Raw genomic sequence first — 121,896 nt, forward strand, 5'->3', positions numbered from 1 at the left:
CAGTTTGCTACTGAAAATTCTGTGGAATAAATGACATAATTTTGTTACCTGATAATTTTGTAGCCTAAAAGCTAAGAGCAGTAAAACTTTCTGGTGTACACCCATGTGTTTGTTGAGATATGTGTGGGTCAGATGATTCATCTTGATCCTCACAGACGTTTTTCATACTCCTGTAACTCAGAAGATGCACTTGGTTATTTAGAGATCAAAAGTTTTTTTTCACCACCAGAAAACATATGGGCAAAAAAGAGAACAGATACTGTTGTACCTGCCAGTCTGAATCAGCAGTTATGGAAAGCTGCCTGCTGTTACCATCCTTGGTGTGGACCTGAAATCCAAATAAAGCCGTGCATGTTGAGTCCAAAGCACAAGCAGACCCACTTTTAATAATCACTTGGTCAGAAACATTTGGAGCAAGCCCTGTTCAGTCTGAAGATTAATTCTTAGGAATTCTGCCTTAGAAATTCACTGTAAAAGAAAGCCAAAGACTATAATTTCTATAGCAGAATCCAGCTTACTAAAGAAAATAATAATAGCATCATATCGTGGTTGTCATGTGAGAAGCCTGCATTAAGAATATTTCCCAAAAGTATCTTTTTTCCTATTAGAAGTAATCTCACATGCTTTGAGGACCAGAGATAAACTTGTGAATCCAAATATGTACTCTGGTGCTCTTCAGAAAAACACATTGCATACTCACTTCCATTACATGAGCAAGCTTCATCTTAAAAATATTAAGGTTTCTTCCCCTGAACAATCATACAGAAAGTTGTTTTAGGATCTTGACAGGACATGTCCTTCCCTGGTCACACACCAGGCATTTTCTCAGATCAGCCCAAATGAGAAGTTTAGAGAGAGAGTTTTCAAATAAAAGATTGCTTCACAGGTGAAGACAAGAGCTCTGTTCTCACATAGTGAAGGAAGGGCTGCCCCTTAGGTTGAAATGCTGTTTTTGTTTGAATAATTGGGAGGATTTTTTCACACTTGTTTAGGTTGCCACTGAAGACTAAAAGACCTTAGCTAATGAAAGTTATTACTTTCACATGTGAAAAAAAAATCCAGAATTTCCAAATCAGATTAATTTTGCTGTTTCTCTGTGACTGAATGAGTTTCATTTAACCCATGCAGATACCTTTTTACCATGTCTGTCAAGTGCTTTCAGGCCTATCTTACAAAGGAAATAATTGGCAGGTTTTGCTACATTTATTTTCAAGGAATGTGCAAGACTCTTTGCTCTGCTAAAGAAAAAATAATTCTGTCCTAAAGTTTTAAAATCTAATTAATAATTTCTGCTCATTGAAGTAGTTATGTGCAAACGTGTTTTCACTGTTACAGTTGTACAGCTTGATAAGACTTCACATGATTTTTTTTTCTCTGCTAACACTTTCACACCTGATGTAATTAAAGATGTGCTGCACAAGGACACTTACCTAAAAATTATTATCTGTTAATTGTGTGCATCCATGCACGCCTCTTTAAGGAAATGCTCCGTATCTCTGCAGCAGTTTCTGGCTACCATGTGATGCAGGAATTACCATGGTAACTGCTTGGATGCATTTTTTATTGTACAGCACAATGAGAAGGTAAGGAAAGCTGTGAAAGTTGGTGGCAACACAAGTTACTGCTGCCCTTGGTTTGTGTGGCAAAGACCTTTATCACTCACTGTGATAAAAGCATTGCTGTTGTCTTAATATAGAATGTTTCTGTTTCATACATGAAATCCAAATTAGGCATATTTTATTGCAAAATTAATTTGATTTCTTGTATATTTGTGATTTATGGATCCAAGAAACACATTTCCTTGCATTTAGGAAAGAGAAAGTGAAGGGGTCTTCTGCTCATTAACCTCAAGGATAAACCATTAGGCTTTCTGTAGTCTTCTGTAACGTTTGTATGGAAATGAATATATTTCTCAAAAAAAGGAATTCACAGACTCCTATCCCTCAAGGGAAATACATATTTCATGTTTAATTCTCTTTAAGAAATATGAACGCAGAAAATTCAGTAAAATTGCATTTTCTTACAGAGGATTACCGTGATTGCTAAAGCTTTTTTCTTTGAAATGCTGCACTTTGAGAAGTGTAGAACCTGAAATAGAAGATGTTCATTTTCAGGAGATAATAGCTACACTTTGAGAGGTGTAGAACCTGAAATACAGGTGTTGGTTTTTAGCAGATAATAGCTACACTTTGAGAGGCGTCGAACCTGAAATACAGATGTTGATTTTTAGGAGATAATAGCTGTTTATGCCCCTAATAATTTTAATATCTTGTTTTGTGTGAGTGCTGCCAGGACAGAGCAGCAGCCTGTGCATATAATCTCATTCCCTGAAATTGTTCTGATCCCTCCAGGAGCATTTGTTGCTCACTCACTGCAAATCTGCAGAGCTAAGAAGCCCAAAGAGTTCATTGAAGGGCCCAGTGAAATCTTGTTTCTTGCAATTCACCGCTGAAAGGAGAACAATAGAAATATTATAAATGGAAAAACAAATCTGTGCCTTAGAATGGAGGCTCCAAAATGGAGATAGGGAAACAATTTTCCCCATCAAATAATTATTTAGAGCTGTTTTAAGTCCTGTGAATTGCTGGACATACTCAGCACTCACAGCCTGATGTTACAGGAGTGCCATTCACAGAAATGAGTGTGGAGAATGTATTTCCCTGCAGCTCAACCACAGACGAATCATGGGTCAAGTGCAGTATGAGAACCAAAGATTAAATTGGGGTGAAATTAACCAAACTTCGATCCAATTAATTCAAATATGGGTCTATTTTTAATTCTTCCTCAAAACCACGGTTCTACAGTACATTAGTGCTAGAACCTGGGAACTGTTTCTCGCTCTGCCCACCACATAAATGTGTCCTGGTCCTTTTTGTTTGTAGTTTTCTGAACTTAGATTTTCCAACCCATGATAAATGCTGCTTTCACAGTGATTTGTGCTGGTGCTGGTGCTTTATATCAGTATTGTTACAATTTCACATATGCTGCTTGAAAGATATTGTCATAATAAAATTTAAATTTCACGGGTTCCACATCTGAAGCTAGAACCATTGCCTCCATGTAAATTCTAAACATGCAGAGGCAAAGAAAATGAAATAACAAAATATTACATCTTGCCAGAGTTTCAACAAAGAATTCTGATATTAAAAGTAAACTGTCTTTTGCTCCTAGTCTTTCTCCCTGTCAATATCACAGTCTGCCACCTGCTAGATTGAAAAGCCCCACAAAGCTGCATTACTCTCCAGTACTGAGCCATGAGCTGATGTCACCCCTTGTATAAGACAATAATCAAGTGAGTTTTCTCATAATTAGTTCCAGCAATGAAATTATTTATCTTGACAGCACTCACTGGCAATGCACAGTAACTGCCTCTTCTAGAGGGTCTCTACTCTGTATTTATTTCTATGATTTTTTTTCCAAAAAATGGAAATACAGAGAAATACATAGAAATACATAGAAATAAATTTTTGCACTGAATTTTATTTGGAGAAAAACATTTTACTATTAGTTTATTAATATATTTCTTCTCCTCCCACTCAAGAATTGTTAAAGATAGTGACCTAAAGGGAAGTATTTGAGCAAGTTACTGTGTGCTAATGCTCTAAAGGGGAAAAGGAAGCTCCATGTGTCTGATGTTTTCTATAGTATTGATCATTCTCTCAGTCTGCAGATCCTCTTGGGAGGTTCAGAGTGATAAAAGCTTCTCTGGATGGAAATGCTTTAACTGAACATTAGAAAACACTGCCAAAAAATATTAAAAACTACCATACAAAAATATATTAAAATTACTGTTTAAATATTGCCTTTTTTAGGACTTATATACTTGAAAAAGCAGAACTTAAAATAGCTTTAAAGCTCTTAGCAATGTTGTTCTTCTGTACATTTTGTGTGCAAAATCAGCACCACATGTACCAACTGATCCTTAAAAAACCTTATCATACATGTACAGAAGGATATACCCACTGACATTCCAGAAGCATGTCTACCTCATCTATTTCCTAAATGTCACGTGCTTAATTAAAACATTCTTTTAAGAACATTTCTACAACATATTTACTGTGTGTCTGGTATCTTTAAAAGGAAAAAAAGTGGGAAAATCTCACATTGTGTGAGGTTTTAGCAGACTTTGCCTTGTACAGTGTCAGGGGAGAATAAATCCTTGGACAGTATGTTGGTGCCACTAAAAATTACAACATAAAATTCTGTGTGTTGTAATCCTGAAAGGGGCTCGGTGTGAGCCAAGAGACATTCAGCTTCCTTCATTTGCTGAAGGAACTGTGCTCTGCCAAGCTGGGTAAGAAATGGGCTGCTCTGCACGTGTTCTTCATCAGATGATGAAATAATAGGAATGTTTCCTGGTGATCTCACAGCATGTCCGATTTCCCAGTCTTGACAGTGGCTCCCAGCAGCTTCCACAGGTTCTCTGTGCAGTATCTGATGGGGCTGGAGAGATGGTGCATTTCTGTTTGCAGACTGTCCATGTAGTGGAAATAGTTGGCTAATTATGAAACTTCTCAGTATTTGTTCCTGAAAATAAAGGATTGCAGCAAAAAAATTAGGATTTTATAACAGTGCAGGCTTTGGTAGAAAGAATATAGAAATATATATATAGAATATAGAAAAAATAATTTATGAACAAAGGAAATTAATTTGCTCCAAAGGTTTTCCTCTGTATGTAATTAATCTACTTTCTAATAGGAAATATTCTCAGAATATTAACAGAATGTTTTGGGTTGGAAAGGACACACAAGGATCATCAAGGCCAACTTTTGAGTGAATGGCTCTTATTGGATTCACAACCTTGGTGTTATTAGTACAGTGCTCTGACCAGCTGAGTTCATCGCAGGGCCATGACATATCACAAACTAGAGACATTTTCTTTGTTATTATTATGTTTCATAACCTTTTCTAAAGATTGCTAAATGCTATTTCAGGTCCAGCAATATATATTAAATATATAATTTTGTTTTTACATATTTTCAGTCTGGAAGTTCTGGAATAAGAACAAAAGGAAATAACTTCATTGGGGTGACATTCAATCACCTCAAGTAAAACATCATCCCCTTTTCCTACTATCTTGCTAACAATCCTCTGCCTCAGTCAAAACACATTTGTCAATTATTGCAACAAGCTGGTTTTTCTTCATCTTCATGAACTGTTCTCTGTGTAATCAATTAGCCAATGATCTTTGTAAGAACACCAGTGCTACATTAAAGAGCACCCAGCCAAAACTAAGACAGTGATGCACACATAACGGCATGGCTATGCCATAAAGATCTCCAAGATACATTTTGGAGATACATGGCTCAAGATAATAACCTTTCATGTTTCCCCATTTCATCTGTATTTTGTCCTCTCATCTGCCTCCACTGGGCAGTACCCATATTCCAAACCATGGGGCAGATGTTAGACTGCTCCCAATATTGCGATTTTATTTTTAAAAAGGCAGCTTCCCATAAAACATGCCACATATTTTAGAATTCCCATGTGAAAGGAGTGGTGAGTAGCAGACACATGGTTTGAAGACACAGCTTTTGTAAGGAATCCTTAGTTCTCCCCCACTGCTCCAGTGACTAATTCTTTCTCCTCCAAATGCCAGATTTGTTATATGAGCCGAGCATATGACTAGGGGGACAGAGAAAAAGTCACGTGTGCATGCTTAACTTTGGTGATGAACATAAAAAAATAGATTACTGTCTATTTGCAAGGCCTTTTTTGTGCCAGAAATATTTTGAAATGGAGAAAAAGGAGAAAGATTTGGTTTAATAAGCTTTTCTGTCACAAGCAGAAACAGGTGTTCATGAAAGAATAAAAACGAAACTCAACACACTTGCCATATTTGACGTTGAATTCTGTTTAAAATGTTCAGTCAGGCAAATATTTCTCTTCTGAAAATTCCCAAAAGTAATTCATTTTTTCTGAAAGGAAAATCTTAATAGTTGCCATGTCAAGCTCCCATCACAGAAGCAGAGAATGTCTTGGGTTGAATTGTCATCTAGTTCCAGCCCCTCTGTCATGGTGCTTGTTCTAAGTATATGGAATTCTGTATCTTAGCAGCTTGACCCAGAGTGGGTAGATTGGCAGCCTTCAGGAATCAGAGATAAATGATACAAGGCACAAGTCCAAGTATGCAAAGTGTGAATAGCCACAAGTACACAACTAGATTTGGAGAGTTTGGCACATCATGGTCCCAGCTCTTCTTTGATGTTATCAAATGGAGTAGCCACACTGCTATTTTTTGTGCACTCACAAAATGGAGCTGGAAGCCAAATTGTCTCTTTAAAAACAGGTGTATGAAAAAAAGAGATATTATTAACTAAAAGATGGGCAGGCAACTCAGCAATACCAGAGAGAGATAGATAACATAATTCATGCTCCTGCAAACATTTCATTCTTTATCTAAACAAAGGGCAGCACCTCCAAACCCTATACTTCATCTCTAGATTGGTTGCTGTGAGATAAAAAAATGGTTTTATATTCTCAGTTACTATTTATTTTATATGCAGTATTTTTCTCATCATTTGGATGTCAAACTGCTCTTTGTCAGGTGTGCAGTATGTACAACTTTCCCCCTTTGCTCAGAACCATTCATAATTCATGGCCTGGATTTGACTAACTGTATCTCTCATGAATTTACAAATAAGTGAAATTTCTTATACTCTAGTGGCTCCTTGTGGAGTTGCCTTTTTCAGTCTGAACTGCTCATGATTCACTGTTTGTTTAAGGGGTTTTTCTTCTAACTTTGCTATAATGCATATAGAAGCTTTGATTCTTAAGTAAATAGCTAGGAAAAATGACCCAAATATTTGAAGACAGAAGTTCTTTATAAGGTAGTTCAGCAGTTTCATGATATACATTTTCAAACTGATTTGTTGCTTGGGGCTTTGCCTGACTTTTTATTCATTATGTGTTAACCCATTAAAAAATGTGCGAAACTGAAATCGTCCAAAATTTAAATTACAGATGTATGGAGCACTTGCACTTATTAAGCTGGCCTGACTCACCTTAATAGAATAGAGCTGTTCTACCAAAGTTGCATGACTATCTCTTTGCAGCCCTGCTGCTTTGTTTCTATAAACATATCCCCATCCCCTTTTGCCTCTTTCTGCAACACACATGAAAAAACATGAAAATATTCTTTCACAGAATAGAAAGCAAACCTTTCAGAAATGGATAATTACTCATTTAGAGAGTTAAACCAACATGCAATACTTGAAATTTTTGAAAGTAATGAAATATTTTGGCTCCAGAGTCGCGTGTACAATCATTACATTTGTCTACTGAAATTTTGAAAAAAGATGCTCCACTTCGTTGTACTGGAAGGCACAGATATTTATCTGTGTGCAGAGTTGCAGCTCCTGAAGACTCCCCATGGAAAAGATCCCATGGGTGATGGAGAGCACTATGGCTGCTCTTACCAGCCACAGGAAGGACTGGCATAGGGACAGATTAGAGGCAAACATTTTGCTGTTCAAATGGTTCTCTGGATTAAGGAATCAAATGAAGCTGAGATAATAGATCTGGGCTGGTGATTGCACTTTGCTGGTTTGGCTGTTGGGCAGTGAGTCAAGGAGCACAGGTTGGGAACTGGGCACTGCTGCTCTCACACAAAGATCATTGGCTAATTGATTACACAGAGAACAGTTCATAAAGATGAAGAAAAACCAGCTTGTTGCATTAATTGACAAATGTGTTTTGGCTGAGGCAGAGGATTGTTAGCAAGTTAGTAGGAAAAGGGGATGATGTTTTACTTGAGGTGCTTGAATGCCACCCCAATGCAGTGATTTCCTTTTGCTCTTATTCCAGAATTTCCAGACTGAAAATTAACAAGCCATTAAAAGAACAGAAGCAAAACTCCTTATAGATATTAAATAACTGTATTTCTTATTTCTGGCATGATAGAGAAGATGCAGCCTGATTCTGGTCACAGGGTGCATCTGATTGATGGCAATAGAGCATTTGTAACTGCAGCTGATATGGGGGCTGTGTTGTAAACATAAGTTTAATTTATCACAAATTGCTCTTAAACATCACAATTAAAGTTCTCAAATTAGTGCCCTGTAAACTAATTATAATTTATGTGTTTTGAACTTTTTTTCTATTAAATATGCACTCCAGGCACTCGTGGTGCATAGGTGCTGAGGAAATGCAGATCAATGTCTGAAGCACTAGGACACTCTAGTGATGAGTACTACTGAACTGTGGGCAAGGAAAATAATCATTCTGTCTTCAAATTAGGATTTAAATGGGCTGATGACACTGAGCAAGGAGAAGAAAACATATTCATTAGTTTATGCTATTGCTTTTTGTACTGAGTCACGTGGAGATGTCATGAAAAACTGTATTAATTCATTGTGCATTTTTTCATCATGTATGTGGAAAAGAAGCCAGTCAAGGTTGTGCGTGCAAATTTGAATTCTGATGTTTCCTGACTGCCAGCACTTGCCTTTTCAGTCTTCAATCTTCACACACACACACACATATATATAAACATAGAGAGTAGCAACCAGAATTTCCAGTGACTCTTTGATGCACATGTTCAGTTTGAGGTCTGAGCATCATCTGGGGGCAGCAGAAGACAGGAGGAATTGGATGTGGGTTTATTCTTCTCTCTGTGGACTTTACCCTCCTTTAAAGCCTCAAGGGAAAAACGAGAGGTTTTCTGTTCTTTAGGTTATAATAAATTCAAAAACAAGTATTGAGGGGATTGCAAATGCTAATGCAAAGCACATAAGGTGAGTTTAACTAGAACTAATAGAGTTTTAAAAATTTAAAATCAGAACTGCTATTTCATGTAGGCATTTTCATTTCTTCCATTAAATACATAAATTAAGCCACATTTTTCATGCCATATCAGAGTGGAGGATTACCTGAAATATGTTGCTTTTAGAATCAATTGGGTTGGAAAAGACTTCTGAGATTATCAGATTGAGCCTATTACCAAACACCACCATGTCATTCCACTGGGAATTCCATGGAGTGGAATGGCATGTCATTTCCAATATGGAAATAGAATTTCATGTCATTCCATGTCATTCCATTTCCATATTTCCACATGGAACTAAGTGTCACATCCAGTCTTTTCTTAAACACCTCCAGGGGCTGTGAAGGTAGGACTGGCAAAAGGGGATGCTCCTGAAAGTTTAGGATTGCTTACTTGGTAATGTGGCTTGTTACAGGTTAGTTCAAAACATGAGCTCAAATCTTAAAGTGTGCCTGTATTCTCTTAGTAAAGCATTTTATCTTCTGCAAATTTAATAATATATTGCAAAATTTACCCCAAACCGTGCTGTCAAAGTTGTTACTGACAATCTTTCTTCTTTCTACAGATAACGACTGAGGAGAATGGCATCTGCAAACCAAAGTGTCCATTCATAAATGCCTTATTAGGAATATGGTGCTGATTTTTTTGTCATACATTCTATTGATCACAAGAAAAACAGAGGATTAATTAAATTTGTTTTTCTTACTGCAACAAGATAAAACACACTTTAGAGATTAACTGTAAACTTGTTCTTATTAGTGCCCAAAAGCAGATCAATAATGCATCTCTATTTCTTCCTGTACTTTGTTATTAATCACAAATTATGGCCACACACACCAAATGTTATTAAAATAGTTAACTTTCAAAATCAGCAATAGACTTTTGCTAATTGATTTTATTGTCTTTGATGTTTGGTTTTGCAGCTTGTTTTGATATTGACCTTTAAATCTCTCCCCTGAATCATCTGGATTATTCTTTTCTGTCGTGTTCTTTTCTCTCACCTTCCTTTTTCTGCATTTCTTTGTGAGATTTTTGTGAGATTATTCCAGGAAGAATCCCATGGTATGTGATTTCATTGTAAAGGCAGGAAAGCCAAAGCTGTTTGAAATGAAAGAAGCAATTCCACAGGGAATGGTTAAGCCATGCTACCAACATCCTGCTGTTAAAAACTTGTTTAGGACTCACTGTTTTATTTTTATAACATAATCAAAAGCGATATATTTTCAAGATTGAATCAATCAATAACAAAATAATAAAGTAAGCATTTCCAAGCAGGGGCTTCAGATCACTTGTAGTCAAATCATGAGGCTTTTTTCTGATATTTCTCTGAGCTGTTTAATTATTTATGGAATTGTCTTTCTTGACTTACCTTTTTTACTACTGACAGAAATTTAGGTGAGCATTAAGGCATATTACCTAAGTGCTGCTGGAACCAACACATCTGGAACGTCTGTCATTTGGGCCCCATGGCAAATGGAGATGGACACATCCCAGGTGAGCAAGCGCCATACCTTCCCCTCTTTTGCTCTGTGTCACACAAATTTCTGTTTTCTTTGCTTCAGATGCTCTCACCAACTCATGCTAAGCAAGGAGTAGAGACAGGAGATTGCAGAAGATCAATGACAAGGATTTGAGCATTCCTTGGAATATGAGAGACTGATTGATATCTGGGGCTCTGGATTCACTGCAGCCACAGCCGCAGCCCAGGGATGCTCTCAAGCTGACCCACTTCACTGTGAAAATAAATCTTCCGTTCTAACAGACAATTAACACATTCCAGGAGCTTTGAATTTGAGGAAAATGCATCGTAAGAGCCTTCTCTCTATTTCTGCTCTGTTAAAAGGGAACACAGAGTGAATTCTAGTGAGCAGAAACACTGTGGAGACTCTCCTTGCTGGTGGTGACAGCTCCAGAGCAGAATTTCAGAGCTTGCCAAGTGAAACAGGGACAATTCTGAGGAACCTGAGTTATCTTCAGTGTAGTGACACCAAAACACATTGCCTCCACAGGAGCAGAACTGGATATTTTGGTAGAGGAGCAGCACTTGATTCTCCAAAGTGTCATAGTCTGTGCAATGAAATATCAGTATCAGAACTGATCTTAAATGAGTGCCAATAGTTAAATGTTAAATAGTTATTGTTAAATATTTTTTATTTAACATTATGATAAATACAATAAATAAAATAAATACATATATTTTATTTAACATTAGAAACGCTGCTGTTTCAAGGCAACTCTAATTATTTCAGCTTGTATGCTTTCTGTTAAGTAGTTTTTGTGTCCTCTCAAATCAAATTAATGCACAAGACCAAATAAGCCACTGATGGCCCAAAGGATTCTATTCTAAATAAAACATGGGGTATTTACATTTAGTAATATAAATAGTAAATTACTGTTGTGTAAAGCTGGCAGTGTAAGAGCAAGTTTCTAGGCTAATAAAAAAATTCTAAGGCAAGAAAATAAATGAACTAGGAAGTTCTTTTTAGAAAATTACCTTTTCTCTTTACTCATATTAAATACATAGACACACAAAAATGTCCTTTAAAATAATTTGCCTAAAAATGAAATTCTGATTTCTTAGTTTTTCATTTCTGTCTTTTTCAAAACTGAATGTCTTCATGATACAAAAATGAGAGAGAAGTGTCTTTAATGGGGTAAGTATGATTGAGATATATGGAAAAAAATCAAACGTATGTTTGCTCAAACACATATTGGAAAAGATATTTTACGTACATAATTTTTAAATTTATTTCATTTTCAGTTTATTTAAAATGAGCCAAAAAATTAGAGTTTTGTCTCAGATTATTATTATATTTTTAAAAATATTATTATATTTTATTTGTTTTTATTATTATATTTTATAATTATATCACAGTAGGACACAAAATAAAATTACACAGACACTGGAACTCCAAGGTAAGAAGAAGGGAAGTTCACTTTCTGACTCCAACATTTATGGACCTTCAAAAGTGACACATGCATGTATGTGCCAAGCAACATCTTTTATACACGCATTCATCATATATATACACACACAATATATACATATATATATATAAATACATACATATATATATATGTATATATGTATATATGTATATTTGTATATGCATATATACACATACACATTATATATTGCACATCACATGCATCACAGTTCATCTGGTGGTTCCTCTATGCAGGGTAAGCTCTTTGTGCTTTATTGACTCTATGATCAGACATAATTCCACAGAAAAACACAACTGAGAGGAAAGTTGACCTTGCCTTCACTTGAATCAATGTTAATTCCACAAAGCAACATTTACCAAAAAAAAAAAAAAAAAAAAAATTGGAATTTTATAGATTAAAAATTGAAAGAGTTTTGTTGATTGTTACCTTGAAGAAAATAATTATGTTCTCCTCACAAACTCTTTTAGTGCAGGCCCATTGGTGGCACCTAGCCAGTGTTGGCACACTCAATGGATTATACAATACAAACTCTAATTAAATGGCAACATTCCAATATTAACAATGCAATACTTTATCTTTTATATGCTTTCTCATCATTCATGTTCTGCGTCCAAGCATCACTTCTGAAGAGGGTGCAAGGGAAGATGCTGAGGGCAGCTAAGGTGTGTGGGTGTCCCTGTGGCCCTGGCACAGAATGTGTCACACACAGGGCTGGGTGCCACAGAATGTGACAACTTCTGACCCCGCCTTGGCCTCAGGACAGGGTGACCACATATTTAGGACCTTGTACTCATGTTTTTTTCTCCTCACTGTACCTTCATTTCAAACCATTCTATGATTCTCTGTGAAAACGTGAGGAATTTTGTCAGCTCTTCTGTAAGCTTTTCCTCAAGTTTCCTTTATTTCCTGTCATTTCTAGATTATCCATGTATTTTATGTCTGACTATGAGTCTGTTTCAAATTTATTCTTTACCTACTTTCTTATACATTAGAGCCTGCCACAGGTTAAACTGTTGCTAAAAATGTAATTTTGTATTGTTTTCTAACCTCTCACCTGTGGTGTTTGAAAGAAACTCTTTCACCTGAACCAAAAATTGCAAGGATTGTATGTTTCTAATATTAAAATTTTACCAAGGAGACATTTGCCAACAATAGTTTTGAACATGAATTCCTGAACATGGCAGATTTTGTCTAAGCACTTGACTCAGTATAATTAAGCACACAGGATCTGTAGTGGCTCATAAGCAGACAGAAAATACTTTTGATTTTTGCTGTGCTTGGGGTTACAGCTGAGTGAGGAGACATCCAGCAAAGCTAAAATAGCAACATGAGACACACTAGCTGGATAGAGAGGACATCCATAGATAACTAATTAAAATATCTGATTGCATTTCTAGGTCCTTTACTCTTAAATCTCCCAGCACAATGAAAATTATGAATGCAAAAGACACAAATTTCAAATAGGTACAAAAGCAGCTGCTGTTGAGTAGTTAATCTAGACTTATACCAGCCTTTAAACCACTTCACAGCTTATCATGAAAGGAACAAAGCATTTCATCTCTCAGAGGCAGCAACTGAGACTGTGATGTTATCTTTCTTACTGTACAGCTTTGAACTGTGACATTTATTCTGACTTTCACCCTCATTCCTATTCCTAGCTTCATGCTGAAAGAGAATTTAATTCGTATTTGCAGATATTCTTTTGTAACTTTTATCCAACCTTTACCTTGAGGCTTTTCTTTTTCCCCTTAGGCAAGTTTTTTTTTAAATTTGATCAATTGAATTTCATGATCACTTTTGAAAGTAAAGAACATTTTATGATAGCTTTATCTCTGCAACAAAGAGGATGTGTTAACAGAAGGGATACCACTGAGGGACATCCAAATATTTTAAGACTTGTCAATTTGGCTGATGCTGTCTGTATGGAATCATTTGAGGACATGAAGATGAACATCTGAGATGTTATTCCAGCCCATCTAAACGCAAAGTTTCCCAACAATTTAAATGGAGCCTGAATTCCACCCCTTCCTTTTACTTGCCTCCTTGAAAAGATAACCAAGCAATAAATAAAAATGTGAGGAACAATTCAACTTTTTTTTTTTTTTAACATATTAAGTGAGCAGCGAGTAGCAGATGGGGAGCAGAACAGAAATTGGTGACCAGACCAAACCATGAGGTGACTGTGACCATGGTCTGATTGACAAACAGGGGGATTTGAGCTTCTGAGATTTCCAAAAGGGGAGCACAACACCACACATGTGCAACAGGCCTGCAGAGCAAGCCTCTGAACCTCTGCAGAAGAGAAACCTGTGAGAAGAAAGGGCACAGCCCAGAAGAGGTACATTTTAGCAATGCTACTTTATAGAAGTGAAGTGGCAAGAGAAAAACATAAACCTATTTACCAAGAAGAAATATGGGGGTTTAGATGAGGGGTCATGTCCCCTCAACTCTCCTTTTTCCCAAAGCAGACAGAGCTGCTGATGCTTGTCTTTGAAGATGCCAATTATTTTCTCCGTTTCCCCCTTCTTCCTTCTCTGTCATGTTCCTGATAATTGCTTCCTGCATTTTCACATGAGTAGCAGTCTAAAGAAGTAAAAACCTTAGGACCTATCATGCTCCTTCTTCCTCCCAAAAGAATGGGTTCTTCTGCTCTGCCATTGAAAGAGGAAGTGAAGGAGACTTTAGAAGCAGAGAGCTAAAATAAGAAAGTGGAGATTCCTTGAGCAATGTTGCACTCATAGGCAATTGTCAGGTCCTTACTGAGGTGTAGCTGGCTGAACAGTGCAATGTCTAATGCCTGGATTAAAGTCTCTCCTTTGTTCTACATAATTCAAAGGTCTCAAGCTAAGACAAAAACCCCTACCTATATTTAACAAAAGGAAATGATTTAAATAATTCCAGGATGGAGAACCTGTAAGATTCTGAAAATTAAGAAGAATTGATTTTTATTTAGTTTGTATTTTCTGAGCTGTAAATACAGCAGTAATTTTGAAGCCCCTACTTGTCCTACTTTTGAATCTTTCAGGTGAGAAGCACTGGGCCTGTTGCTGCTGTGGTCAGTGTTCTGAAGCCTTTTGCTCAGTTTGATGTTTCTGCATTATTCTACTTGGTGAAAGAAAATTATTGAAAAGCAAAAATTTTATTAGAAAAATACTTACTATGTAATATAGTGTTTCTTAATGTTACTGATTGCTGTGGGGTTTATCTAAAAATGGATGGGAGGTAGTATGTTTCAGTTAAGGAGCCTTGTTGGATAATCGAGAAAAGGAAAAATTTCGCAAACAGCAATGCATACCTTTTAATTTTCTTTCATCTGTGCCATCTTATTTGCTAACACACATTAATCTGTCTTTCCTGGGTTCACTGCATCTCTCACTCTGATCCTCCTTGCACACCTATGCCAGCCATCCTCCTGGGAGCACAAACATCTGGGGACAGGTCCCTCTCCCACCACAGGGCTGGAGCAAGAACAGAAAATGTGAAAGTTTGGGTGTGGAGCAGAGCTCCCAGCTGAGAAACTCTCTCCATGTCAGTAGCAGAATTTGCTCTGCAGTCACTATAAATGTAGTCATCTACATTAAAACACATCTAAAAATTACAAGAAACTCTAGTGGTCCTTTTTATATAAAAGGATAAATAGAGCATTTTATTAACACTTTTTGCAGCAACAAAAGTGACACAGTCCACATCTTTTTCATTAAACACAGCAAAAGCTATGGTCACGTTTTACATCACTTTGAGGCACAAAGCAAAATACTTCTTTTCTTAAGGTCAAGGTATGATTTGCATTTTAAAAAAAGGAGAAAAAACAATCCTCAAGTTGTATATTGCGGTAGCAGGGTTTCCAATCACTAGCACAATACAATGAACAGACCAGGAATCCAGAATGGATTATTACATACAATAATATTCATTGGATTGAATTAAGAAATGGATCATTGTTGTCATTTTAGAGTATTAAGAAGTGGTCTGGCGTTGCTAACTCCAGTTGGTTCAGTTTGGTTCAATCCCAACAACCCCAAGTATATACAACAAGCTAAATGTAGGTTAATATATCATCTAGAAGGTTATGCACTTCATAATGCATTGCACTTATTGCTTGGTACACTAATGTTGCAGTCACTGTTGAGTTATGCTCAAAGGACAAGCGTGATGCTTGTTGGCTTCTTTCAACCCAACACTAGTTATTTACCACTTTGGTTTAGTGTGAGACCTTATGTTACTCATATTCAGTGTCCATTATTATTATTATTAGGTTTGATTGAAAGACAAATACATCTTTTATTTCAGGGATTTCTAAAATAATGACATTTTCTATAATTACAGTATCTTCAATAAACATATCTATGTATACAACTGTGGCACAATGTGTAAAAATATGAAAGCTATTAAGGGAAGAATAAGGGTTAAATTATTCTCTGTTTCTTCTATTGGTTTCAAAATATCCTGCAAAACAAATGCATCTTTTTTATAGGGCTATTTGCTCATAGTAAACTTCTCTTTGGAATTTTGTAAAATACTATATTCTTTTCTATGTTATATTGGGGTATTTTTTCTCTTTTTAAAGACACCAGTACAAATTCAGAATATACTGCAAAGAATAGAATAATAAAGCTTGTATTTTGATAAAGGGATTTACCAGGCTGCCTGAAAAGTCAGACTCAATACTTTATACTGTTTTTATATTAGTTGATAAATGCAGGGAAGAACACGACAACGTCTATATTTTCATGACATTCTGTAAAGGATAGAAATAAAGATTTGTGCCCAAAACATTCAGTATAAAACTCCTAAATAATTCCTTTATTTATCACAGATTAGCCTGCAGCATGTAATCACCAGAAACATACAATATGCCCTATTTGTTCTTTAGGCTTGATACAATTACCAGCAAGGGAACTGGATCAATCCTCATCAACGCCTGGGACTCAGTCTTTCTTCCTCAAGAAAGCTCTTGTCCTGGGCTAAACACACAACTCCCACATTGCACTGAGTAAATGTGTGTCTTTAACACAGCCTCAATACAGTGTAACAAATATATAAGTGCATTTTTAATGATCAAGTAATTTTGGCTTTCTAAAAAGAGCATTAGATGTGCCAACTTGGTTGCTTAGTTGTGCTTTAATCTGTAATTATGAGTTTTAGCTCTTGTATGCTGTAAAGTATCTACTTGCCTCTATAGTTTTGACCAGTAAACCCTTAAAACTCTAATGTTTATAGAACAAATATAACTTAATGAAAGTGATAACATCACAACTCATACAGATTGCACTTTGATGTATTTTTTTTACAGTAAGACCTTCCTGTTTGATATGTGTTTACATGTTTATACCACATTTTATTTCTGTGTGCAAACAATCACAATGAATTTAATCACAAACACTACAAAATATACCAAATATTTAGGTTTGTTATGAATAATCTCTTTCCTTGTAGTTGTATGAGTCTTGTACTTCCTCTTGTACAAATTCCTCTTTTTTCTCCCAGCCATTAGGCCATCCACCATTGACCTGGGTCGTAGCACCGTAAGACTTGGTGGTACCATAATTTACATAATTCTGAGTAATGTCCCCTGTCTCCTCAGCAAGTTCATCTTCATGAATAAAGCCACATTTCTCTTCACTTGTCTGTTCAGGGTCCGCCCAGGGCTGTTTCTCTCCCGAAGCAAATATGCCATAGAAGATCACACCTCCATAGTGCACCAAAGCAGCAATGAGGAAGACATACTGCCATTCTTCGCGAGTCTGCAAAGAAGAAATTAGAGCAGAAATGAAGAAGACATACTGGCATTCTTCACAAATATGTAAAGAAGAAGTAAGAGCAGAAATGAGGAAGACATACTGCCAGTCTTCACGTGTCTGTAAAGAGGAAATTTGCCCAGCCAGAGTAGCTCATAGATTTACCTAATTCTTCTGAGCTGCAAGATTTAAATCAGGGATGAGGCTGTGAGAGCACATTCACGCATCCATTTCAGAAATATTTATATTCATCTTTCTGTGAAAAATTCATCAGCCCACAAAAGCATCAACCTAATGGGCTTACAGTGCAGCATGCCTCAAATTTGCATCCCTGGATGCAAGTCCCAGACTCCAGCAAGGATATCCTGGCAAGTTGTATCATAGAAAGGTCTTTCTCTTGAAACCAGTTGTACCAAACTGGAAGATTTGAGAATGGTATTTCCATTTACCTTGTTCTTTGTCATTGCTCCAACAATTATAGGGCAAACCATTCCAGACAGGGTCCCGACTCCATTAGAAATGCCCATTAAAATGCTAGCATACCTTGGGGCAATGTCTAAGTGGTTGACATTGAATCCTGCAATAGAAAGGTCAGTGAGTGTTCACACCAAGAGCAGAGCAGTGCTTCAGTGGAGAAAAGTGACATGACATTTTTGCTATAACATGTTTGGGCTGCTTAATTGCATTTCTTTATCTCTAAAAGACTTACAATACTTAAATACTCCTAGAGAGACTCTGGGTTTTCATTTTCTTTGAAGAAAATATTTTAAAGGGATAGCAGGTTAATTTTCTCCCAAAACTACAGAAGAAAACCCCAAAACCTCCCAGCAGTGTCTGTGTGGAGTAAAGAACTCAGAAGATATTTAGGCAAGGAAATAATTTGCATTTCACTGTCCTTTTCATGACCATTTCATGCTGTAAATAACATGTCTTTTCTTCTTCCTGTGTGTAACATGCTCTCTTCCTATTGCCCACATTTTTCTTTTTGTCACATAGACCAGCAGAAGGGAGTTATTTTCTATTCCTCAGTGTTAAATTGGAGGAAAAAAACAGTATCTATAACTGAATTACTAATTGATTTTGAAAGATATTTACTTGTTCTCTTGCATTTTCAGCAGCACAGCTCTGTTGAAAATATATGCAGCAACTATTTAAATAATCTAAAGAGACAGAATGAATTGTTCCCAAAATAAATACTTAAATAAGTGAACACAGAACCCAAACCTTTGGATACAGATGGTACAATGGAAAGGGCAGGCAGTGTGATGTGGTCAGCTTGGGGAAGGTGCAACACACTTCCCAAATTGTCCAAAAGAATAATGTGTGACATTAAGGACAGATTTGATTAGAGGAGATTTTGGATGTTTGGCACAAAATGAAAGAGAGCCTGTTTGGGACATAAGGAGCCAGCATGGGAGAGGATACTAAAATCACAGTGGGAAAACAAGGAAGGCCAGGTGACTTGGGAATGGGAATGGGAAAGGCAAAGGGTTGATGAATCAGCAGGAAAGGGCAATAGCTGAACTTTAATTCAGAAAACAAATCCTAGTAGTTAGGCCCCAAAATAATATAATGCTAACAGGCCCCAAATTAATAAAATAATACAGTATTAACAAAGAAATAACCAGTATACAGTGGGAAAAAACCCAAATTTCTATTTAAACAAAGATGTGTAAATTTAGGGTATTATGTAATACCAGTCCATTTGTCTTCTATGTTTGATTTCAAGAAAAATCTGTGATGTACATTAGCACCTTACGGAGAAGAGAATCTAATTTACTGCAATGAACATGGAAAAGATTGAATTATTTGAACAGAAATAATCTAATATAAAATCTGTAATACCAAATGTACATTCCTTTATGATGACCATAAATAATATAAATAAATAATAGATATTTAAATATTATATATATATAAATATTATGTAGAGTTAAATAAATATATATTTAAATAAATTATGTCCTTTGGGAATTCCAGAGTGAGTGGGCTTTTAAATTACTATCCATGAATAAAAGCAAAGATAGATGTTTTGTCTCCCAAGATAAAATATTTAAGCGTTAATAATAATAGAACCTTACCAGATATGGCAAATCCACTAAAGCCTACAGCAAGCACTAGGAATGAAATAGCCACTCCTTTGCTGTGTGAATATCCCACCACGAGAAGGAGAGTTGCTTCCATACCAAAACCTGGTGAAATATTAAATAAAACCAGACATGGAGTTACATTCCCTCTCAAACACTGCAGGCCTTAGATTAGAATGCCATGATGTTTCATAGGAACACAAATAAAACACTGCCTCAGAGTGGGATACAATCAGGTATTTCTTTCATCTCTAAAAAACTCACGTTCTACCTTTCTCAAATAATACTTATTTTACTCTTTATATGCTAATTTATTGTCACTTTCTGTCATTTGTAAGATGAAAATAAATACTTGTGATGTGGTTGGGCCATTCCAGTCGGCTCTCATGGGTAACCTGAGTGTGAATTTTCCAGCCCTTGCCACAGCTAAAGAGGCTTTGGCACCTCAGAAATCAAGGCTGAAATCTCAGGTATCTGTCTGGGCTCTCTCAGTGCAGAGGGTGTTTAAATTAGGAGCTAAAGCTGAGTAAGTGGCTAAGAGTTGGCAAATTCCCCTCCAAAACCTCATCTATTTCTTTAATAGTCTAAATAGTTTTCCAAATTCCAAATAACTCTATGGAAATGGCCAATGACAACACCTGTATTTTCTTCTATTTAGTAACCACATCTGCACTGCATAAAAAATGCAGAAATGTTTCCTCCTGAGAGCATACAGCTGTGCAGTTTATCTCCTTATTCTATACAGAACACAGTATGAGCATCAAATCCCTTCAAGAAACTTTAAAATAAAACAGAGAGACTTACCTCCACAGTTCATTATCTTCCTCACATTAGTCGTTGAAACAATCTGCCTGCTTCTTAAAAAGTCAGCAATTTGTCCCCCAATAGGAACAATAATTGTCATCACTAAATGTGGCACAGCAGATAAGATACCCACCTGAAATTAAAATTAGAATTAGCAAAGTATAAACCATAAGAAAATTTTGATTCTTCATTTTCTGAAACATGCAGCGGCTAATTAATTATTTCTTTTCAACATCACACTCTGTGTTAAAACTTAGTCTTTCATTTTATTTTATGAAGTACAGTGAGAATTTTTAAGAACTTCTGATGCCATGACCCTTGTTGTTTATAGATTGTTTTCATAGTTTATATTTAAGCTAAAGCTTTTTCCCCTCACTTACAGTCCCCGTGTCAGAATTTTCGCATAATTCACAAAGGTGTAAAACTGAATTGCTGCATTTCTTTCGGTGTTTAGTGCAGCTTTGCAGCAAGGCTCGCATGCCCAGACAGATTCCCTGAGGATCATCATCACACAATGGCCATTTGTCTTTGCTTTCTGACCAAGCTGCAAAGTGCACATGGGCAAAAGATGTGTCTGAAAAGCTTTGTATGCAGTGAAAGATAAAATACTGAATATCCACTGGTGGTATTCAAAGTGCTCAGCATACATGACAAAACAAGAGATAGTTCTTTTGTGATGGCTGCTCCAATAGATTATATGGACTTCTCCAATAGATCATATATCTGTTATTCATATTTACCTCCCAGGTCTGGTGCAAACTTCACATGAACCCCATGGAGCCTCAGATCACCCCTACACCTCACACTTTGCCTCTGTCTTTGCTCCTTCCTGAGTGAGAAAGGGGGAGCAGCTCCCACCACATTAAAAGTGCATATAGAAAGGTTAAAATTATATATATATACACACATATATACATTGCATACATATTTGCATGTATATACATATATATATATATATGTACATATATACATATATATATATACACATATAACCATACAAAGGTTATATATATATATATATATATATATATATACACACACACACACAAATTATACTGTCTTCCTAGAACAAGATGGCCCTGCTTTTTAAAAGACACCTGGAAAAATCCATTTTCTAGAAGCTTTGGTGGGATTCTGCAACCCCTGGGGCATCAGGGACAGAGCGTGGTGGGTCTGCTGACACATTTCTAATACCAAGCACAATCTGGGTTTGAGCACTTAACTTGCAGCCCCCTTTAAATCACCTCTAAATCTCACTCTGCCTCCACCTTTCCCTACCCCATCCTTTGTCACTTACTCATATTGGTCAAGGAAACAGGAACTGGGATGAGTAGGATTTAAGATGTAAATCCATGATAAAGATGTGTAACACTTTCCTTTTCTTAATGAATCCTACAATACTTAATTGTAGTAATACTACAATACTGAATACAATACTTCTTAATAAATACTACAAATACTAGCTCTGATATTCGCTTGGTTAAGATAAAAGCTTCACATTCTTTTTACATACCTTGCTTATTTCAAATCCAAAAACTTCCTCAAAGTAAGCAGGCTGACTAATTAGCAGCAAGTAAAAAGTCCAGCTTCTACAGAAGTTTGCAACTATTATTGCATAGACTGGCATAGATGTAAAAAATTTCCTCCATGGTGTTTTGTATTTCTGAAACACAGAAAGGGGATCCAGTTACCATGACAGTCATTATCAGCTCTCCATTTCCTTTCCAAAGCCCTACCCTTTTCTTTAGCTGTGGTCCAACAAGCACAACTATGCACAGCACATAAATGTTACCACAAAATGCGCAAATGGAGAAACTCAGTGATACTTAATTGTATCACAACACTCATGTATGTACAAGTGCTTTAATCTCAGTCATATAAATATGTACATAAACATTAGACCAAAATAAGAGTGTGTTTAAATAATAATGTCTTTAAAGGACAATATTGCTGCATGGAAGGAAACAGTTATATTTGGCACTAACTACATTATTTCTTTCAGATTTACTGCAAACAGGTATTTTAGCATTTAAACCTTAACTGCACTATTCTACCTTTTTTAAAATCAAGTCTCAACTGAAACTGCTTGGTCAATATATTTTTATTTTTATTATTGTATTTTTAAAATAAATTGCAGAAAGAAAGAAATAAAGAAAGGCAGATGGAGAACCCTGCTGAGTCCCAGCACCTGTCCACAAACCCAGGCTTCCACCCATCTGTGTTGGTCCAAAAACAGAATCCATACCCAGATAAGTGCTGGAAAATCACTTCAGCAAGAATTCAGGCTGAATTCAGTCTACTATTGATTTGAATACTGCCTTTTCTTAAAAAAAAAAAAAAAACAAAAAAACCCAAAACAACAGCCTATAGATATATATGTGCAACACCTTGTATATCTATTAAATTACACTTAAGTGAGAAGTAAGGATTAAGTGACTTAATTAATGAGAAGCCAGCCAGAAAATCTAATTCCCAAACTTGATAGTATGGGAAGAATTTCAGCTTAAATATTTTAGAAGTAGCCAAACTATTGATACAAGATAATCACTTTGAAAAAAATGTTTAATCAAAAAGCCACAGTAAAAAATGGAAATTGTACAGTCCAAATTAGAATTGTATGGACATCTTTCAAAGTAACTCATTTCATATCAGATTTTCAAAACCATGAGCCCTCCTGAATGCAGTTGAATGGCAACTGAGACAGGCCCTCAATAGCATCTAAAAATTTCAGCTATCAAAAAATGACTCTGTAATATTTTCAGTTCTTTCTTTAATACTAAATCAAGTTTTTACTAAGTCAAAAATTGTTAATTCCTGAGTTCAATCAAGAACCAGTGTTCTGACCGAATAGGAAATTTGATGGGGTCTACTGGGAATGAGTGGTGTAAAAATTTAGGCAGATGAAGTGAGGCTTAAATATTTATTTTTTATTTTCCTGAGTCAGTGAACAACCATGGCAATAGTTTCTTTAAAACTTTTCAGCAGTTACAGAAATAAGATTATTATTTCTGTTACAGAAATAAGATGATTATTAGTTAGCACAATTGGAGTGTTCAGTGGCTGGAAATTTCAGGGTTCATACATGGTTTTTAGGTCATACATGGTTCTTGAGAACTAAACCATTACAGAACTAAGATTATGAGAGGCTTGATAACATGTCTCCTGCAAAATGAGAAATAATGGGAATTGTTCTGAATTGTTGCCTGCAACAATGGGAAATGTTCTTATGGATCTCAAAGCATGCTCTATTGCAACTTGCAGTTTTTCTGGCAGACAAAACATAAAATAATAAGGATGGGCATTTTCTGGTGTTCTGGGGACCTCAAGAGACACTGAGCAGTGCTTTTCCTGCAGTTTGCTTTTAGGAAGAGGAAAACCTTCCAGAAATTACTATATAGGAAGGAAAGGGAGAGGAAAACCTTCCAGAAATTACTATATAGGAAGGAAACTGACTTTTTCAGCTCAAGATATAAGAAAAGTCTAAATAAAGTTGCAGTCTCAAATGTAGCTGTACCTCTTTTTTGTAATTTGGAGTAGACAAAGAGGCATAAATTCCATGAGTTATCTGCCAGAAGAACTGTGATCTCTTAGTGCAAAAGCAGAATCCACCCAGAAATCCACTGGCAGATTAAAGATCTTCCCATCCCCTAGGAACACATTTGCTCAAATTGTTCAAAATACACTTTTCAATCAGAAGGTGAGTGTTTGATTTTTTTGTTGTTGTCTTTTTTTGGTTGCTGGGGTGTTTATTTTTCTTACTATCTCATTGGAAACCAGTGTGTGGGTAATGTTCTTACTTCCATTGCACCTAGGAGGTTGGCACTCTCTCCAATGCTTTCTTCTATGTATCTCCTTTCTTCATCTGTGATTGTAGGATGCTTTGCAGGACTCTCATATGAAACCAAAAGCCAAAACATGTACCAGACTATACCAAAGCTCCCTTGGGAACAGAAAGAAAGACTTTAAAAAGAAATGCACAATAAAGCAGCAAACAAGGAAGAAAAATCTGTGAAGAATTACAACATATTTAAATGGCAATTTTTGATTTTTGTCAGTGCTTCTTCACTGAGTTCTCTCAGTAGAGATAACTCTACAACAGAGAGTTTGGTCCTCTGAATAATACTTGTTCAAAATACATGCAGGACTATGGCACAGTGAAGTAGTCTTTGCTTTGGTTACAGGATTATTTCACTGTAAGTGAATATTCAGTGATCTTAACATCAATTTCTGCACTGAAAGAGCTTCCATTTCATTTCACCAAGCTGTAAAGGAAGGTCCATCCAGCTTTAAGATGCTGATGTTTGATTACTGCACTAAATTTTTACCTGCAGAATAGAAGACTCTGGCAACGTTTTCAACATAGCAATGAACTTCCTGAGTAGTTTATTAAATTCCTATAATGCTTCCACTTAATTCACACAAACACAGACTGAATTCCCTTGGGGCATTCTTTTCTGTCAGTGTAGGTTAACATAACTGGTGTGGATAAAGTTATGTAGGTCTTCAGATAAAAATCAGGACAACTTATTCAGGGCAGGCACTCTAAATGTGCAGTTTTGTCAGTGTGAGAGGTGTTAATGTGAGCAGAGATACTATAGATCTGCCCAGAAGTTTGCACTGCTTATGTTAAAAGTAATGGAGGTTTCAAGGTGAGCTAGCTTTTCTTATTGTATTGTCTTGCTTCCTTACATACTCTTCTCTTTAAATTCTGTTCTCTCATTGCTCTTTTCTCTAGGCTGTATTTTTAGATTAGAAGTCCCACTTCTCTGGGGGTTTTTTGTCCTCTTAACAGTAGCTGTTGCATTTTTAGAAAGGGTAGAGGAAGGTGCCACAATCCTGGGGTGAGAGGAGCAGAAATGCATACCATACACATAGAACACAGAAGACCACCCCGTGTATTGCACCAGAATCCCAGCCAAAGGCATTGCAATCACAGCTCCTGCATAGGAACCTACGAAACAAGACACGTGGGTCACCAGGGAGGAAAAAATCAGTTTCAACACACTCATGCATTACAAACAGAGGGAGGGCAGAAAGGCAGAGTTACTCACCACAAAAGGAGGTGGTTGCTAACCTACTCCTCTCTAATGGGGGGGCCCACTTGCTCCAAATGCCGTGGCAGGCAGGGTAGGTGACCCCCTGGGAAATGGGGTGCCACAGGTTAGCTAAAGCTGGTCAGGCACTCACTCAGCTGTCTTTGCATGAGCTTTTGTCTCTAATCGCTATCAACAAGAGGTTGAGAATGCTTTTTTGCACCTTTACAGTAAAATCTGAGCGCAGCCGCAGAAAAGCGTCAATATCTGTTCAAGCTGGGTTTTGTGTGTCACTTCAAATCATTACAGAGACCATAAGAAACAAATATAAACCATGTTTCCTTTCCAAATCATTAAAGAGACTGAATTAAACAAATATAAAACATGCTCTCCCCCTTCCAGGAAAGAATTCCAAATAATTAAAGAGCATTAGTGCACAAGAACCAGAGTCAAGGGAAGGATGACAACACAGATTCTCTGAAGTCTTTCTAATGCAGGACCCATTTATCCAACCCTTATTTTCTTTACCTAACATTTAAAGCAAAATTTAGGAAATACTGATTAAAGTGACACTGCTCTACAACTAGAAAACAAGATCCATAAACATTTAAGAAATATACCCTTAAGAGAAGTTTTTTTTCCCTCTCTCTTTAATGAACCTACTTCAGCATATAAAGTAAGCATTTGAATGATATTTGACTTGATTTTAAACCAGCTACCATTTAGGTCTCTCTTCAAAACCAGCCTTTAACTTAGCAATGGAAAAATTAAACCTGCAGTGTTTAAATTTTAGAAGATGTTATATAGAATGTACAGTAATTCCTGATTAAGATGTACAAATGTACACAAATTTGTGGTTATTTATGGCATATGCAAATTATGGTATATGCATATACATCATATCTATATATATATTTAATATAGGTTATATAAAATAACCTATATAAAGGTTATATAAAAAGGAAAGGAAAGGAAAGGAAAGGAAAGGAAAGGAAAGGAAAGGAAAGGAAAGGAAAGGAAAGGAAAGGAAAGGAAAGGAAAGGAAAGGAAAGGAAAGGAAAGGAAAGGAAAGGAAAGGAAAGGAAAGGAAAGGAAAGGAAAGGAAAGGAAAGGAAAGGAAAGGAAAGGAAAGGAAAGGAAAGGAAAGGAAAAAGGGGAAAGGAAAAAGGGGAAAGGAAAAAGGGGAAAGGAAAAAGGGGAAAGGAAAAAGGGGAAAGGCTCAATTATTTTTTCCCTCTTTTAAATTATGGTAAATCTCTTATTCATTCCCACAAAAACATAGCATGGTCAGGACTTAAGATATAACCTTAGGTTGTTGTTAAATATTTACTCTGTGATGCTGACCAACAAGTAACTGTTGAGAATTACACCAGTATCAGCCTTATGCAGTGTAGGAGTTCAGTGAAACATCAGTGCTAAATGCATATCTCATTTTGCCATGACATTTCATAGCTGAAGGAAAATCAAACATCAGTAATTCATACATTGAAATCCTTTACATTCACCATCAGTAATAAATTTACAACCATTTCTATCTTCCTTGCAGAGCTACAGCTGCTAGTTAAAGGCTAACAAACACTATTACATTTATTAGTTTTACAGTTTTCCATACCTCCACAAGGCCCTGCAGGATCCTCACGAAGATGACACATCCATAGTGCACCCTGGCTGCAGATGGGATCAGCATGTTCAGGGAAGATGTCAGCAGTATAGCAGCACCAAACACCCTGCAAAGGCAGCAAAAAGGGGAAAGGAAGTGACTTCAGTGCTCTCCCAACTGATTTGTTCTACATACATATGCTCATGTACCAATGTGGGTGTTCCCTACATGTGTTCTTTATATGAATGTATGATTGCATTGGAAATATGATTGCACTGGAAAAGTGTCTGCTTCCATCTAGAGTAATAATCTGTCTATGAGACCAAACATGGGTATGTTCATCTATTTAGCATCATTTCCTAAAGAAAAATGTCTTATGCAATCACAGGTATAGATATTTTACTGTTCTTTATATGGGGAATGTACTGACTGCACTGGAAAAATGTCTGCTTCCATCTAGTGTAATTATCTGTTTTGTAAGCCCAAACATGGATGTGTTCATCTATTTAGCATCATTTCCGAAGGAAATATATCTTATGCAATCACAGGTATAGATATTAATTTACCTATAAACACCCACTTTAATTTTCACACTAATTTCAATCAAATCAAATCCACCCTCTGGAAACAAAGTTAGAATTTGTCTCCAAAGGGTGTGCTGAAACAGATGGTAAGGAAAAGAGTTTCTCGTGTACTTTAATTGTAAGAAAGTGACACCATACATTCACTCCTTATAAAGCAGAAGAGAATTCACTTTCATACAGGCCAAAAGCATGGGGAAGAATTTTAGAGCTGGGATTTTCTTAGACAAAAGGTATAATCAATCTGGAAACACATATCTGTAGAAACCAGATAATTCTGACTGCTGTTTTTCAGAGGTTACTCACTGAAAATTTCTCAATTTGATTCCACAGCACCCTAATTTGAAATAAAGCACCTTACAAAGTCTAAATAAATGCATGACGTGGTGATTAATTTTCAATTCCACTGATTTGATTGAATTTTTATTTGATTCCATTAATCCACCTCTTGTAGGAGGAAACCTTTTCCCCAGCATTATTTTGTCTTTTTTTTGTCTAAAGCTACATAATGCAAATATAAATCTGATGACATATGACATCAGAGTATCTGATGTGGAACTGATTTGACAGAAACCTTTGACCTCCACTTGTGTTCTTCAGAAACTGGTACAGTGCCATGAGTCACTGAGAAACAGACCTTGGGCTAAAGATGCATGATGAAAATCCTCCTCAAAGGCACAATATTCCACATTCTGTATTGCGAAAAATGCACGTATTTTATGAGTGGCTTTTTGCAAATATTGAAATGAATATTATATGTGTTGTGTTAGAAAGTTATGCTGCATTAATTCTCTTAAGTAGTGTCTTAAATATAGTTTAAGTTATAAAAAATGGTACAATAGAAACTATGCTATGTAGGATACTTTTTTTAAAGAAAATATTCACACTGAGACAGCAGCCACAGGACACCTGAATCTTTCAGAGAAAGAGAATTTATTGGTCCCTTATCAGAAGAAACAAACTTCTTCCTGCCTCGAAGGCGCTGTTAAGATTCGGAGGAAGAAGCTGACACTGCCCAGACAGAATCCTGTGTTTGAATGGAATTTCTGCATCATGGATGAGGTGTATGAATATGCAGCAGGCTGTTGCTGTTAAGGGTTAATCCTCTGTTAATGTGGGTCCTTTTTTGGGCTTATTGTGCCCAGAAAGAGGTACCTGGACATCCATAACTCTTTTTCTCTATTGTCTCATATTGTCCTAATCCAAATTGTCCAAATTATTATTACTCTAATTGTATTACTATTTTTATAACCATTTTATTACTATTAAACTTTAAAAATTTTATAAACAAATGATTGGCATTTTTCACATGTATGCAGAATCACAGTCTGAAACAAATCTTCAAATAGCAAGCTGAGTGTATCCACTTTTGTTTGACCCATATTAAAGGGCATGGTAAGGAATCTTTTGGGCTAAAGAACCCTAAATCTCCTCTCCTCATTGTGCTCCCTTTGATCTCTAGGTCAATAAAACAATATTTATCTGTCTGTACAGCATATTTCTGGCTCTGCTTGTCAGCATGTTCCATACATTTGCTGGTACCTGATTGTGTTGCACTGTGAGGAATATTCTGACCTAAATTGTCTTCTACTCTTGATTTCTTAAAGTGTAATTTCTACTCCAAAACTACCTGCACTTCATTTCCTTAGAATTTAACACCTCCTTATGTTCACATAAACTCCAGTGGTGTCTTGTCCTGGTAAAATCACGTGAAAATAGAATATTTTAAAATGCCATCTCTTTACAAGGATGAGATTTACAAGATTGGTGCTGTAGGTAATCCTTCTTCAAGGAAATTCCCTCAAGTTTTTTAATCCTATATCTGAAATCAGCTTCTACTTGCACACAGCTGAAAGCTGATTTTCCCAGAGCTGCCTCTGTCCTCATGTTTACTGAAGAGAAGATCTTTCCTTGAGTCTGCTCCTTCTCAAGACAAGGAAAATGTAACTGAAGGAATGGTCAGAGACATGCTTCCTCCACATTGACATCTGGCCTGCATTTAGACACACAAGCACCGGTGAATATTCACTTACACCAGGGTTTGGATGATGAAACAATTCTGCAACATCACTTGGGAGCCAATTCTCTCTCTGAACTATGCTTTATAACAATGACTTCCTCTCTCTCCTCAAAAATCTAATGATTTGAAAGCAGAATAAGTTAGAGTTAAATTATGATTCTTGCAAGAAATGGCTTTTTGATGCTTTTTGTGAGTCCCTATTAGAAGTGATGTCATGCATGGCAATTTTAGTGAGTCCATTTCCTCTATAACTCTTAATCAAGAGCAAATAAATCTTCCTATATTTGCTTTGTATCTCTCAGCACACAATCATAAATATCATAAGCATTTCTCCTTAAGGCCCCTTAATCTTCTTAGCTCTATTTCCATAAATACTAAATACTACCTAACAATATACAGTGCTGTTTTTTGTAAAGCCTTACTCTTTTATTGCTTTAAACATCTCACTTAGCAATATTTATTATTATTTAGATCAAATAAAACTTATTTTGGGCTAAAGTCAATCAAAATATATTTGAATGCAGCTCACATTTGAATATATTTAGTTGGGAAATGGAACATTCTGATTGTTCCTAGGGCATTTCTAAACCATTTTGCTGACTCACACATCAAACCCTCAAATTGTGCTATCCTTTTTTTTTTTTTTGCTTACATTTTTTTCTTCTATTAAGCTAGTGATTTATGATGCTTTATGTTTAATGAGAGCATCTTGCTCAATTTTTCTACAAGGCTAATTCCAGCAGTGGGTTAGAAAGTTTAGATTTCTGATGTAGCCATGGCAAATTAAGTGTGTGTGTGGCTCCACTGTCGTTTCCAGCTTGTTTAGGAGTGTTTGTTCCACTGCAGTTCTGTACAATCTGTACAAATTTGTACAATTTTGTACATTTTTGTACAATTTTGTACAAGCACCACTTTGCCCTCCTGGCGTTCTGGTGTCACACTGAGAGAGGAGCTGTGGCCCTTGCTGGACACACATTTTTAGAGCTGCTGTGCCCTTGGTGCCTCGTCCAGATGTGTTTGCACAGCTGGGCTCTGGAGCCCCCGGGCTGAGCTCAGCCTTGGACATCCAGGTGGCTGCACTTCCATCCCCAGGCACCCTTGGAAATCCATTTCATCCTGGGCATACTCCAAACCCCACAGAAGGTTTCAATGCCATGGCACAAAGCAAAACCTTTACCAGACTGAGGGTAAACTCTGGGGAATTGGAGTTACAGTGCAGAGATAGAGCAATGGCACTGCCATAATTCTGGGCCCTTGCATTAGGATGGAATTAAAATGCCATGACATGTCTGCAGCAGCCCCTAGCCTTGCAAAAAAAATTCCTTCCTGACTCAAAATCAGCAACTGTGCAACTACATCTGGAAGAAAATAAACACATACAGAAGAACACAATAAATACAGTAGTAGTGTGTCAAGGAGAGGGGAAAAACCCCAAGAAATTCTGGTCCTCACAAGTGACCAGAAGCAGTCCTGAAACAGAAAAAAAAAGCTTTATTTATCTATTTCTATATCTATTTCTGAGTAGAGTAGAAGTATTTCTACTCTATTTCTATTTCTAATTCTACTCTAGAGTAGAAGTATTTCTACTCTGAAGCTGAGCAGACTCAGTCCCAAAAATCAGAATCTAACACTGATCTTCAGTGTTTTGCTGACCCTGGCCTCAAAGGTCATTGACTGTGACTTAATCCTCCTGCAATGTAAGGAGTAATAACAGCAAAATCTTATTTGAATGTGAGACATTTGGGACAGGAGAAGAGAAAGGAAATTACTTTGACAGCTCAGGAGAAGGGCTTAAAATGGAATGAGGTTGCAAGGGGAATTAATCTGTTTGGGTTCCAAGTCAATTGGCTCATTTTTCTCTTTTAAACAAAAGAAAAACAAGTGTATTTTTGGATTTCTAATATCTGCATCTGTGCAGCAGCACTGTTGTCATCCTCCTTTGTCAGGAAATTCACATTCCATGGGCACTCTGCAGTGTTACAGATATTCTGCAGAGTTTTCCAGATTTGGTTACACAGCTGGAAGCAGAGTCAGCTCCCAAAGCGAGCTGGGCACAGGGCACAGGCAGATGGAGGGAATATCCAGTTACACACAGGACAGCTGAAAGTGAGGAGCCCTCATCAGAGGCATCCTCTACCCCAGGGACTGGCAATGAAAATTGCTGCAAGGGATTCATGGAACATAAAACTAAAACGTGTCTATGTGGTGGGATCAATTCCTCATCTGAGCCTCCTGCATTTTTATTTATGCCAATTTTTAATGTATTTGATAAATTCCACAATATTGACATCTCTATTCTCTGGATAATAACAAAACACTGAAGATCAATTAAAATTCTGATTTTTGGGGCTGAATCTACTCAGTCTAGAAATAGAAATAGAATGAATTTTTCTAAAGCATATGAAGTACCTTAACTAAATTTGTCCTTTAAAAAAGATTGAAAAGTAACTCTGTATATTTAAAATGAATTTTTAAACATTCCTTTAAACAAGAAAATGCTGTAGTTTTAAGATGTGTAAATATATGCTCTATCAGTGAATTATTAACATAATTTCATTGAAATTCAAAATAATTAAAGAACAGTAAGCCTTGGTCACTTACAACTACAAAACACCATTGCATGTATTTGAACAGATTTGGATTCAAAAATACAAAAATTTAGAAAGCATTCAATGGCTTCCATAGAAAATTAATTCAGGAGTGTAACTGAATAGTTTTACCCCCCCAAAGTGCCACTGATCATCATGTCATGGAAGATCTATCTGCTGAATAGGAAAGTTTATTATTTTGTTCATTTTCTAGGAAATCATAGGGTGTGGGTGGGTGTGTGGGGATGTGTGTGAAAGCATTTTGCATCACTACAATAAATTAAATTCAAAATATTATAATTTGGTCTACTCTGTCTGTAAGCAGGAACCTATGGGAAATGTAAACTCTGGTTGTTTCTGAACAACCTCTGATTTGACAATTTCACATGAATATTGATCATATTCTAGAGGACATTATTTTCATTGGATGAAGTATGTGTATTGATCAAATACTTGATTTGTAAATAAGTCATAGTTACAAATTCATTAGGTAAATTCATTAGGTAAATTTGTTAGGTAAATAGTGTAGAAAACAAAGAGGATTGAAAACACAAGCTTTCTTCTGAAGTTTTCCCAACCCACTTTAAAGACTAGATGTAAAAACCTGCCATTATAAAATAAATTTAATTTATTTGGATTCAAGCTGGTGAGTTGGTTTGCCGTTTTCCTTATAGAAATGACATGAAATATGTTGAAGAAAGACTTATTTTATGAAACAGATATAAAAACCTAGGCTGGGTTTTACCTCTCCTTTGCTGTTCTTTATTGAACAGTAATTTTGGGAGAGTCCTTGTACACAACACAGACATGGTTCTGCTGTATTTTCACACAATCCAAACAATATTTTGTCTGAGAGGAGCTGCAAGGCTCAATGCTGTATTAAATGCTTCATTTTGTCCAGTAAAACACAATATCTAGAAAGAAGCAAGACAGGACCTAGCTGGAATGTCTGTGGGCTTTACAGCAGCTTTTCAGAATGTTTTCTTCTGTAAATGACAGTTTGTGATCAACTCCTCAACTTAGATTTTTCTTGGAATATATAGAAATTTCAGGGCTTAACTGACACATTTCTCTCCTTACAAAGCACATTTCTACCTGTATCAGGTGTGATGATCAGGGCCTTCTAAGAGTTTGATACAGAACTCGTGCATTTTGATGGCCTGAATTTGCTATGGTTCGATCTGCCAGGTTGGAAGATGAAAAAATCCCAAAATATTCACAAGACTTTGGGCAAAACAGAGGATTCAAGAGGCTGCATCAAGCACTGATGTGAAATGCCATGCAAAGATTAAACCCATGTGAATCAGCAAGCCAGAAGAAGAAGTCCTTTACGTTTCTGCCTTCTTCAAACCCCACTGATGCCACTGATTCCACCAAGCCCACAAACAGTGTTCAGGCTGTGTTTTTCATTGCCTGCTCACAGACCTGGTTTTTGCAATGTCAATGTGTATTTTATAAAAACGTGGGCACTGCTGGATGACAGCATCATTGGAATGGATGCTAAATGTAAAAGAACCCTGGGTCATTAAATTCAAATTGTTGTTCTTACCAGCAAGTGCATTACATTATCCTTTCATAAACAGATCAGTTTCCAGCTGAGAAGTTACCAGCATTTCGCCCACTTAGTAGTTTTTCAACTTTTTATTTCATATATCCAGTATACATCTTTTATATATAGAATATATATATATTTATTCTTATATATAGAAGACACACATATATATATCTATATATATGTATCTATATATATATCGATATATCTATATATAGATATATATAAGACATATATCCACTCTATGTCTTCTACCCATGTTGTTTTATTTTAATGGTTTTAATCTCTTCACTTTCCACAGCCTCAATCCTGTTTTCTTTTGTGCCACTAAGCAAATCAGGTGCTCTAGATCTTGTCTTGCTTTTTTCCTTCATTCCTGTGCTCACTCTACCAATCCTCCCTCTTTCCTGACTGAATTCAGCTGGGGAATCTCTCAACCTGTGGTTTTGTTTTACAGCTCATTATGTCTATATATGTCTAGATAAAGCTCTAACTCATTTCTTCTAGCTCATTAACTTTGGGACAGCTTGCTCTTTAAATATGTAACCTGCTAAATAATGTTTCAAACCAGGGCTGTCTCACTCAAATCACCTTACCAACATGCTGTGGTTCAACTGATTTAGAGATATATAACACATTTACTGCAGCAATCACCTGTAGGTTTAATTTTAAAATGTTTTCTGGAGTTGTTTGGGAGGATAACTGCTATGTGCTGGACTCAAAAGCTGGGCATCTGTACTGCTTTTTGGGGTGTTTTCTGATTTATGGGGCACAGGTGATTGTGTCAGGACTGCTCAGAGCAAAGGCAGATTCCTTCAGAGCACAATGACAGTGACATGAGTGGTTTTACGCAATGAAAACAACCTAAATAACATTTTGTTGCATCAAACCCAGTGTACAAATTGTTTTGGACTGAAGTAACAAAGAAAATAGAGGTGATTAAGGATACCTGTTGCACAGAGTGTGTGCTATTAATGCTCAGAAGCATCCCTGGGTTTTGTTCAGAGACAGTTTATTTTTTTATTATTATTATTATTATTATTATTATTATTATTATTATTATTATTATTATTATTATTATTAATAATAATAATAATAATAATAATAATAATAATAATATCATAATTATTTAATTATTATTATTATTATTTAATTATTTCTTAGATACCACTGTTAATGCAGTATGGATTTGCGGAAACTCAGGACTAGAAGAGAATTGTGGGCAAAGTTGACAGCATCGACATATTGGGATGATGTAATCCTAATAAATAAGAAGTTTCTTCATCAGCTCGTTCTGAAAGGGGTGTCCTGACATGGGGGTTGGAATTGGGAGTTTTTTATGGTCCCTTCCAAACCAAACCATTCTAGGATTTTCTGAAGTTATCTGGTGTAATTTTATGAACGCTGTGTCATGGATTTTACACAGATAAAGATTTCAAAGGATTTTCATCAATGGAGGAAGGAATGTAAAAAATAAGCTCAAATTTCAAACATAACCCTACTCCCTCAACAAGGAGGGCTAAATTTGGAAAATTTTAGATTTAGTCCTGAAAAAATTAGTCAAGGATAAATGGAAGATTTGGTTACACTACTTGTATTGATTTTTTAAAAAAATATATACCTATCATCTCACTTGGTCATTTCCTTTGTAACCTAAATACTCCTGATAATATTTGTCTTAGTCTAGTTGTCTTTTTCGGTCTGTAATCACCCTGTGGTAATCACATATCCTCTGGATACAGAGAGACCGAGCTGTCGCAGGGTTTTCCTGGGAAGCTGTGAAAAAGCTCAGAGAAAGAATTAAAACAATTATTATCTCTCTTTCTGTAGCTGTTGTTTACAGACATGATTCTCTGGTGGTGTTCACAGGGGTCCCAGGATGAGGGAAGAGATGAGAATCCTGACTCCATGTTTCAGAAGGAAACATGATTTATTATTTTATGATATATATTATATTAAAAGAAAATGGTATATCAAAACTATACTAAAGAAAGAGAAAGGAGACATCAGAAGGCTAGCAAAGAAAGAAATGGAATGATAATAAAATCTTGTGACTGACCACAGTCCCAACACAGCTGGACCTGTGACTGGTCATCAGTAGAAAAAATTCACATGGACCAATCACAGATGCACCTGTTGCATTTCACAGCAGCAGATAATCATTGTTTTTCTTTTACTTTGAGGTCTCTCAGCTTCTCAGGAGAAAAAATCCTGGCAAAAGGATTTTTCATAAAATACGTCTGTGACATGATTCTTCAGAGTGTGCTATTCACCTCTAGTGTGAGAGAAGATTCCTAAAGGCCAATCAGGTCTTAGGGCCACCCTTGTTTCCATAAGAACTGTACATTTCTAATAATAAAGTGCCTTTTCATGCCTCCTGATGATGGAGTCTCTGTGTCACCTTTGGCTGTCCCCAGTACCCCTTTGGTGATAATAACCCTGCTTTTGTTAAGTTTTACTTGTGTTTATGTATTTCAAATTAACTAAGCAGAACTGAAGCCATCATGGGGAGGCACTGTTTAGCTATTCTATGGCACATACAGTCATTCTGATTTATTTCTAGTACAGGCTCTTTCCCAATGACTCTGCTGACCCATTTCCTGTAAACATCCCCCTGTGAAACTCTCACCCTTACAATTTATGTTTTCCTAAATGATAGACAGAATGCAGTGTTCTGTTCTGAATTGGGCCTTTAACTTGCATGAAACAGCACAGGGCTAACAAAACTGGGATTGTGCCATGAATATTGGAGTGGAAGATGAGCTCAGCCATCCAAAAACCAGAGACAATAATCTACCTTTGCCATTAGAGAGGAACGCTTGTTCCCTAGGCTGAACATGCTTCATAGGAGAATTGCTTAAAACTGAACTGAGTCTGTGGCCAGAAGCCATGTACAATAGCTTTATTTGGCTTTCTTAAATCAAGATAAAGCAGGTTATTTTCATTGATATGTGTGTATGGGAGGAGGGGGATGTGTCTCTGTGCTCCTCGCAGTAAATCCTATTAGGAGCCCCTCATGAAGCATTAATATGTAAGAGCCGACCTCCCGCCACCTAATCCAGTTTAATAAGGGCTTGGATACATTATTAATTTTTGTCACACATCTGAGGCCCCCTTTTATCAAGCAAAACCCCCACCCAAATCCCTTGTTGCATCATTAAATTGTGGAAACAGCTTCATCACTCGTGACAGAGAAATGGAAGGGCCCTGAACCATATGGCAGAGGCAGCACCAGTCTCCCCAGTGCCCTTCCTGGAGAGACTGGGACTCAAAGGATCTGCACTGAGCAGGGTGACAGAGCCATCCTGGGGGTTTTTGTGCAGTTTTGGCTCCTTTGCCTGGAGCAGAGGAGCCCAGAGCAGTGCCAGGGTAGAGAGCAGCCTGGCCTGCAGGGTTTGGGATGGATGTGAAATGTGGGGCTGGCAAGGGCAGCTCTGGGGCTCCCTCACGATGCAGGGTCAGCTCAAGTCCTCGGGAGTTCAGAAGTTGGCACTTGTTTAATCAGCCTCTAATCCCCTGCTCGTGTTGTGAATTAATCTTTGTTTGCAAAGCAGAAAATACACAACATGCCTGCCTGCTAAAAGAATGGAATAATTTCTGTTTTTAAAATAGGGAAAGGTAAAGATGTGCACTTCTGGACATCTTTCCATTGTATTTCTAAACCTATACTTGACCTTAAATGTTTATGCTTGTCCTAATTAAGGCAGAGTTAGGGAGATTTTGATTTCACTGACATGCCAATGACAGTTTCAGTGAAAATCTGTGGGACTGAGACAAGGTGCACTGACAGTTGTCTGAAATATCATTCATTTTATTCACACAAATAATCCTATCAGATTACTGGCTGGGAAGAAGGACTCAGCCTTTAATAACAAGAAGAATGGCACTTGAGAAACAAAGATTAATTTGAAGTGAAATGCTAATTTGCATAATTTCATTCAGATTAGAATGACAATGATTAAGAGTTCAGCATAGATGAGAGATAATTACATTGTGGAGAAATGCAGTATGGTCATGTAGTTACATTTTTTAATGAGAATACTGCCAGGACTTGAGCTTTGACAGATAATAGGAAATATATGTCATTATCACAGGTGATTTTAACTTTTAAAAAATTGGCATTCTATTCTGCCCTTTGGGTCTCTTTGTGTCAGAAGGTTCTCATGTTTGAGTACACACAAATGAGCTAAACCCTTTACTCAGCTTCATTGTATAAAAAATATGCTGTGATTATTGCAGATTTACTTTTGAAAAAATGCTTGGCACATACAGTCAAAACTGATATTTCTATTTTAAATGTGTAACTGCATTGGGAATTGACTCTCTATTGCATAACCTAACAATGCCCCATTAATTTCAAATAATCTTTCCTGATTTACAGCAAATCTTTAAACAGTTCACTTAGGAAATCAGTGAGGAAATACTGCCACAACATTTCAGTGCTGCTTTTGGGGTTTGTTACAGATTTCCAACATAAAGGATATTTAAAGGGTGTATCAGAAGTTTAAAATATAATAATACTCAAATTATCTTGAGATGAGGTGATAAAACTGAGCACAGTTTCACACCTTCCCATATGTGTGTGACAGCACAGCAGATAATTTATTCACAGACAGCTGCAATAGCATGAATGTGAAATGGGGAATAATAATTTCCATTTATTAAATTTCTAGATTATAAACAAAACATGTCCTTTTTTATGGGACCATGTAGCCTAAAATTCACCATGGCAACAGCCCTTAACACTTGTTTATCCCTTGTATTTTGATTATTTATCCCTCTACTGCAAGCATTTCACAATAGCTAAAATATAACCTCCATTATAGGAATTTAAAACCCAATGAAAAAGTCTACAACATAATTTCTCTGCTTGGACCAGTAGTGGGTAGTCATTATTGTTACTCTTTAAGCTTTTTTTTTCATTTGTAGGGCTGTCAATTGCTGATTCTTGTCATCTCTTTCCAGAGGACCAAAGCATACACTTATACCAAGCAATTCTTCCAGTGGAGTTATTATCAGATTACCAGATTATCTCCTAGTAATGTTTTTATGTACATGTGCCCTGAATACACAGTTCTTGCTGCTTCTTTCACTAGGCATCTCTTTATACTGTCATTTTTGAAGCAATTCAAGATCTCTAAAGCAATCTCTAATTTTCCAACACCCATACTACTGCTGTACACTGTTTCTACTGTAGATCTGTCTAAAAGATATTTATCTAGAGACCATTTTATGCTTTAGCCACACTCTCTCCTTCCTCTCAGTCTCAAGCGCACATGAGCCATTTTTTGAAGCAATTAAAAATCCCTAAAGCAATCTCTAATTTTTCTACACACATACTGGTATCAATGTGTCCAAACTACCCACAAAAAAATCCGAGATCAAAATCATTGACTTAAACACACTCATTGCTAAATAAAGGCAAATAAACATTTGGGATGACACTGATTACTTTAGTAGAGCATTAGCATTACTCTAGTAGAGCTGGAAGCTTGCAATGTGTTTCTAGTCCCACATGGCTCAAGACCCCTACTCAGTGAGGCTCCTTTTCAGAGGGGTCCTTCCCTCTCTGATGTTACCTTGCCCTCAAGTGTCATCTATTGAGCAGAATTCAGTCAACCAAAAGGTAAATACATCATCTGATCGTCTGGATCCTGTGGTACCCACAAGTTTATCAGCACTTCTGCATATTCCCCAAATGACTGATGAAATTTGAAGACCACACTGAGTATCAGCAGTATCATGATGGTGTCTGAATCTTTGAGAGGTTCATAAATTCTAGATAATCGTATAATTATCAGTCCCCCAAGGGAAAAAACATCACTGGTCCAGTTACAGTCACTGACTTGTCTGTGGAAAGCACAAACAGAAGAGAAGGTGTTCATCACACCACCACTGGGTTCCCTACAGGACACATGGGCAATGAGATGTCTGGGAATGATAAAACACACCTGAAGGGCTTCCACAGCAATAACACCAAACTAGATAAAATACACCCACCCTAACTGGAGTAGTCCTCAGCTATTGTCATTAATGTAAATGTTTGTGAAAAGGAGAAAAATCTGACTCGATATGACAACCTGTGTGCTTCTGCTACTGACTTTGCCCGGCAATGTCCCTGCCATTGTCTTGCAAATCTCTGTAGTTGCATTCCTTTACATCTGAATTGTTTCAAATGGCTTTTCTGGTGTTGTTTGGGTGAATGAAGACAGCTTTTGATTCTCTGGGTCAGATTCTGCAGCCTTTACTCAACCAAAACTCCAATTAACCCTGAGTAGTTACAGACTGTGTAAAGATTCGAAAATGATTAAAGGAGGAAGAAGAGGTAAATAACCCTTTAAATGGCTGTTAATGGCTGTTTGAAAGAGTCTTTCAGACTTCTGAACCTCTGTCTTGTAAACAGAAAGACAATGGACACCCCAGTTTAAAAACTATACGTTTTGATTTATTTGTTTTTAAGGGTAGGATATTATTGTTTCCTCAGTTGCAGAGCATCTCTCTGTTTGTAAACATTAGTTTCTACTGTAAATCTGTCTAAAAGCTATTTATTTAATTAATTATTTCTTTAATTAATTTATTTAATTATTTAGGAGGCCATGTTTTGCTTTTGCCACACTCTCTCCTCCCTCTCAGTGTCAAGCACACCCAAACCATCCTGCTCACCAGGCTGAGCCTCTCTGCCCATGGCTTTGATTTATTTGTTTTTAAGGGTAGGATATTGGTGTTCCCTCAGTTACAGAGCATCTCTCTCTTTGTAAACACTCGTTTCTACTGTCTAAAAGCTATTTATTTATTCATTCATTTATTTATTTATTTATTTATTTATTTATTTAGGAGACCATGTTTTGCTTTGGCCACACTTTCTCCTCCTCTCAGTCTGAAGCACACACAAACCATCCTGCTCACCAGGCTGAGCCTTTCTGCCCATGGCTTTGATTTATTTGTTTTTAAGGGTAGGATACTGGTGCATCTCTCTGTCTGTAAATACTCCTTTCTACTGTAGGTCTGTCTAAAAGCTATTTAATTATTTATTTATGAGACCATGTTTTTGCTTTAGCCACTCTCTCTCCTTCCTCTCAGTCTCAACACACACAAACCATCCTGTTCATCCTGTGGGTGCCCGTGCAGCCCACCCCTCACGCTGCCCACTCCTGGGAAGAGTTAAAGCTATTTACGGCTGAGTTTCGCATCCATTTGCACTCAGTGCTGGTTTGCAGAGTGGCGCTAGGACCTTTGCAAGCGATGAGCCCGTGGCATTAAGCAGGGATGTGAAAGCCTCATGTGTCTCCAATACTCAGTGGATCTAATTAACAGGTAGAATCGCACCCTGCGTGCTTGAAAAAATGCCAGACACCATAGAAACGAGTCCTTAAGTCCCCGGACCATCTGCACTTTCTTTTCATTGTGGAAGTCTCATTTAAGCATGTTTTTCGGCCATTCTAAATTCATTTATGCTTTAATGAAAAATTCCCGCTGACGGTTTTCCTTTTCATTAAAACAAAAATCACAAAATTCTTTAATTCAGTCATAGGGGGGGAAAAACAACAAAAAACCTCTCAAGCTTTGATGAAATAATGAATCTTTGAATTTGCCTCTGAATACGTGCTGTTCGAATATCGTTGCCACAACCTCCTTAAGTGACCTTCTAAAGGAAAAGGAAACCAATATGAGAAAATCCCCCGCAAGCTCGGGGGGGTTGCAGGAAGGAACATTGGGCAATACTGATGAAATAGCAATATTGGTGAAATGTGAAGTATTACACCATCACAGAGCAGCTCCGGGATAGCTTGCAGGCTGTCCTTGCCTCCCTAAGCCGAGATTTTGGTGGGGTTAAATTGGGGTACAGAGGAGCCCCGGCTGTGCGGGGTTAATTTGGGGTGCATCCCCTTTAGACACCATTTATTTGCTGTTACCTGTTGGCTGCCAGCCGGGATGAGATGTACCCTCCGGGGATCTGCGTGATGATGTAGCCCCAGAAAAACGAGCCGTGGATCATGCCCACCGTTTCGGGATCCCAGTTAAACTTCGCTTTCTTCCCATGCGAGGCAGCGGGGCAGAGGGAGAGAAAGACGAGAGGAAAGCTGTAATTGTGCCCCTCGGTCCGAGCCCCCCGTGGCAGGTCAGCAAACAAACCCAGGACAGCGATGGAAGCAGCAGAGCCCCGAGCCTCTCGGATGGGCATGGATGGGAATGGCTGGGCACGGCTGGGCACGGATGGGAATGGCTGGGCATTGCTGGGCACGGATGGGAATGGCTGGGCATTGCTGGGCACGGATGGGCACGGCTGGGCACGGATGGGAATGGCTGGGCACGGCTGGGCACGGATGGGAATGGCTGGGCATTGCTGGGCACGGCTGGGCACGGCTGGGCACGGATGGGAATGGCTGGGCATTGCTGGGCACGGCTGGGCACGGCTGGGCAGCGCTGGCACAGCCCGCACGCACCTCCTGCCAGCCCTGAGGGATTTGGGTGTTTAAGCCTCATCCCCGTTTACCGCATCTTTCTCACCGCTCTTTAACTCGCTTTAAACCTTATCGTTTCTCTTATCATTTAACGCCTTTTATCAAAGCCAATTAGCCCCGGTGTTTTCAAACATTCCTGCTGAACCTCCCCGCCTCCTTCACGGCGGGATGCACCCCCTAGCAGCCCCTTATTCGATGCCCTCCTTCTCCCATCCCCTGCGTTTATTTCAGGAGATATCTGCGGTTTTCAAGGCTGTGTGGGACAGACACGGCGTGGAGCGAATTGTCCTCACATTAACAGCACAAACTGGGGCTAGGAACTGAATGGAAAAGTAGAAATATTCGGCAGAAGTTGTTTCTGCGTCAGGAACGGGATTCCCGTCCTTGGAGGGGCAGGGGGATGGACCGGGGAGCACCGGGCCCCGTCCCGCCTGTGCCCAGGTGTTGCGCTGCCAGCTGCACCGGGGAGGACGTGGCATTCACGAGGGAAGCGGTGCCCACCTCCTTTATAATTTTTCCTCCTCGGTGAATGGTGCTGTTGTTGACCATGTCCACGATGGCCACCCCCAGGTTGCAGCGGATGCCGAAGGAGATGCAGAAGCCCAGGCCGCTCATGATGGCGATGATGTAGCGCCGCGGCAGCCCGAAGCAGGTGCAGTCGCACAGCGGCGCCTTCTTCTCGGGCACTTCCATGGGCTTCCCATCCTCCGTCAGCTCGATGGTGTCCCCGGGCTTCTGCCTCTTCTCTAGCACTCTGCCCGACACAAGAAGGGAAGGTCAAGGCCTGAAGGCACAACGATTTGGAGGCTTAAAATTCACCGCTCCCCTCGCTCCTCCGGCTCGGAGATTGATTCGAGGATTTGCTCCTCGCTTCCCATTCACCTTCAGCTGTTCTTTAGCGGTGACCTGTGGGAGTGAGGATTAGTCATGCCCGGCTCCCCCAGCCCTCCGCAGCAGCCCAGGGAGGAGCTTTGCCTGGGAATTGCTCATCTATCATTAAAGACTTGTGCTGGAATATGTAGGGCGCACCAAGCAAGGCAGCATCTGGAACCACTGCAGAGGCGCCATGTTGGGCAGCCAGGGGCACAGACACAGAAAAAAGGAGATTTTGTTGCCTCTTGGAGGTTTTTGTTGCCTCCTGGGCGTTTTGTTGCCCCCTCTCTGTGCCAGAAACACCGAGGGGGTGATCCCGGTGCGCGCCTCGCTCCAGGTCTGCGAACAAAAGAAATGTTAAGAGGGAAAGAGGGGAGGGAGGAGGGAGGAGGAGAGGGAGATATTGCTATTTATTTTACATTTGCAAAATGGCTGTCAGTGAAAAAAAAAAGCCAGGAATAAGAGCTGGCATCGCCGGAGAAGGCTTCCCCAAAGGTCTGCACGCTGGGAGCGCTCTGCAGGTTCAACCTGCCCAGAGCAGCCTTGCCCTCAGTCCCTCGGTTTCGCTTGGAAATTGTGTCTCCCAGAGAACGATCTGGAGGAATCTGAAGGCTGTTTGCAGCTGTTTCCAATCAGCTGGAAAATACCACGAAAGGTGATTTAGAACATCCAGAATTTTTTTTTTAATCTTTCTAAATGCTGCGTCGGTAGCATGAAAAATCAGGTTTATAGAGCAAGTATCCCATAGTCAATCCCTTAATCTTCTTCCGAAATCACAGAGATATTTAAAATTTAGAAAAGAAAACCAATTTTGTCATCTTGAGAAGCAAATACGTGACGCTCTGGACTCTACAACCGCTGCCTCCCAACTCTGCTGTAAAGTGTTTTCTCACTCGGAGGAGCATCTCTTTCAGGTTAATTCATCCGGCTGATAGGGCAGTAACACTTAGCAGAATAAGGCTTAAAAGGTTTTCCGTGTTCGGGAGAAAATCCCTGTATTTTCTCCAAAAACTACTCAGCTGAAATTCTCTTGATTTTTCTTTCTTTTTTTTTTTTTTTTTTTTTTTTTTTTTTTTGTGCGTGTTATTTCCATGCTTAAAGATCGCGGCATTGAGAAATGTGTTAAAGTGGTGAATAAAATAAACTACCGTGGGTTTCTGTTCAAAATTCGTTCGAGTGGATAAAGGGTAGGTGTGTTTTCCCCCTGAATGGGCGTCTTGTCTTCGGAAATAGACTGGAAATCAATGTGTAAGAGGCAAGAAAATGGTTTAGATTCTAAGAAAAATAAACAAAGTACTTAATTGCCGTGAGCTGAAAAAGATTAGCAAATCACGCGTTTGTTACTCGAGGTGTGAATTCAAACGGAGTTTTGCTGGAAAATACAAGCACCGTTTCTCCATTATTCACTGTGTAGCTGCAAGTAGTAGAGATAATAGTTTTATTTAAATGTTGTAGACCCTATAAGAACGAAAAAAAGGGTGTATTTCCTAAATTACATTTTAAGCAGTTATTCTGGATTTTCCTTTTTTATTATTATTAATTTTCAGCTATTGAAAATGACTGAAATATAACCAAAAACCGTAGGAAATTAATTGCATTGGTGATGACTTTAATTTCGCTTTTGGCTTTTCTCAATGGTACACTTCCTATGAAAATGGAAGCCTCAGTTTTGTCTGTATCACTTCACTGATATGTCCCCTTCCCTTAAAATGGCAGCAGAAGTTGTGACTCATGCTGAGGAACAGCCTGGTGTCTGTGCCCAGCACTGCCGCATAGGTATGGAAAAAAGATTTTTGCGTGACCTACCCTGGGCAGGCAAATCCGCAGTTGCCTTAGAGCTGCAATTCGGAAAATAAAAAAAAAACCCCAAAACCAAAAAACCAAACAAACGTAAAAAACCAAAACTAAACCAAAACAAAACAAAAAACCCAAACAAACAACCAAAAACCGAACCAAACTAACCAAACAGCCCAAGCCAAATATTTCGGGGTAATTTCCAGCAGACGGAACAATCGAAAATTGTTGGAATTTCATAGACTATTCTCAAACGTTGTGGAGGTCACTAAAGTCACCAGACTGGATGGAGAACGATGTGTGAACTTTAGTGCATGCACTTCATGGGTATGCAAGAATCTGGGTTTATTATTACAGGGCTGGACGACGGTAGAAATGTTCTTTGCACGCATAAATATAGAGAAGTGATGCTTTTGAGTTTAGCAATTGCAGCTGTATATAATTTATAGGACAAGCAGATGTTTCTAAAGGCAGAGGAATAAATAATTAAACACATTCCTCTATATGTTTCAGCTTCAGGAGAAAAAAAATCGTTCGGATATCAATTATTTATACATCTCCATGTTTTCCTTCATCTGACGACGAATTACACAAAGGACAAGACTAATCAAAACCGTATTTTTTAAAATATATTTGTTAAGGGCAGGGGGCAAGATCCTGTGGGTGCATTGGGAAATTAAGATGGAACAATAATACAGGTTGCTGCTGTCTCCTGATTAGGATTTCAAGATGGGATCCCGTTTTTGTGGAAGAAAGGTGGGGTAATCTTTTGCTGCATCTTTACTGACACCATCTACGAGTCAGACAGGGAAGTTACGAGGGTGCCATATTGAGCAGCTTCAGCACTAGTTTCCAGCATCTAGATTATATCCAGCAGAACCAGAACGGCACCCAGCCCTGCCACCGCTAACCTCAAAGCTTTCCATCTCCTGCAGCAACGGGCGCTTACGGAGAGCTTCCAAATATTTCTGGCAAGTAGAATCCTATAAGAGATATCACTCTTACCTGTAGAGTTGACCAAGCGATTTTCCAGCAAAATTCTTCAATCCCTCCTTGCCGGGAGTCAAAATCCTTTGTTTTACGGACTCCATTCCTTTGGGGATGCTCGCCGGATAATGCTCTGCTCTGGATACGGCGCCGCTACGAGCAACGATGGTTCATATTGCTTTAACCTCTTAACTTTTCGTCCTCATTCGATGGCTATCGGTTCACCTGCGGCTCAAGGCAGAGCGAGAGGAGAGTGCGCGTGTGTGTGAGTGTGTGTGAGTGAGCGAGGTGGGGACGGCGTGCGGAGCCGGGGGGAGGGCGAGGAGCGCGCCTGTGTGCGGCAGCGGCAGGGGCGGCGGGGAGGGCGCGCTGCGGGCGGCCCGGGGTTCCTCCGCCGGTGCGGAGCTGCCGGGCTCGGTCACAGACCCTCCGGGCCCTGGCGGGGCTGGGCAGCGGCGGCCGCGGGCAGAGCCATGCCCGGCACGGAGCGTTCGAGGCGGTGCGGGCGCTGCGTGCGCCCGGCGGGGGCGGGGTGCGCTCGCCGCCCTGGGCAGGCGCTGCCAACTCCCCGGAGCCGAGCCGAGCCGAGCCGAGCAGAGCGGAGCGGAGCCGCGCCGTGCCCGCGGCCCCCGCCCGCCACCCCTCCCTCCCTCTGCCCGTCTGTCCGTCCGTCTGTCCGTCCGTCCGCCCGCTCAGCGCTGCTCCCGGCGCGGCCGCGGCTCCGCTCTCCGGGCGCTCCGGCCCTTCAGCACCGCGGACAGCGCCGCGCCCGCCCCGCTCCGCTCCGCGCCTCGGACAGCGCGGCGCTCCGCACACAGCCCCGCACACAGCCCCGCGTACAACTGCGAGTAAAGCCCGCACAGTGCCCTCGGTGCCCTCGGACAGGCCTTGTGCAGGCGGCCCCGCTCCCGGGCACGGCGGGCACTGCCGCAATAACGCTGCTGTGGTGCCATGAACAGATAACACCCGCTGTCTGCTTACACAGCCCCAGGGATAGGCTTGTAAAGGTCTGGGTTTATAGATACAGGCATAGCTTTGTATATAGGTATAGGTTTATATAGGTCTAGGTTTATATAGATATAGGTATCAGTTTAAATTGGTATTGGTATAGGTTCATATAGATATAGGTTTATATAGGTACATAGATACAGGTCTAGGTTTATATAGATATAGGTATAGGTTCCTATAAGTATGGGTTTATATGGGTATAGGTTCCTCTAGGTATGGGTTTATACAGGTGTACAGATATAGGTGTGGATTTATATAGATATTGTATAGGTTTATACAGGTATACGGGTATAGAGGTACAGGTATAGGTTTATATAGATATAAGTATAGGTTTATATAGGTAGATATAGGTATAGGTTTATATAGATACAGGTATAGGTTTATACAGGTGTATAGGTTTATATAGGTATAGGTTTATATAGATACAGGTATCGGTTTATACAGGTGTATAGGTTTATATAGGTATATAGGATAGGTTTATATAGGTATATAGTATAGGCTTATAAAGGTATATAGGTACAGACATGGGTTTATATAGGTGTATAGGTATAGGTTTATACTGGTATATAGATATAGGTCTAGGTTCATATAGATATTGGTGGAGGTTCCTGTAGGTATAGGTTTATATTGGTATATAGATACAGGTATAGGTTTATATATATATAAAAATATATATATAGATTTATATAGATGCTGGTATAGGTTTATATAGGTATATGGGTATAGAGATACAGGTATAGGTTTATATAGATACAGATACAGGTTTATATAGGTGTATGGGTATAGGTCTATACAGGTATATAGGTATAGGTTTATATAGGTATATAAATACTAATATAGGTTTATATAGATACAGGTATAGGTGTATAGGTATAGGTTTATACAGATATTGGTATAAGTTTATATAGGTATATTGGTATAGGTTTATAATGTATATAGATATAGGTATAGGTTCCTATAGATATAGGTATAGGTTAATATAGGTATAGGTTCCTATAGGTATATAAAGGTATAGGTTTATATACAGGTATAGGTGTATATAGATATTGGTATAGGTTTATATAGGTATAGGCTTATGTAGATACAGGTATAGGTTTATATAGATATTGGTGTGGGTTTATATAGGTATATAGGTACAGGTATATGTTAATATAGATATTTGTATAGGTTCATATAGGTATATAGGTATAGGTTTATATAGATACAGGTACAGGTTAATATAGATATTGGTATAGGTTTATACACGTATATAGGTACAGGTATAGGTTTATATAGGTAAATAGATACAGGTGTATATGGGTATATTTACCTCTAAACCCACGTTTACTCACGCAGCCTCTTTTAGATCATGTTAAGAATCCATCAGGGACTGCTTTCTGGAAAGCAATTTAATATTTTCCACCTCTTTTTTGGTCCTCTGTTTTCATGCCTCTGAGTAGGCCACTGCAACACTCAGTCTTGGCTTGTGGTGTTTACAGCACTGGAATGAACTGAGTGTATTCTGAAGAGAATTATTTTTCCTTTCAGAATCTAATAATAATAAACTTTTATCTCTTTGAACAAAATGGAAGATGCAAAAATCGGTATTTCTAAGTCATAGCCATTAAATTTCTCTTATTTCATTTTGAAGTTTCTGTAACGTGCTACTTAAAAAACAATTAAAATTTTTGTTTTAAGCAAGTCCTTCTAATAATATTAAGCTCCTTCACTTGCCCAGTGGGTAACCAAATGCAAACTGTATTTTCAAAGGAATATTCCCTGATGAAAACATATGTTGTAGTTGCAATATCCGAAAGGGAGCTGCTCTTTGGGTTTATAGAAATATTTCTTTCAGATGTTGCCCTCTGCTGGAGGGTGAATGAAGTTTTACAGCGCATATAAATGTGTACAAGACCAATTATTTTAATATTGAAATTCCCATAATTGACTGATCGACGTAGAATTTCAATAATTCCTTTCAAAACCGTAAAAGAATTACCAAGAATTACCAATAATAGAAATTATAAGTAGACCATGGGAAATGGAAACGTTGCTAATTATCATCACAGCACTGCCCGGGTTTCTGCACCACAGCAGCTTTGGGATGTGGTTTGCAGCACTGTCACAGCCTGAAAAGGCAAACCTGGGAGGTTTTTCCCAGAAGAGGAAAAGCTGCACAGTTACATAAGCTCTTCTTCCCAGCGCCTCACGGCTCCACTGTGCCACTGCAGATGCTCAAAGGAAACCCAGATTAATAGATTTTCCTGGGAGGCAGCAGGAACAGAGCGTTGTTTTGCAGGGATGCATTAAATGGGGTTGGATTCTGTAATTCAAGCCTTTCAGAAAGGCACTGAGTCCTTTCCTGAGCTGGAATTTGAGGCTCTCAAGGCTGCTGGGTTTTGTTTGTTTATGCTGTGCAAGGAGCTCTGGCCCTTTTTTTAGAAAGCTCATCCCTGGCATGGCTTTGATGCTATGGCTACTGAGTATTAGCAAAACAATGGCATTTAATAAATAAATGATGATTGATTTGGGAAAGAGAAATAATTTATCATATCACACCAAAATGGAGACTCCTGATGGCACATTCCTGCTTGTTTCTCTTGCTAGAGGAGAATTAGATAGCCCTTAATGACATAAAATATGTAAAGCAACTCTGATACAGTGAAACCCTATAGTGACCAGGCTCTGCTGCTGTAGCTGCAGCTGTCTGAAAATGAAATTTTTTGTCTCTCGGATGGTACATCCAGATATTACCGAGTCATGTCCTGATCAATCCCAGCTGGTTTGGCTTCACATGAGAGCAGTGAACTTATCTCATTAGTTCTACATAACTTGTACAGTCTTCTCAGCTTTTTAAACATCATATATTGAGTGTTTAACCTTGGTAGAACAAGCCACTTCCAGAAGAAACAGCACATAACATTAATCAAAATTGTTATTGGTAGTTCTTTTTATAACTAACACCTGTCCTAGACAGACCACTCACAAAAGTGCACTCAAACTTCAGTGAGATCACAGTGAGCTCCTTCCACTGGTGTCAGTGGTAAAGGGAAACAAGAATTAATGCAGAATATATATAAATATATATTTTAAAATATATTTATAAAATTAGGAAGTTGTGCAGAACGTTCTAGCCCAGGTGATCACTGCTGAATGTTCTCATATTGACCAGGAGAAAAGAAATTCAGCCAAAAGTTGCTGAGCAAAAACTGTGGCTCTGAAATGGCTCTGACAATATCTGGGGGATGACATGGTGCAATCCAAGATGCTGCAGATGACTGTGTTTTTCACACAGAACAGAAAACTTATTGTTTCATCTGAAATACAGCAATTAAATACAATTTTCTTCATGTCCTTGGATTTTCTTTAACTCTTGCTTATGTGAAGGCTGAAGGATTGAAAATTTACCTGTTTTTTTACTTCTATAAATAGATAATTTTGCAAAATTTGAACTGAGTTATTTCAAGAATTTAATATCTTTCAGATGTGGTTCTTAGCTAATTTTTTCTTATTCTTATGTATCTAATCTCAAAATTTTCTACAATAACCCTCAGAATAGTGCCTAAATATTGTAAAGCTTTCTTAGAGAAGTTCAAAGCCAATACTCCAATATAAATCCCTTCTCTTTAAGTTTTAGCCTTTCTGAAGAAAACTACACAGTGAGCTAAAATTTCTATCATGGTACCTACCAGTGATTTAAACCAGTAATTATTTAAATTCTATTTTTGACCTTATCTGTGCTGTTGATTCACTAAAAATGAATTTTCTCTGTCCCAAGTGTCACGCAAGCAGAATTTATAAATGGACATACATTTTATGATTAATTTTGAAAAATAAGCAAAGATGTGTTATTTTAACTCAATATGATAATACACACAAAGTCTGAGACATTTTGTTACTCCTGTTGACAGAAAGGTGACAGAATACTGCTCTCAATAATACAGAGTCATCTTCAGGGAAAAAATCATGTGCTCAAAATCTTAGTTATGCCATTCAACCTCTGTGTGTCATACAATCCTCTGGTACTGAGGACAGCATAGACATGCCTCAAAAATATGAATTATGGTCTAATTATTACTCCTGTTTACAGTAGCTGTCCACTAAATCTAATGGGATTTGATGTCAGCTGAAAAACAAAGCAATTTTTTACCTTCCTTGGGACTATGGAACTACAAAATCACACAGCAATGCCAAAATAATCATCATGCTTGCCATGCCACCAGAAAGAAGGTTTTCTGGTTGAAGCAAGAGCTTTGTAAACTCTTATTTTAGTAAACTGTTTATTGAAAAAAAAAAATCTACCATTAAAAGAAAAGAGTGAAATAAAATCTTGTGCCAAATCTTGACTGAAGAGGCAGAAAAATGTGTCCCAAAGATTGGTTTAAACCAGGAACTTTCTCATTCTCCCTCCAGATTTGCGAGGATCACTTCCTGAACACCTTTGGTGGGATTTCTCTTATTCTCCTGAATCAGGACGATTCACTGCTGGACAAATCCCTTGAAAAAGTGCACAATACATAAATTTGAGGATTTAGCAAAAGCTGCAGAATGCATCATTTGAGGATTTAGATGTAGAGTCCATGAGCTGACATAATAAAGATGTGTCTGTGCTGAATTTCGCATGCCAAGCTGTAAAGGATTCACACCTTCACATGCTCCCTCTCGACCAGGTTGTGCATTTCTGAAATAAAAATCTGGAACTTCATGCCACCATCACAGGGAAAAATGGGAAAATCCAGCAGGAATCTGTCCACAGAGGCAACGTGAGAGTGGCTGCGGGCTTGGTCAAGCAAAGCAGCTTTTCCTCTGCTTCAGCTGTGGTTGGAATTTGGCAGATTACTGCTTGCAGACTGGGCTGCTCCTCCCAATTGCTCGTGCAGCTGCTAGAATGCCCTTACATTGCTTTGCCAGTGCTCTAGCAGGCACCAGAAATGAAAAGGGAGAGAATACAGGAGTTTCACACATTTTTCAGGGCATTTTCTAGTTTTAAACCAAGCTGGAGGTAATTTGCTCAGGGATTTCTGCACTAGCATAGATGATGAAATATTCTAAAGATATGCTACAAACTCCAGGATTTTTTGGGTTTTTTATGGGTTTTGCTTTTGTTTTTTAAATTTAGGAATATCTTGTTTCTAAGCATATAAATTCTCAGTGTTCATTCTATTAGTGCCTAATTATCAGATACTCTAACTCTTGTTTAATCTGTTCCTTCAGCCCTCTAGTGGTAAAAGAGCTTAGGTAAATGACTAGAATTGCAAATAGTCAATTTTTATGTTCTATTGGTATTGCAGATTTCTCTGTGGAAAAAAATAAAAAATCACCAGATGATTTGCAGTTACTACATAGGACTACTCCACGGCTGGAAATTTTTCTGTTGTGTTACAAAAAAGATTCATTTATTTCCTCCATCCTGCCTTTCCTGTCTAAAATCTAGTTCATTTTTATTATCAGTATTTTTATTGAGAAAAACACCCCAACAAACTGATAAAATCCACCCAACAGCTAATGCCTTTTAAATCATAAAAGTAACGATAATAATTTTTTTAAAATTATTTTTTCTGGTATATCTGTGGACAAATTTAACAGCATTGAATACATTTCTCTTGAAAGTAAATGGAGATGCTTATATTCTTCCCACACATTAGAGGAACATCTGTTCCCTGCGTTCCAGAGCTGCTCCATGAGGTGCACGCAGAGCATCCCAGAGGGCTGGGAGCCATCTGTCCCCCTGCACAGCCAGAAATGCAGAAATGCAGAAATGTCCCCAGCCCTGGGGCTCAGGCACAGCTCTCCAGTGCCCAGGAGCAACGTGCAACACTTGGGGAGTGGGAGGCAATCACCCATCACCAAACTCAGCCAAGGATTTGTGACTGCAGCACATTGTGCTGTCTTTTATCACCATGATGACTAATGGTTGATATCATTAATCTGTGATTACATTATTATTCCAGGATAACCATCACTGGATTGTTTAACAGCTTTTATGCAAGAGTCAGCTTGGTCAGGTCTCTTTTCACTGCATGAGAAACCTTGTGAGAAATGCAGAAATCGAAGACTGTTATGGTGGCTTTTTATTGCAAGAGTTAGAAAATCAGAAGCAGATTTTATGAGGATGGAGTAGCCCTTCATTTTCTGTTGACTTGTCTCTTAGCTTTATTTTCAAATGAATTAAGAGAAGTTTGGGGAGGAATTTTCATTGATTCAGATCACAAGTTGCCCTGATCAGAACAGGGCTTAAATAAATGAATATGCTTTCATTTGCTAGAACACTTAAAGAAATACCAAAAGTAGTATCAGATGCATCAAGAAACTATTTGATCAAGAAACTATTCCTGGTGGGGGAAAACAACCCAAGAAAACTCACAATAGATATTTGAGAAATAATTGTGCTTAGTACAACAGCAGATTGATGCCTGGGGTGGTGGAGCAGGTTCTGGACTCCCATGTTGGATCTGAGACTGATATTGTAACCCAAATTTGTCACTCAGCTTTAATATGCCTCAGTTTTTGGGGGGTTATTATTCTTTAGGATAAATATTGATTTTTCAATAGACTAAAATACATTTACAAAATGCAGTAAATGCTGTGTAGGAAGACTGTATGTAGATTTTTTTACATATTTGTTTCCCTAAGGAGAAAGACATACATGTTAGAATCTATACCCACAAAATCATTTACTAGTGGACAAATGTGTATTTTCATGTGCTAAGCCATAACTTTTCTCTGTAGAAGGATATTGAGACAACGAGCAGAGCTCATTGTAGCAGAAAGTAAATGAGGATGTGTTTAGTGGATGTTTGGGGTTAGCAGAGTCTGTAGAAAGTAATTGTCATGCTTGCCCAAGAAAGAAATCTGAGGGAGACTTTCATCCATCCCGTATTTCCTTCTTTGATTTAATTTCTTGACAAGCTGACAACCATCACACAAATTCAGGACTGAAAGTAATTCATCTATTCTCTTGAATTCACTTGGAATTAGCATAAAATTATTGTCTCCAGTATGGATCCAAAATAGCAGAACATGAAATCTGTGCAGATTTCTCGTGTCAAACATTTGCATCTGCATTAGATACCACTAACCCAGGTTAACAGTGCTAGCATGTCTTCAAGCGAGTAATACTGTAATAAACATACTCCCATCATTGTATTCATAATATAAAATCAGATACTAGCACAGAAACATGGAATCATGGAATCATCAAGGTTGGAAAAGACCTCTAAGGTAATTGAGAAAGATAATGAATGTTAATGAATGCATCTGAGTCTCTGAGGCTCCTGTGCTCAGAAACCCTGGTGAGGATCTGGGAGATCTCAATGCTCCCCTACATGGTCTACAATGCTTTCTTGTCAGCAGACTTGGCTTCTGTCATGTCATCAACATCCCTTTTCCTTCTTCCTTATTGTGCCTCTCTTATTTTCCTTTAGAATTCTGCTTTTGGTAAATTATTTTTTTTAATCGTAGGGAACTTGTAATGCTGGCATATTCATATTTCTGCCAAATGGGACCAAAATGGGTTCAATAGTGATTATGAAAGGAAATGAACACACACACACACACACAAAAGGAAATGTCTCATTTAGTTAGAAAATAGGACTGAATCCATCAGTGTTAGATGCTGCTGTGTTGATCTAATGTTTCATTAATAGCAGAAACTATCTTTGATTTTGCTGCATCTTTTGAGGGACAATGAGTGTGTCTTCTCTAAACCACAAGGTCTTACCTCTTTCATAAATACTTCAGAAGTGCTAGAAATCTTCTTTGGAGAGCATGGCCATGAAGAGAGAAATGTCCAAGTGTTGTTCTTGCAAAGGAAAACCAAAGACTGTAGAAGATTTTAAGGGAATCAAAATACATAAATGCTGTTCTTGTTGATATGTGGAATACTGAAGGTGTTCCTTCTCTCCCAGAAATGTTAGAGCAGCAATAAATTAAGAGGACAGGAAAATATCTGCTTTATTTTAGGGCCCTGCTAATGGCCTCAGTGGTGGTTGCATTGAGGGAGGAGGGAAGATGAGGATGTCACATAGACAGATTACTTCAGGCCAAAGCACTCAACCCATCCATTTAAAAATACCTAAATGTGGCTAAAAATATCATGTTCTCGATTCAGACATCTTTTCTAAATGTCAGCATTGAGCTCAGATTTCATACACATTCCATTTTATAATCTGGTGTTTAAGTGTAAATATTTTCCATCTATTTTTTCTTAGTGTTTGTTATAAATAAATCATCACAGACCTGGTAGATCAACTCAGTGATTCCCCTGGAGAAGGTCTGCTGATTTTTGTGTGACTCAGCCTCTGTGTGACCAGTTTAGACATTTTTAGCTATTCCAGTGTTTCTTCTGTGGGGGAGGTGAATTTTAATTACCTGTTCTGGGCCCTGCTTGCAAGACTTGGAAGTTCAAACAGCTCAAGGGGCTTGTGCTGAACCCTCATCCCTCACCAGGCCCAAGGTTTCCTTGTCTGTCTAAGCTGCTGTTTTTGATAGTGGAGCCCTGGAAAAAGTTAAAGATAGAATCTAAAATGTTGGCCTTCGTGCTTTCCCAGATCAACTGCACCTGCGTAAGCAGTATGATAAATTATATAATTGTTAGATGTGATGATTGTTTAGTAATTAAATGTAATTATTATGTAACCATAAGAAGAATAATGAGAAACTATGTTGGAAATTCGGAGGGGGTCTAAATTTATGTACACAATAAAACAATATAAGTTTAATAATTAACATGAAAGTTATATAATGATAGAGTATAAAAACATGATCATTTCAGATGTATGGTCGGAATCAGATTTGAGTAATACCCTGATTCCCAGAGCTCTTTAATAAAAAGCACTGCATATAATCTCTCGTGATTATGTGTTTTTGAATGCTAACATTTTCATCCAGGACAAGCATTTCTGGCTTTTGGTTTTCTTTCCAACAGCCTTAATAGATGTCTTAGTAGTTGACATCTGCTGGGCCTTTCCATGGACTTTTATTGAATTATGTCTGATTATTACAGCTCTTTCTGTACTTGAGTCGCTTTGTGACTCCTCTTGGCCCAGAGATTTGCTGTTTTGCCCTTTTCTACCCAAGGGAATCTATTTTATGGGCAGTTCTTTCCTGGTTTTTCTCTTTCCAGAGCAGGAGGAGTGCTCAGCAGCAGCTCCTGTGCTGTCCCTGAGTGCCTGGGGAGTGATCAGGATTTCCATCAGTGCTGTCTCTCCCTGCCTGCGTGTGATCCAGGGATCCCACTCTGTTTGCCAAAGCCAAATACTAAAGTGCAGACAGAAAGCTCTGACAAGACAATGCTATTTGTTCTGTCCCAGTGCTGCAGAAACTTCTCAATCTATCAGAAAAATAACAGCTGGAAGGAGAGAGACACATGCCAAAACTTGGGCTGTGTTCCTACCTAGGAGAGCAAGAGGCACACCTCTGCATAATATCCAGAGGAACATGCAAAGGAATAATATGCAAAGGAATTCAGGATCTGCCCATCTGTAAGGAGCTAATTTAAATGTGCCCATGGCATTCTACCAGCTGAGAAAGACTCCACAGGATTTTCACATCCTCTATGCTCTCCTTTCAGAAGTAATGCTGGTTCCTCAAAAAATTGTCTCATCATTTGTTTGCTTGTTTGTTCCTCAAAAAATTGTCTCACCATTTGTTTGTTCTGAAGCCCTGTTGGGGTATTCCTTAGATGTTAAACCTGCTTTACCCATGGAAAATGTCCATCATGCCACAGCCAGGCAAAGATGAACATGAGATATGAATAAATATGTCAGGAAAGGGAGGCTGCAAGCACAGATTTGTTGCTGTTTGCCAGATGTCCAGAGCTCACACCCTAGGGGCTGCAGCCAGGTAATTAATGTCTGCAATACCCAGGTTGTTACATTTAATTGTTTTCTTCCTCTCTTAATATTTTCCTGTTTCCACACTCTGTGTCTTACTTTGTACATAACTCCAATAAAATCCCCATTGCTATTTCAGAAAAAAGAACTCAAATTTTATTACAGTGATTTGAATGGTTTTTTGGACACATCATTTTTTTTATCCTTACCATGATAGGCTGAATTTTAGGCACTAGTTTTCCCTAGTTTTGTTTTGTTTTGATGTGTCTAGTAATTGGTCTGAGACTGCCAATTCATCCACAATTCACCCCTACCACGATGTTACATATTCCTCTTTTTTTTTTTTTTTTGTGGATATGTTCTGGCTTCTGAAGTGCTGAACACATCAGAAGAATTACAAAGGCTGGACTTAGTGCCTTTACAACAACAGGCTGAACATTTTTTGGCTTTCTGTTAGGAATAATCATGTAATAATTGTGGTGTTTGTGAGGGTCCCCAGGACGAAGTGAGAGATGAGAGTCTGACTCCATGTGCTCCGAAGGCTGATATATTATATTATATTATATTATATTATATTATATTATATTATATTATATTATATTATATTATATTATATTATATTATATTATATTATATTATATTATATTATATTATATTATATTATATTATATTATATTATATTATATTATATTATATTATATTATATTATATTTCAAGAATACTATACTAAAACTATACTAAAGAAAAAGGAAGGATACATCAGATGGTTTAACAAGAATGAATAATGAAAACTTGTGACTGACTCAGAGAGTCCAACACAGCTGATGCTGATTGGTCATTAATCAAAACCAATTCACATGTTTGGATAAACAATCTCCAGCCCACATTCAGAGCAGCAAAACATGGAGGAGCTGAGGCTTCTCATCTTGCCAGGAGAAGAAATCTTGGCAAAGGGATTTTTCAGAAAATACCATGGTGACAAACAATCAAAGCTCTGAAATAAATGCATATCCCCAAACTGAATGGCTGGAAAGTAAGTAACCCCAAAAAATCCATTCTGCCAGTCATGTCCTCTTCACTTCCAAATCCTGCTTTACTATGAGGCCTCACTGGCTCATGAAAACACCTTTCCCTGGAGGAATCCTATCTTAAATAAAGTCTCCACTGAATCCATGTGTTAAATCAGTCTCATGTCACTGAGTCACTGCTGGTGCATTGAGACGTTCTGCTGCTTTCACAGACACATTTCCCTGGCAGGATTCTCTTTTCTTTCCATTTATGACAAGAACATTAATCCCTCTCTGATCAGGGTGTGCTCCACCGTCAGGACACACCATAAATCATTGGGAGGTATTTATTTGGCACTGCTAACATTAACCTGAGTGCTGCAGCCGGCCCAGGCTTCCCCATTGCATGAGCACCTGAGAGCACTCATGCCCTGTACCTTGTGCAGTGCTCTCCAAAAGGCTTCAGAAATCCATTGCTTGCCCTTCCAAAGCTGCCCTGTGCTCTCCAGCACTCCCAATAGATTGCAAAATGATCCTCATTAATTAAACTGAAAGGATGGGTGACAAGCCACAGAGCCTGGAGGGATGGAAAACATGAGCAGTGAGGGACAGAGAGAGGAGGATCCTCTCTGAAATCTCTCTGAGGCACAGAGGTGCTTAGAGAGAACAACAAACCAGCCAAGCTTCTCTTGTTGAACCCAAACTCAAGGAATGTGACTTTAATACAGCAGGACTTTCTCCTGAGAGCCAGCATTTAGGCAGGAAATCTACAAATCAGGAATTCCCCTCCCATTCCACAGGCAGGTTATCAGCCTCTGAGCAAACCCTCACTAAGCTCTTCTGAGGGGGCTGGAGGCAATTTCTGTTTCACATAAACATTACTGATTTTTCAGAATGCTCCATGCTCCATCTACCCCCTTTCCCTGCAGCAGGATGAAAAGCAATTTACAGATCCCAGCACTGGAGGAATGTCCCCTTCCCAGCACAAGTGGGATGGCAATGTTCATGTCAGCTCCATCACCTCCTGCTCCGTGCTTTTTGGTATTTCACTCCTTGCTGTTCCACAAAAGGTTATAGGGACATAAATGGGACGAGATAATGTTCAAAATTAATGTAATTTAGTAATATCAACAAGTGTAATTAACAGTTATTAATATTGCTAAACACAGGGCCCTATTCTAATACCCTTAATTAATACTTGACCAAAGTGTAATTCCATTTTTTTGTTAGTAGCTGCTCTTTTGTTATCACAAAAATCAGGTTCAGAAATTCTTTGTGCATCAGCAGGGAAGACTGAGCAAACTGAGCATGAGCAGTAACTTTTTCTTCTGGATAGTATTAAAATTGCTGATACTACTCAGGATTTTTATTTATGAATTAGTCTGAGTTTAATTCTCCAGGTAATCTGAATAGGTTATATTATATATACATATAAAATTACTACTATTATTATTATTATTATTATTAATTATTATTATTATTATTATTATTATATTATCATTATTATAATTATCATTATTATCATTATCATTATGTTCACAATATAATTTTCATCGATAAATTTAATATATATTATTCTTACGTTCACAATATATATTATTATTCTTATGTTCACAATATAATCTGTCTGATACTGTGGTCACACAACAACTATCACATGTATCTAAATGTGGTAACTGGGAACTCGGTCTTGCAGAACAAGATGAAAGACTGAGAATTGCAGGAAGCAGTAATCTTTTTGTCTTTGATGATAACAAAAATAATTAAAAATAAAATAAAATTTAAAAATATAAAAAATAAAATAAAAATATAAAAAATAAAAATATTAAATGAAAAAATAAAATAAAAATATTAAAAATATTAAAAATAATTAAAACTTCCATTCTTTATATTTTAAAATATTCCCCAAATGTATTTAATAACCATTTAGAAAATTTCCAATTATTCAAAGCTTTTTCAGTTCAAAATCTGTTGCCCATATTCCTCCATCTTGCCTCCTGAACCCCCATTCTAAAAACCCCAAAATTCTACTTTTTCACCCTGCGACAAATTCCCTATCATTCTACTCAAACCCTTGTGGCCTGTAACTCCTCACACAGAGTTGGGAATTGTTTCCATGGGCTAAAATCAAAGGCACAGGAAGGGCCAGCATCACAACAAGCTCATTTATTTAATGCCTCCTGATGACAGAAGCAGTTCCTATGGCCTCTGCATCTTCCAGCACTGTTCAGAACTGAAATGCTGAACAGTGTTGGATGCTTTGAACACCCAGGGGCCAAGCAAGGTCAGTCAGTGACTTAAATACAAATGTTTCTGACAAGCTAACAGCACTGGTTTGTTGAGGAGTCAAAAAGAGTAATTAAAACAAAAAAATCCTCCCCTTATCAAATGGTTCAGACTGAGTCATTTCTGCCTGAGAAAGCATAGTCACTAATTACTGCAGGGGAATGTGCGTATGCACCTTCCAAAAATTGATATGGCTGCTGAATTTCACATCCTACTCATCATCTCCCAGCAGATTTCTCAGTACTTGCTTAAAAAACCCTTCCTGAGTTGCATCTAAATGATGTAAGTGTTGTGTTAAGACAATGATTATTTAAAACCAGAATGAGATTTAATTTAGCTGCTCCTTTTAAGGACGCCAAGGCAAAAATTGTTATGACCACCCTTAAGAAGGCAGACAGTCAAGAAAATGTAGCTGAGGCTTAATGAGGTTGCACAGTAATTCACACAAAAGTCTGGAAATAATTTTGTTATCCTTCATATGGCAATGATCATCCTTTTCCCCCTTTATTTCTCTCCATCTGTTTAGGGAAGGAAGGTTTTTAAATGAGTCCTTTGTGAGGCCTCTGTTTCCCCTCTCTGGACACAACCTCTTGCCACACCAGATGTTAGTGACCCTCCCAGCAGTGTGTCCTAAACATTCAAGACAGCATTTTCAGAAACACTGGGTTTTTAAAATTAATTTTGAACATTTTGAGGAATATAAGACAAGATTTTATTTTTTTTCCAGCCTACACATCTCAAACAAATTGCAGACTTCAGATGCTGGCATATTGTTTCTCCCACATCTTGCTGTTCTTTCCCACTAATCCACTGATTATGGAATGGGTTACCTATTTTTCTACTCCTGTAAGACAGCATATTTTGCACCATTTGAGATGCAAATGTTGGAAAAATGTGTTCTATTTCACCACTCCCTAGAATTTTTTTTCTTTGTATAGAATAAACATGGAGTTAATTTTTAGAAATACTCTTCAGGCTGGATAGATCATATAGATGGCTCATCTATTTTTCTGATTCAGCAAGTAGAACCACTGAATTGTGGTGCACAAGTTAAATGAAGGAATTATGACTTCTGAAGAGTAGTTACAGTTTCTGATCATGTGGAGATCCAGGTTTGTACCAGAATTTGTGAATGCCTTCTCACAAGCTGCCATGCTTATATTATATTATAAAATATACTTTACTTTGGCTGACATTGTATCCCAAATGAAACTTTAAATTTAAATTACCCATTACTACAGGCCTTGGTGGAGGCAAGGTTTAACCTCCAAGAGTAAAGCTGGAATGCACCTGAAAACTCACAACTTAATATATAAATGTCCCCTATATCCTGCATATCAACAGCACCTTCCTTCATCTTTTTTTTTTCTCCCTCCTCTCCTCCTTTTGCTACCATTTTCTTCTCCTTTTAATGGTTTTATTTTATTTTCATACTTAATTAAGCACCCTAGTGAGCACAGTAGTGGTACCATATTATATAATTACTCCTTGCTTGTTTTGGTCTTTTTTTCTTCTCTCCTTTTTTAACGCAGAGAAGATTCTTTTATTCATCTTATACCTTTCTTTAATTTGCTCAAATTGCATGTGTCTCAGTTTGTAATTTCAAAGTTCCAAAGGAAATGAGCTACAAAGTGTGGCAGGTGACCCTGTTCCCAGAATCGTGACAAGGTGACAGCACAGGAGAGGTGACATGCTGGGATAAAAACATCCACTGAGAGCAAGTCAGGAACTTCAAGCCAGATTCCCTGTGATTCAGTCCAATTCCAAGTGATTTAATCCAATCCAATTAATCCAAAGCCCTTCGCTGGTCCCAGAAGTGACTTCTAAGATTAAAATGTGTATTGCAGGACTTGCCCAGAGCCTTGGGAAAGCTTCAGCCCTGCCATCTTTCCCTGTATATGCACTAAAGCTATTCAGAGTGCATGCATGTGAACCACTTGTGCTGTGTGTGGAAGCTGCATGTGGGACTGAGAACCTGAGAAGGCACCTCAGGTCCTGGCATTGTAGGAATAAAAACTGCATCCAGAAAAGGCAGGGAAAAGCAGCCTGGCTGAAAATGGATCTCTATGAACACAGCAGACACTGTGAGTTGCAGAAATCTGTAGGAATGTTCTATCCAGGTATTTCACTTCTAGTACTTCAGCTCCTCTCTCATTTCTTGGAATGTTCACACACAGGTTGACAGCACATTAAAAATGAACACAGCTTTATTTGCTAGATTTAGATCTTATTAAATGTGCATATTAAATGTTAGCAGAATGTTTAAAAAATTTATTCTGACATTAGTGTATCATATATATCAGCAACATACATAGCAGACAAAAACATCATTCAGGTTACACAACAGTACAAGTCAAACAAGTGGTACATGTAGGATAGTCAGAAACTCCATCTATTTTCACTCCATTCTCTTGCCTCAAACTGACAGCACTACATAAAAAAGTAAAAGCACAGTAAAAACTTTTGAGAAAAAATACAATAGTGTCTCATAGTAGCACTCTTCTTTTGCAGTCCTTTGCTTGGAACACACCACGCTAAACCTTCCCAAGGCAAACAACCCAAATTGTAATTGCAAAAAAATAAAAAAAATTAAAAAATCCGTGATTGCATTACACCTGAAAGGTCAATTTTGTTTTGTGAAACTAATTCTAACGAGGCAATCCATTGTTGCTTAAATTAAAGTAATGGCAACACAAAACTTTATTCACTTTGGTTAAAGGACACTTTTAGATACTGAATCACATCAAAATAAATTATTCTGACAGTAAGAATCAGCACATCTCCAAATTGACCAGACCTTCCTTACTTTTCTCACTTTTTAAGAACACCTCAGGAAACTTATGTGCACCATTATAAACCCAACCATACTGATACCGTTAGTCAAAATACTGCTTAATGGCAAGTAAAGGCAAACTATTATGTAAAAAGGTGTCAAGACTAATTTTTTATGTGATATTAGCTTTTAGTATGACAAGAGTCTCTTTTCAACAGTTTTTGTATACTAAGAAGTAATGCTACAAAGTATAATGACTTGTTTTTAAGATACATATTTCCTTCTAAATAAGCTGATCCCAGGGATTTTTGCACTTTCTATTGCATGGTACAACATATACAAAACATCTGTACTGCATTAAATAGCAAGTCATCTTAAAAAATAAGATGTACACAAGTAGGAGTCAAAAAATCAATTCAAATTCAGGGTCTGCTTATCAATGCTATATCCCAAAGACATGTATTTCCTTATTTTCCACCCTCTTGCTCTTAAATAGAATTGTTTATTCACAACACACCTATTTTGGTGATATATTTTAAGGTTAGTATATTAGGACACTTTATTACTTGAAGAAACTAATCTTCCATAAGCAGAAATAGTGCATCTAACGCTGAATTTCCAAATGTTTTCAGCTTCAGTCAGGTTGTACATTTTGCACAGAAATATCCTTTTGCATCTCATCACCTTTCTGTTGGAAGCATCTGTCTGCACTGCAAACAGTAACAACTCCACAACATGTAAATTAAGCAGTTTAATTAACAGTAGATGTGCAAGATGCAGCAGAGTGCTTTCATTGTGCAAACTGTGGTGTTGGATATGTGATCACAACTGATGGCTGATACTCTTCTTTGGCTTACACATTAAGCAGCAGAGCTAATTTATTTACACATGCATTCCTCCAACAGATCCATCACTTCAAATATATATGAATATTCAAGAAATGATCAGTTCATCATGAACACAAATTGATTGACCAAGAAACCTTAGAGGATGAAGGTGAATAACTTACAGTAATGAGAAATGTACATCGGCATCAACTCCTGCCTGGCAGCCAAACTGGGATGTGTGCTCGAGGTAGGCACTTAATCCTTCTGCTAACAACAACAGCTCCACTCAGGACATGGATTTAAAACCCTTACAACACTGAGGTTACTCACCAAGGACTCCAAGACACGGGCGAGGTTTGCTAAAACCAAATACCCCAAGTTGTGGTGGCAGTAAACAGTACGTCACTCACTGATATGGAATACAAACCTCAATTTTTATGTGTATACTTGCAAGGAAGTATAACTTTCAAAGTGCAAATAGAGCAAAATTTTCTACTCTTGTCTACCTTGTGTATTCAGCACGAGAGAACTCAACAATCTGGTGTTACCAGAGTCTGCAGTGCAGGCATGAACTGCTCTCCACATGGCACTGGACAGAGGTGTGCCAAGGCAGGCACGGTTTCCTAACACTGAACAGCTCTGTCTGCAGGCTCACAGCATGCTAAAGCCTGCAAGCACATCTTGGAAACAGGCACTGCCCTGCAGAGATCACTTTCACACCTCTTGCCAAATGCAAAGAAACAAGGCACTGAGCGTGGAAGCGTTGATATGTTTTGAATATACAGCAAAATCACAAAAATGCCTACCTGCTTCAAACTAGAAAATGAGGGCACATTGTTAAACAGCTGGAAGCTACTTTGCACAATAGTTATTACGTATTTATAAACTCAGTAACTTTGTAGAAAAGCCTCCTAACAAAAAAGAGAAGAAAAAAACCTTTCCAAAGATTCGTAGGCAGAAAAAAAAACCCCAACAGAACAATCCCCAAGCCTTAGCATACAATGTATAAGCATAAACATACATTATTTGGCATGCTTAAAATCTTTTGGATAAAAATCCAAGACCAAACCATTCAGCTAAACCAGCTGCTATGATGGTCCAGCTCCCAAGTCCATGGCCATGGAGTGCAGGCACACTCCACAGTGTGCATTGAGGACAGACACACAGCTTTAGCCCTTTGCTGGCATTCACTGAGAATCCAAACAAAAATAAATAAACAGGCAGCTTTGGCCAAAAAAAAAAAAAAAAAAGTCAAACATGATCTTCCAATGACAGTTTTTGAGAATGAGAAATTAAATAACTGTTATTCTCCAAATCGTACACATATTTTCAAAACCCATTGCAATTAGGTGACTCCACAATATCTGCATTTAGAGAGTAAACTCTTCCATAAATTGTATCTTTAGGAAAATAAATTATGGCTTTTTTTCCCTTCACTATTTTTTAATTCCCTTCACTATTGTATTAACTGAATTTTGTGCCTATAAATAATTCCAAGTGGAATTAAACCAATATATCTTTAAAAATCAATTCCTTCTATAAAACGTATAGAAGTTCAAACCAATCCTTCGTAAGACATAGTGAATATAAAAAAAAAGCCCCAAACCTTAATCCTTGTATCAGGAGTGTTCTACTTAAATTACCACATAATAAAAATAATAATTTTCAGCATTTTCCACAGCAGTGGTCCTCTGTGGTATCCTTTTCAGCCAGATGGGACACAGCCTGGAATGCTGCAATTAGCAACAGGGAGAGGGGCTTGGTGGTAAATGACTTTAACATGTCCTGTGAGCCCTTTGAGGTTAACAGTCCCTATACCAGGAGTCCAAATTCTAGGATTACAAGATTACATTTACTATTCAGAGTCATGGGTAAATAAAAACCAGTGCTGAAATCCCACAGTTCAGTAGATTTCCTAAACTTAGAAAGCTCAGTAAAGCTTTTAAAGAAAACTTGAAAATCTTTGGACTGAAAGAGAAGAGCTGAACTCTCCTACAGCTTTCAACATGATGCATACTGAGCAAACCACAGATAAAGAAAGCAAGAACAAGCTAAATCCCAAAGCAGCTGGGTTTGGGTTACATTGCTCTGGACAGCTCCATCCTCCCTTCCGTGGCGATGAACTCTTTCTCTGTGGCTCGTGTGTCACCTTGGCACAGTCTCTCCTTCAGTTTTTCAAGTTCATACTCATGTAGGATTTTTTGTGTTAAATACTTCTCACGTTTTATTTTGGCTTTCACATCTGCAGGAACATCAGGGATCATCCATGCTACAAAGAATTTGACGATGAATACAACATGCTAAAAAATAGAAACAAAAAAACCCACTCATTACCAAAAGAAGCACCTCTTGTTTAATCTGACACCAAAAAGGTCACTTCTTGTTCACAATAAAATACAGTTCATTTGGCTGTCTGGAGCAATACACACCAAATTAATGTATATCTAAGATGTGCACGAAGACTAAAACCCATCTTCTTATGCAGAAATTTTAATTTCAAAGCATTAATGACTTAGCAAACCCAAGAGGAAAGTGTCAGGGCCTGAATCTCAACCATCACTGTTTAACTCCTCTGTGTGGTTTGTTAGAAAGTTCACACAGCTGTGCTGATAACACTCAGCTATTGAGAGCTGATGAAACACAGCAGGAAAAGTGATGAGATTAGCACTTGAACTACTTACTTCCTTTTCCCTTCATAACTTGCAAAGCAGTGGCTTAACACTGATGTGCCAGTTATCCAAACTATTAATTTAGCTGTTTTTAACCAATATACGTCCCTGCAAAATGCTGTCTGGATTTTGAACAATCATCTCATAAACAGCTCCTTAATGAGAGCAAGAGTGGAAGTGCTAGACCTGGAAGCTTTAATCTCTTACACTGACATAACGACCTTTTTTATTTTTCTGATTATTTTGATCAACATTTGCAGTCTCTTCAGCCATTTTCACTTTTCCTACTCTGAGGTCAGCTCACTGAAGTTAAAAGGCTCAGTAACAGTAATCTTTTAGGCCATGAGTGCCTGGTATTATCTATAAATTATCCTATACTCCCAGCAATTCTATTTTCTGTAACATTAGTAACTATCTAGACAAATCACAAGGTACCACTGTCAGAAGGAAATTTTGTAGAGAAAATACCTCCATAATAATGATAAAGGCCAGTTTTGCAGCAAGAATGTGCCAGAACTGCATAGTGTGCATGTACTTCTTCTCATGGTCGGGAGGATATCGATAGTCTCTGTACCTGCAGGAATGACAGACATGCAAAGGTGAAACGTCACATTCAGCCTGGGACACATTACAAGCTCAGTGACACTTACAAGCAAGTACAGCTGTCACTTAAGGAACCTTTTCTTGTTTCAAATGGTCTGTTTCCTTTTGCAGAGAAAGGTTGCCTCTCGATTTGTTTCTCTCTTGTGTTTGCTTAAACACCCTCACAGCACCAGAGCAGGGATGAGGATGTGTGATGTGAATTTTGGTCCACAGGTTACTTGTTTGTCAGGAAATGCTCAAATAATACCGGGCAGGGTGATGGGATGGATCACAGGGTAATGGACACTGAATAAATGTGACACACATGAGCAGATTATGGCCTGGACAGATGCAGGGCTTCATGAAAGGACACAGTGCATGTTCTACACCACCAAACAAATGTAGCTGTTTCCAAAAGTGCTGGGGTGGTTGGTTTGGGGGATTTTTTGTTTGCTTTGACGTTTTTTCATCCAATCAATACTTTTATTTTACCATTTCCAAAGTTCTTTTGCAATTATTCTAGAATCTCCAATGCTAGCATTTTTTAAATGAAAGCAGGATAGGTCTGATTTTTGGTCCAATCAGGCAAAATAAGGATTGATTTTAAATACCATATCTCATTTTCAGCTTTGGGATCTAAACACCTCCTTTATTCTGCTTTCTTGTCCATTTATTCAGCCTAAAAATCTTTGAACATATAGGCTGAAGTTTGCAACTTCAGGGACATAAATCTCCTTCCTCACTCAAAAATCAATAGTGTAATTAAGTAAACAAAAAATCCAATGAAGAAAAAGCAAAATGCAAGTTCGCAATGAGACTTTTAGTGGTGATTTTTTATGAGGTGATTGTTTTTGTTACTGGCTTGATCTCTTACCACCTCAACCATTACCTTATCAATAGTCTAAATATTACCTCTCACACTTTAGAAGGATGAGAATGACATAATTTATGTTCTAATGGTAAACTTAGATCTTAATTGATTTTTTATGCTGTATTCTATACAAAGTGACACCAACCTGCATATGACAAAGTCTTCTGGATTCTCTTTAGGTTCATTTCCCTTAGGAAAATCTGAGATTAGAAACACTGACAAGCTGTTGTTTATGTATCCAGACATTGGTGAGTGTTCGTTTTCAAAATAAGCATAGTAGTAAACCAAACGAGGAATCATATCTGATGTGAATGCAACAATGAAAGCCTGAAAAGAAATTGGAAAAAGAAATAAGGAAGGTGGCACACAAAATTTGGGAGCAGATTTATAAAGGTGTTGTGGCTCTGTGACTCTGGCATTACCCAGACTCTTTGAAGAAAGGATGAGGAGCATTACTGGGGTATTTCACCTTGGTAAAAGATGCTGACTGCAGCCTCAGCACATTTTTCCTGGAAGCCTGAGATACTCAAGGTGCTGAGGTACTGTGCTACTAAGGCAGGACCTGCAAGTGGGTTTGTTGCACGAGACACACTAAAAAGAGGCATCTTTTGTGCCCAGTAGGCTGCTTTACAGCATGTTTCCATTGAAATACTGGCACAGCATTTAGTTACCAGTTTATAAAAAATACTTGGAGCCACTGGTCCCACAGGGGCAGCCAGAAGCAGAGCAGAATTCCCACTGAACAGGCCTCAGCAACAAGGACAAAAATGCATCTGAGCCACAGGATTCATCCACCCTTCCTGTCCCCTCTGGGCAATCAGTGTGCTTCATCAGACCAAGCCTCATATTGGCCATGCCATTCCAAAAGGCTGGAAAACACAGACAACTGAATGAAAGGTTATGGCCAAAAAAATGTGGATGGGGAGCTGCACACTGCCAGCAAATGGACAGGTCAAATCACTGAAATGGTTTGATGGTATCTTTAACAAGATAAAAGGTTATCTTTAACATGGTAAAAGGTTAACAGGATACAGTGTTGATGAAGGAGAAAAAGGATCAGCTGGCTTTTAATTCTTCATATTTTGAGTACATGAAGAATCAGTGTAGATGCAGCACAGCCCAGTGGTTTTGGCTCTCCAGCTTGAGATTTCCCAGCCAACACATCACATATGTAAGTAAGTAAGTAAATGAGTATTAACAAACTTACATTGGTGACAACAGACAGGATGGCCATGCCATTGAGGATTTCCTGCCACACTCCTATGCTATGTGCTTTGGCAGCCACAGGCCTTCTGTACTGAGTGGTCAGCTTCCAGGAGTCTACACGAATCTCCAGGATATTGTTCATCAGAGCAAGAAGGGGAGCCAGGGGAAAGGATGCCACAAAGAGAGTAATGAATCCAAACTGAATGACTGCAAGAGAGAAAAACAATGTGTCAAAATCTGCCCTTCCAGAAGTATCCTCAGAGTGACAGGGCAGGCAAATGGCAAACTCCTGCCAGGCTGCACAAATCATCTTCAGCCCTGGCCTGAGCCAAGTGACAATCAGCCCCATGCCAAGACATCTCCAGTCCCTTCAGGTGCCATTCAGCAGCACCCACAGAAAGGAGCATTTGGATCCTATGAAATGATACTGCCAGCAGTGGAATATCAATCCTTTCAGGGTGTTGCAGTTCTCATGTGAATGGTGTGTAACTGTAGGGGAATGGGGATGTATTCATCCATCAGATTTCTCAATTGTTATCAGGTCAGTTTTGTTCTCTTGCAGTTTGTACCATCTTGTTGTTAATTTACTTATCAACTACACACCTCACAACCTTATCTCCACCTATTGTTACTGATTTAATCAAAACATTCATAACAATTCTATATGCAACAGTTCCATTGGGGAGTGTTGACATTAGTTTAAGAATTGTGAATAGAATATAAAAATGATCCTGTTGTTACCAAAATGAAGTATCTCAGTACAGAATGTGATAATCCTCAGTACACAGCCAATACTGCCACTTTGTTTCAAATAATGGAAATAGAACATTTTTTCCTGGTTTAGGCAGTATATAAAATAAATTCCCATACACCAGTCATTCACTCTTCCATGATTTCAGTAAGTTCTTCACCTCAGATAAGCAACAAAACTCCTGCTGGCTCAGCAGCCCTTGGACAGTGCTGGAGCATAGTTCTGATTCTGGAAGAGCAAGGACATGGCTGGCAACAGTGTATTCTGAGTGTACTGGTTTCACAAGACCACAGCCCTGCATCAAATAAAGTGATATTAACACTTTGCGTCTCTAGAACACTTCAAACTATTTCTGCAGAAATAAAACAATACAAAGGTTCATTTCCCAACAAAATGTATCCAAATATTAACTTCTTTAAGGTATCCTTTAGGTTTAGCTTGGCTTCAGTTTAGGTGTCAGCTTCTCAGTGCTGCACACTGCTGTTAGAAGCTGACATGCTCAGGTTACCTTTGCAAAGCCACATTCCCTTGCCCACACTCCCTCTGCTGGTCCAACAGACTGAAGGGAAGCACTGAGCAGTGCAAGACTAAAGCTGAAGGGATTCTCCTCTAGCCAGTTCACAGATCTCATGTCTGCAGTACCCATCCTTACAGCACATTTGGCACTCATCCCATACTCAAAATTTTCACTGACATCAGCTAAGAATATGCTTTGGAGCAAGAAAAGAACAGACACAGAGGCAGCTGGCTGCACTGAGAATAATGTTCCCCATTCAAATGAGGAAAACAAAAAGTCTTTGCAGTGTTTCTGTGAAATTCCCAGCAGTTCAAGATGCAAAGACAGCTTTTTTTTTTTTTAAATTGGGCTGACCTATTTAATGATTCCCAGCAGTTAATCGTCCTGCTATGCAGATGGAAGTGGTGGCATCAACCCACAACAATTAATCGAGAAAATGTTCTTTTGGAAGTGTCGGTACAAGGTGTCCTGTCCTCAATTCCAAATGTGTAATTGTAAACTTACCCATTTCTAAATATTCATAGAACAGGCCTAAGGCTCCAAATGTCTGCAGATCATGGTCCTGCTCCCAGCGACTGTATAAATTTTCAGGATTATTTCTGGCTTTCCGACGGCCCCACCAGTTACAAATCCAGCTGCATGTGCAGAAAAATGTTAACAATGAGAGAAGCAGATCAGATTGGCTTGCTTGGTTAGAGCACAGTGCTAGCAACACCAAGCTTGTGGGTTTAGTCCCTGTACATGCCATTCAATTAAGAGCTGGACTTGATCCTTGTGGGTCCTTTCCAACTCAGAATATTCTGTGAAGTCAGAATCACAGAATCACCAGGTTGGAAGGGACCTTAAAGACCATCGAGTCCAACCCAGCCCCAACCCCTCAACTGAACCCTGGCCCCCAGTGCCACATCCAGGCTTTGTTAAACACACCCAGGGATGGGGACTGCACCACCTCCTTGGGCAGCCATTCCAGAGCTTTATCACCCTTCCCATAAAATACTTTTTCCTGATATCCAACCCGTATTTCCCTTGGTGCAGCTGAAGGCTGAGATGGGCACATCAGTGCCAGAGAGAACTTACGGAACAATGGCCTCCTGGATGTTTCCCCAGATCTGTTTGCCAGCCATGACTATGGTGAGCTGTGTCGTCAGCTCTATCAGGCAGCCTGCAGGATCGCACTGGAGGAGACAAACTGAGTGTCAATGGACATGGATAATGGTTATTATCACCCAGATAAACTATATTTTAGTACTGTATAAATGCAAGAAGGGAGATCTTAAAATTTGTAAGGACAATACTTAATTTCCATGCGGACTCTCAGGAAGGGCTTTAAGTGTTTCAAGTGTGAGACAAAACACAGCAAGGTGAATCTTTTGCAATCAATGAGCTCTCAGCACCACATTTTTCTTTGTAAGACCCATTGGTATTTCAGGAGAAGTGGGACCAAGAAAAGCTTTATGATCTTTCACTCTTGTGACTGACAGGTTTTCACTGCTGGTGTTGCCCTGGCTAGCAACAGCAGCAAGAGTCAGCTGAGGAAGCAGCAGCTTTAGGATAGCCAGCTGAGGGGCAGCTCAGTTCAGACCAAGCCTGCAGCTGGAAATTCACAACTGTGCAGACCGAAGGGAACAATGAACCTCAATTAAGAAAACCTTACCTCCTCATTTCTCCAGCGATTAAACATGTATGTGTAGGCACCTGGGTAACCAACAAACTTCCCTTTGAAGAAGGCCACATAGAAGCAGGATGAATAGTAGTTGACAAACTGGAACAAAAACATCTTCATAGTGAGCCTGTTCTCATACTCCATGTGAGTTCTGGGGATCTCTGTGAAACCAGAAAACAATAATTTTATGTTCCTTTATTCCCTTTAAAATGATACAGATTCACAAATATTCATCATGCACAGTGATCTTAAAAGAAAAAAAAACCAAAAAAAACCACCTACAAACACTTCAGCAGATGGAGTTCCTGCTTTCAGACACCCTACCCTTTACAATGCAGTGTTTGATGCAGGCAGGCAAAGGAAATTTTTATTTAAAACCCCCATAAAATTTAATTTCCCCTTCTTTGTCCTGCCCATTAGCACTTGTTCATCCCCAAATGTTACACTATTTTAGGAGATCTGAGATGAATCTCAAACAGTAACTAGAAAGATCTCCTGTAGTATGAAGATTTCACTGTTGGCAACACACAATTATTTTATTCTTTGTGGTAGAGAAGTATGTTACAATATTTTTCCCCAACCTATGTATATGCATATCGTTAAAATCAGCAGAAGCTGTATGGCCCATGTGCCTCTGAAAAACAAGGCTCATAAAGGGCAGAAGAACAGGGACATCCTGGAGCTACTGTAAATCACCAAACCTTTGCTTAGGGTTTTGCTGCTCATTCTCTATCACATTTATATATTTGAAGGCAGCAGGAAGCCCTAAACATATTATTGCCAAATTCCTGTTAAATGATAACATATAACCAATTCAAGTTGGGGAGTAGCATAGAAAATACACCACAAACATTCAAGTTCTTCTCAATTGGTGAGGACCTGGCAGATGTGTTGAACTCATCTGCCTTATTGTAAAGTTGTTTCATTTAACTGAGTAAACTGTTTCCCAGCTTGGTGTAAGTTTGCATGCCAGAAGAACATGAGGTATTTAGTGGGAACCTGACATCAGAGTGCAGGACAGAGGAGGCAGCTCTCAGGTCAGGCAGTCTGATATACATATATATATATATAAATAAAAAATCAGTATTTTTATTTTCAGTGAGTTGTTAAAATATTGATGTGAGGCACACAATGTTCAGAGCACCAGAGGCAGGTTATACCTGCTTGTCTGAACACCAGATCTGGCCAAAGCAATTCAAGGAGTGAACAAAGTGTGGGCAGACACTTCTGACAGCCCAGGCCACCGAGGGGGCAGCAGTCCAACCCACACCACTGAACTGTTATGTTCTCCCTGTAACCCACAGATCCAGGCAGTGCTGCCACTGGAGAAATTATTCATCCACACTTGCAAATCATAAAAATAACACTGCTGAGCCTTCACACTTACAATTCTTACTCCTCAAGAAAGAAAGATTAACAAATACGATTTTCTGATTGCTTCTGTGTTTGTTAGGAGCAATTTTAGTTAATACTTGCTCCGTTTCAGTTTGGTCTGATTTGGCCAAGAGAGATAAGCAATACAGATCACAGAGATGGTCCATGGTAAATGAAAATAAACCAAATGCAACATCCCGTTAAGACTCTGCAAGGAACACCTTTCAGCTCTTGACTTGACTTGCAAGATCTCACAAAAAAAAGATCAACCAACTGCTTTTATGACAAGTGCACAAACTGCAAGCACCCAATATTTTCAGCTCCCCTCCCCAAACTGCAATTATTTCTTTCTATTAAACACTTTCAGGGACTTTTATCTCTAAATCATTAAGAACCAATAAAATGAAATAATTAAAAAAAAAAATGTCTAAGAAGGGCTCTCAGGAATGGTGTTTCCAGCATGCAAGCAGAAATCAAACCCAAAATACACTACAAAAGCAGGCACCCTTTCTGGGCCTCCAGCTCTGCAGTGGGGGTACTGCTATCAATAGCTACTGCCACAATAACACATGTTGGGCACAGCTTCTCATCCTACTTAACCTCTGCCTTCCAAATCTGTACAGCCAGAGCTAAAGGAAACAACATGAAAAATGTACTATCCCATCCCATCCTTCCCCCCAGACTAAGAGTCATTATTTAGTCTTAGTCTCATATTTAGTGTCATTATTTAGTCTTTTTTTCTTGTAAAGATAGCTGTGATTTACTTCTTCAAATATATTTGCAGGATTTCTAATTGAAATACTGCTAGCTCAAGACAGTCTGATCTTGCTTTGGTGATTCAAGATGATGTTGAGCTATGTTCAGGTCTGTGATTGTAAACTAGCCCCAATATAAACAAGCCCTATTTGAGGAGAAACTAGGTTATGAGAGCTACTGAAATGCAGGGAAAATGTTCAGTATGGCCATGGATATTCCTAAGCTACACAGCTCCCACTGTGCCTGAGCTGAGAACAAGAGCATGGAACACCTTGATGCTGTGAATTTTCAATAATTCCTTCCAAGTTTTGCCTTCAAGTCGCCCTGCTTACCCATATCAGTAATCCAGATGGCGATTCTCTCGTAGAAGAAGTTGAGGATCATGATGATGACAAAGTTGAGGCAGGAGGCAGTGACAGAGGTGGCCAGCTGTGGGGTGAGCACGCCGCTGATGGGCTGCAGGGTCTGGGTGTTCTCCATGAGGCTGGCGAAGGCGGCGTACACCGCCAGGCGGTACACGATCACCGCGATCATGCTGGCTATGATCAGGGACACCTGCACAAAGGGCACACCTGAAATACACCTGCAGCCTAGGATAGCTGGTCACTACAGCTATGTGCATGCAGCTTTAAAAACTAGATGTAAACCACCACGCTTCACATTTTTAAAATTTGATTCTTTGTGGGTATGAGTTCAGCAGCACTGAAATGCAAAGTACGCAGGCAAAAATAACTTTGTTACATGATGTACATTAAAACCAACAGAATTATTTTGTTAACATAAGAAAAGCCAACAATTTAATACCAGTACCTGAGAAAGTGCAGAGAAGTATGGACAGGAGATGGAAAGGACAAGTTAGATTAAACCGCCCTTGTCACAGGGCTTGCAAGGGTTGCAGGACGAAGAGAGATGAGAATGCTGACCTCATGTTCAGAAGGCTTGATTTATTATTTTATAATATATATTACATTATGACTATACTAAAAGGAATAGAAGGAAAAGTTCTCAGAAGTTAGCTAAGCTAAGAATAGAAAAGGAATTCAATAACAAAGGTCTGTGTCCCAGTAGAAAGCAAGAACAGCTCTGCCGTGAGTGGACAGTAAATCCAAACATCCACAGGAGACCAATCACAGATCCACCTGTTGCATTCCACAGCAGCAGATAACCATTGTTTACATTTGTTGCTGAAACTTCACAGCTTCAGCAGGAAAAATCCTAATGAAAGGATTTTAATGAAAAGATGTCTGTGACATGCCCTCTCTGAAACTCACTCTGAAACTCACTCTGTATTCATCATTGTGAATTCTTTCATTTGCCTTACCACAATTCTTTTGGTATGTCTGTTAACACCAAATAAGTCACAGAAAAAGTTATCCCCATGCTAAAATGTCCAATCAAATTACTAATTAATTCTCGGGTTTCTGTGGTTAAGATGATCTCCAAGGTATTAGAAACTCTTTTTTTCCCAGCCCCACAATCAAAGAAGTCGTCGAGATTCCTCAGCTCTGCTTTGCAAGGTTGTTTATCTTCCCTTATCTATTCCATTCCTTCTCTGACCTGCTGAGATCTGTCCAGCAGGTTGGGTTGTGGCACACTGCCTGCCCTTGGGGTGGTGTTGGCTTTTTATACTAAGAAATACCCGTGCTTTATTTACAATAGTTTTCTGATACCCATCGCCTATGTCAGTCTGTCTGTAATCTAAAGCAATCCAGAAATGTCACCATCACAGCAGAAGATGGAGGACAAGAAGAAGGAGGACAGGACATGCCCAGATTCCTCCATCTTGGCTTTTGAACCCCATTCTAAAACCCCAGAATTCTACTTTTTCACCCTGTGACAAATTCACTATCATTCTACTCAAACCCTTGTGCCTTGTAACTCCTCACACAAAGTTGGTAATTGTTTCCATGGGCTAAAACCAAAGGCACAGGTGTTTGTGACTCTCTGCCAAGGTCTCTGAGCCCCCTGCCAGGGTCTCCAGTCCTCCAGGACACCCAGAGGAATGTCCTGGGTCCTGACAATTAATGACAGATTTCCAGTGCCCTTTTTTTAAAAAAAAAATATCAGAATTGAAGTGCACTTCAAATGACAGCATGCAATCTGCAGAACAGTAATACAAGCATGTGTTATCATCATGATTAAAACCAATTTGTGTTAATGTGATGATTAGTAATGAACAGAATCTCTGATACACGATTAGTAATGAACAGAATCTCTGATACACGATCATTTTGAGTCAAAATGATGACTCAAAAAGGTGCTCACCCAGAACAGCACTGTGGCTCCTGAGATGCAGAATCGCACAGCCTGGCTAGTCAAAGGCAGATAAGGCTCCATCTCCTGAAACAGTCAAGTACAGCACAGCTCATGTTATTCCCACATCTCACTCTAACATCAAGCAGCACACAGAGCTCTCAACAGCTGTGTGAGAAGTGCTCACATCCGAGGGAAACCATCCAGAACCCTGCCCCTCTCAAATGGCAGACAGAGCATAACTCTGAGTGTGCTGGGGGTGGCGTGGGTGGGGCAGGGCAAAAAGATCAGGACAGAAACAGCCATCAAACTGCTACAAGACAGTACCTGGTAGTACAAGTAGTACCATGGTTAAACTTTTGCAAAATAATCAGTAGCTAAAGGAAAAAGCCCAACTTCCTGGGATAAGCAGGCCACAACTATTACTGTAATGCTAGGTTAGCAAACAGCTCTGAGTCCACAAAGGGACTCCAGTTTTATAAATTCTTCATGCCAAGATCCCTTCAAACTTGTCATTTGGATGTACCAGTCAGACAGTGCTTTTCGCCACTCCTTCAATTTTATTATTTTTTCAGCTGAAGTTATGGCTATGAATGTAGCTGCCAAGCTCTGCTGCAGCACCAGGCAACTGGGTGATGCCAGCATCCCCAGACAACACAGGAACAATTTTCAATGCTCAAAGAGCTTGTGCAACCAGTTCTAGTTCCTTAAATATCACAGTATATGTTCTATGAAAGAATCTTCTCTTTGAGAATTAATGCCAGTGGAAGAAGATATAGTGAAAAATAACCTGGATTTAATAAATCTGTGAGACAAGGCACTGTGGAATGCTTAGACTCCTCTTGAGCAAAGTGGCATTGAGTACTACAGAAACTGCAATCCCAAATGTAATACAGGCAGTAATGTGCAATGACACAGACTAAGTTTCAATCAAATGCTTCATTATTTATGTAGATTACAATTCTACTGTGATCAGCAAATCCAGATTTTAGCTATGATCTAGTTAGACACTTCAGCACCACGAACAAGTATCTAAATGACAGCCTTAAGATCAGCAATTTTGGTTTCAGTGCACTTGAAGCTTTGAATCATGAATAATGATGAAATCATTTTCTGAGTGAAGCAAAACCAGCAGTGGAACACAAAATCACTGTCCTGTACCCACATAATTTTATTGGTTCCTGCAGAATAAACTTATTTGAAAGCACTGGCCTTTCATGTGTTCACTATAGGACATGCTCTAACAGAAGGAAATGACTATTACCTGTACAGGTTAGCCTATAATTAATTTGGTACTGATAAGGATCACTGATAAACCCTGCTGTAAAAAAGCCTCTGAAAAACCACTGAGACAGTAAATTGAAATGTCATAATATAAAGGCTTGTACAGTCATTGAATTTTTATGGCAATTGTTAATGCATATTAGAAAGTACAGAGGAGAGCAGTATCTCACACTGGGATAAGAAAATTGTATTACAGTCCATTTCTACTTCCTAAATCAAGTTCACAAAACCCTTTCTCACCTAAGGGATTTGGACCAATTTAGAGAGAGAACAATCTTCGCCCTCTATTTTTTAGTATAGTTTAGTATAACATTTTTTTATATAACACAGTATCATAAAATAAATAACTAACTAAATAATTAAATTAACTTTCTAAAAACATTTCATAAATTAACTTTCTAAGAACCTGGAGTCAGATTCATTCATTCTTCCCAATGATGGGGGACTCAAACTACCACAGGAGGGTGGGGGAGGTTTGAGCCTGAGCATACACAGGGATGTAAACCAGCAAATAATACAGAACTGGCAAGCATGTGTTTGCAATTAGTAGAGCTAACTAATGAAAACTGATTTACCTGAACCTGTTTTCCTGAACAGGCAGAGAGTAATGTTTTGGAGAGCTACACTCTTAAACACAGTGCACTGTTATCAAAGAGCATCAGTTACAGCAGCAGAATTAATGCTGTGTATGTGGAGGGGGAAAACTCTCTCTCATGAGAAATAAGATTAGTATATGTATTTCCTAATGATTAAGGAAACAAGCCCTGAAAGACAAGGTTATTGTTTTAGAACAGACTCTTCCCCCACATTCTGACTAAGCTTCTATTTTTTTCTCTGAAGACTGTGTTATCTAAGTATACTCAGGACTAGCCACAATAAGCTATTTATATGCAATTCTGTGAAAGAGAAAAGATGATTTAAAAATACACCAAATGGGTGTGGTAGATATTGTGCTGGAATGCAACCAGCTGATCATGGAATTTGTCAAATAACTCCTACCTAAAATAAATTTAAATGAAAACAATTAATATCTAATAATTATATAGAGTGTTTAACAGAGTTAAGTAGGGTCACTAACTGTATCTCAATTACATTCAAGAGAAAGTACTTTGGCCACCTTCATCCCTTTGGTGTTCCCCAAACAAAGTGGTTGAGTATCACAAGCTAAACCACAGCTGGACCAACTTATTTTCACTTTAGATCACAGTGACTGCTTCTTCATATGTTCAATGGGAATAAAAGAATGAATGGTTTTAAAGGCATGAAAGTTTCAGAGGCTGCTACCCTGAATTGTGAAAGACGCAGTAAAAAGACATAAAAGCTATAAACTTTGCCCTTATTTTCCTGATTTAATGTATCAATTTCCATGTTACAAAACTTTCAGCAACAACTGGATTTCCACACATGTCAACACAGCATGTTCATACCTGAGTTACAGGATTTTTCTTCTTTTGGGTACATTTTGCCTCGTACTCAGGCCTCAGCTGGAGCTGTTGCTGTTCCTCTTCAAAATCAACCAAATCCCATTCATATTTCAGTCTTGCTTGCCTCCTCTTCCAGAACTCCAAGAAAAGTGTAACTGCAATTTGCAAATGTTAGAATAGAGTCAAGGAAGAAGTGAACAAGTTCATGAACCAAGTTAAACATCTGCACTGCTTCTTCTCTGTGGTTTATCATTACAGTGTGACTCACTCATTTTTACTGACTACCAACTATAGTTCACAGATAAGACCCCAATATGGATCCAGTTATTTATCAGCTGATTGAATTCCAGAAGGGGATGACAAGGAAGATGCCAAGACAAGATATGGGTATTTCCATGGTTATGGTGACCATGTTCAATCAACTACTCTGTGTATGCAAAAAGCAACAGGGAATTAAGAAAATAATTCAACTAATTACTGTGTATAAACCTGTAACACATAAATATTACAATATTACAGCTTTAAAGTAATGTGGTCAAACACTTCTGTTGTTTTTTGATGCTTATTTGAAATCATGGTGTCCTAGGCTGACTTTATGATACTTTATGATACACCCATTCTCTGAAAAATCCCTTTGCCCAGGATTTTCCTCCTGGGAAGCTGAGAAGCCACAGAGAAAAAGGAAAACATAATAATTAAAATAAAAATAATGATCTGATTTGCTTCTCCTGTGTTTTGCTCCTTTGGAATGTGTTTGGAGATTGTTTACCCACAGGTGATTGTTTCATTGCAGTCTGCTGTGAGTTGTTTTGGCTCTTTGGCCAATCAATGCCAAGCTGTGTCCGGATTCCGGAAAGAGTCACGAGTTTTCATTATTATCTTTTTAGCATTCTGTATCCTTTTTATATTCTTTAGTATAGTTTAGCATAGTATTCTTTAATAGTATAGTATCATAAAATAATAAAGTAGCCTTCTGAGAACATGGAGTCAGATCCATCATTCCTTCCTGCCATGGGGTACTCAGCAAATACAACAGCCCAGAAATAAGTTTTGTGCCTTTAAAGCTAGATCCAAGAGCAAAGAGGGGAGAAAGAAAAGGGATAGAATTTCTTCAGGGCTGTATTCAAAAACCAGAGATAAGAGCTTCATCTCTCTCTGTCTCACAGACTGTGCTGTCTGCAGCATGGACAGGGAGCAGGAGAAAGCTCTCCTTGGCTTTTAGTTGGTGTTTTTAGCTAACTGAGGCAGAAAAGTTCCCCAGACTGTGGCTTTTCTTTCCCCTGGAGCTGTTTGAACCTGCTCTGGACTGAAAACCCAGAATAACACCTGGAGCTCATGGCTGTGGCCCACTGGGGCTGGGATGCAGCATCTCCAGCACAGGAGGGACTGGGCAGAGACAGAGAGAGCTGGGCCACAGCCCCTGACAAGGACTGGCTGAATTTGCCACCCTTCAGAACAATGAGAGCTTACATTGTTTAATATCCTTCATTTTCCCATGCTTGTGAATACTTGCTTGTTAAATGTTTTTTTTTCCAATTTTCTCAAAGGAGATTTGTGTCTCCTGACCTGGTGGGGGAGAGGCCACTTGAATTTGCTTTCTAGAGGGACTCCTTTGGAGGTTTTCTCCCAAATTTGCACTAAACCAGGACACATAGTCATTTTAAAGACAGTGATATCTGATGATTTTTATACAATCAACAGCTGGGCTGGCCTAAGAATTTAAGACATTAGAGGGAATTGATTTAATATATAAACAACTATAAAATTTATAATACTATATAGCATCTTAAGAGCCCTTAGTAAATTACTTTAAAATGTCAACATTTTGTAATCTGATTGTTCTTATCTGAACTGGGGAAGTTTTATGGCTTAGACAAACACAGGAAACCTTATCTTCTGCAGTTCTAAACTCTTTGGCTGGTACTTCCTGAATGACTAATCCATGTTGTGCAAATGCTAGCTCTTAGACACCAAGAAAAGTTTAGTAAAACAGCCACACAACAAAAATCTTATTTAGATTTTAAATAATAATTCTGTATGAAAGAACTGAGTGATTAGATCCTCTGATAAAAAGTACATGTTTTCTATTAGCACACAAGAATCTTTGTGAGTTAATGGAATATCTATATACAAGCTGAACATTTAATGATGACATTTCATACAAACAGTATGAAACAAGAGAATTGTATTTAAGGAAATAAGAAGAAATAACTATGCTATCCAGAATTTATAAACCTTCATAGAGCTGAAGAAAAGAATAAGCATTCAACACAATGTTTCTAAAAGTCTGAAGAAGTATCATTGGTGTGAAACTGTGATTATAGATGTTGCGGTGTTGTGGGTCCCAGGACAAGGTGAGAGATGAGAATTGACTCCAGGATCTCAGAAGGCTGATTTGGTATTGTATTGTATTATATCATATCATAATAAATTATATACTAAAACTATACTAAAGAAAGGACAGAAGGCCAGACAAGAATGATAATAAAAACCTGTGACAGACTCAGAGAGTCTGACACAGGTGGCTGTGATTGGCCATTAATTAAAAACAATTCACATGCTGGGTAAACAATTCTCCAAATCACATTCCAGAGGAGCAAAACACGGAGAAGCTGAGGCTTCTCATCTTGCCAGGAGAAGAAATCCTGGCAATGGGATTTTTCAGAAAATATCATAGTGACATATAGAGGCCAGAAATCCACCTGTTTCTGTGTCATCAAAGCATACTACAGTGCATGAAGTTCACTGGAGTAGATCCAATGAATTTCCTCACCCCAGAAGTACAGCTAATGCAGCAGCAGTGATGGACCACCATCCATCCAGTGAAAGGGCACAAAACTCCCCCACTGATGATGGAAAGGGCTGAGCAGAGAGCTCTTATTTGGCTGCATAAGGTTGGATCCCTCTGGTTACCAAGGAGAGAATCAAATGTTAGCAGTTCAGAGTACACTATGCTTATGTTATTCTTATGGTATCCCAGATGCCTGCCTTTTTAAAGTCTTTTTTAAGTCTTTTTAAGTCTTTTTAAGTTTAAGTCTTAATTCCTCTGTAACTTGAAGTTATTTTCACTCATTCATCATTTCAGCATCTAAGACAGGATACTAAGGTGAAGCCACTATTCCCCTTCTTCCCACTTCCAGTGTCCCTCAACAGCTTGGCCAAGATCTCCTTATTGCTTGACATAAAACTTATCAAATGTACTCACCCCATATACCCATGAAAATGGCAAAAAAAAGAGTTGCCACGTTGTCAAACAAATGGGAATACTGCAAGAGAAGAGTCAGAACAGGTCAGTACCAGGAGAGTTTTTAGGATGAACAAAAAGGAGCAGAGGCTGCAGAACCAGACACAGACCTGGGAGGACTCGCAGGTGGTGTTCAGCCTCCAGTATTCACAGTCTCGGTCACAAAGGGGGCACATGATGATCTCTCCTCCAATTGCAGGGTCACAGATCTCTTTGCTAAGCAGGAAAACATTGTAAAGTATCTGTTTCCACAGCATCTTAAAAGCTGTTATATGAAATTTATTTAGAAAATAAATAGGAGCTTCATTTGTTCAAAGCTCAACATTTGCAGCTTCACAGCAAAGATGCCACATCTTGTCACAGTCACTGGTATTAACCAGGGGCTGCTCAGAGAAACCCAAGAGTGAAGCAGCTGCTACAAGGAGTAGAATTAATAAATTTCCTTGATATGGGCTTTTTTGGCTCTACCAGCAACGAATCAGGAGCTGTACTGTGCACGCACTGCTTCCAGGCAAGATATAAACCATTTTATTTCTCATCAGGTTAGCAAGGACATCAAAACACCTTCTCTAAAAGTAGAGAGACCGCTTCAGCTTTGATATCTGCAGTGAAATTTGCTACTTCAATTTAATAACAGTGGGTAAAATTTAGAATTCTATGATAGTCCTTTGGTATCCAGAGAAATCTCAATATGTATAACAGTATTCCCAGATGAATTCTTAACCTGGCTAAAATACAACTCTCAAAATTACATTATTCAATAGAACAGGTGAGAATTTTAACTCAAAACTCAAGATTTTATAGAAACCTTCTTACAGAAAACAGTAAGCAATGAGAAGACAGCCCTCTCTTCCTCTCCCCACCCCAAATGCTGAATATAACAAATCTTTGGACTTCTGATAAAAGAAATACTATGCTTGCTTAACAAAACCACCAAATTGTGGCTTCTAAGATACTAGATCCCTCTTTGGTGGGAGAACACTGCTGATCTGTTTTACTCATGCTTTTGCTTAGTACAAATGATGCCCTACACAAAAAGGTCAGACTGCTCTGCAAGCCAGATAAAATAGACAAGCTTGAGGCAACAATAAACACTCAGTTTTGAGAGATCTAAGGGGTACCCTCAGGACTTCACGTATTGCAGCTTCTCCAGTGCAGAAAGCTATGGCCAACAAAATATTGCTTTTCCCCTACAAGTTAAGTCTTACTAATTGATAGTCACAAGTTCTGCATTAGTGGTCCACCACCTTTACAGTCAATAAAGACAGCTGAAGAACAAATTTGTCTGCTCTGACAAGCTTTAAAAGCTTGTTACCTGTTGAGTAATAACAAGAATGATTTTTTTTTTTTGCAACAACAAAATTTTCACATTACTTAGCTTTTGCTAAGAGATTTTCAACGTTATACTTACCTGCTCATATTTTCATCCATTGTAAACAAGCCATAAAGAAAACAGATTAAGCCAACAACTGCTGCAAGGAAAAGCATCTCGGTGTAGAATCCTAGCCAAGCGAAATAGATTCCAATCTTCTCACCATAGTACTTTCTGAATACAAAAAAAAAAAAAAAAAAAGAAAAAAAAAAAAGAAAAAAGCAATTAATGGGAACACAAAACACAATTTCAAAGTGTAGTAGAGCAAACTGGCTAGAGTAAAAGTGAAATACTTGGCAAAATTCACTTTTAACAGCAGAGTAAATGCCTTGAAGTACTGTGGAAAATGAGGGCTAAGACTGGCCATGAGAAGTTACTCAAGATGTAAGAACCAGATGAATGATCAGGAAATATGGCCTCTTTTGTCCCTTTTTTCCTCCTGGCAGAAACTAACATTAAAATCCCTCTTTTCTCTTTTCTGCAGAACAGCGTAGGTGAAGATTTACTTTCTGATTTTCCCAAGGAGTTACACAAATGAAACAGCACAACAGTTGTGACCATTTGGTTAAAACAAATAGGTAATCCACAGAAATACAACCACTTGTGTTACAAACACAGAACTGTAACCTGTGAACAAAGCAACATTCTGTTGTATCACATCAAAAAATCAGAGATCTTAAGTCAGTTTAAATTTGGGGTTAGAACTAAGAATCAAGCTTCCAAACTGATGTTATCAGTATTTTTTCAAGTATGTGTTGAAATTTCAACATTTCAAATAAACCTTTAACATTTTTTTTTGCAGAGATCAATTAAAAAGTCTGAGGTATTCTATGAATCTGTTTCTTCAACAGTTGAATTATCTGTAATATACCTAACCCCAGGAGGATTGGCTAGATGGAAAGAAGCTTGATTTGAGAAAAAGCATTCTGCCCTTTCTCAGTAGAAAGCTCTGTCATGTCCTCCCTGGACATAGTGCCCAATTAATATCCATTGAATCTTAAAAGAGGCAAAGATTTCCTGATGCCTTAAGTTTTAGATTTTTATTTTTCAGATTCTGTGCTGCTTTAGTGTGTAGCTCTGAGCTTCATATTAAGCAATGGTAAGCTCTCTTCACAGAGTAGGTAGATAATCAATCCTTTTCTAGCTTGGGACAAAGGACAAATGATACAAGTTTCAGGCCCAAGATCATAAACAACATGGACTGAAGAGAGAAAACAAGCAGGATGGGATTTCATAACCTAAAGCTACAATTGGGCAATTATCTCCAATATGCAAATGGACCAGAACTTATAGAAGTGTGAGACCTCGTGAGCGGTCGTGCATTTTGTGACCATTTCGGTTCCTCTTGGGTGTAGCCCTGACTGGACTCTTGTGCTGCCCCAGGTGGATCCATTAAGGCTTTTTAATAAACACCTACTTTAACTTCGGGTAGCCTCTGTTCTAGGTCACCCTTCTCAAGGCATCATTGCTAGCAGGATCAAGCTAGAGATGAATACACACTGTATTACACTTTTTAATAAACACCTATTTTAACTTCGTGTAGCCTCTGTCCTAGGTCACCCTTCTCAAGGCATCATTCCTAGAAGGATCATGCTGCAGATAAATATACACTTATTACTTTTTTACAGTTGAATGAATATACACTTTTTTACATTTGAATTAATATATCCTAGCAGGATGAAGCTAGAGATGAATACACACTGTATTACACTTTTAAATAAACACCTACTTTAACTTTGTGTAGCCTCTGTTGTACATCAGCCTTCTCAAGGCATCATTGCTAGCAGGATCAAGCTAGAGTTGAATATACACTGTATTACACTTTTTAATAAACACCTACTTTAACTCTGTGTAGCCTCTGTCCTAGTTCACCCCTCTCAAGGCATCATTGCTAGCAGGAATTCAATCAAGCCAGAGATGAATGCACAGCGTATGGCAGTGAAAAGCAGGGGCACACAGGCAGCCCAGGCAGTATCTCACCTGATAAGGACCAAGGGCTGCTCCTTGTAGAAGCGCAAGAAGCGTGCCCACTCCATGTAGAGCGTGTACCTCTCACTGTCACAGTTGGGGTCGCTGGCCTTCTTCCAGTACTGGCACTGTGAGCAAAGCAGAGCAGGGGAAACCCCTCACGGTCACTCTTGTGCCAAGAATAACACAGCAACAGGCAGGATTGTACAAGGAGCAAAGCAGCTTTATTCAAGAGAACCTCGTGGTTTTTATAGAGTGACACGATAGATTCTATTCGATTGGCTAATGTGAAAAATGCGTATTTTATGATTGGCTTTTCACAAATATTAAAATGATTATTATATGTGTTGTGTTAGAAAGTTATGCTGTATTAATTCTCTTAAGTGGCTTGTTAAATATAGTTTTAGGTTTACATAAGGTTAAAACAGAAACTATGCTATGTAAGATACTTTTAGCAGCCACAGAACACCTGAATCTTTCAGAGAAAAAGAATTTATTGCTCCATTAGCAGAAGAAATGAACTTCTTCCTGCCATGCTTGGGCAGGACAATGCCGGTTAGGATTAAGAGGAAGAAGCTGACACTGACCAGACAGAATCCTGTGCTTGAATGGAATTTATGCATCATGTATGAGGTGTATGAATATGCAACAGGCATTGCTTTTAAGGGTTAATCCCTTGTTAATGTGGATCCTTTTCTGGGCTTGGGCTGCCCAGAAAGATGTACCTGGACTGTCTGTAACTCTTTGTTTCTATTGTCTCATATTGTCCTAATCCAAATTGTTCAAACTTTTTATTACTCTAATTATATTGCTATTTTTATAACCATTTTATTACTATTAAACTTTTAAAATTTCAAAAACAAGTGACAGGCGTTTTTCACAGCTAACTAACAAAACCATCTTCCTCATACACCGTCCTTGAGAAGAACAGACAAAGTAGAAAAATACCACCTGCAGATTGTTTATACTTAAGAAGTTATCACATCCTTACAACACCCAAAAAATTCTCCCAAGCTGCTGTGAGAAACACTTGCTGTTTCTCTCTCTCTGTCCCATGGCATCCATACTCCACTGACAGGCCCAAATACTACACTGAAAGAGACAAACAGCCATGATGATGCACCCCTCTTCAGACTGTGGTGTTGATTATCGGGTATCTTAACTGTCAAACATCACAAAAATTTTGGAACTACATCACTTTCCTAGAAATTAACCAGTGTAAAATAACCACAGTTTTTGACAGCTTTTTCAATTTTATTTTGAGCCACAGAACTCCGCTTCTTCTCCACTTTGTCAATTATTCACTTTGTGATCTTGGTTTTCCTTTTATCTGAATGTCTCTCAATCACAAAGAAAAGCATAAAAATTGGTTTCTAAATAGGAAGCAACCAATAGAAATTTAGGCATTTTGCATTTTGAAAATATTCTGAAAGATTAAATAATTAATTTTAGACAAAGATTTTTAAAGTCTGTCTCACAAGTTTTAGAATTTTTTCATAAGATTTCTTAGCATTTAAAGTTGATTGTAGTTGTATAGAAGAGATTCTTCCTTTTTACTGTCCGTGGTTTTGGTAATCCCAATAGTATAAAGTGCCTTCCAGCCTAGACTAGCATTCTAGAGCCTGATCAGCCAAACTTTCCTCCTGAAAACCTAAAGAATGTCCATTCACTCATTTTTTTTTCTTCTAAGGAAAATATTTTCAAACATTTTAAAATATAAATCTATATACAGTATTTTAAAATGTCTTATGGTAGAATTCAGAGTAAGTTCATTAAAGCATAGTGACATCTGAAATAACCTTTAAAAACGCAGAATTTAAGATTTAAGCAAAAAATGAAACACAACATTTAGGAGGAAAAAAATTTAAAGCAAAAAAATTCATGTAAAACACTGTAACTCATCTCTCTCTTGTTTTCTTCATGGAATTACATGACTAAATCCACACATGTCATATTAAAAACTGACCTTACAGCAAAACTAAACACAGTATTTACTGTCCTTACCACATATCCAGTATTACAGCATTTGTACCCAAAGGTCACTGAGAGCTGGACAAGTCACCACCCCAAACTGAACTGGGAGGGTTCAGGCAACTCCTCTGACTTCAGCCCCAACATGGTATGAACCCCAGAGTTTTTCTCTAACTGCAGGTAGTGTGTAACTACAGTGTGTGTGTGTGCACACCCTATGCTCACACACTGCTGAATGTGCAAATACATTCCTTGCTATAATCCAAGGTACTACCGTGTGGTCTGTGCCACCAGCATTACAGGAATATGACGGAGTAAGTCTCGAAAGAGATAAGTGACTGACACAGATTCTAAAAACTCCTCTGTAGGAAGAAACATTTCAGCACATAAAAGCCAAATAGCAGGGTTGACAGCTATGTCTGTGTGTCATAAAACAGAATCAATTACTGGGAAATTGAAAGGTTTGAGTATATTTTCATATCTCCTGGAACAGCAAATGCCACAGCAGGTGAAAGAGTGCAAACACTGGGTAATGCTCAGGGGAGCAGAAAGCTGAAACACTTACATCATGAAGAGGATATGCAGCTGTATAGGTGCCATTGTTCAGCAGTCTCTTAATCCCAAATTTTTTCTTCCCTTCTTCTGTTCCGTATGGGCAACGTGTAAGAATATAATTAACCTGAGATTCAAGAATGACAATTTCAGACCTTTCCTATTCTCAGGCCATTAAACAGAAACCTATAATAGATATGCACTGTGTATAATCTGCAGGAACAACATGCAAAAGCAAAAGGTATTTCTTCAGAAGGCCTTATCTCCTATAAGAATACTGGGGGCACAGCTGCCTTGTAGACATCCAGAAGATCAGTTCCAAGAATTATTCTATATTTCTAGGCAAGATGGACAAGTACCCAGGCCTCTCTGTATTTATATCAGTTACCATGGCTTCTATACCCACTCCTTCCTTACACAAATATTCTGATGGGGCTGTGTAAATGTACCTTTACTCAGAAACAGCCACATTCCCATACTTACTATTCTGTTTCTCATGGATGGTGAGAAGAAAGTGCTCTCATCGTTAATGAGGTACAGCTCCTGCTTGTCCTTGCTGAATGGTGCTGTGAAATAATCTGGTTCAGGGTGCATCACCTTCTCAGGCAGCCTCAGTGGGAAAAGCACACAGTCCAGGGGGTTCTCCACCATGGGGGGAATGTCATTTTCCCTGATGGGAACTTTAATGTTCAGCACTTCTGCATACGTGATCAGAACCTCCCATGGTGCATGGATCTTCACAAAGAAAATCTTGCCATCTTCAGACTCCTGCTCCAGAAAAGTTAAATCAGACATTAGACCAAACTGTGTTTTATTGAAACATTTATGGGAATATTTTTCATTTAAAATGTATTGCCTTTTACATATTTTTAAAGGATTTAAAAATGAAGTAGGATGGAATAGGAATTTCTGTGTGTGTATATATATATATATATATATTTACTGAAAAGCTTATCTGAGTGGTTGTCTGTTCATAAAAATAACCTTTGCACTACTACAAGCTCACAAAGGCTTTTCAAACTATATTCATCTCATACACTGGAGTCTGAAAATTCTCATTACACTGGAAACACAAAGAATAATCTTGCCATAGGCCTCATATAACATGTATGTTCTTGTAGTGTTGCTCTGCATTCAGAGTAGGAGCTGGCAATCAGAAGGGTTTTTAACATTGCTCAATGAACTCCCTACCTGTGAATGTTACAGAGCCTGAACTTCACCAAGAGTTATTATTTTACTCACCTCAGCCTCTGGCATGCTGACTCCATCAGTCAAAATTGCACATCCTCCAGTTATTACAGCAAACATTACCACTAGGCAAACATCCTCAAGGTCACAGGGTCCTTCCCCATAACTACAACATCCAGTGAGCACAACTAATTCACTCACTGCCTTCCAAACTTGTTACTCATTGTTAGGTAGAATTAAAATCAGCTGTAAGCACACGTCCCATTTATGTGGATATAAACCAAATCACAGCTATTCTGCCTTCTTGTTATGAAAGCAAAAACAAAAGCTTCCTCTTGAATCAAAATTATTCTGCTTCCACAATTCTTACCAATGTATCTGGGAAAAGCACTCAAATAAACATATTAATCTTGTTTCCCCTAAATTAGCCACGCTCCACTAAAATACACAAGTATAATTTATAATTTTTCTCAGAGAAAGTGGTTTATTGATTTCCAAGTCCTACTCTTTTTGGTGCTAATTTTTCTTTTTCTTTTTTACCTTCTTGTCTTCTGTTTCCAGCTCCAAACCAGCCTTTTGCAGGTTGCTCTCAAATTCTTTTCTCCTTTCCTGAAGAGAAACAAAGACACTTTAGTAACTGATGAAGTTAGCAACTAATTGATCACTCACCCATGACTCACCGGGTTTCACTTCTCTCAGCTGCCCTGATGACAACCCCTTTAAGGGTGTGTGACCTTCTCAAAGCAAGCAGACAAAACCCAGTGACACACACCAGGCCACCCCCTGGCTGGGAAAAGCCTTGGTCTGGGCTACCTGGCTCATCAGAGAACCAACTGATGGCTTGGGTCTCGAGCACTTCTGACTTCAGGAGTGTGAAAAATGCATGTGTTTTATGATTGGCTTTTTGCAAATATTAAAATGGATATTGTATGTGTTGTGTTAGAAAGTGATGCTGTATTAATTCTCTTAAGTAGTGTGTTAAATATAGTTTTAGGTTATAAAAAATGTTAAAATAGAAACCATGCTATGAAGATACTTTTAAAAGATAGGACTTGCAGGGATACAGCAGCCACAGGACACCTGAATCTTTCAGAGAAAGAGAATTTATTGCCCCATTATCAGAAGAAATGAACTTCTTCCCACTTCAAAGGTGCTGTCAGGATTCAGAGGAAGAAACTGACACTGCCCAGACAGAATTCTGTGTTTGAATGGAATTTATGCATCATGGATGAGGTGTATGAATATGCAACAGGCTGTTGTTTTTAAGGGTTAATCCTCTGTTAACGTGGGTCCATTTTTGGGCTCCTGCAACCCAGAAAAGGTACCTGGACCGTCTGTAACTCTTTGTCTCTGTCTCATATTGTCCTAATCCAAATTGTCCAAATTATTATTACTCTAATTGTATTGCTATTTTTATAACCATTTTATTACTATTAAACTTTTAAAAACAAGTGAATAGTGTTTTTCACAAGGAGGCTGCTGTGTGGGGTGTGGTCAAGTTTAGCTCTATTTCCAAGAGAAGGATGAAAAGGAAAATTCTGGAAGCACGTGGAAGACTGAGTGCTTCCAGCTTCATCTATTTCTTTTGTATATTTAGTTATACAATTATGCCTGATACAGACATTCAAGTACTGATTACAGACAATTCAAACAGCATTTCACAAACATCACTGATAAGACCAACAAATCACTGCATGTGCTTAGCTTGCATAAAGTCAGCATGGACTTCATGCAGAGATAATAAACCTGCCCATGGCAGTGTGTGGTGGCTGCATCACCTGTGTGAGCTTGATATTTTTCTTGAACTCCTTTTTATTGCAAAATAATTCCTAAGTCGTGTCTTTAGGTAAGAACATTTTCTTCCTCTCCTTCTCTGTATAATTTTTGCTCCTACTGAGAGACTGTATTAATTTCCTCTTAATTATATAAAATTTGCTGAGGAACTGCCAGAACAACAATAAATTAAGCCAAATATTGAGCCCTACCCTCTTTAAAATGCACAAGTTAGATCACAAATTTATTTCTAGCTAAACCCTGTCATGTTGTCTAATGTTTCTTCTATCGAAAAGTCTTAAATTACGGTTTTCAAACACACTTAAAAAACCCCAAAACAGGATAGTTTTCAGTCAGTTTTCTTTTCCTGCATGTCAGTGAGGAGCAGACTGCCATTTTTGCATTTCAGTTTGCATAACTTACTCAGACAAATGAATGCAGACTGAAGAAAGCTTTCATAGCCCTCACATGTTTTCCTGCGTTAGTGGCCTCTCATTTTTATGCGTCGCATCTGATTTTGCCAAATATTATTAGATATTAAATTCGACACTGGACTATATAAAGTGGTGAATATGGTAAATCCTGAGTTCCAGCACATGCTGGGGGCAAAAGCAATTCCATGCACTATTTTTCCTACAAACCTGCCTAAATGCACCTGTATAAGCATGTCAGAGAACTCTGGTTTGCTGACATGATAATCAGATAGAAACAGCACAACTAAAAGGTGATTTCAGCAGGTATGTTAAGATGCTGTAGCAAAGCTGACATTCAAGCCTAGTACTCAAAGCTCTGGATTACCTTTTCTCCTAACAAAGCAGGCTGGGGTGGATTCTCTCCAGCAAACACTGGAAGAGAGCCAAGCAAGTCACTTTAGAGGCTTCTCTCCAGCTGTGCAGCTCAGGACACACAGAGCCAAAGGGTCTGGCCCGATCCTACTTATCCTTCCTTACAATCCACTTACTGTGACAAATTGCAGTGCTCTAACAGAAATTATACTCTTTTTACCACCTTGCTCTTCTCCCACAAGCCTCCTCCTGAAACCCATGCAATGTACTGTACTTCCCTGTTAATGGGAAAAACATTTTTAAAAGGAAACCAATCTGCTGGGGGGAAAAATCCTCCACCTTTTCTTGTCAAATGCTGGATTTCTTCATGTCATCATCAAAGGCTTAAAATGGACAAAATGTATCCTTGGACCAGAGCTGGCTGGTTTTAATCTGTACATAGAATTTTAAGCTTACTGCCCCAAACCTGATAAATTATCCCTGGTGCATGTATTTCTGACTCTGCTGTAGATTTCTGACTTTGCTGTAGATGCCAATCTGCAGCCAAAGAGGCATGAGGAAAGCTCTGTAAGTCATCACATCCACCATATTATGTGGGTATCTGACATAATTTGGGATAAGCACAGACTCGCTTTATCATCCAGCATGTGCTGGGCTGTAATGAACCATCCCACTAAGATTAACAAGGCAAGATCCAAAGTCCAGCAGCACTATTATGCTCAAAGCAAATGCAATACTGCATAATGAGGCAGCTAGGGAAGAGAGATAACTTCTATAAACCCAATTGTGATAACAATGCAGGTCCAGCTCCTGGTGGCTCCCTTCTGACAGCATATTCTGTGATTCTTTAACTCTGTGAATGCCTGGCCCTCCTCGCTGTACCTCAGGACAGGGCACAGCTTATTTTTTCATGTTCACATACATTTCATATGGTGGCGAAATATTTCAATGTGTGCTGGAGGCTTTAAGGAATAATATTGTCTCAAAAAAATCGTAATCCTAATTTTTGTTCAGAGGCCTTTGTGGTTTGGGTTTGTTCATGTAGCTTATAGAAGGCAAGTTCAAATCAGCTGAAGGCAAGCTCAAAACAGCACTCCAATTCAAGCTGGAATGCATCTGGGAATATCAAAGAAGTTAAAAGTTGTTCTGCATGAAACTAAGGGAGAAAATCAACAGACTTGGCTCTTACATCTGTATCAGGGATATGCTGAAACACACAAAGAAGTTATTTATCCCATTCTTAGAAATGCAGAATAAAGCTGTTTCCTTGAGACTAGGAAACAAAAGCCTTTGTCACAGCTGTTATTCTCCTCATATAAACACTTCTATTCTCAGCTGTTCCATTTTACTTCATCATTGTACTACCATAAAAGAAACATTTCTTTCTACGTTAACTGTAAAATAGCAAATACAGTGTATGTTAGACAAATTCCAGAGGCTGCACTTCATCAAGATTTAAATCTTGTTACCACAAAGACAACAGCACAGTATTTGTATGCTAAGAAGTCTGCACTAATTTATGGACATAGTACTTGCATAATTGAACAGAATTGTGGGGCATATAATTGGTATCTCCATGACAGTTTGTCCAGTGACCACAGAGTTTATCTACAGGGCCACTGACCTTCCTCCATGAGGCCATAAACTCTTTTGCAAGAAACAGATATACACAGAATTAAATATCCCAAGACTTAATGTGGATATTTATGCCTTTTGAAAGGCAGAGATATCCTCCTAGGAAGTGCATTTTTATGCCAAAGAGGAAGGACAATATTAGCTACTAACTCTTGGGCTTCTTCCCACGAGAATCCTTCAGTAATGACACCCATGGACATGGGCTCTGACCATCTGACTCATTTTCCTTCCCACCTGAACATAACCTAAACAGTACTCTTTTCTTCCCTCATTTTAAATAATTCAAGTATGACTAATGGAAAAGTTTAAGAGTTGCTTTGACAAATTTTTCTTGGGTATCTTTCTTCTCTCTACACTGAGTGGCCTCCTCTTCCTTATGTTTGAAATGAGTTTTGCTTCAGGGGAGAAGAAAGCATCTAGCTAGGAGTACAGCCTAACAAAGAGTAAAGATGAGTTTGAAAAAGTATGCTTGTATATAAACCTATGGTATCATAGCTATCAAATAACCTGGGCTCCCAAGAAAATCTTTGGAATGTGGCTAGCTGAGCAAAGCTGACTGAGATGCTTAATCTGGGAAAAGCATCCAACAGAGACAGGACAAATTTTTGAATCTTTTAAGGTAATAAGGGTAGGATAGAGGGGCTGGGTTCTATGCTAGATTATATTTGGATGCAAGGACAGGCAGCAGAAGTTCTTTATGATGAAAATACTGTTTTCATTAAGGAATGAAAACAATATGCAATCTTTTTAACAGCCTAATCTTGCAGTTTTTTCCAAAGGAAATTTGAATTTTTAATTATGAAATACTTCAATATGACAAGATAAAGACTGTAGCTGTTCTTTGCTTCAAAGACTAACAGTTTTGATAATGATTTCGTCATAAGCATTGGTGTAATTAGTTTTTTTTCAGATACCCTTATCTTTCAGTAAAATATGATTACTTGACAATGTCATTTTTTAGTGTCTCTCTTCTTTTTAAATTTTTTTGATCATCAATAAACTTTGGAATTATATTTTGGAGAGACTAGTTTGTAACTGTAACCTCTCCTGACTCTGAAAGAAGGTAGCAAATACAGAGAAAAAACAAATTTAAATCCTCAGTTTTAAAAAATATTGCGCTTTATTCAAAATTTGTTGTCTTGACCGCCTCTCATTACACTGGATTTTTTTATATAGCTTGAATTTATGTTAGCCAAGTGAGACCTCATGTGTCATGTGAGCATGGAACAAACAGGTGTCATTAACTGATTCCATCTAACCTATTATTACCATTCAGGGTCTTGCTGGCAAATTCAAGAATAATCACTAACTGGCACTTTAGAGAAAGTTTGTTTTTGTGCTCTGTTACATAGGAGGGCTCTTATCAAAGCCACTTATATTCTTTATATTTAAATAAATATAAATATTTCAATAATTATTAAAATATTAACATTTATTAAATATTTTAATAACTGTTAAGATATTTTATAAATACTAATATTTTAATAGTAAATAATATTTTATTTAAATAATATTTAACAATATTTAAATGAAATATTATTTACTATTAAGATATTTATATATTTAAATATTCTTCTAGAAGAATGAACACACATATGTAGATGTTTGACCTACTGTAGGTCAAACACAGGGAAAAGCTCCAGGAGGACATGCTGTGTTCGTGTTACTCAGAGTATATTTTAAGAAAAGAGTCTCAAAAGTATTAAAGAAAAACTGCATTGAGTCTTGGAGCTAAGAATCTATTTCTCCTCTAACTACAATCAAAGGGTATGAAAAATTAGTCATTGTTAAATACTGTTTGGATGACCTCTGCTTATTTAGAAGAATAATCCTCCTTCATTTGAAAGTATTTACAGGTGTAAGTATTCACAAATATTTCTCCATAGTATTAGCTAGACTGTTAAATGAAGAAGCAAAATAATTGAGATTACTTTGCTCCATTGTATAATATATTGCTCAGCCTAAGTAATGAAGAGTGATCAATTGAATAGACACAAGAATCTAATATAACTGGATCCTGACAAACAACAGCAAATTACACAGAAATGTTCATACATGGGATTGCTTTTCACATAGTTGTATGTGATTTTTTTAGGTAAGTTCTATTCCAGATGAGTCTAGTGATCCAACAGGGTAAGTAACTGATATTCATCTTATTATAAATAAAAACTACGAGGACTTCAAAAAGACAAACTTACCAACTTCTTTTCCCATTCCTTATTAAGATCATCCACATAGGAGAGAACGAAATCAATTCTCCTGACACCATCCCTGAAGAAAATAGAATCTTTGCTTTGATGTCTTTTATCAATCTGCAGAAGATACAGGCATATGAATTAAAAAAAAACAAGCACTGCTGTTGCTCTAAAATATCACAGAAGGCAAAGAAGTTCCCCCACATTGCCACAGTTCTTCAGTTTCTTTACAGCTGAAGATACATCTGGGCAAGTTTTAACAAGGGCTACATCTAGATTAATTTCAAAATTAACCACATATGTCCGCAAGCATTACATGTAAATAACTGACACAGGAAAAATAAATATATATATGTTAGTGTAGCAATACTTGTGAATACTTGAAGCAGGTAGCAAAATGCAAATTCATGCATTTTCCTATACATAACAACATTCACTAAATCAACCACCACAGAGACATATGTCCCAGCAATGACCACACATAAAAATAGCTCACAAAAATACAGGGGTGATGTTTCAACACTGAGTATTTACTTTCATGGGAAAAAAATACACCTAATAAAAGATATCAACATAACAGGGTAATTAGTACTCCAATTCATCTATTAAATATCATATTTTAATTTACCAGCATGCCAGAATGTCTTAGTAACAACATCCATCTTTTTCACTATTAGGCCACAGTAATAAATGTTAGGCAAATAAAAGACTGTAACCCCACTCTCCTAGGGAAGTTAACTCATTAGGCAATATTGTTTATTGTCATATCAATATTCACCTCTATCAAATCACATACAAGACACAGCAAAGAGAAAATCCTAGTTTAAATGTAACTCTGCGCAGAGGAAGGTTGCTGTTACTTTTTCAACCACACCTACCAGTGAAAGTGTATTTGTACAGGGCTGAACTGGGGTTTTATTTTATTTCATTAGAGTAGGAACAAAGCAGAGTATCATGTCTGTGTCTTTTCCCTCTCACGCCATGCAAGGATGCATGTGCTCCCTGAGAGAGCACAGAGCGTTTATCCGCAGCTGCGGCCGCTGCTCGCAGTTAACAGAGGCAGCACACAGTGAACGAAGCAGGTTATTACTGCAGCACACAAGCCACTGGCAACAGCGCTGATCACTGCTTTACCCTGAGACGCCGCTTCAGGAACAGATTATACTTCCTTCCACTCTGCTGGAATAACCAACAAGCAGTTAGCAGGCCCACTGTTCCTCCCCAAGAGCCAACTGCTTCAAGCACACACACCCCAACTACAGTGAGCAAGAAACCCATGTCCTTTAAAGCTAGGAAAAGCCTCCAAACATCAGAAAAACACAGGCACCCACAAATAATATGACTATCATGTCTTTTTTATTAAAGGCAGAGCTGGGCTGGAATCTGTTTGGACAGCAAAAATGTTTTAAGACAATGATTTCTATACTACTACTTGCTATCATTTGCATACTCCAGTCTGGGCACTGCTGCTGCTCACAGTGACCCCGAGATGGGTTAGAAAGTCTCTTTTCCCAGCCCAGCTGTTGAAGAAGGAGTCAGAGCTCTTCATTTCTCAGTCTCAAGGTTGTTTATTCTTCCTTATCTATAAAATTCTTTCTCTGGCCTGCTGAAGTCCGCTCAGCAAGACAGCCCAGAGCACTCTGCCTGCCCCAGGGTAGTATATAATAAATAATAAATATAATAAAATTTTTTATAATAAAAACTACATAGACAATGTTTACAGTTACTTCCCAATACCTATCACCTGTGTTAGACAGTGAGCTTCTGCTCTAAACCAACCCAAAAGTGCCACCATCACAGCAGAAGATGGAGGCCAAGAAGAAGAAGGAGAAAGGCTGGAAACGCCCAAATTCCTCCATCTTGCCCCTGAACCCCCATTCTAAAACCCCAAAAAATCTATTTTTCACCCTGTGATAAATTCACTACCATTATACTTAAACTTCCGTGGCTTGTAATTTTTCATATAAGGTTGGTAATTGTTTTTTCCAAGGGCTAAATCAAAGGCACAGGGGGGTCTTGGGCTCTGTGCCAAGGTCTCTGAGCCCCCTGGGCAGGGCTCGAGTCCTCCAGGGCAGCCAGAGAAATTTCCTGGGTTCTGACACTTCAGCAGATTTAAAAAAGAGCAGTAAGCAAGTGGTTTTGAGTGTAGAGCAAAGCTACCAAACCACTGGCTCATGCATAGTGCATGCATGTTTCTGTAATGCTCATGTTTGGCTGGTCCCACTGGGACATAAAATGACAAATGGCAACCATGTAATTCCAGAGCTGACAAAATTACAAGTAATAATATCCACATAATTCATGTGTTTATCTTTAAATAGGCTGAAATGAAATAAAAATAATTGACAATCCTATTGTTCCATAGTGTTGCACAACTTTATGCCTCCTCATTAGACACACGGGTAACTGCTGCAATTAGACACTTAAAGCAGCCATGCATTATCAGGAACTCCTGTGCTCCTATCCTAGCCCTTGGGGAGCTACAAAACACTGCTGCAAATCAATGCAGCACAAAAAAAGCTAAAAGAAATTACTTTCTGAAAATGCTAGCATCCGTTCTTTGCCTTTCCTCTTCAGCAATTCTGTAAAGGTTTTTTTGTTGTTTATCTTCTTGAGAAATATTTACAGCAGATCAATTAGAATACTTTGTATGGCTGAAATCAGGACATCTACCTCAGAAATGCTTTTGCTTCCAAATGCAGTACCTCATCTTTCATGATTACATGGTTCACAAAAATTATGGAATCCAGGAGCAGAAAAGAAAAAGCATTTTTCCATTCTATTTTGTACTTACAGGTTTAGGTCTTTCTTTGCAAATACAATTGTGACTACATGCAAACTGCAAGTTCAGATACTAAGTTAATCAAGTTAAAACAGTGCATAGAACCATGCTAACATCTGTATAGAATCAACAGTACTGTAATTACAGCATTACAGTAAATAAACCCCAAAGTGCATTCTAAGAACTTAAAATGCTAGCAATTGCCCCAATCACTGATTAAAAAAAGACTGACTTCACAAGCACAGAAATTGTTCTAGTGCATTAAATTCATATACACAAAGAAGAAATCAAACAATAAGCAATACTTACTTCAAAAAAATCTCCTGCCGAAGGAGCACCCCAAATTGTTTGGGTTGCATGGTTATAATTAAATTATTCAATACAATTGAAGAAGTATTTTATCTTTACTGATATCAAAATTTGGTTGTTTTCCAAGATGTGTCAGAATCCTCAGTAATTAAAGGTCTGACTATCAATTTAAGAAGATGCAGTAGTCATTGTCAGATCTGCTATTAGAAGGGGAATACTTATCACTTCTTTCTCCTTCTGGAGATCATCCTTTGAAACATTCATTGTGGACAGTGACAGGCCTGCTTATTAAACCCATAAATTATTCCTTTGCATTTTGCTCCATTTGGATTTCACAAGGCGAACAAGATCAGTCTTGCACATTCATGAAGGTTTATGCATACATGTGTGCCTACAAGTTTAATGTATATAAAGTTTGTAATTTGCATTGATTCTATCAGTGAATCATTAAACATTTGTACATGTTATTTCTTAACAGCTCTTTCCAGAACTGCATAAATGCAGTTAGTGATCCTTGAGAACCTGTAGTTATTAAATGAAAGCACACCTCATCACAAAAAATATTCTCAAATATCTTCCTCCTGCAATACAAGGAACCAAATTAAAACTTCCCAACACAGTACAGATAGCAAGCTGAAGCTTTTTAGTAATTAAGTTACACCCAATGAGAACTACAGAAGAGATGGAGCCCTGAGGCATATGGTGAAAACTCAAGAAGCAACAACCACAAGTCTCAACAGGAGAAATTCCTCCTGGATGAGAGGCTGTGGTTGAGTGGGAATGGGTACAACAGAACGTCCAGAGAGACTCCATCCTCAGAGATAACACAGCCTGATTAAGCTAGGCCAGGACTGATCTGCACTGACTGTGCAACCTATGTCTGAAGCCAGCACTGCAGAGCTCCCTTCCAATCCATGTTCACTGCAGGATTCTATGCAATCCCATTACTGCAAACATTCAGCATTTACCAGGGCGTTCAAAACGTCGAACAAATCCATCAACTACAAAGCAAGTTACAAACCCCACCTGTTCAAAACACAAATAATGCCCTCCTGCTATCCTGTAACAGCTTTCCAGACTCCTTAGTCTAGTTATGTCTCTAAGAACTGTGACCACTCAGCTTGTGGACGGATGTGCTAACTGAATGCTGTAATGGTCTGTCCTGAAGATGACAGCCCTATCATCTTCATGATAGACCATAACATCCATGGTCTATCATAAATTTTCTTTTCATGTGGCATAAGTGCAAACTAACACGATTTATATGGTATTATACCAATAGTTCTAGTTATTCTGTATTTGATGATTTCTCTCTAGACACCCAGCAGAGGTAGAGGTACTGGACCATGTCCAACCAAACAACCCTCCAAGTACCTGGGCTTGCAATCCTCACCTCAGACACAATCCAAAGCCCTGCAGCAGGAAACCCTGACTCAACAGGACAGGTGACAGGAGAGACTGAAATAGGGGTCTCCTTGAGCCAGGTCTCATAAGCTCTTGGAAATCTAGTTCACACCCAAGATAGCTCAGCTACCTCTGAAGGCATAAAATCAGCAGGATGGCTTATATAGTAGTGCTGGAAACAAAAAGATTTTAATAAAAGGCAAACCAACAAACTTTTTACAGAGAAAAACTGAGCCAGGTGCAAGAGGCCCTCCTGCCCCTGGTAAAAAACCTCACAAAAGCCATTAGTTTCTTTGTTCTCTTCTTTTTCTGGTAAATTGCTCACGTGGGACTTTTTGGCTGCTGTCCAACTGGCTATCCTTGAGTTTGAGGTGAAGTCCCCCAGGTCCTATGAGATGTCTTTTCACCTAGTTGAGGAGAGAAATTTCTGGGCTTATTTCCTTTTTGAGGAGACAAAGGATAGTTTGGTCACTCTGTCAACAGGGGACACATTCCTATAAGAGACCAAGATGTCAGCAAGGAAACAAAGCCCAGCTGAGGATGAAGCAAGGCTGTCAGAGCCCAGGGTCTGTTCTGGTTGGGCACAGTGTATAAATGCTGCCTGGCAGCCCCACACACACAGATACACCCAAACTGGCCATTCAGAGAGAAATAAAGCCCAGCTCAGGATGAAGCAAAGCTGTCAGAGCCCAGGGTCTGCTCAGGTTGGGCATGGTGTGTAAATGCTGCCTGGCAGCCCCACAGACACAGATACACCTAAACTCACTATTCAGTGAGAAATAAAGCACAGCTCAGGCTGAAGCAAGGCTGCCAGAGCCCAGGGTCTGTTCTGCCCACACTGGTTGGGCGAGGTGTGTAAATGCTACCTGGCAGCCCCACACACACAGACACACCTAAACTCACCATTCAGCACTGCTGCATGCTGCTGAGGAGTCCTTGGCTCCACAGGTGCCCCTGAGACACTTCTCCAGGGCCAAGGCAAACACTCAGGCCCAGGAGCTGGAGAGGAAAAGCAGCTGCTGAAGTGGCACAAGCACCAGCCCTGGCACAGAGGAATAGCTGTGGGCTGGGGCTGAGCCACGGGTACCCTGCTAAATGTCCCTGTGGCCTCACAGCCCCCTGGCACTCTGACAGTGGGCACTGTGGGCAGCTGCCCCGTGTGGGTTAGTGGTATCACACTACCCAAAACACAAATATGCTCTGCAGATTAGACCTTAATTATTTCATCCCCTATGTTTTTATGGGACTCTGAGGGATTTCCATGTCTGGTTATCCATCCAACAGGAAATGAATCCTTTCAGCTCACTTAGCACAGCTCTCACCTTGGCATAGAGCTTCCAACATACACTCTGCTACTAAATATCCCAGCCCTCTCTATGTCCACACCTCACAGACAGGGAAACTTGTCTTGAAAAGAGCAATACTTTCCAGATTATTATTCAGTCAGGAAAGTGCAAGTTCCCTGTGTTCAGAAAAACCCTTTCCAAATTCAGTGCCTTGCACCTCACGGTTTCCCAAGTGTCCAACCCCACAGAACGGGGCCTGCAGGCTCAGACCTGAGCACCCTTCCACTTCTGCTTTTGTAGCTTTTATCTTTTCTGTGGGAAGGTGGTTTACAGCAGCATTTTCAGTACCAAAGCAGTAACCAATACCAAGCAGAGATGGAGGAAGCCATTAGCTTCACTAATTACAGCACAGGGCAGCACCTCTGGCTGTGACTAACAAGAAAGACTAGATGTTACATTAATACCATGGAACGGTTTTCATGATCCCCCATCAGCACATCAAGGAATTACATTATCATAGTTGTACACTACCAGGCAAAAAAACTATCTGAAACTACAACATTAAACTGATTTATAACATTTTGCTGGCTTATAAGATACAGTCTGCAAACAAAATATTTATTTTATTAACTGCATACCTTTGATAATCACACAGCAAGTTAGATGTAAAACAGACACTGTAAAAACCCCGAAGAGCTACATTAAAACACAACTAGGTAATTTATGAACTAGCAATCTACAGCACAAAAACTTTCAGAGTAGAAAAATGGACAAAAACATAAGGTTTGAAAATTGAATCAAAATATAAGAAAAGCCTCCATAACTGAAAGGGTAGGAAACATTCAATGGCTTAAAAACAAAGTTATCACTTTCACTTAGATCCCCAATTTGCATGGAATATTTCTATAGTCCTCCTTTTCACTGAATTAAAACATACATACAGGAAAATCACATGGCTTTAAGTGCTGCTACACAAAATATGAATATATATATTTATACATATATACTAACTTAAACATAACTTTATAAATACATATCTAAATTATATAAATGTATTTCCAAAAGTAAAATGTTCCTGGAAATACATTTACAGAACATACACAAACATACAGGTGAAAATCCACATGGCATATTTCTGCTTCATGCACTCAGTTCCCACTTTACCAGAGACCCTTTCCACGAAGTTCTCATCATTCTTCTTCCTCGAAGGATTCCATGGAACTGAAGAGCTCACTCTCTTTAAAGATGTGTATTAACAGCACTCTTAACACCACCCATCCCAATTTCCAGTTACACTTCATGCAGGCTGCAAGGTTGCATACAAATCTACAACCTTTCCCATTCAAAGGAACAAAATCCCATGTATTTCTTGTAGCTAAAACTTGCAAGCTGCTTTTTTCACCTTCACTCATGTTTCAATTCTGAACCCCATTAAAATCTGAAAGCTTGAAAACATGCATTTCAAAGCAGTTTAAGACACCAAGATATTTGCACTGAAATATAAATGCACATGAAAAGGCCTCTTGGGATAAACGAATACATTAAACAAGACCAGAACCAAGAAAAATAAAAAGTAAGCGAGGGGAGCGTACATGTTAATGGAAGACACCAGAGCCCAAAGTAAGCAAGCAGACAGTTTTAATACACCTCAGCATGTACTTCTTCAGTTATTCTGAACGACTTTTTGTACTTTTTCTACATAAAACAATAATGATTCTTTAAAGTTTTCTGATACATTTGAGAATTTATATAGTTATCTCATCTGTGAATTTCAGCAAGTGGCTACCCTGAGCCTGTTCTTATTATTTACTACAATAAAAAAAGAGAGGCAACATATTTCAAATGATGTCAGTGTTTGTTTCTTGCTCTTTAAGACATGTTAAAGTATCATGCTGACTCACAGAACCCTCAGGCCATCATGGTAAAAAGGAAACCCACATTTGTTAATAACACCAGAGTCAGAATACATCCTATATCCCATCAAACCAAAACAATGATAAAAAAGCAAACTTTCCAGTTTTCTCCACCAATCTCAACTTTCCAAATTTGTCTATTAAGCTTTTGATTTATTTGAATTTATCTCTTAAGTCATCTCTAGGAATAAATGCAAAATGTTCATTTTTATCAGCTAGAAGAAATTGGTTTTAGAAGGATGGCATCCTTGAAACTGGAAAATTTTCTGGTGAGGGACGTTTTGGCATACTGTAATAGAAGACGCCACACAAATTCATGCAAGGAAGCATGAATACTTCTCACTGCTTACCACTTGATGTTCAGGGATGAGTAAAGTAGTCTCAGTGCTGCTTAGGCCCTGCCAGTGGCATCACGGGAAAAACAACGTTGTTAGCAATGATGCAAAGGCTAATGCAGATTTAAAAGTAAAGGCTAATTCAGAAGAAATAGTGTGGTTCCTGGTGTAAGCTGCTGAAAAGCTCTTCTGAGTGATACATGGATTTTCAGTCAAGATAGAGTTTAAACCAACCTCTATTCTGTAGAGCAGGTTGGCCTCTACTCTACAGTATCAACTTTTATGTGGGCCATACTGATTTTTAAGCAGTAATAACTACAGTTTTTGATAAGAGTTAAACAGTATTCCTCATGATTTCCATTAGAAAAAATACAGTCTAAACAAGTTTAAACAGATTACCCTTTATGAACCGGTGAAGTACAACTGTTAATAGTAGTCTTATTTATTTTGATCCCAAAGAGAGAAAACATACACAGCATAGATGACTGGGCATTCAGAACAAATGTGCTGCCCCTTACTTGGATATTTTTTAAGTACAAACTGAAATTATACCATGTACACTGAACTAAAACAAATGCAGTGAGCCAAATCCTTAATCTCACAGTGCAGACAAGGTAAATTGGTACCAGTAATTGCAGTTATACCTAATGAGACAGCGAGGGCTTCCCAGACACCAGTTCTGACCCACACCGTGATTTCAGTTGTACAACATCTGGGTGCTCATTGTTTTCCTGCATGTTGCAGCAGTGATGGCTTTGAGATCAGGTGCTGCTATTGCAATGACTAATGGCTTTCTCAGTATCTAATTCTGTTAGTCAGTATCTTACCACCCTTTTGTCTTGCTTTTGTGTGCTTTGAACGCAAACCTCAGACAGATTTAAACAGTGCAAGTCCATTATGAAAACACAATAGCTCTCTGTGGAATTAAATTAACTTTGAATAGAAGCAAAGTATTAACAGCATTTTATTATTATTGCATTATTTACTTGTTTAGAGTTGTAAAATTACAGAAAGTTTATTACCCCAAATGTAATTTTTATAAAGCACTGTTGATTATTTTTTAAATAATGTTTTTCACTTTTATTACAATTTTCTTGAGAGAAATCACTAAGGTCCATTCCTGTCCTGGTTACACATCAAGTAAAACACACATCTTTACATTCTTTTTGAATGATGCCATGTCTCGGTATTTGCTTATCTAAGTAAGTCAAAAATGTCCTTTTAAGAATGCAGTAAAATAAACAGAAAGATCAATCTGTTCTTTGGCAGGGAATGCCCCTGAGAAACAGTGCAAATATAAATAGCTGCACTGTGCTCTTACCCTTAGTCTGAACCGGGTTTAGAGGTTGAACCCTCCTGTCACCTGTGCTACTGGAAAAATCTGCACTTTAGTAGAGAACTAAGTGCTGAGACACTTAGCGGGAAGTTTTTCTCCAATTATACACTGTAAATACTTGCCATGGAAAGTACTATACAAACTTTAAACTGCTAAAAGCACAGCCTTGCTTTTCAATGCTGCCCTGTGGCTCCTGACTCTCCATTGCACACATTCCCCCATCCACTCTGGCATCCTTCCATCTGCTGTTATCCAGCCTCCCCATCCCCTACTCCATGGTTAGATGCAAATCCAGCCTTTAGCCACCCTCCTGCCCACACTGCTTCACTCAGAGACAGAATTTTACTACACCTAGTGAAGCACAAAGCTCAGGGGTGCAGACACACAGCTGGCAAAGGCCTTTGTACTTCTCTGTGCATTCTGGTAAATGCTTTCCTGTTAGTCATGGGATCTTACCCTGCCTGGTGTAACTGTCAGAAATTAATTAGCTGAAGTCATTAGGAGTAACTATTTTTAAACTGGTGCTCATACCTTCTCCTGTGCATTTCAGGCAGTCTGACAGAAACACACTGCTGTTTCATGATACGCCAAAGTCTGTGTACAGCACAAAGGAGCTCCAGTGTTGGAAACACACGACATGCAAAACAAGAATCAACTCAAATAATCCATCCAACTTTGCTGAGATGAAAACTGAGAGGGCTGGCAGTGGTGGCAGCAGAGTTGGGCTGGTCCCTCCCACTCTGGAATCCTCCCTCTTAAGTCTTTAATGCACTCTAGCTCTCCCCAAAATAGCCCTCATGTATTTTTGTTAGACTTGGAAGAAGTATCTTTTTATTTCTTTCTAGATTTTGAAACCAAATTCGTTCATCTTCGCAATATTAACAATGGTATTTTATGTTTCTCTACTTGAAGATCCACCGGTCTGAACTGAAAAAATGAACAAGTATGAAAAGTAATGCACAATGTGATGGTGTTTCTTCAGAAAACAAACCTCAACCAATTCATTTGGAACACCTGCAGCACCTGCTGCTCTGAAGAAAAGACAACCTATGAGTCAAAGTGTAATTGTGGTAAAAAGGCATTGCTGTAATGAATTTGCCAATTTACTTCTGCTAACCAGGCTTAAATAAAGACAGATTGCTCACAGATTTTCTTATGATCAAGTGACACTATGGAAAATCCTGATTAATTTTTAGTAAGCATTTTCTTGGTGTGAAATGCATAGAAAGGTGAAAATTCAATGTATAACAGTGCAAAGTGAATTCCTCTCTCCTCACAGGTAGGACAGGGCACAGCTCCTGCAGTCTCACACAGACAGTAGTGTAAGGGCACAGACACTCTGCCCTTCTGTGAGGCTGAGTCCACATGCACACCAAGCAAACACCTCTAATTACTTTGTGCTTCTTCATTGGAATAACAGATAGCCCTCTGTATAGATGGACCTCTACAGATGTTGATAAACTACAAACCAGTGATTCAATTTTGCACAAAAGCTCTACTAATTTTACATTTATCCCACCTGAATGGCCTGGACTTCTACTATTAGAAAATGTAATGCAAACTGGAATTTTTAACCTTTCCTCCAATCTTGAAATAACCGAGTCATATAATTTCCTCTTAGACACAGGAATTCTGTTTTGTCAGTATGTTTCCTATTCATGTGCTTATTAACCTGAACAACTAATTACAATCCCTGAACAGACACACCATCATATATTTTTCCTAGTGCGCTATCTGCACAAATAGAAAGCACAGAGGAAAAGAAGTTTCTCAGGTTTTATTTCATTAATTTTGCAATTTGCTTGAGAGGACTTTCAGAGGCATTTATGTATTTCTTGGAACAGGCACTCCATAAGGACTGAGTCAGGCAGATTCTGCACAGGGATTCACTGAAGACAGCTGCCCATCCCTAAGAGAAGTGGCTGTCTATGTATTACTGATTTAACAAGGACATAATTCGAAGCAGTCCTCACTGCAGAACTCATTTGAAAATACCCCCATTATATCCTTTTTTCTTCTCCTTCTCCAGTCTGCTGTTTGTGGAAAATATCTCCTTGCCTCCCTGCATGACAAAGCATCTAGAAATTATTTATGCTATAAGTCTTGGAATATGAAAAGCTGATGAAGTCCAAGTGATCTTATTTCTTTTGGTCCTGTGGGAGATTTAAGAATAAGGAAAATGAGTCCCAAGAAGAAGCAGTTTAAAAAAAATGGAAAAAATCCAGGGTGAAATAGGCAAGAATGCAAAATCATGAAGGACAAACTGCACCACTGATTAGTGCTCCAATGATTTTTGAGTCCTGGACTTCATCCAATGCTTCACTACAGATTATTCTTCACTTTTTGTTTTACTTGCATCATTCCTTATATCCAAATCACTCTGCAGATTACACAAGAAAGAAAGAAAAAAACAACCAACCACTGAGTTATGGTTGTGTTATGATGATTCTGCTCTCCATATTAAATCTAGATTTATTTTTTCCCTCCTATTTTTAAATCAACAATAAAACCTTAGCTTTTTCTCTGTGCTGCTGAACAGAAGCATACTGTTGCAGGATGTTATGTCTTTTCTCTTACTTACTGATATTGCTAATTTGACAATCACAATACTTTGTGATATTTAATAACGAAGTATAAAGAAAAATAATTATCTAAGGAAACATGTAAGTAGAGAACAAGAGAAAAGGCTGCATGAAATTACCAAGGGGAGATTTTTCAGACGATACCCAGATAAACTTTTCCCGGGCATGAATGTGCTGAAGATCAAAGCCTCCTCCTTTCCCACCTCATCATGAATCTTTCATCCTTCAAACAAGGTTCAAATCCCACTTCCCTACACATGTTGCACTCTTTCTCCCATGCTTCCTGCCTTTTCATATGTCCTAAGTCATGAAGTGACTTCTTTCTTCCCAGATTTGGTGAAATAGGTCACCTCCATCCACTCAGAATCAGCTTCTCATGGTATGATGGCCATTGTTCAGTGAAGCATTTGACATGGCCATTCACTGAAAATTTTCCTGGGGAAAAAGATGATTACAACTCCTACAACAGATTCAGAAGGGAATAGGGTGAACATACGAACAGGTTTTAAAACAGAACTGGGAATTTTATTAGAACATTGGGATGGTATGGCTGAATGTCCTGAGAAGACTAAGATCTGTGTAATCTAGGAAGCCCTTCTGAGTTCTGTCTTCATGGGATCCTCTCCAGATTTGGTCCTCAGAAGATGCTGAGGACATCTTTTACTTCTAAGATCTGCAGAATAGCTGCAGATTTTCAACACTCAATTCAACAGCCATAACTTTTGATCAGTGCTCATGGCCAGTATGAGATGACAGAACAGGTGTTTCTTTTCCTATCTAAAACTTCCTATCTTCCTCTAAGCATGTAACAACAATAAAGAAATCAGACAATAGGAAGGAATATAAAATACCAAGGTAAAGATGACATATTTTCAATGACAGTTTCTCAGCTGAACACTGGCCGCACACCACTACCTCCTCAAGACAATGTGTACTGTACATATTAAACAGTGAGGCACCATGAAAAAATGTACAGCTGATGATGCTTAAAGAGGTACTCTAGTAACCCAAATCTTCATTTGCTTTCCCATGAATCTTGCTGCACTGTCACAAGGATCCTAGAGCCCTGGAACTCTAGTGTGCCTTGATTTCCCCAGCAAGCCAGCAACACAACACACAGCACAAAACAAAGTACCTGGTTTGGGCAGAAACAGAATGTTCTTCCAACTGACAAAACATTTAAAGATTGTGTGATTCCCATTTCAAGACTGATACAGGAAACACCATTGGGCTCATACTGTTTTCTACCACTGCTGTGTTACAGCACTAACACTGCTAAGTCTTTTCTGAGACTCAGTGAGTGTCATGTCATATTCATGGCTTTGCTCTTTCAAAACAATACAGGAAGAAAAATTTTACATGGATAAAAAGGAGGTAAAAGAAATACCAGTTTTGAAAATGAATTGCCTTTTTCACAACAACCCTTCTTCCCTCCTACCAAGTAGTTCATTAACTAACACCACTCATGTACCTTACCTCAGAGCTGCTTGGGATTTCTGATCCTGCAGTTGAAATAGTTTCAGGTCCATTGCATTCTTCCCCTAAGGAACATTGAAAAAGAGATTCACATAAATACATTCCTTTTTTTTTAAATATTGTTGTATGTGAAAGTGATGTGGACCTTGAAGGCATGGAACTACAAACAAGTGCAGGATGGAAAATAATACTCATAGTACATAAAATCTTCAAGAATGGTTTTTTGGAGGAGAAAAGATGCTGCAAGACACAATATACTCAATCTGTGCTACCTTGGTGTAACCTTGCATACACAGAAATGCATTTTCAACTGTGACAGAAACAAAAAATCTGTTGTCACACTTAGCTTTCTTGTCACAAATATCTGCTAGGTCTAAGTGGTTTTCAACTCAGAGGTTTGCTGCCTCGGTTATGGAAATCCAATTAGTTGTGGAAGCGTTTGCTAGAGATCAAATTAGGGTGTGGTTTTTTGCTAAGGAGTCAATGATGCATAATCTCAAGATTACAAATGCCCATGTAATGGAGGTATGACAACAGGATCCAAAATAGTAATGTGAATTTAATTACTTAGCTTCTTGTTCAAAAAACAAACCTAAAAAAAAACCCAAAACCCAGCTCCAAAACAACAATTGATAAAATAAGCCAAACAAAAAAATCTGACTTTATTTTAATGACAGTAGTGAACTCCAACACAACTTTCCCACAAATACAGTAATTTCACCAAAGACACTGTTACTAAAATGTTAATGCTAAAGGGAAAATCCTATTCAGTACCTTCAGAATCTTAAATTGGATCAAGACTGGCTGGGTTTGTGTGTCTGAATTTACACTGTCACCAATTTCCTATGCAGAACAACTCTGAGCCCATAAGAAGGTTTCTGTTAACAACCATCTCTGCTGATTAGGCACACCAGTCTCTTCAATCAGGCATCTAAATCACTCCACTGGAAAAGGAAAAGCAGTTTTGAAAACAGCTGATCAGAATCTGGACTGCACACTGAAAAATGGTGTCTCTTTCAGAAAAGAGGATTCACCTTACTTCTTTCTCCTTTAAGGAAGCATTGCTGAGTATAGCTTAGACTGGACAGACTTAAACTGAACCACTGTTCAGTTACCAACAAAACAAGTCTACTTTTCTTTTTATAATCTGCAAATATTTGATGTCAAAATTGCATCCAGGCAGGATATAAAGTGGTTTTTGAAATATAATAAGCATTGAAGCATTTTGTTTCCTAAAATTTTTTTCTCTTTCAAAGTTCACTTACAGAAAATGGTGCCTGTAATTTTTAACTATACACAATACAATGAGAAACCAAGCAATGTTGTATAAAATATAACAAATAAGTTTCTGAATGCCAAGACAGTTAACACTGTTGCATGTTATTCTGCTAAAGCAAATTACACCTGGAAAATCTGTATTAGTAGATACACTCTGAACACCAGGGTGAAGAATGGGAGCATTCCTACCACACTCTGCTGCCTCAAGCCCTGAAGGTAGGTGGCTACTGCAGACTTGGCCAAAGGTGCCAGCCCAGGGCCCAGGAGCAGAAACCCAAATGTTTTGTCACACAACCCTCCTTTCCAGGCCAGAAACAGTCTGCCATCTTATCCCTGCAGCAGGAACATTCTATTTTCTATACTGCTGAGGGAACTTGAACTGATTCAATGGCCTATAACAGCCTTTGGGGGTGGGGGAGGGAGGGGGTGTGTGTTCTGGATTTTATCCTCTCTGTAATTGTGAAAGTCTAACCTCAGAACAAATATAATTCAGAGTTCCACATTTTAAGTGCTTTCTCAGTACCACAGCTGATTACTTATGCAACTTGTGGAAGGAAATCCTCTTGATACCTCTGTTCCACTGGAATAAACCTGAATAACCCTAGAGCAGCACACGAGAAGGTAAAAAGAGAATGCAAAACATATAGTAACTGAAAAGCACAACATACTCAGGATGTCCACTCCTTGTGAAACATGTCATCAGATTCCTGAACATGAGCAGCACAAGCTATGCACTCCCAAATCACGTAGGAAGGTGTAAAGAAGCCCCAGCCCAGAGCTGCACCAAGCACCATGAATGTAAATGCACAATTAGATCTCAACCAGGAGAGCTGCCAACAGATAGCCAACAACTGACTTGCAAATCACACTGCAAAAGGCCAGGCTCCTATGTGATACCAATGACTCACAGTAACCAAAGACTGATTTGCAAGAGGCTCCCAGCAGAAAAACAAAGAAAGGACAGAGGGAACTGACAAAAGCAAGGCAGGTAAAACATGGGTTAGTACAATACCTTCCGACTGTGATGGCGTGAACTTGGTGAGAACCACAATGTCATCTTTGAAAGGAAAAAACACTTCAGTAAGAACCAGAAGGAAAATTTACTTTAACCCGAACCCATTTCAGAATTCTCCTCCATCCTTTACAATAAAGCAAAAGAATAAACCCTGGACACCAGAGACTGTGACCTAGACAGAAAGCACAGCACAGGCTCCTCCTGGAACACCAACATTCCCCTTTCTGTCCAGGCACCTCATTCGGCAGCACAAACAAGGATGCCACTCTTCCTTAGGACCATAATAGCTTCTACTAGTCAAGAAAATGCTTTTAAAATTCTTCAGGAAATTACTGCTTCATATCTAAAGATGGAAGTAAAACAATCACATTCTGATAAAATTCCATATTTAAGGGTATGTCCTTGTTCTTAACACTATATGCTTTTTTATGTATATAAACAGACCTAGAAATATCTGCACACTAAGAACAACAAACAAGGACACTTACTAAACTAAGTAGCTCTTTATCATAAAATTTGTATTAATAGCAAAAACTCTTTGAAATGTTTTTTTTTTTTTTTCAAAACTAACTCCAGTACAACTCCCTGACTATTAAAGCCCACTAAATTATTTCAGAAAAGTATAATTTTAGTATTTGTTCAAATCACTGGCCTTCATGGGAGTGCATATATATTACCCAAAAGAAATGCCTCTTTGCAATGTAACTGGTGTCTTCACCAGCCTTACAACTCTCCACACAACTATTACATGTAACCCCTTAAACAAATGTGCCTTGGCAGTGTGCATGTTACTGTAAATAAGCAGCCTTCATATGGCCTATAATTCTGCAGTAAAAGGCAACATATGCTGTCCCAAACAACACCCAACCACAGGGCAACCTACTTAGAAAATTTTGGTAAAGAATTACAGACCATTTCTACTTCAATTACAGACCTGAATGATGAGAACAACAGCAGCCCACAACACAAATTAACATTCAGTATTGAAGAATATAATCAAGATTGATTTCATATCTTAAAATATAAATAGTTTACTCACAACACAGGTACTTTCACTACTATAATCTTAGGATTCCTGTAACAAGCATAGAAAATAGCTTCTTGTGTAATTGAACAATCAGAAATTCAACAATACTTCAAATTTGTTCACAGTGCTGGAATCACTGAGTTTTTCTTCATGACAAAACTGATGAGTTAGGAATCCTAAGGTAGAAGTGCATGTGTTCAGTGCTATTGCAAAAAAATAGACCTCCCACAGACCCTGTTTTCTGATAATTGCTGCAGTAAGGCAAGTGATGCCAAAAAAAGGAACTGCACATTCTCTGGGAGAAATGCAACCTGTCACAGGCCATGTCCTGGCCACATCAGCATTGCCCAACCTGTGACAGGCCATGTCCTGGCATAGCAGCAGTGCCCAACCTGTGACAGACCGTGTCCTGGCCACTAGAGCAGTGCCCAACCTGTCACAGGCCATGTCCTGGCACATCAGCAGTGCCCAATCTGTCACAGGCCATGTCCTGGCCACTAGAGCAGTGCCCAACCTGTCACAGGCCATGTCCTGGCACAGCAGCAGTGCCCAATCTGTCACAGGCCATGTCCTGGCACAGCAGCAGTGCCCAATCTGTCACAGGCCATGTCCTGGCCACTAGAGCAGTGCCCAACCTGTCACAGGCCATGTCCTGCCACAGCAGCATTGCCCCAACCTGTCACAGGCCATGTCCTGCCACAGCAGCATTGCCCCAACCTGTCACAGGCCATGTCCTGGCACAGCAGCAGTGCCCAACCTGTCACAGGCCATGTCCTGGCACCACAGCAGTGCCCAGCCTGTCACAGGCCATGTCCTGGCACCACAGCAGTGCCCCAAACTGTCACAGGCCATGTCCTGGCACATCAGCAGTGCCCAACCTGTCACAGGCCATGTCCTGGCACTACAGCAGTGCCCCAACTAGGCAAGTAAAAGCTCAGGCCAGACCTAAGCACAGGACTTCTCACTCTGGTGCACTTTGAGGAATGGTTTCAGCTCTGAAGAACGTTTTCAGCTTCCAGCACTCTCCTAGATGGAGAAGAAGCACACTGGAGGACACTGGAGTCCGGTCCCCAAAACACGATTGCACAGAAATCTGCCTTGCTAGGGAGAGAAGGGATTTTAGCCATACAGGTGTGGCTGGACTGTGCCACTCATCTTCAAAAGCCAATGACAAAATCCTTGGTTTTTATAATAACCAGCACAGTCACAGCCATGGATGCTCCAGCCCCTTTAACTGTTCCTAACCTGCCATTTCCCTGGCAGATGACAATTCTTTTATTTCAGCACCCTCAGTAAGTCCCAGTCTGCTGGGAGATGGCAAAGCAAAGAGCTTGGCTGATGATGCTGCACTTGAGGTACAGCTGGGCACAGTGCAGATGCTGCAGTCTGCCACAGTTCAGAGCAACTCTGCCTCAGAAAACTGAGCAAGAAAAGGCTTTTAAGTACTCCTTTCTTCCAACTTCTATAACCCTGATTCATCTGCACCAAGTACAGCTCTTGACACATCGTTTATACCACTAAAAACATTTACATATTAAGTGCTTCCAAAATCAGGTGGCAGATGAAGAGACATTTTTAGGGATCAAAATTTGTTTTACTACTAAAACTAGGAAATCATCTGTATTTGCACACCTAAGATCTGTGATAGAGCGACTCCAAAGGAAAAGCCACAGACAGGATTCTCATGGGGGTGTTGATAAGCTGCATTGTTAGGAGCAGTAAGAGACTATTACTATTGATTCTGCTATTTCACTATTGTTTCCAAAACTCTGCTTTCAATTATTTCCACAATTTTCTTAGACACAATAACAGCATCCTTTTCAGCCAACAGAACCAAGCAAGGAGCTTTCAGACCACTGACACTGTTCTACATCTGTCTGGCACATTGGCATATTAGTCTATACACTTGCCTATCCCTAGAGCAAAATTTTGATGGTCCAGGTAAAATGAAAACAAACAAATAAACCAACCCTAACAAATCCTGAAACTTACACTGTTATGAAGTAGCCACTATGTACTATGAAGAAAACTCCCAATATTCCTCTTTAACATGCTATGAAAGAAAACATTATTCCTAGATGTCTTGAAGTTACCATCTTAATAAACCCCCTGACATCATCTGATGACTGGGCCTGGCCAAGAGGAAAGAGAAATGAGTCAATGCCTCCATTAAGCACCATAATGACTATTGCAAGTGATTCCAGATACAAGGTAAGCAGCTCTACAATGACTTATCAACTAAATGATGCACACACTGATCACATCCTGCAGAGCTGAATGGAGCTGCACTGGGAACTGGAATCCCACCCAGCTGACTTGTAAAAAAGCAAGATGAGGTTATTCCTCCAGCTGCTATTGTCTGAAGAGTAGGAACTGTGCTGCTGAGCCAAAGGCTCAATCCTAAAGTGATGTGGTGATTCATGCACACAGAGATGCTCCTCAAAATTTAAAACTATTTAACAATGAAAACATTCTCAGTGGATCCAAGAAAACCAATTGGGAATATCTGAAAGAATCTTATTAGTCCCTTAAAAAGAATAAGATTGCATTCAAGTATAGGCTGCTTCACTGACATAATAATTTTCTACATGTATTTTATTATTAAACAAGTACTTCCAGAGAACAGGTATTTATCAACACATCAGAAGTAAAAGAAAAATAACTGTTTTACATAGGGATAAATACTGTTCCTAACAGTAAGAAAATCTCATTTAGCATTTGGAAAAGACAAGTAGTCCTAGTCCTAATCTCCAGTATAGTAACTGGGTATTTTACATCAAAATGGGACATTTACCTTCAGCTGCCTCCCTTTTACTGAACCACAAAACCACCTCCTCTTTTGATTACAAGCCACTGGGATAGCAAAAAAGGGAATACATTAAACAAAAAGAGAAGTTGTGCAAATCTGTTTTTAGCAAAAAAACCCACAAACACAGCGTTGTAACAGAGAATTTAAATGGCATTTTAATTCAGGTAACAACCATCATTACTTTATGTACCAGCACAGGCAAGACCCAAAGCATGCTGTGAGCATTCAGACCACCCAGGTACCATTGCTCTGCAGGATGACACACATAAACTGATTAACAGGTTCAAATGCAGTTAAAAAAGAAAGCCTAGACGGGCAATAGTTGGATAAAGCCAGGTATTTTTAAACTGAACACCTCACAGCATCATTTACTGACGCATTTCTCCAACCTCCACTGAAATCACTGATGCAAACCCTTAGGCAACAGTCTCCAGCTTCTTTCCACGTTTGCAATATACACAAGTGTCCCAGAGTACTGGAGGGCCCAACAAACTATTCATTCTGTGCACACACATTGCATTCCTACCCTTGCATGAGAGATCTTCTACAGATGATGTAAATGAAAAGGGATGCCTAAGCTAGGAAACTAATGATGCAAATATAGCAATATATTGTTTAAAAAAAATCACCTCAAATTTACCGTCCTCTGGTGGCATTCCTCAATTTCATGTTATCCAGACATTTAATTTCAGATGGCCAATTTAAATGGCAAGTTTTTGTTCCTTCTGGTTCTTCAAGCTCTACCTCACTCAGTACTTTTCTGGTTATGCTTCCAATGAAATGCAGCATTGTAAATTTTGCTACTGTATTCACCAAGTATTTAATTTTCTCACATTACACAACATAAAAATATACCAGTATAGGAAGATGTTTTATAAACAAATGCAAGATTTGCAAGATTTACAAGAATCACAAGACTTGGCATCTTTGTCCAAATTACTCTAAAAATGATGGAACATCTTTGGAATTCCTATACTCATCCCAAAGAGAAACTGTTCCTATCAATCAAGAAAATGATCAGGGCAATAGGCCATGGCTTCCATTGCCTAAACTTATTTTATATAAGCACCAGTCAATTAACAGAACTGAGGTAGGCAAAGTGCTTTGAAGAACCAAGTGGCCTGAAATCCACATCTGCTAGCCATTACTTGCTGGCATGGTATATTTCTAGCACACTATAAATGGTGCAAACACAGACTTTCTGATTTCCTACCCAACAGTCCAGACAACTCCTTTGAATAACAAAACCACAGGGCCCTTTCTAATTTAGGGCCAGTACAGCATATGAAAGGACGACCATCTGCATCATGGGTCCCACCCACATGGTTTGCTGGGGTACTGCTATCTTGCCAAAGGCTTCAAATTTCATATTTACCCTTTTGAGCCTAGTAAGAAGACAAGATTTCCTTGGGATTTCCAGTTAGAAGACTGCCCTTCATGCAAAGATATGTTCACTTCCTAAAAAAGCATGTTTGGAATTTCACCATGTCTACTGGTCCTCACTGGTGAACAAAGGCATGAACACCACAGCTTTAACAGCTTTAGGTTTCAATGAAAAACATTTATCTATATAGTAATATAGATATGTTCTTCCAAATAAAAATCCATATGTTTTTCCATATAAAATCCAAGTACACAAATCGCAATGGGCTCAGCTCCTCCCCCACACAGTGTTTAATCTAACATAAAATGTTATGGTTGTTACAACAAAAAACACAACGGTACACAGTGTGTAACTACACACAAACTTTAATCTATAATAATTTCTGACAAGTTATTCAGCTTTAGCACCAACAAGTAACTGTAAATCCCTCCATAACTATGCTATAATTGCAAGAATTAGCCCTAGCAATACAACACATTCCCTTTCTGCATTTATACACACATGCATGTGGAAAGCTATCACCAAATATAATAAAATTACTGCTAGATAAGAAAATACAACTTGGTAATTACACTGCTCTTTGGCTCAATCCTCAGATCACAATAAAAACCAGTGCAAAAGTTCACTGCATTATTACCTTACCTTTTAACATCTGATCACGTTTCCACATTACCCATACCTTCCTGATAACATGCTTATGTTAGATGAGTTTGTCTCCTCCACGTGTATATGCAACTCATTGGTTTAAAGATACAAAATATGAACACATGGTATTTCTTTTCCTGGTGGTTTTGTTTGTTCTTCTGTTTGGGGTTTTTCTTACAAATTATATGCCAACAGCTCTCAAGCACAATTTTGAAGGACATTTTCTTCAATGCCCTTTTATCTTATCCTGGTGTCTCCTCGTATGACAGTAATTACTAAGTCTTTGTACATAAAGGTTAAAGTGTACTTCCACTTTATAATACAGCTATCAGTTCATTTCTGTAGGGAACACCTCAGAACAGCACAGCACACCAGGCAATGCCTTTAGCAGCAAACTGATGGAGAGGGAATCACTGAGATGAGAGAACATCACTCTGCCTTACACCACAAGAGATGTTGGTGGCTTTCTTGCTGTTTATTTGGCATTCACAATCCAAAATCTCTGCCCCACCCCTGAGCCAAATCATTCCTCCAGGAACTATTGTAAGGGAGAGACAGCTGCAGAGCATTTTCTTTGATATTCTGAGCGAGAAGGTGAAATTGTAGGCCCCTTGTTACAAACAAATAAATGCTTTCATCTGTGATGGCAGGACCATCCCTCAGTTCAGCACCTGAGGGATCTTAGAGATCTTTTTCAACTTTAATGATTCTATGAATCTACCTTTATTTCCCAGCTTCCCAAAATGTGGCCTGAATATCCCACATAATTGCTACTGGATTTAAATGGCATGCAGGGTACTTAATCCTTCCTTTGCTACTCACTGAACTGCAGACAGTGAGTTTAACCTCAAATGCAGGGTGAGCACCTAAAATGAAAATGCTCTCCAAGAGCAATTTTTTTTTAAACTGACAATCTTTAGAGAAAAATCCCTATTTAACAGCTGCAGTGCAATGGGCTTGACATTTTCATTTTCCCACTAAAAGCACCACAGCTATACAGTGATATGACACAAGTTGTTGGGATGGGTTCCCAACAGCAGGTTTTCCTACTACAAACAGGAGTTTTCTGTTACAAAGAGGTTTAACTTCAATAGCCAACCTCTATTTACACTGTGCCCCTGCAGTGACGCATGGCAGCCAGTAAAAAATTCCACTCAGAAACCAAACATTGCTTGGGCCACGAGAGTATTTTCTCCCCTGCCTTTTATATTATGAACTATGTCTAAATTTCTTGCAGCTTTTATTTCATTACCTAGGAATAAACTATGAAACAGTTCCCTCTTAACAAACCCTTTGGTTCAGTCCTGTGGGAATATGATATCCCACTCAACGTTTCCACAAATAGATCAGAAATTACTACATTCACCCTGACAGTAATTAGAGACAGATGCAGTTTTGAACAGAGGCCTGCATTTCATGTTATGGTATCAATTCTGATCAAATAAGTTCTGTATCATTTGATTAAATAACAGCAGGATTTGGCCTTGAATGCTGAGGTGCTGCAAGGTGCCAACACACTGGTACAAGCACTGTTATGGCACAAGCACTGCTGGCTTTCACCCATGTCTTTGCACCTTTCTGGGAGGGAAACAAGCGAGATGACACCCAACCTAAGCAAGCATTTGAATTAAGATCACTGGGAGAGTTCTGAGCACAAAGCAGGCCCCTGGAAGCTCTGGAAGAGGAGCCATGTGTATAAAGGCAGCATACTTCAAATCATGGCATGGAGCCAACAGCAAGCTTCCAGCAAACTGGCAGGCTTGGGATATATCCCACAACACAGCCACTGCAGCATTTACATGCTGAGGGAAAAAAAGCTACTGAAAGTGATCGCAGACACAAACAATCCTAGCAACATACTGCAGTCCTCTTCCTCTGAAAGTTACATTCCAGTTTGGCAATTTCAGTTTGCTTGGACTTTCATGTTTGGGGTAAATGACACACACCTTCCAACAGAAAGCAAAATCCCACACACAGAAATGGAATTTTTTACCTCACACAGATGTAATTCAGCAGGAAGCCAGGAACCCTCCTTCAAGGTAGAAGTTTTGGCACATAGTTTAACGTGCCTGTTTAGAGCCTTTCTGTTGCTGGTAGAGTTTTGCACCCCATAACCTGTTCCCCAACATTCAAGTTTAATAAAAAGCAGTAGTAAACCAGAATGAAATACACACATACTATCCAAATACAAACATGTCTTTAAAGAAAATAAGTAGCAGATGTTTTCTGTCCTGTCTTGCTCGTTTTGACTTACACAGGCTCTGCCTGTACACATCAGACATCCAGAGCCTTAAGAGGCTTTTCCTAAAAGGCACAGAGCATATGTTTAGATCTATCTATAAGAAGTCCTGCTGGCAGCATTTGTACACTCTTAACTTTTCTAAACAATCATTTAAGGAATTTTCTGGGGGTTTTTTAACCTCGAGAGACTTTTGGGCAACAAATTAACGTAACTTTTAAAAAGCCTACTCACTTCACCCCATATTCAATTGGCTTCTGCTTAAGAAAAGTGGTTAATTAACAAAACTGAACTGAATTAGAGTATGATTTTGTACAGAGAGTTATGTGCTACTCTATGGCAAATCCTTCTTAACCATCCTTGAACACTGAAACCCCTCAAATCTCCTTATATTCACTATTTATGACTATAAAAATCCAGGCTCATGGGACAACTGAATAATGTGGAATGAAGTTTACAAATCTGACTTCACAGAACCATTCCCTAAATAGGAATATTTTGTGTGTTCTGTAAATGTTTTTTAGTCTCCAAGTGCTCCAGGAGAATAACCCATGGAGAGAGCAGCTCAGCCCCAGCATTTCTCATGGCTCCCAGGCAGAGGGATGGGCAATGACTCAGGTCTCTCATCCCCTCTGGAACACGGTTGCTGGCCAGGAGGCTGTAATATCCATCTGATCGGGTTCCTGAGGAGTTGCCAGCTCCAGCAGCCCTTCCAGAGAGGGCAAACCTTCGTCTGACACTTGCTGCAGACAACTGTGTCGCGGCAGTGCACACCTCTCCTTGCTGTCACTACAATGAGCTGCTTTGGGATAACTTCACAGTCAGAATTGCCATCATACCTCTCTGAAACAAGACTGCCAAATATTTTGAAAATCACGATTTGCTCCTAGGGCTTGAGGTGTTGAAAGTGGCACTATGTATGTTTTTCTAAAAGAGACAGTGCAGTAGAACAGATATCCCGAGAAGCCAACACAGGGAGACTCAGCGGTTCTTTCCTGCTTTAAGACTTTCACTTCTAGAGGACTGATGGCAAAGCATTATTCCCAAAAAACTAATTTTTATAGGTCAGCATTTTCCTTTTCTTAAAAAAAAAAAAAACACCTATACAGTCTCATTCTGAAAATATCAACACGCTCTCTTACTTCTGATTGTTGATGCACGTTGCCAGGCGAGGTGCTGATAAACACACACTTGCATCATGTTATTTCACAAAATATTAACTTGACCACATTTATTATAAGTAATGACACGGAGTGGAAACTGTAACATGGCCACAGCAAAAAAGCAAGATCCTGACACAAATCCACTGGCTGCACATGCCCTGCCCCAGGGTCTGTCCGAAGGTTAGGGGTGTCAGAGGATCCGGGATGGGGCGAGGGGAAGCAGGGAAGAAGGGACGAGGGGAAGAAGGGAAGAAGATTGGTCACATCTTCACCTTCCCAGCTGAGGTAGGGTCCGCTCGGAGCCCCTCGCAAGGGCAGCCTCAGCTCCCCGGGGCCAGCGCCCATCCCAGCCGGGGGAGGCTCAAAGTTTGCTGTCCGGCAGAGGGACCTTTGTATCTGCTGTGTTTTTAAGATAAAAATCAAGCGGATCCTCGTGGTTTTTTTTGTTCTTGGCAGGGTGCTGATACGAGAACCTCCATTTTCAAGATTTATTTGAGGATTGTAAAGATCGAATCATGGTTGGATCGTGCTCACGGAGAAGCGGTTTTGTTCTTCTCAAGCGGAAGCCGAAGGACTAAACGCTCGATGCGGGAGAAGTGAGGATTCACCCGGGACCAGCCCCGTCTCACAGACGCCAGCCTGCAGACCCCGGGCAGGAACCAGAGCCCCCCAGACCCGCAAACCACGCTCGCCTCCGCTCCCGGTTCCCCGGGGGGCAAGGGCGGAACAGAACCACGATCCTCCCTCCTCGCCCTCTCCTACCGTCGGCCGACAGAGCCATCTCGATGAGGGTCTCGCTGGCTTTCTTCCCCAAGCGGTTCATGGTGGCCGCCTTTCCGCTGCTGCTGCCGCCGGGGAGCGGCCGCGGAGGCGTGCGGTGACTCAGGGCGGCGGGGCCGCCTTATGCATGCGCACTGCCCGCGGGGCGGAGCGGGGCCGGGCCGGGCCGGGGGAGCCGCCACCGAGAGGGGCCGGGCCGGGGCCGGGGGAGCAGCTACCGAGAGGGGCCGGGCCGGGCCGGGCCGGGCCGGGACCGGGGGAGCCGCCACCGAGAGGGGCCGGGCCGGGCCGGGCGGGGCCGGGCCGGGCCGGGCCGCGGGATCCGCCACGGAGAGGGGCCGGGCGGAGTGGAGCGGGGCCGGCCCGGGCCGGGCCGGGGGAGCCACCGCAGCCGCTGCAGCCGCCGCCACCCAGCGGGGCCATGCCCCCCGGAATTGCGGTGCGAGGGCTCTCCTGGCCTGTACGGGACAGCCCCGGCAATTCGGCAGCGGAGTCCATGGTATGTGTGATGTGTGTTCGGCTGTGTCCCCTCCCAAGCTCCGTGTGCACCCGCAG

General features: G+C 38.9%; 2 protein-coding genes across 11 annotated transcripts; both read right to left on the reverse strand.

Moving 5' to 3' along the window:
- Window positions 1–15,302: 15,302 nt before the first annotated feature.
- SLC17A6 (solute carrier family 17 member 6) lies at window positions 15,303–46,203 on the reverse strand. Its single transcript, XM_063158148.1, has 12 exons — window positions 45,851–46,203; window positions 42,680–42,932; window positions 41,630–41,748; window positions 26,988–27,102; window positions 25,394–25,481; window positions 25,207–25,293; window positions 24,140–24,282; window positions 21,856–22,005; window positions 20,343–20,475; window positions 19,533–19,643; window positions 17,901–18,028; window positions 15,303–17,457 (listed from the first exon to the last, which is right to left on the reverse strand). The coding sequence occupies exons 1-12, from the start codon at window positions 45,934–45,936 to the stop codon at window positions 17,125–17,127; spliced, it is 1,746 nt and encodes a 581-aa protein (XP_063014218.1). The 5' UTR covers window positions 45,937–46,203; the 3' UTR covers window positions 15,303–17,124.
- Window positions 46,204–62,134: 15,931 nt separating this feature from the next.
- Window positions 62,135–121,455, reverse strand: ANO5 (anoctamin 5). Of its 10 annotated transcripts, none has more exons than XM_063158150.1 (22): window positions 121,324–121,449; window positions 109,002–109,066; window positions 103,623–103,670; window positions 96,713–96,754; window positions 95,582–95,695; window positions 89,731–89,799; window positions 88,486–88,770; window positions 88,016–88,129; window positions 85,492–85,607; window positions 83,551–83,685; window positions 82,250–82,355; window positions 82,101–82,161; window positions 78,899–79,050; window positions 76,200–76,274; window positions 74,267–74,489; window positions 71,796–71,965; window positions 71,219–71,316; window positions 70,646–70,776; window positions 68,875–69,080; window positions 67,813–67,994; window positions 66,683–66,788; window positions 62,135–65,845 (listed from the first exon to the last, which is right to left on the reverse strand). In XM_063158150.1, the coding sequence occupies exons 1-22, from the start codon at window positions 121,382–121,384 to the stop codon at window positions 65,624–65,626; spliced, it is 2,781 nt and encodes a 926-aa protein (XP_063014220.1). In that variant the 5' UTR covers window positions 121,385–121,449; the 3' UTR covers window positions 62,135–65,623. The 10 variants fall into 10 exon arrangements, with proteins under 10 accessions (XP_063014220.1, XP_063014219.1, XP_063014223.1 ...); XM_063158149.1 differs by having other exon boundaries at window positions 96,713–96,757; XM_063158153.1 differs by lacking the exon at window positions 103,623–103,670.
- Between the last annotated feature and the right edge of the window lie 441 nt (window positions 121,456–121,896).

Source organism: Melospiza melodia, chromosome 6, assembly GCF_035770615.1.
Source record: "Melospiza melodia melodia isolate bMelMel2 chromosome 6, bMelMel2.pri, whole genome shotgun sequence".
Classification (NCBI taxonomy): domain Eukaryota; kingdom Metazoa; phylum Chordata; class Aves; order Passeriformes; family Passerellidae; genus Melospiza; species Melospiza melodia.

What these genes read in the sequence shown, in the direction of transcription:
- SLC17A6 (XM_063158148.1), bottom strand. Translation starts at nt 45,936, where the DNA reads ATGGAGTCCGTAAAACAAAGGATTTTGACTCCCGGCAAGGAGGGATTG. An exon ending in GAAGATAATGAACTGTGGAG is followed by an intron (nt 19,644 to 20,342) that starts GTAAGTCTCTCT and finishes ATATTTCACCAG; the next exon opens with GTTTTGGTATGGAAGCAACT. An exon ending in GAGCAATGACAAAGAACAAG is followed by an intron (nt 17,458 to 17,900) that starts GTAAATGGAAAT and finishes TCTTCTTTGCAG; the next exon opens with ACTCGCGAAGAATGGCAGTA.
- ANO5 (XM_063158149.1), bottom strand. Translation starts at nt 121,384, where the DNA reads ATGAACCGCTTGGGGAAGAAAGCCAGCGAGACCCTCATCGAGATGGCT. An exon ending in AGAAAAATCCTGTAACTCAG is followed by an intron (nt 76,275 to 78,898) that starts GTATGAACATGC and finishes TGACTGTTTCAG; the next exon opens with GAGATGGAGCCTTATCTGCC. An exon ending in CCTTTATCATTATTATGGAG is followed by an intron (nt 65,846 to 66,682) that starts GTATTTTCTCTA and finishes TCTATTTTTTAG; the next exon opens with CATGTTGTATTCATCGTCAA.